This window comes from Coloeus monedula (assembly GCF_965178545.1).
Source record: "Coloeus monedula genome assembly, chromosome: 25".
NCBI lineage: Eukaryota > Metazoa > Chordata > Aves > Passeriformes > Corvidae > Coloeus > Coloeus monedula.
This window is the reverse complement of record NC_138805.1, coordinates 3704360-3847272: the sequence shown is the minus strand read 5'-3', so window position 1 is coordinate 3847272 and position 142913 is coordinate 3704360. Positions and strand designations below refer to the sequence as shown.

Below are 142913 nucleotides of genomic sequence, written 5' to 3'. Positions count from 1 at the left end.
TCCAGATGAATGCAGCCGAGCACAGGCCCCGTGCAGCTCCCTCCTTGCCGCTTTAAGTTTAACTTTCCCTGTTTACTTTTTAATTTAATGTATTCTTTTGATCTCTCTTCCTCTCCTTTCTCTTGTCTCCCCGAGTTTGCTGACACAGGAGAAGCATGACAAGCTCAGACAGGCCTAACCTACTTTTTTTCCTTTTCTCTGGTACATGTGAACGCTCCCACTCTCCTTCCCAGCATATGAAAGCACATTCCAAGTATCATTATAAATGATACTTCCAGTCCCCTGTGAAGTAATTCCCCCACTGACAGGTGAGGAAGCTGAGACACACAGAGCTCTTAAACTGCTTGCCCCCCAAGCTTCCAGAAACACCAGGGGAAATAAAACCCACCAGGTTCCCCTTTTTCTTGGGCCCAATCTCTATAAAAATATCATTCATCACAGGTTTGTGAAATGCCTCCACTCCTAAACAGAGGAACAGCAAAATTTTCGGTGCCCATCACACAGGTTTGCACATTTCTGGGGTTTAACTGCAGCTGAGGAACCCTCCCCACCATGTCCTGGGTGCCTCCAGGCTGTGTTGGCACCTGAGAGCTGGAGAGGGACTTTGGACAAGGGCTGGAGGGACAGGACACAGGGAATGGCTTCCCAGTGCCAGAGGGCAGGGCTGGATGGGAGATTGGGAAGGAATTGTTCCCTGGGAGGGTGGGCAGGCCCTGGCACAGGGTGCCCAGAGCAGCTGGGGCTGCCCCTGGATCCCTGGCAGTGCCCAAGGCCAGGCTGGACATTGGGGCTGGGAGCAGCCTGGGATGGTGGGAGGTGTCCCTGCCATGGCAGGGGTGGCACTGGATGGGGTTTAAGGACCCTCCCAACCCATCCTGTCATTCTAAGGACTTAATTTCATCCTAACCATGGATACCCCTCAGCCAAGCTGTTTTCCCTCCTTGTATGGGATAATTCAGTGCTAAGCCACGAGCTCAGCTTTACAGAGATCAGATTCCCAGTGATGACACCAACTAAAATTCCATCACTCCCCGCAGAGTACGGAATAAACCCCAGCATTTATGAATCTGAACTTTCAAAAGCAAGAACACCTTTAAAATTAGCCTAAAATTACCTGAATTCAGCTATTGACACCTTTGGGGTTCCTATTCTCAAAGACGTTCACTGCAACCTATTTTTTATCTTGTGAAAGCTGAAATTAACACATTATCTTGGAGTCTTAAAGGCAAAAAATCCAAATACTACAAGGAGTGAATGATAAAATCAAAAGTGGACTTTGGACCAAGCATCTGCACCAGATCACTCGGGATAATCAAACCATATTAATTTTTGAGGTGAGTTAGTTGAGCACTGTTTAAAACCCCGTTTAGACTTTATACTTCCCAATCAGAGTGGTTTGAATTCGGTTTGACTACATTTAGTTTGGAACCAAATCAAATTCACACAAAATCACTTCCACCATGAACGAGGGTGACCACAGAGGGGCTCGGAGCACCTTAATGCACTTTATCTATGCATCCTCACTTTAATAAAAAATAACTTCTGCCCATCCCAGTGCAGACAATCCCAGAGTTCTTTACTAGAGGTGCAACAATGCTCCTTTTTCAGCTCGGTTCTATTTCAGCTCTAATGTTTAATTATCTCGAACACAGCAACAGCCACACCACTGCAGGAAGAAATCGATGCTCCCTTTGCTCCCAGCTCTGAATGCATGTGTTCCATAATCAGCCTAACAGAACAGACATTTGGGACTGGACATCTGGGGAGCACATGAGAGGCCACCTCAGCTATTAAATTATTTTGCAAGCATCCCTCTCCAACCCAGCTTTGGGTATTTTTTTCCTTCGCTTCGCTAAAAAAAATTAAAAAAAAAATTAAAAAAAGAGAGTAATGATTTTGGTTTATAAAGGTATTCAATAATCACACCTCAGCTGCATTACTGGGATGCTTTCCTGTCCTAAAAGTCTCCCACTACACCTTAGACATCTTCTCAAGAGGATTCTGATGTGCTGGACTTCTCTGTGCCATCAGCCCTGGGACTCGTTTCTCCCCTCACTGACACACAGCTGCCTCTGGGGTTAACCTGAGCACCCAAACACCTTTCTAGGATATCCAGGAAAGCAGGAAAAACCCCAAAACTTCCAGAACAGCAAGGAAACATGAACTGGATTCATGCTGACAGCTCTGAGGGGTCTAAAGGAGGAGAATTCCCACTGCACAGCAGCTCCTCAGGAGGGCACTTGGACTCCACTGAGGGTGTTAAGCATTTTAATTATTCTGTTTTTCCTTTCTGAATCTCCAAAGCTGCCCAGTGGATGCAGGGAGAAAATATCAATGAATTGAAAGGCCAGGATAATGTGGAGATGAAACTGAGTCTCAGAAGGAGCCAAAGTGGCCAGAGAGGAAACCTTCACCTTATCCCACACCACCCTCTGCAGCAAGAGCTGCAACCTCTGCCAAAACCTGGATTTCAGGGAGGGAATCACAAAAGTCACCAAACTGCAAATATCAATTCTTAACCAAAGCACAAAAGCTTTTTGGTAGAGGAGGCACAAGGGAGGAAGAAACACTGAGAACCTCAAATTCCACTCCAGCTTATAAACTGCCCAATGTTTTCCCACTTCAACTAAAAATTTTCCTTGAGGAAAAATCAGGGAAATAACATTTTGGACAACTTTTCTCCAGTGAAATGCTCCCAAAAAACCCCTCAAGGTGGGTTCTAGCCAGAATTACTCTGAGTGTTTCAGGGAGATATCAGATCCCAAGACTTAACAGTTCAGCACTGGTATTTCTCCCTCTCCCTTTCAGGTTTCCCTTGGAGGTCCAAAAAATCATTTACAGAAGCACCCAGGGTCTTTTCTGTGCTGGAACTGCCTCTCCTTCCCTCCCTCCCTCTGTTTTAGGAGAGTGGCAATGCTCTGAAAAGGCCGGATCTCGTCTGACTTTATTGCTGTTGGGGGCCAAGTAAAAAGGGTGAGACCCATAAACACAAAGATGCCAAGATATAAGGAGGCTCCAGCTGGGATGCCCAGCCCTGGCTGCTTTGTTCCCTGGGAATAATCAATATATTGGCAGAGATCATATATGTATATATGAGGAAAGTGGAGGTACAAAAAGATACATGTTAGATGCCAAGGGACCATTTAATTTCTTATTATATCCCCGTGCCCCTTCCATAAATCATAAACCTTCTTTTTACTCACATTTCTACTCTGAATTGACACCTCCTGTTCTGCTTTTTCCCTCTACAGGTGCAACCAAACTATTTCTGCACAAAATCTTCGGGGGAAGCACAACAAACATTTATGGCTGTGGGACACGGATCCACTCGGAACCCAAATCCCACGGAAAGTAACCAGATTTAACTACAAACTTTGAGTTCAGACCAGGGTGGTTGAAGTTTCACTGAATTCTGCTATCCCAGGCTAATTTAGTGCTTTCTGTGGCAGCAAATCACCTGGAAATCAAATATCTCCCAGCTCCAGAGTGATCTGCATTCCTCTGAATCCTGCCCTTCCCTGCTGGCCCCACTGCCCTGACCCACAGCAGAAACCCCAGGCCAGCCACTCTCGGCTCAGCCCTTCTGAAGGATGAGCCCTAAATTCCCAGGGAAGGCCATAAATTGGCTTTATGTGAATCGTGTTTTGATAAAGCTCCTCAAAGCTGCCCCTCGTGTGCTGCAGAACTCTGACCTGAGCAGTCTGAGCTGCAGGAAATCACCCCAAACCATCACGCTGGGGATCCAGGATTCACTGATTTCATCCAAAACCTCAAGCGAGGTGGGAGGTGGGAGGCTGGAAATCACTGCAGGAGCCATCCCAGTGCTTCCATGCATCCCAAGGACACGGTGCCAGCCCAACAAAACCTTTCAGCCAGGGCAGCACAGGATGCTCAGCTTTCCTCCAAGGGAACTTGGGAGCAACAAGTTTTTCCCTGGAGAAATCCTAGGCTATTGCTGAGCTGTGTGGGGCAGGAGGGAAAGGCTGCACTCCACAGGCAGAGTGTGGAGCAAACCCCACTGAGCCCCAGAGAAAAATGAGAGGGGTCAGGTTCTTAAGCTCAGGACTTGCAGAGTTTAAACCTCTGTGCATTTAAATTTATATTTAGGTCTATAAAAGCTGAGCAGGAAAGAAAATGTGAGACAATGTGAAATAAAATTAAATAAAAAATTATCCATCCCGCTGCCCACCACAATGAGTTTTCAGCACAAACCCAAAGTCTTTGACCATCCACAACACAAATTTCCAGTGCTCAGCTCCAAAAACACTCCTAAGCCATCAAGGTGAGGCTTTTCATTCAGGTTCACAAACTAAGACGTCATTGTAAGTGGTTTAGAAGCCCAGCAAATTTTAATATCCATGCCAGCGTGTGTGACCAAAGGGATTACCCACAATGGCTCACCTGATTACTTATACAAATGCTGCCTTTTTTTTTTTTTTTTTTTTCCTTTCTTTCCCCCTTTTTAATCCAAGACCGTGCAGAATGCCAAGCAGGAGAATGGGGTATGTGCTGGAATGTCTGAGGGCTACAGGCTTGGGATTTATATTCCATGTTGAATTCATTGTTCTCCCTCCTACCCCCGCTGCCCTCTAAAATATGCTGCAGCCATGACAGAAATAAATTAGCCCGAGGTACAGGTCACACCTTCAAGGGCAGGCAGAACTCTGAGTAAAATCAATAGAGAAGATGGGAGTCTCTCACAGCTGAAGCAGAAAGAATGACGCATTGAGGGCTTTACACATCCCCAGACAAAGGCACTTTGGAGAAACCCCGGTCCCTGCTGCCTCGGGAACACAAAGCTCGTTTTTTCAACCACCTGAACCCCAAGAGCAACTCAGAAAAGCCCCATTTCTATGGAGAATTTGCATATCGATGCAGAAAGTTCTATTTCTTTGCACCTCTGCCCCGGGAAGGGGATTCAGATGCTGAACTCTGGCCCAGGTGCAGCTCTAAAAACTTTTTTGCAGAGAGCAGAGTCTGCACTGAACTTCAGCTTGGTTGAGGTTGGAGAGTGCTAAATTTTGCAGCACTCTCCAGCCTTTTCAAGGGGTTGCCTCAAAAGAAAAAAAACTCCCCTGAACTTCAGTAAACTCTGAAAAGGGGCACCAACAGACACTGAAATATGTGCTGCATTCCTTAATTTCACTTGTGATTTGAAAGCAATGGATAACACAATTCAAAGTCATTGAGAGCCTCAAACTCAGGCTTCAGTACTTCTGAATCCCAGTTCCTCTGAAATCAGGAGATAGAAGATTTATAAGGATTTGGATATGGGAAGATTGATGCAGGAGTCAAGTGGGTTTTGCTAATGTCCCTACAGTGAGTTAAGTATTAACTCTCAGAGTGAGGCTCAGAACCTGTTCAGACACTTCACAGATCCCACGGGGTTCCCACCTGCCTTTCCAGGTTCCTAAAAGCTTTAAAGCCTGATTTAAGCTCCCACAATACTTCTAAAAATAGGAGTTAAACTTCTCAGTCCCACAGGAGTTTCTGAAATTGCTACCCAGGAGGTTTCTCAATAGACAGAGCTAAAAGCTTTTCTCCTCTCCTGTCCCTCCCAGACTTCTCCAGAGACAACTTTGGCCCAAATGCAGCTGGATCCAAATCCAAATGAACCCTGATTTTCTGCAAAGCCAGCAGGAAAATGTCAAATAAGGAACTTTCTCCTGACCCCCTTGTTTGTTTGCTTTATTAAAAACCCCACACAACATTAACACGTGTCTTGTGCTTTGATCATTAGACTCACACTTCCACCTATGGCAAAATAAACTGTATTTGTACTTACACTTGTGGAGCCTGTGAGCAATGTGGGAAACAGAATTGCTTTCATTTCCACTGCTACCTGCAAAAATAAAGGGAGGAATTCACCATTAACACCAGGAATTTGCTCACAGTCACTGCCTCATGTCTCAAATGATGCAGCAACACCTGCAACATCTCTCTGCCTTTTAGGAAAAATCGGGGTAAATTTAACACCGCGAGGGAAAAGGGTTTATATGAACTTGTAAAGATGTTTTTAGCCAGATCAGAGGTTCCCAGCTCCTCCATGGCTCATTCCCTGCAGCAGTCTTCGTGTGCTCATCCTGGGGACAGGGAAGGTGGGGAAAGAAGCACATTCTAGATGTTTCTGAGAGTGTTTGGAGGCTCATGATCCTGGTCAGACATTAGGCAGAAGAGCCTCCAGTGACTTGCCCTGCTGTTCCTTGGTTCTTCTTGAGGACAAGAGGGTGATGATAATGCACATTTCTGCCTGAGATACCTCAAACACTGCCTGGGGCACCATTTGCAGGTTTTGCTTTGCACTTCCACGCAACAAACGGGAAAATAGAGTTATTAGTGTCTCCTCCAAAGAGATTCCATGTCCTCATCTAGTGCAACTTCCTCAAAAATAAATCATCCCTTGTTTTACACTTCCCTGGGCTCCACAAAACAGGAAGTCCTGTTCCCTGGAGAGCATCCCAACAAGCACAGGGACCTTTATGTGCACAGATCCCATTTAGCATCTGTGGGTCAGGAATGACCCAGCACAGACACACCCACGTGGGGGCTGTTCCCCTCATCCCAGCTGGCTCCCTTTTCCAAGGAATTTAGCCAGGGGCTTTCAGATGGGTCTTGACATCCTGATCCTCAGAACGCTCTGAGCAATCCCCATCTTCAAAACAAGAAGGATGTGTGAGCACTGGGAGCTGCCTGCATGAAGTGCTCCAGAACTCCAAGAGCACCAGATTCCTGCTCCACTCATCCCAAGGCAGGAGCAGCCTCGCAGTTCAAGGTGATGGGAATCCAACCCATTCTTCTCCTCCTGCTTCCTCCATCCAAATTTCACCTCTGCCTGTTGATTGTGGCTGGATTCACATGGAGACATCTCCATCAAGGAGCAAAACCATACACGGAACTTCGGAGAGACACATTAAGTTTTTTTCCCTATTTAAATCGTTCGAAAAACCAGGATTCAGCACAAAAATGAAAGGCAGAAAATGAGCTTACGCATACTGGCAATGATTTTTTCCATTCTGGAGGTAAATGAAAGCTTAGAAATGGTAAATTAAACCTTAGAAAGACCTAGGCCTTTCCAGGAACTGTGGAATTCCCCTCCTTTGTTTTAGAAATACAAAAGGATTTAAATGCAACCAATGAACAGGAGCAGACCTGCCTTGGGAATACCTGGGTAGGTGGAGAAAGAAATATGTCTATATTTAAGGATGAAAACAAAGAAGGATGGGAGACTAAATGGTTTATTGGCCAAAATCTGGCTGATACTCATTTAATGGATGTGACTATTCCACACCTCAGGTGAAAGTCTGGCCTCCATGGACTAAGAGTTGTTTTCTACTTCCAACTCCTGCAAACCTCTAAGTTGTAAAAATCTCAACCCTAGGAAGGGAAATTAAATAACCCCCAAATATTTCCTGTCCTAAATTATAATTTTACACGTGAAGTGAGTTTATACAAAGCTGGATTCTGCAGCTTGGATACCTGTAAAGGAACAATGGGGGAGGCCACGTTGTTTGTGCCTGGATGAGGACAATGCTTTGCCTTTCCACTGGAGCTGGGATAAACCTGAGGCTCCAAAAGTCCCTGTTCAAAACTCAGACGAGGATGTGCAGCTTTGCAGCCTGGGTTTATTTATCTCCCAAAAGCATGAGGCGTTTTTTTTTCTCCCAGAAATATGCAAAGTGCCTCGCCAAAGACCCTCCCCATTTCCCAGGAAATGGAGGGCTGGAATGTACAGAGGGGAGAGAGCCCTGTGGCCACCCCGTGTCCATCTGCAGCACCACGGTCCCCACCAGGCCCCCAAATCAAAAGGCAAACACATTTCCCCAGCCTTCCCTCATCAAAAACTCCCTTGGATCTCAGGGGGTGAACGTGGGGAAAGATCAGAGAGCTCCAGCTTTGGGTATTTGCAGATTCCTTCTGCCTGGCCTGGCTGCTCCCCGTCCCTCCCCAGGCACGAGGCAGGTAATCCTAGTGGGAATCCACTGGGAGATCCAGCAAAACCCACTCCTCCTGTCCCCCTCTGCACACAGGGGCTTGTGCAGAGTTTTGTTTTTAGTGAGCAGCAGCAAAACTCGTGGAGCTTGCAAAGATATTTCCCACTGCTGACCCTGCAGCTAGGAGTTATACCTGCTATCCCTTTTTTCCTACTGAGATCCTTTGCATGGGATAACTCCCGGTTTACACCAACCAAATAATAAACATGCAGTTTTTAAACATGAGGATTTCATGTTTGTATGTGTTTAACTAATTTCTTTCAAGTTTCTAAAATTCAAATATCCAAGTCTGTACCCCCTCCTCAAACATACAAACTTAAATCCCAACTTTTGATAAGCCACATAACCTTTCCCAAGTATATCCGAGGACAAAATTTAACACCAGAAGCTGCCAAATGTTCCTGACCCACTTCAAACAATCATTAACTACAGGCAGTTTCTAATTATTTGAGTCCATTTCACTTCTTATTCAGTGGTCATTTTGTTTCTTGGCCATTTGGCCTATGTTCAGAAAAATCTCCATTAGGCAGCACAAAGTTTCCCAAAAAGATGAAAAATTCTCTTTTCCCATTCTAAGGTTGGGAATATTTCAAATCCTCGAGAGACAGGAGTCCTAAATATGCTTTTAAAAGCAGAAAGTAGAGAGCACTTAAAATTTGAAAAGCTTAAAAATTCAGCCACCAAGTAAAATTTAGTTATCAACTAAAATTGCTTTCTCTCACCTCTCTGCTAACAGTTTTGCAATTCCTTTTCCAGAAAGAACTGGAAAACATATTAAAAGGCAAAAAACATCGATGCTGGGACTGGGAACAATCACATGAACAAGCCACAAGATTTGCTTGATAACACAGAGTTTATTATTCAAGAACGAGTCTCATTTTCAGCTCTAAGGCAGAGGGCGGGGAGAGAAAGGGGGGAACAGGCTTTTAAAACACATGCTGGAAGCCCAGGATTGCATTTATAGGAACCACTAAAAAAAAAAAAAAAGGAAGAAAGAGAAGAAAAAGTAAAGAAAACAAATCTCTGTTCTATCAGCAAGCTGAGTGTTCAAAGTTAAGCTCAGCTCCCAGCAAACTCAGGCTGTTTTCTTTAAACCAAGTTTACCTTCAGCAGAGAGAATGAACAAGGAGGGAGCTGCTGAACTTCTTTTTTTTTTTTTTTTTCCCCCCAAAAGTTCAGCTCTGCTCAGGATGGGAAGGGATAGAGAAGAGCAGAAACAGGGAGTTCAGAAGTCACAAAAGCTGCTCGCAAAGTTCCTCTGCGCCCCCTCGTACTGACCTAAGCAGTCTTCGTTTCACAGGTAGCAAAGTTTGTCTCCTTCTCCAGGGCGAGATTCCCACTCGCAGGAAGGCACCCGGCATCAAAAGGACATTGTTTCCACTCCTCCGAGGAGGGAAGGGAAGGGAAAAGCACAGCCCAGCCAGGTACTGTTTCTTCCTGAGAAGTAAATCCAGCATTCTGGAATGAGTTCAAACCTCGGGCTTGACAGGCACGGGAGCGAAGCTTTTGCACTGAGCATGCTTCGTCCTGCACTGCCTGCACACTTAATGAACATTACTTCCTTCCCAGTGGTTACTCCTAGCAGAAATCCACACCCCCTCTTTGAGAAGTGAGGAATGCAGCTGAAACCAAAGTCCAGAAAACATGCCCGGCACCCAGACAAGGCCCCACGGATCAATAAACTCAGGTTGTGACCCGCAGGTCAGTTTGTCAAACAGGACATCAGGGTGAGTTTTTTCTACACTTGGTGGAGTTTGCTTTATGCCTCAGCTAATGCTGCTCGCTCCCCAGAGAAAATAAAACTGCGCTGGCTTTTAGAGAATGATTAAATGCTCCAATAACAGATGGGAATTCTCTTTCAAATCTTGTCTTTCCAAACCTGCTTGAAAGTGAGGAAAGAAGTTCGGGTTTTTTCTCCAGACTAAACTCAGTTCTTGGGCTCCTGAACAAAACGTATTTGAATTTGTCGTAGGGAAGGAGTATCTGGTGACTTAAAAAAAAAAAAAAGAAAAGCTCCTTTTATTTAGTTAGGGTCTAATCCTGTTCCGTTTGCAATCACATGGAGTTTTGTCATTACCTCCAGTGGGAATAGCGCCGGGGTTTTAGATTACAAATGCTTTCAGGCAAGAGCTGTGTCTACTCCAGTGACCTGCACAGGCCAGACTGGTTTTGGCACTTCAGTTTGCAATTTACACCATTGCTGTGTCTGAACCCTGCACAGCAGCAACTCTCCCCCCTCCCCCCCAAAATTCAGGGGGAATTGCTGGAGAGAAGCAATTCTGCAAAATTGGATGGGTTGTTTTTAAAGCTTTTCATTGTGTTTCAGGCTTTCCAGTTTTTCCTGGAGGTTCCACTTCGCTCTCACGTCTCAATTCTCCTCCACAATAGCAGTAGAAATGGAGCCTTTTTGTCCTGGAGTCTCTGATGGCCCCGACTGCCCCATCAGGGAAAAAGCCAAGTGCAAGAATTGAAATGAAATAACACAGGCCATAATATTGTCAGGGTAAGGAGCACTAATCCCAGTCACAACTGCATGGGACATTACACTCTAAGGCCTCTAAATTTTAAAATAGGTTGAAACTCCATCATGACCTCAGTGTCTGAGCAAAGGCAGGCTCCACAGGGCTGCAGGTCCTGATGTGAGCAGGACAAACCACGACAGAAGTTAAATTTCTGGAGTCCAAATGGCCCAGACCTTGAGAACATAGACCCAATTGAGCCTGCAAATTCTGACAGTGCACAGTGGGAATATATTCACACTAATACAGTTCAGAACCACTTTGCTCCTAAGTGCAGCCAAGTGATGTCATTTCTTTAAAAAATTGTTTCCAGGAGACATCGCTGGTCTCCCTTGTTTCCTTCAGGATCATAAAAAGAAAAGTCCCAACCCTACATGACAAAACCAAGCTGTGCTGCATTTCCAGTGCACAGAGCTTGAAGAGGTTTTGGAAACCCCCAGAGAAAGTTTTGGGCTGGTTTGGAGAAGCAGCCATGGCAGGCTAATTAAACCCAAACACAGTAACCAAAAAGCTTTTCCCTTTGCTGTTTCCACTTCACATCCCAAAGCTTTCCTTTGGTCAGGAAAGTCCCTAGTTCCCCTCAGATGCATAAAGTCCCTCACAGGGGACTTTCCTAACAGGCAGCTAAATTGGAATTTTATCTCCCCTGGACCATCTCAGAAGCTTTTCTGGGATGTACCAAGAACTAAACCCATCAGGTGTTCATTGAGGCTGAGACATGGAGAGCAGGGGGACAGGGACTGAAAGGATTTACCCTGAAGCTCTGAACTGATAGACCCAAGGCTTAAACACAGAGTGGTGATTTTAGACATCCTCATGTCCCTCAGTTGTTCAGAGAATCCTAAAATGGTTTGGGTTGGGAAGGACCTTAAAGCTCATCTCATCCCACTCCCTGCCATGGGCAGGGACACCTTCCCCTATCCCAGGCTGCTCCAAGCCCTGTCCAGCCTGGCCTTGGACACTTCCAGGGATCCAGGGACAGCCACAGCTTCTCTGGGCACCCTGTGCCAGGGCCTCCCCACCCTCTGAGTAAGGAATTCCTTCCTCCCATCACCATTCCTGCAGCCCAGCTGGATGAACAAGACATGGGCGTTCTTTGAGCTTGAATTGCCACCAGAAGCAGGGCACGGCAGTGAAGCACCTTTGGAGCACCGTGGTGTGACACTGGGGTGGCAGCAAGACATGACCCCGGGTACCCCAGAGCTGAGGCGTCCCAGCCCTGCTGCCACTCGCACAAGAACTGCATCAGCCATCCAAGCTGCAACCCGGAATCCCACCCTCACCAATCCCAAATCCCATCCTCCCACGGCCGCTGCCGCAGCTCCCCAGCACCCCAGGGCTGCTGGCTGCATTTTCCTGGTGGATCCCCCAGGCCTGAGAGCTGCAGGCACATGGCAAATGTGCCGTGCGTGTCACACACCGGGGGGAGCAGACTGCTGATTCCCTTCATGCCTAATTACCCAGGAGCGCCTGGCACGATGATTTATTTAGCACAGCGCTGGCCCAGCTCTCAGACGGGTCCTGTGTCCAAGTGGAAAACACACTCCCCTCCCGTTTTCCTGCTGGAAGGAAAATCATCCAGGGCATCCGAGGCCACAAAACTCTTCTCTGAGTTATTTAGGGGAAACTGTATGGAGCACTGGATGCCGAAGTTAGGGTGACTGCTGCACCTCAAAATGAGCTCAGAAATATGTTTATATCTCCATCTGAAAATAAACATATTTTATATGTTTAATAGATATATATATACCCTGTTCTGACACACAGATCACACGTTTTTGAGAGTAATTTCATTTCAAACTAGGATCGGTCCTCCTTTGACTCTGCAGCTGGGACAGGTAACTCCATCCAATGACCGAGGTGCTTAAACACCTTTTGGGCTCTGCAATAAGTGGCAGAAAGTTGGGCAGGGTGGAAAAGAGCAGGAAAAAAGGGCAATATCCCATGTCTAGGAGCTATTAGATGGACAGTCATCAGCAGTGAGAGGAGAACACAGCCTCCTCCAGGCATCCGTGAGCCAGGAGCAGGGCTGGGGGAAGCCTGGGTGAGTGAAAAGCCCCCAGCGAGCGGCTCAAGCTTTGGCCAGAGGAGCTGCTCGGGGTTTGGGCTGCTGCCCACACGTTCTGTTTAACCAGCAGAGCTGTGCCCTGGGGCACAGACCTGGAACGGGCTCTGGCGTGGCATCAGCCCATCAGACAGAGCCCACCAAGCACGGGCACCACATCCAGGAGGGGACCATTGTTCCTTCAGATGCTCAGTGCCAACCCCCGCCCCTCCCAGAGCCAGCAGCTCCAGCTGGGACAGCTTTGCCTCCCTCTTTTCCCCCCAGGACGCATAAAACGCGTTCCTGCTCTCCTTCCTGACACCAGAAAACCCTGGATTGCTTCCCATTGTGCTGCGAGAGCTTGAAACGTGGCCATGCTATTTACAGCATCTTCTTTGCCCGGGGGGATTGGAGACGCAGCCCGGTTTTTCCACCAAATGCAAGCAGCAGGCACTTGCTGCATGTGCCAGCACGGCGAGCTCAGCCCTACCTGTCCGTGCTTCCTTGTGGCCACTGGAAACACTACAGAGGGAAAAAAACTGGATTTCCCCAGGAATGCTGTCTGCTTCCCCATTGCTCTCAGCGCTCAGATCCCTCCATCCTTCAATTCTTGGTGGGAAAGGACAAATTAAAGCAAGGCTCTGAAGGGTGGGGCTCGGTTTCTGGTCCTCTGAACTGTCATGTTCGCTTTTGGCCGCAGAAGAGCTTTTCAAAAGGCTTTCAGTGACTCAGAAGCCTCAAATCTCTTGGTTTTCAGCGGGAGTTGGGCTCCTGCTGGAACTGCAAAAAGCATGTTCTGCCTGCGAGTGTCTGGAGAAACATCCCGGCTTTTCCAGGCTCCTTTAACAGCCCCGGGAGAAGCTCTGGGTGTTTGGGGGTGGGATATAACCGGGGTGACTTTTGGAGCCTGTTGTGGTGGGTGGAGCTGGCCCTGCTGCTCCAGCAAAGCTTATTCCAACCTTGCACTGAGGGAAAAAGTGACCCAGGAGCCTTTATTCCTATGGACAAGTGGAAGAACTCACTCAGGTGTGTCCCCAAATGTCCCCAGGAGAGCGGCCTCCAGGAGATCCTGGCACTGCACCAGATAAGAGAGCCGAGGATGCCGAGGAGGGACCTTCAGAGCTGGCTCCAGAGGCAAAGCAAAGCCTGACTCAAAGGGACCTTGGGCCTGTTGCTGTTGGGAATTCAGTTAAGGAAATTGAGGTTGCATATCCTGGCTGAAGAGGTTCTTTGGTCAAACCCCCAGTAGCCAGAATCAAAGGGAGAAACGGAGTGGAAGTGTGTGAAGTGTACAAAAATTTACCAAACTAACTCTATATTTATATTTACATCCATGTTTGATATATATTTTTATATGTCTTCCAGCTTTGAGACCTACTAAAATCGAGAAGGATTTACTGCATTACTTTGATGGAATACCAAACGTAGCTGGCACATTTTCCAGGGTGCAGCAGGTAATCCAGGCATGTTAAATGTTAAAGTACAAGAAAGTTCAGCTTTGAAGGTGGTGCAAGGACAGAGCAGGAAGCACTACAGTTCCCAAGGCTGTACCACCACCCCCTGATCTTCCACACAACTTTGGGCAAGGCACTTCACATTCCCTGATTAAAAGTAATCAAAGATTGCTATGATAAAGCTGACACAGGAAATAATGCAGGAAAGGTGCAGCCACAGCCACAAAATTCCAGGGGATTCAACTCAGCTTCCCAAATCAGATTAATGATGATTTTTTATCCGTGTCTTGTTGTAGGGTAATAAATGACAGCGGGCATTTCCCTGTGACAACCTCTGCTTTTATATTCCAGGCAAAATAAAGTTGGTGGAAGGAGGAGAAAAAGACAAACTGCACAAGAAGCAGCATTGAGCTGAGGGAATTTAATCTTTCTCTTCTCTCAGGAGAGAGCTGTCTCAAGGCTAAATGTTTTGTGTGCACAGGTACATGTGATAAATACTTGTGGAGAGATGTTGAAGTGCAATTCTTCTGAAGGAGCTGAGCTACATCATTTGTGCTGCTGAAAACAGCTCGGCTTCAATAAGACATGATACTTTAAAAGAGAAGGGAAGAAAAGAAAGGGAAAAAAAAGAGGGGAAAAAAAATCAAGATTTGTTCGTAATTTCTGGTATAAAGCAACAAGGTTTAGGGTTTTGCTTCTGATCAAGTAGAGTTAAAAGCCATTTTATTGCACTGAGTGGGTTGGATGTGTTTTTGCCAGCATAAAAGGACTTGCTGCTATCAATCCCTACAGGATTAAAGAATTTTCTGGTGCCTAATCCCAGCCTGGTGGAGATGCCTCAGCTGAGCAGAACGTAGTGCAGAGAATATCAGAGCTGAACGTGAAGTTTAGAGCAGAAAACAACCACCAGGAGCACCAAAATGCAGGAGTTTTCAGCCATCACAGGGGCATGGGAATGAGGCTGGACCCTAAATCCAACCAGCTCTACAAAACCCAGACCAGGTCAGGAGTTTGGTTTTCTGGCCTCCATGATCCTACAACCTCAGCAAAGCTGGAAGATTTCTTTGAAAGGCAACTGCTCACGTCTCTGATGGACTTTCCCAGCCTAAATTAAGCACCCTACGTCGTGGCTGGCCAGAATTTGGACATCAACCTGGAATTCCCACATGCAAACCTCCAGACTTAGCACTTCCCAGGAGCTGGCAGCACGGGCAGGGCTGTAAGAGGAAAATGCCAGCTGTCCATGGGCACCACAACAGAGCTGAAGCATAAAAAAGGCAGTAATATCCACATCCTTAATCATCTCCCTGGGCTGAGAGTCAGCACAGCCTGCCTTCAATCCCAGCTCCAAGAGCTCCTCACAGGAGGCTCATCATCCCCATGAATCGAGGGGATCCATTTCAGTTTTTCCACTCCAAGTCGCTGGTGAGTTCAACTTTGGCCCTGCAACAAAAGGAGCCCTGGCTGCCAGCGCGGGCAGGGCTGCGAGGGGAGAGCGGCGGAAAGGATTGACAAAGCAAGTTCTGCAGCACTGGGAGCACTGCTGAGCTCTCCCTCTGCGTTTCCTACTCATCTCTGTGCCTAGCACGGTGCTGAACTCCTCACAGTCTGGGGGGGAAAGGTGACAGTGTCATTTCCTCCCTTCATTTTGGAGATTTACAGTAACAGAGCCAGAGCAGTGTCTGAATTTTGAGCGAGATTTCGCTGAAGTTCCCACACCCCCAGGGTTGTAAAACCTTGCCTTTGCTAAGGGTTCCTAAAGCACTTTGCAAAGGTGTGGGACAATGTGGGAGACGACAGCCTTCCCCCAAGGAACAGCTGAGATTTAGGGGTCCCCAAGCCCTGGAGCTCTGCAGGAGCCACCCAGCACCCCCGTGAGCCACGGTGGTCCCAGATGGAGCATTTTAAACAGGACCACCTTGATTGGAACAACCTTGATATGGTGTAACAGTATTTTATCTGCCCACAGAAAAAGAAAGCAGGGTTCCTTATCATCCCACCTGAACGAGCTCCTGGAAAATGTCATTAAAACTGAGATGGAGGCTTCGATTTTGGATATATTGACACTTACCGATGGACATTTCTATATCCAGAAATTCCCAAACAGCTTTAGCTTGCACCAATTGATTTTTAACTCTCACCTGAATGCATTTACTCTTTGTTGAGGATTTTTTCTATCAAATACACACTCCCTGCCTTTTCAAACCACGGCCTGGTCGCTGATTTATTCCAAGAACTCTCCTTTCTTCTCAATATCTCCCTCATCCTTTCTTTGCCTGTTGGTAACTTGGCTTATCCCATTTAAGCAGTTTGCAGGGTCAGAGCGAGTGGCAGGGGATGTTTGTCTTCTGTCCCATGAATTAAAAGTCCCTTGTCCTGCAAATGCTGTTGTCTCTGTGGCTGTATCACCCCTTTAAATGTGCACAAAACATAATACTTCGGTTTTTTAGGTTTTTGATGAGCTCTTTTAGTGATTTTAAAGTTTTTAAGGTGTCTGGGTGAATTCACACAGCTCCAGATCACCAGAGACCTTGAAGTAACTGCCTTGGTGCCTACCAGAGGAGTGAAAGCTTTTCATTTGTTACAGAGGTAAATGCAGTAAATACCCACAACATCTCCATCAAGCAGAACTTTGTCTGCTGTTTACCTGGAAACCACTCTCAGATGTGTTCCTGCCATAAACCTGCAATTGTAAAAGAGCCAGCAGGACTAAAACTCTTGCTGTTGAGTGCTACACCTCGTGGTAAAGTGTTTGTAGCTTTTTTTGCTGTCTGAACAAACAATTACATACAAACAAGGTTTAGAGAAACAAACAGTACCCAGAGTAGGAGAGGAAAAACCACTCCAGACTTCTTCCCATACTTCTGCTGGGGGCCTGCTCTTCTGCCAGCAAGGAATTTATTTATTTTAATTGAATTAAAATCATTAATGAGTAAAACCTATGCATTAGGAGGAGAAGCCCAGCTATTTAAGCTGCAGTTTGAACAAAGCAGGAGCCATGGACGGTGCTCTGGCATTCCTGTTCCATGCACAAGCAGATGCTGCATTTACCTCTCTGCTGAGCCATCAAAGCACTTCAGGTACCTCAGACAGAGAAAAACGTGTCAAAGAAAGAAAGAAGTTGCAAAGTGGGGTTGAAAACAGATTTCCCTTATGAACTTCAGCAGAAATTCACAGTAAAGAATGAAGGCACATTTTAAATGCAGCGTCTTTGCAGGCAGGTATTTATCACTTGTGTATTTGGAAACACTACAGGCTTAATTCAACAATAAATCTTTTTACTTTGTATTAAACAGCCGTGGGACAATCCAAGAGAAAGTGCTTGGAGCAGGGACCGGCACCTGCATTCCCCCTCACCAAGGGAGTGTCAGCACTCAGCTCCAGTCTCCTTTCCTCTCCCTGGATGAGTGACCTTTCAAATCTCCTCTGCAGAGCACAACACCTTCCTCAGGCAGGCAGAGCGCAGAGTCAGCTCCAACCAGAGCCTCTCATAGCAAATCATTCCTAAATAAAATAAAGGAAAATAAATGCAGGGATAAATCTCTGCTTTCCTTCTTTATTTGCAGCTTCTCTTCCTTCTGTTTGCAACTTCCAGGGGGAAATAATTCCCAGCAGAGCCTCCTTGCAAGTGAGGAGCCCCCTGTCTCACCAGTGCCCACGTGTTTCGTGCAGCCCAGAGGGATGCAGAGCTCTCAGCTCCAGCCTGAGTTTTGCTCTGAGGTTGAACCTGAAGTTTGCAGATCCCATCCTGCTCCACAACCCTCAGTTCACAGAGCATTCCCTAAGCACTTCCCAGCTCCAGCTGGTTCCTTAAGGCGCATGGGGATGATTCTCCAGGCCCTGGGAATGCTCAGCCTTCCTGCCTGCCCCTCACCTGAGCTGCTGGATTGGCTGTCCTTGCATCCTGGCCTTGCTAAGCCAAGCCCCAGCACCTCTGCTGGGAACTGGGCCAGTCCAGTCAGGAGTTCCTGTATTCCAGAGGGTGAAGTGCAGGAAAGCACAGACAGTGAGCCTTCACTTTATAACACCCCAAACCCCCTGCTCCCACTCAGAATGAGGATTTGCAGTCCTGTGCTCAAGGTCATGGATGGGAATTAAAGGGAGCGATGGGAACATCCATCAGGAATCCCAGCTTCCAGCACCAGCCAAGCTCCACATCGCATCCCATGCAGCAGGACAGGCAGGGAGGGGAGAGGCAGAGGGTTCAAAGCTTTTCCTCTCCTTTCTCTCTCAAAAGCTGCAGAACTCAGCAAGGCAGGGCCAGCACTCACACAGTTACTGCTGTTCTCCTGCCAGCTGGAAGGAGACACAACTTTTCATGGGTCAGAACTCTTAAGCAACGCTCCAGTTTCCAGCTCGCGTCTCCTGAGATGCACAAACCCCTCCAACTCGCCGTGGACATCATTTCCTTTTCATGTTTCTCCATTTTCAAATTATCGAGCAATACAGATGCTTTTAACAGCCATTTCCACATGCTTGATTTACTCCCCAGTTTCTGAAAAGATTTCCTAATAACCCAAGCTTTTCTAAATCCTGTATTGTTGGTGTTTTTAACTCGCAGGAGTTAAGCAATTGATTAAAGAGGAAACAACTGTTGGGTGTCTGATATGGAAAGAGCTTCCACATCTCAGAGCATGGAGGGGGTTCCACATCAAGAAAGAAGTGAGCTGCAGGGTTTTGTGGGCTCCTGTCTGTTTGCTGGGACTGCTCCCGTCCCTTTCTGTCCTTTTCATTTCTTTCTTTATCTCTCTATTTATGAAGCCTGTGCATGAGGAGTTCATAGGTTCATTCTCTACATTTGTACAGAAGCATTTCTATGTTCAATCATAAAATCATTTCGATTGAAAATGATCAATTTCCAAGATCATCCAGTCCAACCCTTAACCCGGCACTGCTGAGCTCACCACTAAACCGTGCCCTCAAGGTGCCACATCCACATCTTTTAAGTAAAAAAGGTCAATTTATTGCTTACAACCATTTCTGCCTTGCCCTATATGCTGTTCTTATTGCTCTTGCACAGCGCCTGTAGCCCTGCTGTGAGAGACACTCTGCAAACACAGAATTAAATCCAGACTGGGAGTTTTTGGAGTGGTCTCAGCTCCACTTTCTGTTCCATGTTCCCTCTTGGCTGCCTCCAGGTGTTCAGAGGAAGCTGTGCCAAGAGAAAAGCAGGAAACTCGGGGATTTTGGTGCCTGGATGTGGCCTTTGGTCCAACCACAGGGAAGACCGAGATGACGACAGCACATTTAAAGTGTCATTGGCTTAGGAACAGTCAGGAAAATGCTACTTCTGACCCATTTTTCCTCAGCCTCACCAGCCATCAAAGCCAAATCACTTCTCCACCACATCCTTTTTTCTTATTGACAAAGAGATTAGAGATTTAACCCAACTTCTTTCCCTTAATCTCACACTCACGTGTAGCTGGAGAATTAGAGGGAGGTTTAGTGCCAGTATTATCCTGACAGATCTCAGCCTAACTTCCAGGCACCCCATAAATGAAAGGAACCAGGAATCTTTTCTGCTGCAGAGACATTTAGACAGCTGACACTCGCACATCCTCAGGAATGTACAATCATCCTCACTTCAGGCAGTGATGCTTTTCAGGCAATAAACCATGATTGGCCCTGTTCTCCACCTGCAACAGTAATTTAATCCACTTCACTCAATTTAGCAACGGGCTTCTTAAAAGAAGAGCTGGAAACCCAGGTAATTAATTAAGAAGAGGGTTTGAACTTGTGCTGGAGAGGGAAAGGAATCCTAAGTGCTTACATAATATCATCCAAAATTTCAAGTTCCTAAAGTACACACAATGGTGGGGAAAAGAATTTTGATATAAAAATATTCCAGGCCAGCAAATATTCAATGTATACACAAAGCATGGACAAACCTGGAAGCAGCTGATGAGATCAAACATTCCAAAGACTCCACAGAGAGATGGTTACACCCATAATATTAACTCAGCCATATTTTTATACTTTTATATCTGATTTTAATTTACTGACAATTAATACACCAAGATTTGAACGCCACAGGGCAGAGAGGAATGGGAAGCACTGGAGAAATAACTCAGGGTGGTTTCAAAGTTGTGGGAACAACGCTAACTCCCAGTGAAATCCCTTTTCCTTCATCAAAAGCTGGCATTTCCCTGAAATTTTAGGGGAACTCCAAGAACTTTGCTAAGTTGTGATGACTGAAGCGTGGAAATTGCAGGGCAAGCTGCAGGTCCACCCCAAATGAACGATATCCAAGCATGGGAGATGTGGATGACTTTCACAGGGAGTTCTGGGGATTGTCCAGGGAGTTTTGGGGATTGCCCAGCATCAACACACCCTGGAAAACCAGAATATAACGGGTAACACCTCCCTGCCACCTCGGGCTAAGCCCTGGAAGCTGAACCAGCAGAGTTCTTATCTCCAGCAGGTCCATCCCTGCTCCCCCATCACACATTCCCCCCTCTCTGCCCTCACCCCAAACTCTGGCCATGCCTGGAGCTGGAGTTGGGAGAAAAAAAACCCAACTTGACTTGCAAATGGGTGTTTGGGAAGGAAATGGGTTATCCCTGAGTTATAGCAGGCGACAGGGTGCCAGAGCTCATGAGTTCTGCAGAGTCAAGGCAGCTGAGGAGGAGAAAACAGGATGTTAACCCCCACAAAATGCTGCCACCCTGGAATTTGGATTAATGCCGGCACATTTTGGGATACTTTTGCACCCAGTTTTACACAAGGTGAGAATCTGAGTGCGCCACAGAGCTGGGACACCCTGAGCTGGCCCCGCAGGGTAAAGCCAAACCCAGGGCTCAGCGCAGGAGCAAACAAACCACTCTGGGACACAGGGAGCCGACACAGGGACACTGGAGTGGCACTGGGCCCGGCCAAGGTGGCAGAAAATCTGAACTAATGAGCTGCCCTGCACCAAAGCTGCTCCCACACGCAGCCATTCACTGCTCTGCACCCTTTAGTAACCCCATTATCCACGTTTTCCCATTGTCTGAAGCTGCAGTCGCTCTGTTTTCGGGACAATGAAAGCCAGGCTGCACTCTGGTACCTTTCTCGACATTCTAACAGGCACCCCTTTCGCTTTCTCGACAGAGAAAGGGCAGAACAAAGTTGAAAAATTAATTTTTTTTTTTTTAATGCCCCTCGCCTTCTGCCCCTGAGCTCTGATCTGAATGATCTGCCAGAGAAAAGAACTAAATACAAACATATACATTAAGCTTTTACTTCCCACTTAATTAACTAATATTTCCATAAACACATACACCTCTCTTCCCAAACTCCTGTAAGTCAGCACATTTTCCTTTCACTGCAGACTGCCGCAGCTCCTTTTTCCCCCCTCCCCGCTTCAAACTTTATTATAAAGCCCCAAAAGTTCACATAATGTCTGGCTATTGTTTCCCTAAAGAGGAATTCTCCTCCCCGCCTCCTTCTTTCTCTGTATCTCTGAGGCACCACATGGCACAATAAGAGCCCTTTCATGTTCAAGACTCAGAGTCGTTGCTGTGGTAACTCACCCAGCCTCACCGAGTATCCAAATAAATAGTGAAAATTAAAAAATCAGAGCCCCAGCGGGGCTGGCTGCAATCTTATCTCTGCCGCGATGGCTTCAAGGGACATTAAGAAGCCAAATAATAACCTTTTGCCCAGATTAGTCACCTAAAAGTGGCGATTATTGGAGACAGAAGGACATTTGTGCTGTTCCTACAAGTATTTGGAGCACAAAGACGGGGAAGACGCAATGCAGAGCACCAGTAGCCAGTGGCATCAAAATGCTGCTGTGGAGTTTTTAACCACTTGCAGACAGATTTCTCTCCCCCTCCTTTTGCTCCTCAACAGCTTCGGGCTCGACACTCCCGGGGAAGCTTTTGAAGGATTTTATCTCACGGGCAACGAGCAGCACAAAGTGTCATTAATTGCTACCTCGCAGGAAATGCTGCTACAAAGAGAAACCCGTGCTTTCCCTCGGAAAAAAAAAAAAAAAAAAAAAAAAAAAAAGATTTTTTTTTTCTTCTTCTTCTTCTTTCTTTCCCCTCCCTCTACGTGCCGAGACAAGCCACCGCTTGAGGCCCCCAAGTATCTGCTATTATCAGTTAAGTCACGTCTAGTGCCAGGCAAAAGGTCATTTCAGGTCATTCCGGAGATGAAAGGAAGGGGTAATGTATGTGAGAATGCCTGAACTGGCAAGCGAAGAGAAAAAAGGGCGAGGGGGTGAGGGAGAAAAAAAGGGAGGAAGGAAAAAGGATGCGAGACGAGGAAGAGAGGGATAGAAAGAGGGAGGGAGAAGATGAGAGGATGATATCAGGCTGAAAAGGAATGTCCTTATTGCCAGGAAACAAATAAAAGCCCGGACCGCAGCACCTCTGCTGACACACTGTGAACTTGATTCCTCATCAAATAAAAAGGCTGCCACGTTTTCCGGGGTCATCTTTTTAATTCATTCCTTCAATTAGGGTTTTCTGGTTGGTTTTTCTTTTTTTTTTTTTTTTTTTTTAACCTTAACTGCTGAGAAAGGCAAATGCTTAAGGGAGACGGGACTATCCATTGTCTGGGGTGTCTGCTTCAGCTTCCTTTGTCTGGGAATTAGAAGAGAGAGGTAGAGGCTGCTTGCCTTTTTTTTTTTTTTAATGCATTAAAAAAAATCAATTTTACATTTAGCGGTGAAAAATAAAATATCACGATGCTGGAGAGCAGACAGCCCAGCCTTTCTCCATTTGCCTTTTCTCACTTTCCCCCCTTTCCCTCCTCAACCCCCCCCTTTTCCATCAGGTAGTAGTCGGATAAAATTTTCAGCGGAGCCCATCAGTCATTCCTGAACCCATTCCAAGGCTCCCCGTCCGCCCCGGCTCCTCGCATCCACCTCCCCCTGCTCCCAGCTCCGGCTGGACTTGTCTAACAAATCATTTTTGTAGGACAAGCTCCCGGCTCTCTCCGAGCCTGCACACACGAGCCCAGGCACTGCCGGCAGAGCAGGGCAGGCAGAGCCGCAGCGGGGTTTTTGTGGTGCTGTTCCTTTATTTGTAAAAACGTTCCCGTTCTGGGATGCCCTCCTCCTCCTCCTCCTCTCTGCTCCCCCCCAGCCCCAAGCTGACCACACTGGCTTTGCCCGGAGCCTCAGTGGAGTGCTGGGAATGACATCACATGAAATTATGCTTTTATCAGCGCGCTGGGATCCCTTCTGTGCACAGCAGCCTCACCCAGCCCCATAAAAACATCTTCTTTGGGCTTTATCCCTCAGAATCTCTTTTTTCCTGGAAGGTGTTGCTGTTTCCCCTCTCCATCCCACCCTATCCATACGGTTTTAGTGCTTCCTAGGGTTGGGGAGAAGGGAAAACAACCTGGGGAACGAGCCCAGATCTCTTTGTTAGCAGCAGGACGCTGTGTTTATGGGGCTGGGGAGGGGAGGGTGGATGTTAAACTACCTGCAGATTTTGGGGGGGTGGTGCTGAGGGTCTGGGAGGGCACAGAATCCCAGAAGAGCTGAGGTCAGAAGGGACCTCTGGAGATGACAGAGTGACACAAAGCTGGACAAGGCTGTGCCGCCCCAAACTACCCTTTTAAACAGCACAAGCTCTTTAAAACCCTGAAATAGCCCTGGACACACAGAACAACACCCAGGTGAAGCCTCTGCAAGCTGCTGATAATGGTGGCATTCCCACCCGAGGTCTATCCAGAGGGGTTTTCCTGGTTATTGTTCTGGCAGAAACTTGAACCAACAATTAAAATTCATTTCAAGGTTTTGCAGTCAGAATCCTCCGAGAGCCCCAGTGACTCCGTGGCTGGAGCTGTGCAAGACCAAGGTTTCAGTCCCATACCTAATTAATCGGGCTGAATTAGGTTCCCTCTCTCCTGCTGATGGTTCTACATTGCCAATAAATTACCCTGTGCATTTTTTTCCTTCAGTCATGCTAAGTTTCCAGCAGCCACACTCTTCTCCCCCATTTGTCACTTTTATTACAGCACTATCTTAGACGCAGAGTTGCAGGCACTTAATCAATCCTGCCGAGCTGTTGTGTCTCTTTGCAACTTGCTGCAGCTCTGGAGAAGATTCCTACAGGATTCAGGATCTCCACTAGGAAACCTTGGCATTCTTGCTTGTCTATTTATTTCCTGATGCTGGGAGTCAAAGCCATTTGCCTCCTCAGAGCTCGCTGCCAAACAAAAATCACTCCCTCTCTCAGCTCCTGAAATACGGGGCTAAAACAAACTCAAAAGTCCCTTCTTGACACAAAAGTCACTCCAAATCCAGAGATTTCCCCCTGCCCCGATCCTGACATTTCTCCAGCTGTGACTCTCCAAAGGGTTAAAGGCATGGCATGTTTGTAGATGAAGAAGCTGCAGGTGTGAGAGCACTAATTGGGTAACTGAGCAATAATGAAGGCAAGGATGGGGGAAAGGGGGGTTTGCAGCACCCTGAACTGCCCTGAATGCAAGATCCCTCGAAGGAAGATAAAACCACAGTGAAGTTTGGTGGCTTGACACCAAAGGCATGTGATTCCTGCACCTGTGGGGCTGATTCCACACATCTCTGGTTTGTCTGGCACATCTCCCCGGGACAGTAAATCCCCACATCCCCATCAGCCCCTTCTGACCAGCTTTGCTTTGGGCTGCAAGCCCAACCCAAGCTCAAGCTGAGAAGAGACCTGAATATCTGGGCTCTGATGAACACCACTTTAATAATTAAGTAAAAATTCAAGTTTTCAGCCAAAACACAGGAGCAAGAAAAGTTGGGCTCCCAAAGGAAAGAAAGGTAAATATTATTAATAATTAGAAGCAAAAATGCCAGCAGTGGAAGATAAAAACGTCCCCAGCTATGGTTCAGTCCAAGCTCTGGCTGTAGTAAGGTTGAGAACCACAACAAGAGCAATGTAGCTCAAAGAACAACGACCCCAGCAGCTCTTGGAGCTCCCAAAAAGCCATCCAGGGATGGGACAGCCCCAACTTCTTTGGGCAACCTGTGCCAGGGCCTCACCACAGTAAAGTTTGGGGTTTTTTTTTCCCCCATTATCCAACCTAAAGCTCCTCACTTTCAGTTTAGAGCCATTCCCCCATTTCCTGTCACTCCTCATGTGGGACACCAACCCCTGAGAGGGGCTCTCCCGATGAAATCATGAGGGTTTTTTATTCCTCAGGTGAGTGTTAAACAGAGCACCCCAGCCCTCCCACTGGATTTGTTCATTACAGCTGCCAGGGGATGCACAGCAGAGACCCCTACGGTAGGGACAGCAAAGAACTCCCAGCAAAATTAAAAATGTAAATGTATTTCTTTCTGATCTCGGGTTCAGATTCCATCCCCCCACCCCACTTCCTGAAAATCAGTGTGGATAAGCCTCTGCCACCAGATTTCCAAGAGAGCTTCCTGTAACAGGACTGGAGGCATATGCCATCAGCACCTGAATATTACTTTGTTGTTAGGGACCAGCCATATGTTTCCTATTTGAAAAATTACTTTATATCACAGGAAGCCACTTTTTCTAGCAACAATAGCAGAGGTTCTTGTAACCAGTTCACCCATGGAGGGGAAAAAATAATGCCAAAGCACCCCCCTGGAACAGCTTTCTCCAAGTCACAAGTGGAACCTGGGTTTTGAGGCTTCACATTCAACAAATCTTAGGTTGTGATTAATTTATTCAGTGAAACGGTGCTGTTGCAGCAGCAGCCAGGGGAAATTAAAAGACTTCAGGATATGAACAACATGTTGGAATAGTGTCAGCTTCCTCCGTCACCGAGCCTGGAACCAGAGCTCAGCTTTATATAGGGACAGAAAACATGGAATCTGACAGAATGTTTGGCGCTCTGAGAAGGAGACACCTCTCCACCATGAAAACTGAGACCCAGCCACTCAACACAGAATTTCCAAAATCACATTAGAGACAGTTCCTGACGCTACACACAACCATAACATGGAGAGTCTGCAACGGGAGGCAGATGGGAGCCTGCCAAAATCACATTACGTTTTTTCATTTGAAAAGGAAACTTTCTTTCAAACAATCTTATTTGCTCTGACAGCGATTTTCCTCCTGGAAAACATCCTGAGTACATTTCCATGTGATGGACCAGGCATCACCCCTGAACCTGAGACAGGGAGAGGGACCAAAGAAGGATCAAACAGCCCCGCAATCACAAGGCACCAGGATGTCTTATTGCTGGAACCTAAATCATTTGGGTTTTCAACTACAATATTTAGTATTTGATTTCTAGCATGAACAAGAAAAAAAAAAACCAAAAAAAAAACCTGTCTTCATCAGAAGCCCTTCTGGAAAAGCTCCACATCCCGTTCCTGCTTTGCCAGCTGGCCAAGCATCCAGAAACATGGCACTAAGCTTGTGGATATTTATTTCCCTTGGATATTGAGGTAGACATTTGATGCGTCTCTTGACAGAAACTGCAAAGTTTTGAGGAAAAGCAACAACATTCAGGAAGGTTTTCCAGCCATGGAGGGGTCAGTATTTCAGTATTATCGAGATATTCTGGTGGTGGCAGGGACATCTCCTTTCCAAGGAGGAAGATATCCAAGCCCCAGCTCTGCCCTGGGAGAAACAGCTTCGTTCCACTCCTGTCTCAGTTACAGCTGGGAGTTTTCAGTCGCCAAGGTCAGAAAATCCCCAGCCAGACACAGCAGAGCTCCAAAGCTGGTTCCTCCTCGAGTTTGGGCTGCCACAACATGTGCTTGAATTCCAGCTGAGATTCTCCTGATATTTTTGGGGGAAATGGAAACACATGGCAACCCCTGCCTCGTTCCACATGTAAGAACTTTAGGTTTTATACCCCAATCTAAATTTCCTCCTGGGGAGTAAAGTATTGCTCATGTAAAACTCCAGCACATGCAGCCTAGCCCAGGTTTGCATCACTGTAGTTCATAGCATCCCACTCAAATTCCCACAAATTCAGAGTCAGGCTCAAGAAAAGCTCAGGCAAAGCTCTGAGGGAAAGGTTTCCTCAAGATAATTCGATGTTTCCAGCCCTAACGAAACCGCACAACTCGCAAATGTGTGAAAATCAGCAAACGCTTAAGGTTAAAAAAAATTTAAATAAATTATTATCACTTTTTTTGCCAAGTAGATATTTTGGACAAAGGCTCTGGTTGGCTGGGGAGTGGTTCAAAGTGCCATCTGCATGGCAGACAGTAATGGGATGTGATGGGAGCGCAGACACAACACGGCCGCGGCGGCTCTGCCTCACCCCCACCATTGTCTCAGAGCCTCTGGGAGCTCTGCCTGCATCTGGCAGAAAAGTTGATCAACTTGGGGTAGCTAATCAGGCTGCTGCAATTTCCGGCCCTTTCTTTCCCAGATTCCTCAGATCAAAGTTCAAGTCCCAGAATTATTATTCCCCGAATGCTTAATGAGCTCCAACCGAGGGACACCAAAGGCAGAGCTCAAACATTGACCGTGCACTTCATTGAGTTTGGCCAATGCGCCTAAAAACAAGAGGGTGGGATCCATGGCATGCAAAATCACAATATACAGATTTGTATTTTAATCCAATTAAGATTCCTGCGAGGGAACGGGGACGGCAAAGGGCTCCGGTGGCTTTGTAAAGAGACCTTTGCTTTTCCTCGTTGCTTTCCCCCGTATGAAAATTTTGCAAAGGTGGAATCGGCCCTGTCGTCAATCATTTCTAAAGAGCTCTCTTTTGGGAGAAAAGCAGAGCCCCACAAGCACAAAAGCTTCCTTGAAGACTAAAGTTCAGGACGTTGAAATGCAAAAGTCAGATTTTGCCAGGAGGCACGATTTCTGAAGCCAGATGATTCCACCTCAGATTAACTTATTGAAGATCTTTGCATGCAGAAACATTTCTTTGTTCTGGCAAACCCTCCCCGAGTTTTCTATTCACAAATCCTGACCCTTAGGAAAGCCAGCCAAGATTCTTTAGCGTTATCAGGTCAGAATGTTCAGGGCCCAATTATTTTAATAGTTACAAAAAAAAAAGAAAAAAAAAAAAAAAAAAAGAACCTGACAATGGTTCAGAACACCAGTGAGAATAGAATTATAGAATTCAGGGACTTAACAAGTCACTCACTCTAACATCTGGCATGTTCTTTGGAGAAGACTAAACACATGGAGAGTCTTGCTGCAAAAGTCAATGGAAAGGAATGATAATTGCTCATTAGAATGCCTCCTCCACAGGTTATTTTTAACTTCCCCTACTCTTTCTAATCACAGTGCACGCATCAGATACTCCTGAAAAGGGTCAGTGCATAGGTTTCTCCTCTGCGAAAACACCCTGGGAACAAAGCCCTTTAACCAAGCCGAGGATTCACAGGCTGCACCCAAGGCACCTGTTCTGGGTTCAGTCCATGAGCAGGGGCCCAAACAAAGTAGTCCCAAAGCCCCTCAGGCAGCCAAAGGCAGAGACACGGAGTGGGAAAATGGAGAGCTTTGTTTCGGTCTGGGGTGCAGACAATGGTGCTCCCTCGGCTTTAAGAGCAGGAGCAATCGCAGGTGCCCAAATGCAAAGATTGAGGCACGGAGAGCAGGAGAGTCCCAACATCAGGAGCTCGGTGCCAGCAGAGCAGAAGCCACTAAGTGTCAGAGGAAGCAGAACAGGTCTTTATCTTCTTTTGGAGGAGGAAAGATTCTGGCTGGATTTGCCCAGTGTGTTTCACGTGATGTTTCCAAGCCTGCAAAGACAGCCCAGCCCTGCCCAAATGAGTGCAGCTCTTTTGGCTGAGTCCATCACCACAGCACTGGGGCCTTTGTGAGGGACACAAAAACCATTTCCATGGGTCACCCCACTTCCTCTCAGCCTGGCTACATGAAACTCTTGGTTTTTGGGTTTTTTTTCCTTTTGTTTTTAATGGGGGGTTCAGCAGAACATTTGGAAAAAGGGGGAGATTCTTTGTGGTGTAACATCAAAGACTGCACACAAGGAATCCTGTTCTGAAAAGCCAAACGAATTAAAAGCTCACATCAGACACTCCGAAGACAGCAAAGACAACGGATCCAGAGGCACAAGGAAAGCTTAAAGCCAACAGTTTATGGCCAAGACTGGGGAGGCTGTGTCCTTATTTAAGGCTTTTTAAAACAGCAAAAAGCTGTTTGAAGAGGAACTGAAGGACATGCTCATAATGGGCTGTAATTTGTTTGTTTATCTGTCTGTTTTTAATGAAGGAACCGCAGAGCCTACTGGAGAATATTCGAGTTTCACTTCTGTCACTGGCCCAGCCATTCTCTAAAAGCGCTGCCACCACATCAAACGGCTGCCAGAGCTCCCTAGGAATGGGCCCAGCCAGAGCCCTGAGGGAAGAGAGCGGCTGGACACGGCCCTTGGAATCTCCTGGAATGCAAATCCCCTTTCAGCAGCCAGCCCCGACAGCAGCCGAGCGAGCATCCCTCACGCCTCCTGCTCCAACCTGCCCCCGGACCACCCTGGAAGGAGGAATCGCAGGAGGAGGGATTGGGATCAGGCATGGAAAGGCTTTTCAAGCCTTGATAAGTGGAGCGAAGCTGCCGGCGAGCCGCCCACCTTCGCCGCGGCCGCAGGGATGCCGGACACGGGATGAGGAGCTCCAGCTCCTCCACCGAAGAGCTGCAAGGGGCCAGCTGGGCCGAAAGCAGGGCCAGCATGTGGAGGGGAAAGCCTGCAGCTCCCATGTCCAGCCCATCCCTAAGCCATCGAGTGTCTGCTCCCAGCTCCCCAAGGCGTGACATCCACTCCGCGCTCCCTCCGCCGCTTTCCTGCCCCACCCGTGACCCATCCCCGCTCCTTCCAGCCGCGCATCCTCCGCCAGCACCGGGCTTTGCCGAGCGCAGCGTGGCAAACTCCCCACAGGTGCCCGAGAGGAATTAACCTCCCTCCTGGGTCAAGTTTTCCTCCAAGGCCACGCTGACTTTTCGCTGCCATTTCCACAGTGCAACACTGACCTCCTGTGGCTGCGGCTCCTCGGCCCTGCCCCAGAGCAGCTCTTCCCCTCTCCCAGACACCTGATCCATATTTACATTATTCTGGGGTGGGGGGAAAAAAAAAAAAAAAAAAAGCCTGAAAAACTCGCCCTGTGCACATCTACTTGTGTTCTCATCCATGTGTCCACCGGCAGAAAGGGGAGGAAGGGAAACGCGGCTTGGCTCCGCTCCTGGCATCAATCCCGAAAGAAAACCAACTTTTAGGACATCAAACGATTCCTGGCAGTGGGACAGAGAGGTGCATTCCTACAGAACAAGGCTGGTGCCGTGCAGAGCTCTTGTGGAATTGCTACAAACAGGTGGATTTCACCCCAAATTCAGTGGCAGTGGGGAAGAAATCTCTGTTCTTTCTCACAGCTGCCTGAATTGAAGCAGAAATGGGATCTTGCCTGTGTTGGGAGTGGATCTTGGAAGAGTGAGGATGTACAGGCGTTCCCATAGACACCACCCTGAGCAGCAGAGGGGGAAAGCAGCCTGGTCAGGTTTTTGTGGCTGTCACAGCTACCAGGTGTTGAAAGAACTTCCACGGGTTGTTTTCCCTTCCTGCAAGCTGATGCTCTTAAACCAGAAACAATACAAAAATCCCTTCTGGGAGACAAAGGTAGATTGTCCAGGAGAAATCCTGCTGGCCTGTCCTGCAGCTTGGAGCCCAGGAATGAGCTAGGAATGTTCAAAACCAAAGAATCCCACAAAAAAAAAAAAAAACAACCAACAACAAGGAATCCCACAAAAAAAAAAAAACAACAACAAGGAATCCCACAAAAAAAAAAACCAAAAACCAACAAGGAATCCCACAAAAAAAATAAAAAACCAACAAGGAATCCCACAAAAAAAATAAAAATAAAAAAAAAACAAACAACAACAAGGAATCCCACAAAAAAAAAAAAAACAACAACAACAAGGAATCCCACAAAAAAAAAAAACCAACAAGGAATCCCACAAAAAAAATAAAAAACCAACAAGGAATCCCACAAAAAAATAAAAATAAAAAAAAAACAAACAACAACAAGGAATCCCACAAAAAAAAAACCAACAATAATCCCACAAAAAAAAAACAAAGAATCCCACAAAAAAAAAAAACAAAGAATCCCACAAAAAAAAAAAAAAAACAAGGAATCCCACCAAAAAAAAAAAAAAAAAAACAAGGAATCCCACAGCACATTCAAGTGGTTCTAAAAGGTCACCATGGTAAACACTTTCAAAATCTAACTCCTACTCAAAAAAAAAGTCCAAGACACGTGCCTCAAATCTCCAAAATCCTGAGATGAAGAGGGCTTTAGGATCACCTCACAGGAGGAAACAGACAGCAGATCCCAATGGGAATTTCTCCATTCAGGACTATGATAAGCCTGGATAGAGCACAAGCAGCTCAGCCACGCTCTCGGGGACCTTCTGGGATGCTCATCAAATTCTCAGCTCCAGGAGCCCCAGTTTGACCCTCCACACGATCTCCAGATATCACCAGCCACCTGTTGGTGCCTCCCTAGTTCCAGATATTTCAGGATTCTCTTTAAAATAGCCCAGAATTAGAAGATTTTTACCCTGAGCAGCAGCAACACCCCCGATGGCCAAACAGGAATTCAGCAGGGACCATGCAGAGGGGAGTTTTACCTGTTGGGTGGCTCTAGGGGACCCCAAACCCTCTCAAAGTCCCGCAGATACGGCTTGGGAGGTGCTCAGAGGGGACATGCAGAGAGCAGCTGGGACTTGCCATGGGGAAAGGAGAGTTTCTCTGTCGTGCCAGCAGGCAGCAAGAGCAAACCAAGCCCTGGTGCCCTTGCCAGAAGCTGTTCATCAGCTGGGCTCTGCCCCTGCACAGAACAGGGGCTCCTGCTGAGCTGAGGGTTCTGAACCTGCATTTCCCCTCCCAGCTGCCCCCGTCCTGCCCCTCGTTTGGAGCACGGGGTTGTAAATGATGCATAACCCTTCTGGGCCTTCTGCCTGGGCACAGGAACTCTCCCACACCAGGGGAATTAAAATCTAGGTTAAACACACTCGTCACTCCAGTAAGTTCCTTAAAGCAGATGTAAAATTTTTTTTTTTTTTTTTTTTGGGTCACTTCTCATTAGATTTTCATGACAAGACCCCCTGCAAAGGCTGGAGGTGTGAAGGCCCAGCTCAAGCACAGCAGAGAGGGGCTTGTGGTGGCCCACCAGGACAGACTCCTCCATGTGTCTCACAGGCTCCTTCTCCCACAGCTTTCAGCCATTTATGTTTTTATTTTCCAGAGGTTATCAGGGAAAAGCTATGAAAGTCACATAAGAGGTTCATCTGGCAGGACACCTGAGCACACACACTCATTACTCTGAATGCCTGATCCTTAACTGAGCAGGTTGGGGCTCCAGCAGCTCCAAGGAAAGCTGGATGGGATGTTGGGATATGCAGCATCCAAAGTACAAAAGGCCAGGTTACCCCACAGGGCATCTCCTCTGACAGCTCCACGGAACCCCAGGATGGTTTGGGTTGGAAGGGACCTTAAAACTCATCTCATTCCACCCCTGCCATGGGCAGGGACACCTTCCACCATCCCAGGGTGCTCCAACCTGGCCTTGGACAGCTCCAGGGATCCAGGGGCAGCCACAGCTGCTCTGGGCACCCTGTGCCAGGGCCTCCCCACCCTCCCAGGGAACAATTCCTTCCTAAAACCTAACCCAAATTCCAGTTTGAACCCATTCCCCGCTGTCTTGTGACATTTCCCGATGCAGAGCCCCTCTCCACAAAAGGGACTGTGAGGTCTGCTGTAAGGTCTCCACAAAACCTTCTCCTCTCCAGGTGAACAAGCCCAACTCTCCCATCCTTATCAACCTCATGGCCTCCTCTGGACTTGCTCCAACACTTCCATGTCCTTCTCTCACTGGGGGCACCAGGCCTGGACCCAGAACTCCAGAAGGGGCCTCAGGAGCAGAGGGGGAGATTTTTTTTATCCATGTTATTTACAGAAGTGGAAGCATTCAGAGCATTTTTCCGTGCTCTCAGTACACACGTCCCTGCTCCACAGCAGAGTGCGTGCAGTGACTGAGGCACTGGCAGAAGAAATGTACAGCTAGAGGAGAAGAAAAGCAGCGAGACACGCCGTGACATGTTATCATTAGGGAGTCATAATTCCCTTCCCGCAGTCATACAACAGCTGTCAGTAACATCTCCAACACAGACCATGTGTTAGAACACCATAGCAAATGCCTTTTCAGGCAACAGAAAGAGAGGGCATGTTAAGTGGGTGAGTAGCAGGGAGAATATTTTGACAGGCTGAATGCATTAACCTCCCCGTGCAACGCCCACAACCTTTGCTAGCACGTGGCTTGGGAGACACCTTCCCCAGCTGGGTGAGGGGTGAGGGACCAGCAGCACCCCCAGAGCCACCAGCTGTCCAAATCTGGCCAGGCAAGGGACACCCACTCACCCACCATCACCTCTGGGCTCCAGATCTCTCCAGCCCCACCCTCCCAGATGAGCATTTGTGGGTGCAGGAGGGCCAGGGTGGATGCTGGATGTGGTGGGGGTGCCCTGTCTCATGGGGAATGATGGCACAGAATGTGGGAATTATCCTCCTGCCTTGCCTGCAGGAGCAGGGAAGGCATTCAGGCATTTTTTACCTTCTGTCCATGACTTTTTACCAAGCCAGGGTCCCTCCAATGATGTCATTTCAAACCAGAAGTAATTCAGACCCCTCATGGCTTCTCCCTCAACCTTTAACTTCTGAGGAGGCTCCACACCACCCTCTTCACCAGGAATCCACCTTCCCTTGGTAACAGGGTGCCAGCCAACACATTTTGAGGACAAATTTTCCTCACATGGATGAAGTCCTCAAGGGTTACTGTAATTCAGGCACCTTGAGTGTTTGCCATCACTAGTTTATCTAAGGCAGCCTGATTATTAAAGCTTCCAGTGCAGCTTTTCCACGAGCAGGGGCTCTCATTACGAGGCAGGCTGCAACAACTCATCAATCTTGGGCAAAAGATAATTAATCAGCACCCAGAGCCATTTTTGCAAATATAAAGCCTGGTTGAAACAAACCAAAATAAGAGGGGGGAGCAGGGGGAACCATGACAGAGCTGTTGGCACTTACCAACTCCTCTTGATTAAACTTATTTTCACCTCCAGGTGCATACACAGGATGAGTTTTGTTAATTAAACCTGCCAGTCACCTCATTATGCATTCAATTAAAAAAAGCCTGATGCCTTGATTTCATGCAGCTGGCAGGCTGTGCTGTTAGAGTGCCCAAGTTCTGATGGGGAGGGCAGCAGAGACGCTCCAAAATACGGCCAACTGCAAGATTTGCTAATTGGAAACCCTCTTGGCATTTTATCTTTATTTCTTTTTTAAATATTTCTGTGGGTCTAACGGCTGGGTTGTTTATCAGGCAGGCTGGGTGCAGTGCAGGTGGAGGCAGAGAGTGGAAGAGTGTGTTCAGCTCATTTGGAAACCCATAAAAGATGCTGGGAATATTCATGACAGGCTCTGGCAAGGTTAAGGGATGAGGAGAGTGGCACCTAGATGCCATGGTGATGAATGCTGTGTGAATAGATTAGACAGAGGCCCTGAAGCTTCTGGAAAATGGTGGGGTTTTAATTTAGATGAAAGATAGCCTTTATTCTTAAGGCATCACGCTGGGAAGAGCTGGATGCAGGTCCTGGCTCTGCTACAAACTCCTTGCACAGCCTTGAACAAATCCCAGGGCACCATTCTTTAAAAGTGTCTGCAGTTCCATCATCAAGTGGCACCCCTGAGCCACCTCTGCAGCCCTCCTCCATCCTCCAGCAGCTGCAGGCTGCCCCTTCTGCCCAGCTCTTCATCTCCAGCCCCCCCAGAGCAGACAGTGTCTGTGTTGTACCCTGTGAGGAGCCCTGGTACCCTGCACCTGGGCTGACAGCACCAAAACCTGGAACATTTGTGACAAAAAGCTCTGTGGCTCCACACTGCAGCTCTGCAGTTGCCTCACTCTGACATTTCTGAGCCTGCTGCACGCTGGCAGCAGCTCTGAGAAGTGACCTACAGCAGAGGTGACCCATCTGTCGTGCTCTGAGGCAGGGAATTTCTTTTTTTTTTTTTTTTTCCCTGCTGTTTCTGTTGTTTTCTGCAAGTTTCCACTGAGCTGCTTGGGCAGACGAGAGAGATTCTCTCCCAGCACTCTGCTAACGTGTTAATCACATCTCTCCACCTCACACCACCCTCCAGCCCTTGTGAAAACCTGGGAATTAATGCCTATGCCAGCCGTGGGGAGACCTCTGGACACTGGCAACAGCATTGATTTCCTCCTCTCCTTTCCATTTTTTGGAGCAGTGCTTGATGATTGTGACTTTTCCCGCCTTTGCTGCAGCTCTCCAGTGGGTAACTGGATATTTTGTGCCTGATGAGGAGTGAAGCAGATATTCTAAATTCCCCCTGAGTCCTAGAGCTGACTGGAAGTGTGAGGAACTGAACTTTGACCAAGGAGCTCCCTTGAGTGTTGTATGTTTGATCAGAGCATGAAATGGAGAGGGTGTTGTTATTATTATTGTAACCTTCTTTGCTATCTGCTTTCAGGCCCCCTGCAAGCTCCACGAGGATGTCTAAGGACAAAATACACTCCAAACCCTTGGAAAATCCCAACAGATCTCTCAAATGACCTGAATCCCACTGTCCACCAATATAACAGAGCTGATCCCAATCCAGAATGCCTGTTCCTAAATGCAGATCTGCAGTGCAGCCTCTCTTCCCCGGTGGATTTATTTATTTTCCTGTTAGCAGCTGTGTCCCTATCACAGCAAGGCCAGTTGGGGTTGGCAGGAGCCACAGCAGCTGGGCTGAATTTCTTATTACAACTTTCATTGAGAAACACTTTGCCAGAACAACAAAAAAAGATGTGAAGGATGTTGGGTCAGATATTCCCTGTAGGAACAAACCACAGGATGGAGCACAGAGCCATCCAGCCAAATTCCCTTGGGATTGAGGCTGGGTTGGAAGGGGTTTGGAGCAACCTGGGATAGTGGGAGGTGACTCTGCCCCAGGCAGGGGAGTGGAACTGGATGAACTTTAAGGCTCCTTCCAAACCAAACCATTCTTTACTCTACGAAAATGCCACGTTTAGGCTCAGATTTGTTTTCTGAGCCAGGCTTAGACGGGAGCCTTTCACATCCCAGGTGAGAACTTGGCCCCCTGAGCCAGCAGCTGCTCTGCTCAAGGAATCCCATTTCCCTGTGAAAGTTCTCTGAAAAATCACAGCTTGGGCTCAACATCTGGATGGAAGAAAGTGATAAAACCACAGGCTTCTCTAAGCAACCTGTCATTCTTGAATTGCAGCCAGGAATACTCATCACCAGGAAGAGCTCATCACCTTTTCCAACAGAGGATGGTTTGCAATTGCAGCCACAGGTTATTAACGCATCCCACCACACACAGACCAGCAGCTACTGCTCAAAAATCTTAAGACACAACAAAATTTCCCTTCCTATCTCAAACTTCCAGCACAGGAGAATAACTGGATTTGCATGGAAGGAACGGGATATGCACAGAGAGATCCTCCAGTGCTCTGTTTTCCCAGCCCTTGGCTCCAGGGATTTCCTCAGAGGTCACACCAGGTGAAAAGGGAACTTGCCACCTCAGAGGAAATCCAAAGAGAATAGGAAATAAAAAATAACAGGTGTTCCAAGAGAAGCTGGAGAGCCTTTTTCCATCCTGCCACCATAACTGCTGCTGTCCTCTCTTCACATTCATTTGCAAGGAAAAAACAGAAAGAGAAAATTAGGGGGCTACAGCATCCCTGAGAAAGGTTTTCAAGGCTGGTCCTCAGCCCCTTGTGAAACACAATTCTCTGTGCTCAGCTCTCAGCTGATGCTGCTCTCCACCCCAGGGCCTGCAAAGCTGGGCAAGTTTGGTTTTGGGCACCCATCCCCTCACCTAGAAAATCCTGGCCTTTTCCAAGCTGCTCCTTTTGTGATAAGTGTGCCCTACTCATTTCTCCCAATAATTAATGCTTGAGCTGTTTCTGAGACAGATCCACCTCTCCCTGTGCATTTCCCACACACAGTTATTGCCCAAACAGCCAGAAGGCAAAACAGAAATCAGGGACTGCGAGCTGCCTTGGGTAAACTCAACGCTGGGATTAAAATACAACAAACTCCAGGCTCAATACATTGTGCACCCACTAGATGGGGCAAAAAAGCCGTTTTCTGATTAAAAAAGCTCTCCAGGTGCTCCTTTCACTACTTTCACCTGACCCTGGGGAGGGAAAAGGTCCCTTTGAGATGGGTAAGAATTACAGAGAAGCATCCACTGATGTTCCAAAGAGAAACTGGAGGTTCCTGACACCCTGGGATGGTCCTTTCTCAGAAACTTCCTAGAAAACACCTGCAGGGTGAAGTTCAGGTCTCAGGGAGGGTTTGCAGGCTGAAATCCCATTACCAATTGCTCTGTAGTTCCAAACCCCACCATCCCAGAGCAGTTCAGTGCCCAAAACCCAAGTATTTACAGGGATAATCATCCCATGTCTCTCCTCCAAGCAATCCTTACAAAAACTGTTCCCACTGTACATAACAAAACCATCATTTGCTATAACCACTGACTCCTCTCCACACCCAGAATTCCCAGCTGATAAATGAAATTTTCCTACCTCCAAAGGCTTCTTTTCTTCTTTAAGGCTTTATGAGACCGCAGCACAAGAAACAGGATAAAACTTGGTGAAACTCCATGAAAAATAAGCCAAAACCTCAGTCTGAGGCACTGAGAACTTCCACTCCCTGAAGCCAGGGAGATCTGATCCACCCCAAGAGGGGCTGAGCTCCTGCAGCTCTTTATTTAGCACAGCTTTGCTGGGTGCCTGATTTCACCTGGTGCTTGTTACACTCAACACTTGTGCAAATGCTGGCACAGAAATTAAGGTGTTCATTCCCAACCCTCTTGAAAATGCACAGAAAACCTGACTTAGCACAAAAAATGAGTCACCTCACCGTCATCCTGAACAACTGAGAGGCAGCTGCTCCTGGCCAGGATAATGTTTTACCAGGGATAATTTAAAGGCAGGGAACAGGAATCTCCACTGAGGAACAGCCTGGATGCTGCCTCCCACCTGAGCCAGAGCGTGGATGAACAAAACCAGTTCATTCCCTTTGCCCTGCATTTCTTATTTCCACACTGAAAGCTCTCCTGACTTTCCAAGGACGGAAAAATCATCCCTAACAAGCTCCAACACTTCCTCCACCACTCCCAGAGCACCTTGGACTCCTCCAAGGAATGAGAGGCAGCTCAGGATCCCATCCCAGCCAAACCTTAATGCAGCCCCATTAAAGGCCTCACGTCATGTCTGTAACCCTCATCTTCAGCCACACTCCTGGCCTGCAGATCCTGGACCTCCATTCATTTTTTTTCCCCTCCTCCTTGTTTTGTCATAAATAATCACCAGGCTTTCAAGGAGAAGGGTAAATGGAAACAAGTCATTTGGGGGCTGCATTAAAACTGAGTGCTCTCATCCCTCTTTTCCCTGACCTGCTGGCAAGTTCCTCCTGCTCCAAATCAATAGCTGGGAGCAGTGGGGTGGACACTGAGGAGCACTGGGTTTGTGTGGGAAGAACAGGAAGAAATTCCATACTTAAACACCCACGGAGAACTTTTGCCAAGCAGCAACTGCATCTCACCCCAGAGATGGATGAATTTCAGCAGAGCAGCTCCCAGGCTCGTGGAGACACGGGAGGAAAACATTCCCATACAATATTCAGTGTGAGAAATCCTTTCAGCTGAGCTGAGGGGGGGAAGCTGATCCCAACCCTGCCTTCCTTATGGTGTCACATCCAGAGCTGAGGCATCTGTCTGTAAGGGTTTCTGGTCTTAAGCACCCCATCTGCCATAAAACCACAGGTTTGGGTTGGTTGGAGGTTTGGGATTTGCCAAAGCACCCAAATATTTTGCAGAATGCAGTGAAATCATAGATCCCTGCTTTGAAATGCCTCTCAGAGACCTTAACTTCCAGGAAAAAAAAAGCTTAGGAACGGCAAAACCAGGGAAAAAGCCACTTTTAGTCACACTGGGATTAGGTAGCTTCAACCTCCTTCTTCATCCCAGTGAGAGACAACGAACTGGAGTCACTGTGCTTCTGTTTTCATGATTTTTCTACTGCTCCATGCTTTTTCTTATGGAAAGAGTTAGAAACGAGGGCTGGAACACAACAGCAGATGGAAAAACTCATCAAAACTAAAAAAAAAAAATATCATGGTATACAACCATACTTCGGGTTTAATAGCCCTGGGACAGACCCTGATTTTGGCACTGGTTTAAACCCCATGGACTGGAGGGGGAAAGGACAGGCAGGACCTCTCCCTTTTGGGTGAAATCTGTTCTTTTTGTTCATCAAAAAGTCAAAATGTCACCATCCCAGGGCAACTCCTCTTCTTGTGGCCTCAGCCACGTGGTTGCCAAGCTGGGCAGAATTATCTCACTGTGCTACTCAGTGCACAAAAACAGGGGAAACTGAAAAATGGCACGGGGAATTATTGAATTATCCCAGAAAATCTTAGGGAAGGGGAGAATCACAGAAAGGCGAATTAAAGCTGGATTTGGGGGGACGCTGCAGGCAGAGGAAATCCAGTCTTAGCAGCCAACACAAGAGGGAAGTGCAGCACCAAAATCCAGCCCTGTGCAGGGACAGAGCAGCGGGATCCAGCTCACACCCAGGGGCACGGAGGATTTGGGACATTTCCTGGTGGAGCCTTGCCCCTGCCCTTGTAGGGATGCTGATCCCATTTATTTCGCTCCAAATACTTAAGCAAAGGCTGTCATTTAAACCCAGGCTTAAGTTCAATTAAACCCAGGCTTAAGTTCAACTGGACTGCATCAAGGTAGGTTTATAATTATCCATGTTTTTCCTCATCTAAACTCAACTGTTCCATCAGCTACTCTTTGTCACGGTGCCCCTAAAATGACAACATTTCTAAGCCTAGAGCAGGAATCTGAATCCAGCCACTTTAGGACTTTTCCCTCCAGTGTTTCAGAGGCTGATACAGGAAATCCCACCAGGTTTGATGGGGATAATGAACTTTCAGGCTGTACTTTGAACACAGCCACAACAATTCTCCCTCTTAACGATGCTATGGAATGACTCAAAAACACCTTGCTGAACAAAACCTTTTTTTTTTTTTTTCTTTAATTTCTAATTATTTATTTTGAGGCTGTAAAGAGGATTTTTGCAGGATGCCTTTGCATGTCCAAAAAAATCTCAGAGGAGATCTGCATTCTAGGAACTCTAGGAGGTGTCAGAAGGTGTCAGTTGTCCAGGAGTTGTCAGTAGGAGGTGTCAGAAGACCTTCGGTCAGAAGATTAAAGATCCTCGTGCTTCATTATCTCGTTGTCACTGAGGCAGCACCTCCATCCAGGCAGGGAAATGCTGGCTGACACCTGATTAGTCGGTGGCCACCAAGCCCTGCTGCCATCCCACCTCACCCCCTCTTTTTTTTCCCATTCCTGAACATCTCTGTCCTTCACCAGGAGTTCTCCAGGGAGCATCTCCTGCAGCCAGCAGCCCCTCAGAGCTCAGCTGTCACCTCCCCAGGGTTGTTGTCACCTCCCTGGGTCCTGCAGGGACCCGCAGGTGCCGGGGGAACGGGACCGCAGCTCCGGAGGAGGGGGCTGTGCCCGTGCTCTCTGGAATGAGATGTTCGCAGCGTGGAAACGCTCCCGGAGCCAGACAGAATGAGGAGCAGATGGGCCGCGATCTGCAAACAGGAACTCTTTCCTTCCCTTGTTTGCCTCCCTTGTTTTGTTTATCCCTGAAAATCCTAACACGGAGCACAAGCAGCATAAAACAACTGCGAGCTGCTCCAGGCCAGCAGAGCTGCACAGGCAGAGCTACAGAGCACTGACAAATTCATTTTTGGTGGGATAAGGCAGCAAGTTTTACCTTGGGCCCCAGCCCAGCAGATCCTGGGAACTGTTTCCTTGCTGGGAATACAACGAGGCTACTCAGAGCAGCAAAATTAAGCAAATGTGTGCGCTGTCTTCATCAGGAAATTTGAATTATTCTCTTTTTTTTGCAGATGACAAGAGCAAGGTTTATGCTAAATATTATCAATCCAGATCAGAGTTTGGACTGAGGGTATTTAATCCTCGGCATCAGTCCCACAAAGAGAGAAGCAGCTGAAATCAAAGCTCCATGGAAATTTATGCTCCAAAGGATGAATGTAACGTTTGAGTAAATGATTGCAAAGAGTTACACATGCAGCCACAGACGGTGGAATTTAATTTACAGAGAGCAGCCATTCATCTAATGAAGATTTAAATATGAAATAAATTGCAGACACTTCCAGCAGAAGCAGGATGTTGGATGGTGCTCATTCATATTGAAATTACAGCTTTAAGTTCCTCTCAAGCTACATAAATGTGTTGATAATGGACACACACGTACGTGTAAAATAATCCTCTTCTCCAATCAGAAGATGTGCATTGTTCAAGTGATGTTTTCCAGAAAAAAATTCTTATCATAAACATTAAAAATCGGTCTCTTGTGTCCCTAGGTTGATGACTACATTAGAAATATTTTCTTTTCAGATTTTGCTTATCTCTGCCATGTGCTGTTTTATTATTTCTGTTTCAATGAACTTTGTGAAACTTGGCTGAGCATTTTCACAGAAGCACTTTCAGGCTCTTCTCCATTCAAAGGCTGTTGTTATGCACAAAGAGAGGAAAGTTAAAAAGCAAAAATAACTGAAGGAAAATGAGAAAAAGAACCAAAGCATCACTCCATTGATTTGAGCTGGTTGCTGCCTGCCTTTGAGATCAAATGAACTCAATCCTCATATTCTTCCAACATCCTCATATAATATTCTCATATTATTCCAAACAATTCTACAATTTCAACCAATTCTACAAAAGAATCAGGACGATTTCAAGTGACCACAAGCACCCCTTTCCCTTCCTTTCCAATATCCCATCAAACAAAAGCAGGTTTTTTTCTCCAGGGATCCGACGAGGGCCCAGGAATGCAGCTGAACAAATCACCACAAGAAAATAATAATTCCAAGCAATGCAAAAGCCCCAAAAGAAAGGGCTTTGCAGAAAGGGCTTTGCAGAAAGGGCTTTGCAGACTTTGCACAACCTCCTGCAGCTCAGCACATTTCGCTGTGTGGGGGAGTTGGGGAAATCCCAGCAGTTTCTATTGTACCACGTTATTTCTTGGCTCAGTCCCCAGCAAATAAATGATGGTGGTAATAAACTGGGCTCACACGAGTGCAGCAGGGCCAGCCAGGGACCCAGGAGATAACACAGCCAAGGATCAAGATGCTTCTTGCACATGGGCTGGAAGTTGGGGCCTTTGGGATGTTTTGTTTGCTCGACTCTTCTCCCACTAGCAGAGTTCTTGCCCATGGCAGAACCAGCTTCTCCTCCAGCCCAGAATATTTTGCAATATTGGATTTTATACCAATAAAAGTGGATTTTATACCAGTATTTTAATTTGCCAGCTGCTTTAGCTAAATCCCACCTGGAAGGTTTGTCCCAGCTCGCTGTCCAGAGCTCCCCCAGCTGCTGTGCCAAGGCAGGAGAAATTAAAATGAAGATTTGCTGAATGCAACTCTTTTCCACGTAGATGAAAGCAGCCAGCCTTGGCCAGTTAGGAGAGGGTAAAGCCTCACTTTACAAAGCCTCAGCCACTCACTGCTCCCACACCCACAGCTTGGCTGGTTTCTAATGACCCATGAAAGGCAAATCCTGCCCTGAGCAGCCTCCACGGACCCCCAGAACCCAGCTCTGGAGGAGCAGAGCTGCAGCACTGAGTCAGTGCCCAACAAGAAAGTCCTTCCTCTCACAGCAGAGCCAAAAATAGCTCAAAGCCTTTTAAAATAAATGTGTTCTTTTATTTCTCTTTTACTTCTAGGCTACATCTGTCATGTCCTGCCCTGAAATACCTGAAGGACATTTTGCCTCTTATTCCCGCTCAACTCCACAACTCTAAGCCCAAGTCAAGGGACTATGATGAAATCAAAGTGGATTTTTTAATTTATTTATTTTAATGAGGAAAACACGCTCCAAAACTGAAGGAAATCTGAGCTAGAAAAGCAAATTCTCAATGCCCATCTAATGAAGCTCGTGGTGCTTTACCCAGCAAGAACCCACCCACAATTCCACATCTGCAGCTGAATTTGGAGTCCCAACCCCAAAAGCAATAAAAGCTGGAGATGGATGAAGAAATCCCTGCTCCTCCAACCCTAATAACTCTCCCAGATCCCAAAATCTTGTGGCAGAGGTTTGAGGTGAGGGAGGTATGAGGAAAGAAAGTCCTTTCGCAGCCTTCTGGACAGAGCACAGGATCCTGCTCCATAAACCAGCTGCTCCTTCTATTTTTAAACCCTCTGGGGGGACTCAAATATTGTGGTGATGAGAGAAGGGGAGGCTCGTGGAAGTACCTTGGCAGATGGATGGGAAGGAAGGAAATTATCCCTGCGGGATGGGCCTGGGAAGAAAGGCTCCTTCCAGCTCAGCTATCCAGCCCAAACAGGTAACAAAGCTGGACAAAGGTGATTTAGGCCTCCAGGCTGCTCTCAGGAATGTTGTTCTTCCACTTCCACCGAGCCTCAGCACCCACAGCGCTTCCAGCACAGCACATGGGCTGAAGTTTGCTGTTTCTTTGCTCTCAGCTCTACAAAAACTCCTAACTGAGCATTTTCCCTCCGTTTTCGTGCTGTTTTGAATCGAGTGCGAGGCAGCTGTTGGTTTTCCTCAGCCATAAATCATCGTTCCTTGACACGTGGAAACTCGGGAGACTGGAAAAAAAAAAATAAATAAAAGGAGGTGTGAAGGGGAGGGGAAGTGCTGAGGGTGGGCTGAGTTTTCTTTTTAATTATTTAGCACATCCAGCTGCTCGCTGGTGTGCTGACACCCCTTCAGCACGCAGGGAAATTAAAAAAAAAAGGAGGATGGACGTGGGATAAGGGGAAATAAAGGATGGATATGGGATAAGGGGGAAAGCAAAGCCTCTGCTCCATTTCCTCTGCTGTGCTGTTGATTTCAGAATATTCCCATTGTTAGGGAGCAGAGAATTCCCATGGCAGCACGAGGAGGGAGCATCAGGCTGGGAAAAGGGCTAAATTTGGCTCAAATTTCTCAGGAGCCTGACCTCTTCCTACTGGAATCCCCCCCTCCCTGTCTAGCGTGGCATTTTAAAACACTCCCCCCTCAATTCCGCGTTGCACCGAAGGAAGTGACAAAAATAATCCCCCAAAAATGCATTTTCCTGTAGGTAAAGGGATGATATTTGGAGTTCACTCAGGAAAACTGTAGAATCTCACAGAGCACACAGAGGAGGTTCTTGTTGCAGGAATTTGCACGCTTTTTCTGGCTTTGGGCACCCAAGAGTTGTTGCACTAAACAGGAAAATTATGAGCAGCAATAGGTGAGCACACGTAGAAATATCAAGGATCAGGCCAGCAGCACAAGGCCATGTGGGAAAAAAAAAAAAAAAGTTAAAAAACCAAACCAGAAAGGTTTTATTGTGAAAATCTGACAGCATTTTAAATAAACGGAATATCACCGATTTCATACAGGCCCAATCATTCTGTGTATTTTGATTTTTCTCTAAAAATATTGTTAATTTTGGAGGCTGCAACACATTTTTCTGGGTGTTCTTTTAAAAAATTTCCTTTCTACTTTTACTTTCTTCCCTTTCCCTATTTGATCACTGAGACAGCTTTCATTTTCAGCCTACAATCAAAAAAAAAAAGGAAAAAAAGGTGGGTGGCAGCTTTATTTCCAGGCACACACTTGATAGCTGGGGGTAGAAAAAGGGCTGCTTCCCAAAGAAAAGGTCTCCATGTAAAAAAACCCAGCCAGATCAAATGCAGGGACATTAAAGTTCCATGGACATGATCTTGGCAGGTTTGGAAAACAATTTCCAGCCAGTCTCATCTAAAAAATCCTATTCCTGTTCCTTCTTGTTTGATGCAGAAACTTGTCCAACCAATGAAACTTCAACATTGCAACTTCTCTAATGTGGATTTTTGTTGGTTTTTTTTAAAATTGATTGTGTGAATCTGTCACAGCCAGAGGAAAGAAATTCCCATCTGGGCAAAGTCCTGGAAGCTGCTTCCATAGCAAATTTCATTTTTATTGTTATTTCCTGGTTGAGTAATTCAGCTGGAGCACCAAAACGGGCAGGAAGGAGGCACAGGGAGAAAAGTCCAAACATTTTCTGCTGGCTGCAGGTCCTCTGTTCCCCTGGGAATTGCCTGGCTGGGAGATGGGAAGGTGGGATTGGGGTTTATTTGGGATTTTCATCTTCCCCATCACAGGTTCAGCACCTTTGTGGTGCTCCCAGCGTGGCTGGAATGAGTTCATGGGTGACAAACCCTTCTGGCAATCCATCTTTGAGCACAAGTATTGTTATTAACACCCTTCATTCTCCTCCTGAATTACAATGGGATAGAAAATATTGTTATTAACACCCTTCATTCTCCTCCTGCATTAAAATGGAATAGATTGGATGCCTGATCCTGATTTCACATCTGAAATCCATGACTAAACTCTCCGTGGCTTCACCCTCTGACTGTAATGAAGCCCTTGCCAATTAATGGTGGGGTAAATTAAAGAACCTCAGCAACATCAGAGGAGTTTAAAGTGATTTTAAGAGAGGAACAAACAGCACTTTTTCAGTTTGGTTTTGGTTTTTTGCGCCATGGAGCTGGAATTTCCATGGCATCCTCACTTCAGGGGTGGCTTTTCCCTATGGATAAAGAGGCAGAAAATCAACGGGCACAGGCAGGGAGTGAGCAGAGAGCTGGCAGGGGAATTTTTTTCCCTTCGTTGATACAACAGAATGGAAATGGGCTGTTGGTTTTCCCTAATGTGAACAATAACAACTGCAGTGATAGATTTGTCATTGCCAGTATTGATTTCCTTCCCCAACATAAACTATTTTTAAAAATGCCTCTTAATGGGTTTTTATTTGCTGGCAGGATTGGGATTTCAGGCTGTTCTCCACTGGGCCTGCTCTGGGAGCAGCAGTAGCAGGATCTGCCCAGCTTTAAAAGTGAAAGGAAAAGTGGGGAAAAGGGAAAGTCGGGGGAAAAAAAAAAGACAAAGGAGGAGGATGAACTGAAATACAAGGAGGAGAAAAGCAGGAATATCTGTCCCAGGTAGCCCATAGGAACCTGAAGTGTGGGAGGGGAGCAGAGCTGCTGGAAACACCAGGATGAGGTAAAAATTTTGGAGCAGAGCTCTTCTGCCTCGAACCACATCCAGGTTAACCACAAACAGCATCAGGTGGAGCTGCTGGAGCAGGTCCAGAGGAACCATGGAGATGCTCCAAGGGCTGGAGCCCCCCTGGAGCCAGGCTGGGAGAGCTGGGGTGCTCACCTGGAGAGGAGAAGGCTCCAGGGAGAGCTCAGAGCCCCTGGCAGGGCCTAAAGGGGCTCCAGGAGAGCTGCAGAGGGACTGGGGACAAGGGATGGAGGGACAGGACACAGGGAATGGCTTCCCAGTGCCAGAGGGCAGGGCTGGATGGGATATTGGGCAGGAATTGTTCCCTGGGAGGGTGGGCAGGCCCTGGCACAGGGTGCCCAGAGCAGCTGGGGCTGCCCCTGGATCCCTGGAAATGTCCAAGGCCAGGTTGGACATCGGGGCTGGGAGCAGCCTGGGACAGCGGAAGGTGTCCCTGCCATGGCAGGGGGTGTTGGAATGAGATGGGCTTTAAGAGCCTTTCCAACCCAAACCATTCTGTGACAGTACGGGGCAGAGGGAGACCTGGAGGGTCCTGAGCTCCCCTCTTTGCTCTTTGTGAAGTTTGGTTGGGATCACAGAGAGGATTTCCTACAAAAATGACAGAAAGAGGGAAAGAGAGAAAGAGGGAAAGAAAGAGGGAAAGAAAGAGGGAAAGAGGGAAAGAAAGAGGGAAAGAAAGAAAGAAAGAGGGAAAGAAAGAAAGAGGGAAAGAAAGAAAGAAAGAGGGAAAGAAAGAAAGAGGGAAAGAAAGAAAGAAAGAGGGAAAGAAAGAAAGAAAGAGGGAAAGAAAGAAAGAAAGAAAGAAAGAAAGAAAGAAAGAAAGAAAGAAAGAAAGAAAGAAAGAAAGAAAGAAAGAAAGAAAGAAAGAAAGAAAGAAAGAAAGGAGCCAGAATTTTTAGATGTCTATATATAAATACATAACTGAACAAACAAATAAATATAACCATTATAATAAAGGAAAAAACAAACGACCAAAAAAAAAAAAAAAAAAAGGAAAGAATAAATAATTAAATAAATAGTACAGGAATTATTATAAAGGCAAAACAAAAATATTAACAAATAAATTAAAAAAATAAACATAACAATTATAATAATTGTAAGAAATGCAAAACGGACCCAAAAAATAAATAAATAAATAAAACCAACCTAAATAACCGCGCGTGCACGTGCTTTCTTTTCCCTTTCTCTTTTCCCTTTCTCTTTTCCCTTTTCCCCCCCTTTTTTTTTTTTTCTCTCTCTTTTTTTTTTTTTTCCCCCCCCTTTTTTGTTAATGAAAGGAAACCTTCCATTTCTCCTGCCCGCTCCCGCTCACCCACCCACCCACCCGTGTGCCTCCCTCCGTCCCTCCCTCCCTCCCTCCGCGGGGCGGGGGCATCCCGGCTGCGCTCCCCGCGTCGCTCCGCGGGCGCTGCCGGGGGCGGGCGCGGGGCCGCGCGGGGCGCGCACGTGTGGGCGGTGTCGCTCGGGGCCGGGGAGCCGTGTGGCCACCCCCCGGCGCTGTCCCCGAGCCCGCGGCGTGCATGGCCCTGCGCGGGCGGCGATGGCTGCGCGCTGATGGCCCAGCCCGCCGCGCTCGCCATGGCTGCCAGAGAGGAGCTGTACAGCAAAGTCATCCCCCGGCGGAGCCGCCAGCACCGCGCCGGGACCATCAAACATGGCTCGTCGCTGGAGATCCTGCTCTCCATGGGCTTCCCCAAAGCACGGGCGTAAGTCTCTGCCCCGCAGGGGTTTTCCCCCTCCTTTCTTTTCGCTTTACGGAGGATAGAGAGAGAAACGGCGGGCGCCGCTCGGTTCCGCTGCTCCGGACCGGAGCGGGGCCGGACGCGGGGAGGGAGCGTCGGGGAGCCAGGGATCCAGCCCGGGAAGCGGCGGGGATGCGCTGCCGGAGCGGGGGGATGCACTTCTGGAACGGGGGGATGAGCTCACGGAGAGGGAGGATGCTGTGCCGGAACGGGGGGATGCGCTCCTGGAGAGGGAGGATGTTCTGCCGGAGAGAAGGATGCGCTGCCGGAGAACGGGGATGCACTCCCGGAGCGGGGGGGGTGCTCTGCCGGAGCGGCCCGGACAGCGGGGGATGCTCTCCCGGCAGCGGGCAGTGCTTCCCCGGCTGCGAGGGGACACGCTCCTGCCTTCTCGGAGCAGCCAGGGCAGCAGGGAATGCTCTGCCGGCTCCCAGAGCCGGGGGGATGCTCTCCGGGGCTGCGGGGGATATGCGGCCCGAGGATGCCTTCTCGGAACGGCCCGGACAGCTGGGAATGCTCATCTGGCAGTGGGGGATGCGCTCCCGGATGCTGCAGGACCCGCGGGATGCTCGGGTCTCATCCTTCGGTGGCCACCGCGGCCAGGCAGGAGCCCCGGGCACGCCCGGTCCCGTCCCCGCAGCCCGCCCGAATCGCCGGGAAGTTGGAGATCGCCAGGGAGGCAGTTTTTGCAACCCAAGCTGAAACTGCTTTAGCTCGGACAGCCGGGAGATTTTCTTTAATCCGTGTACAAATCACCCTAAAAGCAACGGAACAACAGAAGTAAATTTCCATACGTTGCCCGAAGTGGTTCGGTTTTTCCTTGTCCAATTTATGCCCTGGTGTAATCTCCCTGCCTGTGCTTACGCTTTAAATTAATCAGGCAGCAAACTAATGACAACTTAGTGATGGAACAGTGACTCCTGAAGTGCGACTGCTCGCTTTAGGATGCAAATGAAACCGGGGGGGATCGGGATGGTGCCGTGATCTGCTCAAGTTTTCTGGTTGTTGTTGATACCAATCAGAACTCCGGGGTTTTGCAGCCTATCTTGTCACAGGGGGCTTTTTTATGAATATAGAGACAGGCACATGCAGTTTAAGGACATATGTTCCTTGTGGATTCATGGGATTGCATGGATCCACCAGCACATGCAGGAAATCTTATTTTTGTTTTCCACGGTGCTGCTTTGCACTCCTTGTGGCTGTCAGTTGTCTCCTGAGATCAGCACACAGCTTTTAGGTACAGCGAATGCAAATGAAGAGCAGAGCAGAGCGGTGACTTCATGCTCTGCTCGGTTGGAGGAAAAGATGTGCATCTTTCAGTGGAGCTGGAATAAAAAACCAGCTTAATCCTATGAATGAAAGTGGTTCTTACCTGCACAACAGTGCCATCAAGGCTGCCAGGCAGCCCTGCTCTTACCTGATGCAGGAACTGTGTCTATGGGTCACATTCCTGCCCAGGAAAGCACTGATATTTGTTAAAATGCACTCAGAGCTTCACCGTGCAGAGCAGAGGAGGTTAAACACAGGGAGCAAGCCAGAAAAAGGGTAAAATATCCCTAAATGCAAAAAGTACTTATTGGAAATCCATCCAGGCAGATGTGTTGATACTGAGTTCAAGATAAGCCTGTGTGACAGCTCAGCTCTCTGCTGGGAGAGGGACCCCTCATCCCATCTGGAGGAGCAGTGAGTGCCCCTGTTCCAGCCGGCTGGAAATGCTACCAATAATTGATCATTAAAATCCAGCCAGGAAGCAAAACAGAAATAAACCCAATAAAATCCAAGCAGTGCCACCAAGGGTAGGATGTGGAATGGAACACGGGTTTGGGAGCTTGAGAGAAAGGAGTGCATGGCAAAAGGACATTCCCTAAAGGTCCAGAAAATGCTTTTTAACTCAGAGCTTATTTCTCTGTAAGTGGGAAAGAGAATACGAAGATGCCGGGGAGGTAAAAACATCATCTCCCTACCAGAGATGCTGTGGAGAAGTAGCCTCAAAGCCCTTGTGAGTTTTCCCCCAAAACTCTCCCACCTCTGTTTACTGCCCCAAAGCCGCAGCTGCAGCAGGAGACAGGGAATCCGGTGAAATGGGATTTCAGTTCTGTGCACACGAACACGAGCCAGGCTGGTACTTAAAAGTGGTGACCATCTGCTTGGGTGGCTTATGCAAAACAAACCTCCAAGTTGTCAGACAAGTCTGTCAGGCATGTCACAAAACACCATCGCTGCTGGCAGCAGCGGCCTCCTGGCTTTTTGGGAGAGCCAGGGGGAACTGTTTGGGGCAGGGGACAGAGAGGAGCAGGTTGGGCAGGGTCACAGACACAGGGGTCAGCTGGAATCAGAATTTGCAGGTGTGGTATTGAATCAGGAGTGAGATCCTGGGGAGAACTTATATTGCCTGACTTCTAGCTTCACCCTGTGTATGTTAAAATAATCAAAGGTAAAAGGTTAAATGCGATTTCCAAGTGTTTCTGAATGGTTAATGCAGACTAGGTGAGTTGAGGGGAGGAAATGGGCTGAGCCAGGCTGGAACCAAGAGAGGATGTCAGGTAGGGAGTGCAAAACTGCCGTGGATCGTATGTTATTAAATGAGCCTTGTCCATCCCTCAGGTGATTTATGGGGGACTGGGGACAAAGGGCCCACCGAAGAACATGTCCTTCCTTTCTGGACTAAGTTCTGAACCAAAGTGCTTTCTGAACTGAGCTACCTTGAGGCCAGGTACTGAAATCAGTGGGGCTGCGCTGACGTCCCCCAGCCCAGACCGAGACCTTGGGGGTTCTCCCTGTTCCCCCCTCTGAAGAATTTTTTGGCACAGGGCTGTCTGTTTTCCTTCTTCCCAGCACCAGCTCCAGTTCAGGGCTCCTCTAAATCACAGGGTGATGTTCAAAGCACCTTTGGGAGCTTTTGCCTGAGCGTGGCACCTGCTCCGACCGCTGCCGTGTGTCATCCCTTTGAAGCAGCCCCACGAGCTGCTGTTCTGCCTTGCTGGGTTTTGCCAGCACACAGCCATTATTATTTTATTTTGCAATTAGCCCGTTGGATTACGCACTGTCTGGTCCCACAGGCTGTCCCTATCCCAAGGAGTCTCTGGTTTAAGCAAGGAAGGAAGGCAAAGGTGATGTTAAAATTCCTATTTTGCAATTTGGGCATCAAGAAAAACACTTCACCCTTGTTCACACAAAGGCCAAACCAGACCCCCAGTGCTTCAGTGCCCCAAACGCAACAAGAGGATTCCTCCAGAAAGAGTTTTCATACAAATATTATTTCCCAGTTGCCCCAAAATATTATTTATCATCTTGTTAGGAATTTCCCATCAGTGGTTGGCACCTAATTCTCATCCAGTCTGCTTGCCAGCACCTCTCCCTGTTGTGTTTAATCCCTGTATATCCCTGAGAGTAGAGAGAAGAAAAAGCACAAAGTAATTTACAGGGGATCACTTACAACTCTTATGCATGTAGAAGCAATTAAAAAAAAAATCCATAATGTGTCTATAAAAGGCTAAGATTAAAAAAAAAATTAGTGATGGATTGCAGTTTCAGTCAGGATGGAACATGACCTTTGACCAAACTTAAATTATTGAAATTTATTTATCCTGCATGGTGCAGAAATCAATGCAGCTCCATAATCTGCAAGTTTTAAAAGTTTCATGTCAGCCTTTAAACTCCTCCAGAACATCCTCAAAACCAGAAAGTTGAAATTCTACCATGAGGAAAAAGAACTAATCCTGCTTTCTGTGTTTTAATTCTGCATTCACATTTGTGCATGAATATGTAAATGTATAAAATTTCAAATGTTTCAGTTGCTGTATACAACTCTGAATTCAAGCCACAGCTCTGAGCTGCTGTTTCAGAAGAGATCCAGGCCTAAGAAAATGAAGATAATTCCCTGGTCCTGCCATTACTCAGGCTGGGTAAATCACTGCCCGTAACCAGACCACTTAAATTAGAGATATTGTGCTTTTTCTGTCACTGTGCTGTCTCTGATAAGCAGGAGAGACGACACAGGTGGCAAAGCTTTCCAAAACTAAATGGATGTTCCTTCCCCTCATCTGGGCCTGGAAAAGGGTTTAACTCTGTGTTCATGGCCTGAAGAGGAGTTAATTCCCCTGGACCTGAATAAAACCAGTCTGACTCAGATTTGCCTTCTCAGAAACAATGAGAATTTAGAAGTATTCAGGGTTTCATTATCGTCAAAGAAACGAAGCTCAGATCAAGTTTACAAACAGTAAAGGCTTCTCTGGCCTTTTGAAAGGGTTTTTAGCCTGCTAAGACATGTTTTGCTTAGTAACAGACTTAGCAACATTGCAGGATTTCAGCACAGCAAGGCTGGGAGTCTCTCCTTCCTCTAGGGCTGGAGCTGGATTTGGGGAATTACTGCAAGGAAGCAAAGTGCTGCTCATAATCTTTGGATTTTGAAGTGGTTTCCCTTCCTGCACGGCCTTGCCTTCAGGGTGTTTGTTTTCTGCAAATATTCCTGGCTGAAATTCATCCTATTACAAAGACCCAGCCCAAAATCAGACCCAAGTTCCACTTGAGCCCAAGCATTTGGGGGGTTTTCCTGATTCACAGTGACTCGTGCAGGGCCAGGGTGTGGAGGGAAACTCCAGATGGAGGGAAGAAACTGATGGACAGAAATGTTGGTGGAAGCAGCAGCTTGGGAGGCTCCTTTGGAAGTGATTTCCAAGTTTAGCAGCACTGGAAGAAATCTTGAACTCTTGAATAGAAAATGCAGGTGGTGTAGGCACAAGAGCTAAGGGAAAAGCTTCCCCCAATGCTCTGTCTGTGCTGATCTCTCAAGACAGCGAGTCTGGGGCTTGGATAGAGCCGTGGATTGTGTGGCAGAGAAACCATCTAAGACAATTCTTCCATTTCCAGTGCTGCCCAAGGACATTTGTGAGCAGGAGCTTCCTGGGAAGAGTTTGTGACCTGTTTCCAAATGGTGGCAGGGGCAGAAGTCGCTGGAGGTGCTTCTGTGGGAGGTCACTCGCAAAAGCCGCTGGTTCCCTGCACTCAGCTCTGCCCACGCTGGGGTTTAGGGGATGAGGTTGGAACAGTCTGAGCAATGAACTGCTCTGGTTTGTGTATTGCAATTCCTGGGTCAGCTCTGAGGCCTCGGAACAGTTCTCTCCATCTGTGCTGGAGGGGATCCAACAGGTCTGCGGTGGGACTGGGACAGTGAGATGAGGCAGCAGCTGCCAGGAAGGTGCTCTGGAGAAAGCCTTCAGAAACATCCATTTGGGACTCAGCCCCGTGGCTGCTCTGCACGTGGATTTTTAATGTTTTTCCATTGCCTTTACTGCAGATTTCTGCTGGGGGACTGAGATGATTCCTGCAGGATTCGGGTTGTTCTGTGCCGGCGGCTCCAGTGTGTTTGGGGTGGGGGGATCTCCATGTTCCTTACTTTAAAGACCCAAAGTGATAAAGCACAGAGGGCTCTTTATTTCCACTGTATATTCTGAAAACTGAGGCACAGAGAAGCTTAGGTACCGGATCTGTAGTTAGGCTGATATTTGCGCCCAAATCTGTGGGGTTTCAGTCCATTCATGACAAGATTTAGATCTGGTCTAAGTACAACAACTATTTCCATGGCAGGTTACAACATTTTCAGGGGGAGGGAGATCTCTTATCAGAGGCAGAGGAGTCGTGATAAGATCACACTGTAAAATGATAATGGCAGCAGCAGTGCTGGTGTTACCTCAGTGATTCAGGATGCTGGACAGAGAACTGCCATTAATCAAATCTGCTGGCTGGCAGATGTGGAACAATCAGATATTCAGGGCTGATATCCGCAAAGAAAATGCTTCTGCCACCAACATCGAGGAAAGAGTTTAAGGACAGAGCACCCCTGCACAAAGATTGCTCAGCCAAGGTCAGGGACTCGCTGGCCCAGAGAACAAGCTCGGGTGTGTGTTCAGGGAGGAAAACAAACAGCAAACCCCTTTCTAGTGCCTGCACACCCCACACTTCACTGGGATCTCGTATTTGAGTGTTTAAGCAGCATCACCGCGTGCAGGGAGGTCCTGGGTCAGCCAGCAGCCAGCATTCCCTGGATTGCTGAGATGTGGTTTTCAAGGCTATCTGACTTTGGCAAACGCTGACAGAGATGTCAGAGAGTTTCCTGGTCCCTGAGTGCTTGGTTTGTTTTGGTATTAAAATTACATGGTGACAAGAAAGCATTTCCTTGGGCTTCCGTCCCTCTGATGATTTTCTTGTCTTGGAGCCAAGGTCCTGAACTTGATCCTACCCTGTGCTCTAGGAAGGAGAGGAGCTCAGAAAGTGCAACCCAGACCTCATATGTCACTGAGGGAGCTGAAAAATTGCTCTGTGCCTTCTGTGTCAAAGCCCCAAGCAGTTAAAAACCTGATCCTTAGGATGCAATTCCCTTTCAAGCTTCCTATCAGCTTCCAGGGATACAGATATCGATGTTATCTCTTCTGTCCCTTCTTCTTTCTCTTCACACCTATCTCCAGACCTGACACCACTGTCAGGAGCCTGTTTAAATTTACTGATGAGATTCTCAAGACAAAGAGTCGCTGGAGGAGCTCAGGATGTCGGATATCCAGCATGTTTGAATGGAGCCTTGTTGGCATTAAATGCTGATTCTCCTTCCCCCTTGGTGGCGGTGGCAGCGTGTTGGGCTGTTTCCTGTAGGATTCTGCCTCTTGTGAAGCCCTCTGGAAGTTCATCCCTGGATTATTGCTGCCACTTTGCTATGCAGCAGCCTGTGCTCAGAGGATGCTGCAAGCCCTCGAGACTGGCAGAAGTCAGGGGGGAATTCCATTCTTTGAAAGATGATGAGAAAAAAGATTCTAAAAAAACCCCTAAAAATGTGGTGCTTTTAAATATCAAGTGCTAACCCTGCTGCCTCCTGAGGACACTTTGGTGGTTTTAAGTCACTTTTGAAAGAGAATTTCGACTCCCAAATCCTGCTCAAAGTTGAAAAAGCTGCCCTGGGTTTTAACTAAGAGCTCATCGTGGATTCACAGCATGTGCTGTGCAATTGCACGAAGAATAGAGACATCCGTGTGTGTGTCTGTGCTGCACCAGTCTAATTATCCTCAACAAGCAGAGTCATCAAAGGAGCTGGAGTTCAGCAGCTGACAGCGTTTTGGATTCCAGCACTGGGACTCTCTGCAGCCTTTGTGCTCCACAATGGGCTGCACTGCCACGCTGGGTTTTGCTCACCCCCTCTATAAGCACCCAAAGAGGAGAGTCCTGGGTGTTTTTCTGTCCCCACCTCGCTCTGTGCTGCCTGGCTGTGCACAGAGGCTGAGTCTGGACAGCAGCAAAGTGGAGGGGAAAAAAAACCCAGTGAGAAATTGAAGGAATTGCTGAAGTCACCGTAACAAAGCAGCTGCCAGCCTGCGTGAGCAGTGTTTGAGACAGCCTGGACCTCTTGTCCGTGTTCATAAGGTGCTGACCCTTCAAATCCATTCTCCTAAAATTTCTCCTGAAGTTTAGCAGGTCCCAGCAGCCAAAAGTGCTGCTTGAGGTACTCCTGAACACCCACAACTCGTACAGAGCTAAGAGACACCAGCCTCACGCACCTGGGGAGCAGGAGGGCTCCTCCATTCCCTGGGAAGCCTCAGAATTCCCATTTCTCACAGAGATTCCCAAAAGAACGCAGTTGCACGTGCAGGTGTGACAATATCCTCCAGGTATGCTCAGGACCTGAATAAAATTTAAACAGTAAACCAGTAATTATAAACTGAGCCTGGAATGAGGGAGAGGAGATGTGTTTGATGTCTCTGCTTTCCCCAGACACCAAATCTGTGCCCTTGAGGCTGAATTCTGGCATTGCCAGCACCTCGCAGGCCAGTCCCTGTCAGCAGGAGAACCCCATGGGAATGCTGCTGGGAAGGATGTGGCTGAGCAAACCTTGGGATCTCTTCCCTCTGTACTAGACCCAAAGACTGGGAACTCTGAGAGACACCCACAGCCTGGCATGGAAAAGGGTTTTCACGGTGCTGCACTCACACCCGTCACCCCCTGGCGTTATCAAACGCAAGGCAAGTGCCACTTTTCACCCTTTCATGAAGTGGTGCTCCGCTCTTCATGACTGTGCACAATTAATCATCTGGGGCTGCTGACTGTGACATAATTTGCCAGTGTAGAGCTGGGGGTGTTTCAGGGAGGTTTTCTCATCTCCTGATTTGTAAAAATGACTATTTTCTTTCCCCTCTGCTTAATGAAACCCAGCACGTTCTTTCACGACTCATCCCATTAATGGCTTAATTCATCCAAGCCCCTGAGCACGTGCTGGAACAGCTGAGACCGAGATGTCCCAAACATTTCCACCCAAGCAGGCATTAGATGGCACTGGGAAGACCTGAAATGGATGAGATGGTGCTGTTTTTCTTCTAAGCTGTTCCCCATTTTACTGAGAGCGATTTGCAGTTTCATGATGCAAATTTCAGGCCCTGAGTTGGTGCTGAGATGAAACCCCTGGGATCATTTTTCCCCTCCATGGCCCCAGGGAGCAGAAACCTGATTTTTATGTACCACAGCCCTGGAGGAAAGGTAAACATCCTTTCTGCTCCAGAAGCTGACACTAAATAGAGCCAGAAAGAGCCTCTAGAGGGGAGGATGGGGAGAGGCCACAGAGGAAGGCCCTGATCCCAGCGTTGCCTCCAAAATCCCTTTTTCCCGGTGGTTACCCATAGTTACAGCAAGTTGGATTGATGGGTAAATCCACAGCTGCTTGAGAACGGCTCTGTGAGGAGCAGCCACTCCCAGATAAGTGCCATTCCCATTTTACAGACAGGAAAATGTAGCCTGAGACAATACATCGAGGCTCTGGTGCCAGAGAGGGCACCTTAATTAACATTTGCCATCCACTCGAGACAAAGGGCTCTCCAGAGCTGCAGGCTCTAAGTGGTGTCAATGATGTCCTGCTCCCTCGTTGTACAGTTATATTGGATTTTTGCCTCACAATCAATATTTCCTCTGGAGAGGAGCTGCCAAGCACCAGTAAGTGTCAAATCACAATGTATTAGCCAGGGATGAGCCAGTTCTCCAGGCTCCATTCAAAGAAATCTCCAGCTGACCCAGATTTGGAGCTGGTTCATATTCACACCAGTCCATGGGCAACAGAAGCAAGCCTGGCAGTAAATGGAGTTTACAGCTGCACCTTACAGGTGACATTTCTGTTCCCTTTACAGTCTCTGCATGGCTGTATCATAAATGCATTCGTGCTCTGAGGGGCAAAGCCTTCCAGCAGTGTAAATCAGCCCAGCACCATTTCCTTTGTCAGAGCAGTAATAACACACACCAGCTGAGCATCTTCCCCAGAAATAACCCAACTTTCACTGCTAGCAGAGTTTCTTTTAGAGAAATGGGTATTTTATACCGTTCAGGGAATGCAAAAAAGCCTGGGCATAAATAAGAGTCAGTACCAAAGCCTCTGGGAAGGAAAACAGAAACCTCAGGTGTTTCACAGCACGTTGATGTGTTGGGGCCGTGGTGTGTTTTATAAATTGTGACTCCAGCTCCCTGCCTGAAGCTGGGGCACATGAAACTGCCTTTCCAGGCAGCTGGATCCATGGGAACCCTGATTATTTGGGCCTCAGACACGTCAGCAGAGGATGAGTCAGGGAGGGCCCACAGAGCCCCACAGCGTGTGGTGATGCTGCTGCCCTCCAGGATCACAGCAAGTACAGGAGAGTCCATCCTCTGTCCTGTTCAGCCACCAGTTAATCTCTGTCATGAAATCTGTGTGGGGTGAGCTGCACAATTAGAACCCCTCACACCAACCCGAAACCAGCTCTGTGAGGGGGGATTTTTAAGTGTTGCTTAGCTTTGGTAACAACAGTGCAATTTGCAGGGGGAAAATCACCCGTTCCCCCTGGTAGGTCCTGTTTTCTCCCTGAGGTAAAATTTTCTACTTGCATGGGAAGGTCAGGCTTTCTGAGGATTCTTCATTTCATCATCCAGCTTCCCAAAGAAGCCCATCAGATGCTATCACAGAGAGGATTTAACTCCCTACAAACACCCTGACTTTGGGGATCCATGTATCTTTTCCATCTTCCTCTGCTTCCTGTCCCAAAGCTGCTTATCCTCACTGAGATCAAAGGACTTCCAGCCCTCGGGAATTCCAGGGGGAAGGATGATGTGCTGGAAGTGCAGAGTGTGCCTGGGATTCAGCTGGACTCACATATTCCTACCAACATTTGCCAGCTTTTATCAGCACAGCCTGTAACTCCTCTGGAAGTGCATCCCACGTGGGGGAACTTGTTCATCACCCTGTGATCTCGGCCCTGGCTGTGTCCTGCCAGGCTTCTGCTGTGAGTCAGCCTGACCGAGGGCACAGGGCCTGCTGAGATCCTTTTCATCTTCTCCTGGGCAGCTCCAGGGACCAGCTGCTGGTTCCTGTGCTCGCTCTTGGTGTTCAGCGAGGCCCATCTGCTGCAAGGGGAACTTTCAAAGCGTAGGGCCAGGGCTGCCTGGAGAAAATGTGACAACAGGAGGGGGAAAATGAAGAATCTTTCACAGAAATGTGTCATCCCCAAAGAGCCCGAGGCCAGGTTGGCAGGGCTAGGTTTGGAAGTAAATTCTGGGATCCCAAAGCAGGGGAACAGGATTGCCGTGTCTTAATATTTCCTCCTTCTGCTGAGCCCCCACCGATCTCCATGACAAATGGGGATAAAATTCTCCCATAATTGCTGCCACTGCTGCTTTCCAGCCAGAGGACCAGGAGCTTGCTGAGGTGTTATGGGATTTCCCTGGATGACAGCTCAGGAATTTTACGTATTTGCTGTCAGCAGCTTGTTTTAGGGGAGAAGGATGGCAGAGATGGCACCTCAGCCCCTCCTCACAGCCACGGGGGCTGTGCAGGCACGGGGAGGGATGAGAGCAGCGAGTGCCAGAGCACCCAACCCAAACCCAGCACCCAAAACCCTCTCGTACCTCTGTGGGAGTGAGGAGGACACTCACAGGGGCTGTTTTATCCTTTCTGACAGCGAAAAGTCAGTAGAAAACCTTGTCAGATCTTACAGGAAGCTGGAATGAGCAACACAACTGAGCCACCAGTGCAGAAAAAGCATCTTCCTTGGTTCCTTGAGCCACAGCCAGCTCCAAGTGCAGGGTGCTGCCTTCTTTTGGCTTCAGGACTGCAGTAACACCCTGTCTCACAGGTGTTCTGGAGTTTAAATTCAGTAAAGATGCCAGCTGTGATAGTGATGGGCCACAGGAGTTGTGTTAGGACCACAAAAAGGGCAGGATTCCCCCTTGGATCACCAAAAGTTTAAAAAAAAAAATCCCCTAAAACTCTAACTTAGCAGCACACAGGAGGAAGTTGTGTTCCTGGGGTTTGGGTTTATTCTCTGAAAGGAACTAAATTATGAAACCTGAGGGCCTGGCTGTATCTGGAAGCCAAGGCCTTTCTGGAAGTCCAGAATGGATGAGCTGAAGTCAGCAGCCACTCTGGGAGATCTTGGCAAAGGGATGCTCAGTGTCTCTGCAAATTAAGCACCTCGCAAGGAGTATGAAAGCATTTTAAGGTTTTTGCCTGGGGACACAAAGAGAGTCTCTGGCAGCGCTGGGTTTGGAGCTGGGTGATTTGGGTTTGCCATCAGGCCATAAATAACCCCAAAATGTGCTCTGAGGTGGCAGTTTGCTGCTGTCCCAGGCATCCACCTCAACCTTGCACCCGCTGGATATTATTTCAGTTTTGCTGCAGCACATCCCCAAATCTTGCAGGACCTTTGATGTGACTTTCATTTCAGTAATAGACGTGAAATTTTGTGGTTTCTTAGGCTGGGTGTAAGCGATGGTGAGGAAGGAATCCTTTTACCATGCTTTATCTTCCCCTTGCCTGCAGCACATCAGTTTTGAGTGTCAGGAGCACGCAGGCAGTTTATTTGTGGAATATCTCTCTAATCACTGAAGTAGCTGAAGCAGTTGAACAATTTAGATGAGCTTACCAAAACGGGATTGAATGTTGTGATTAGATAATTGTCCCTTTGCTTCAAGGTATGAGTCAAAGCAGAGACAAGTTTTTGGTTGCAATGAAAATTCCTCAAAACTGTGGCTTTTGTGGTGGTGGTGGTGGTGGTGGTAAAACAAGCAGAGAATATCAGCAGCATCCCAGGCAGGTTTGGGAGGTGCTGAGGGGTGTTTAAGGGATAAACATCCCCGTGGTTTTTGAAGTTTAGGGCAAAGCTGGGCAGAGGGAACAGCACCCTTTGAACAGCGCACTCTCAGCAGCCACACAGGTCCCCACATGTGGGTCCCACCTCGGGGGAGGAGCCCAGGATGGATTTTGGTGCCAACCTGGCAAGAAATTCAAATGTGCTGCTCAAGTTCAAACGCATGAGCAGCCCCGTTGGTTTTAACTGGGATTACTCAGCTCGGCCTCGAAACAATTTTGGTTTTAAATCCAGTGCAGGGTGGAGCTTTGCTGAGAGCCCTTTGCTGCTGGTGTTACCGTGAGCTAGCTGCCATCCCACATTAGAACTGCTCGATTTGGTTATCAGGATTAGCGGCTCTAATTTCATTTCCTCTTGGGTGTTTGTCAGGGAGGGTTTTTCTCTGATGTGTTGGCGCATCCTGTTTGGTCTGAAATGTGCCATTCCATCCTCTGGCTCTGCTCACTGCTGTGCCCACTGCCCATGGCCCTCACCTCCTTGTGGAGGAACAGGGTTTCGAGCACAGGCATTGCCCTGGAAGAGCTGTGACTGTTCTGCCACCCACAGTAGGGTGAGGCAGGCAGAGAAATCTCCCGGCAGTGTTTTTGCCATCAGCGGGGTGCTAAGCGTTATCTGCATCTCCCCTTCGCAGCGAGGGGAGCTGCAAGGACAGAAGGATTGAGCTTCTGTTTTCAAAACTGGCTGTCAATTTTTCGGGTTTCAACATGGCAAAGCAGGCGTGTGTGAGCGCTCCCAGCTGCATCCCGCCCTCCTCGGAAACCCTTCCACAACTGAGATGGAGGCATCCAAAATCTGCACCTGCTCGTGGCAAACTGAGCCTGTCCTTCGTCCAAGGCAAATTACCAGTCCAGTTTGAGCACACAACCTGGCATAATCTAGGAATTCTGACATAATCTAGGAATTCTGTAGTTGTTTTCAGTGGTGTGTGGGGATAGATTTTAAGAAGTATTCAGGCATCTAGACAACAATTCCAGCCCCTCCTGTTCGGTCTCAGTGATTCTCTCAGCAATGTCTTGGCTGCTCCCCCAGCCAAGTTCTGCACTCTGCTGCATGCCAGATTTGGCTGCATATCTGCACTGGCTCCTCTTGTACCTGTGGTGTTATGTTGCATTCATGCATCTTATAATTCAGGGGAAAAAAAAAAGAGGTTTATATTTTACCTCATTCAGGTTAACCTTTCCCTTTCAATGCTGCTGCTTAAGGTCTTGTAACCACACGGAGGAGGCAGAGGGATCTGACATCTAACACAAGAGCTTTCTTTCAAGATGTAGATTGCATTATAGGAAATGAGAGGCAATAATCGAAGGAAGTTCTTCATTCTCGTTATCAGCTCTCCCCGTCTCGTTTCTCACAGCAGAGCACTTCTGTATCTGCAGCACAGCCCCTCTCAATTCTCTTCATTAGAGATGGAGCCTCATCACTGCACCCTCTGCGCAGCCACAACCACCTTCCCCAAGCCAGCATGGATTTTTTTTTTTTTTGCCTTTACCTTTAAACAGCTCATTTTCAAACCCAGCCAAAGATGCAGCTCCTCTCCCGCAAAAATCAATCGCTATCAGAGCTTCCCTTTGTCCAGCCTCACTCAGAGCATGCTGCCTTGAAGAGGAATCATTCCCTTGGATTCATCAGCCTTTGGAAGCATTGATTTTCCTGCCTGCCTTGTGTGCTGCTGATATCCAAGTCAGCTCTGGAAATGTGATAAGCCTGGCCAGGAGATTGGCAGGGCTCAGCTGGTCAGAGGGCCAGGCTGGGAGGGGAATGTGTAAATGCTCGCAGTAACTGGTGACAGTGAATCTCCTGTGCTGGTGGCTGAATGGAACCTGTTGGGGCATGCAGAGAAGGACTTTTAGGTTCTGATTTAAGAGAGCCCTAAACATATATTTACATGCCGTTGACCTCAGGGGGTGGCACGGACTGAGGTAAAGGAATATTTTGTTCCTGCCTCCCTGAGCAAGCTGAGCACAGCCTGCTTGAGAGCAGAGTCATTTCCCTGCTCTGCACGTGTTCAAAATGGTTCCACACAGCAAATGCCCAACAAACCCAGCCCTCGGAGGGTGCTGTGCTTTACTGGCACCAGTTAAAGTTTCCAGGGAGCACTGAATTAACTTTGGGTTTGACTTTCAGGAGGTTCCTGAATCCCTGTGAGCACCCAGTCCCCGTGCCAGGGAACACCTTTGCAGAGGTTTGGGGAAACAAGAAGAGCAGATGTGGAGGTGGCCATGGCCACTGTGACCTCCCACCCAGCTGCAGAGCATGTCCCTCCCCACAGAGGTCGTTCAGCATCACTGGGAACACGTGGCCACCTTTCCTCCCCATCACGTTAACGCTTCCCAGCCGTGCTCCTCAGCTTTGCCGGGGTTATTGCACAAATTTTTTCCCTTCTCAGGGTCTCTGCTTTTGCAGAACCTCGAATTCCCCTGATGTGATGTCTGGGAGCACTGAACACATCCCAGAAACACAGTCCCTGGCTTGCTCTCCATCCCTTCCCTCTCCCAGGAGTGTCGGACGGGGCACAGCATGAAACTGTTTCGCTCGGGGCAGGAAGCAGAGGTCAGAAATGTGGAGCTGTAAATCTGCCAGCAGTGGCTATTTCTGGGGTCAGCTCTGCTTACAGCACTGCTCTGGTGACAGCACTGCTCTGGTGCCAGGTGATTATGCTGCTGGCCCACCTTAGGTGAAAAGAAATGTTGAAATACAGGATTGTTGTGTCTTCCTCTCCCCCGCTCCTTGTGACGCACTCAAAGGAGAGGAACAGTAATTCTCCCTCTCCTGAAGTGTGCAAGTTTTAGAACTGCTCTGACCTTTTGCAAGTTGTGTTCTTCTGGTTTCTTGGATCACTTCTGACTTTCCTGTGTCTCCACGATCTTTACAAGCCATAGGAGAGTGTCTAGAAGATAGTGGAGGTCCCTTCTTCCACCCAAGCACTGGTGTTTGGGTTCTCTCCGTGCTCTGCCTCCTGCCAGTCCCAGGGAAGCTGTCAGGACCCAGCACAGGGGCAGTTTGTCTCCTGTGCACTTCTGAACCTGAGGAGGGAAAGGAAATGGCTTCTTTCATCTCTGCAGCATTTCTGCAACTCCCCAGCTCCCCCAAAAACATCCTGAGGCAGTTAAAAATTTATCCAAACACAACAGACGTGTAAAGCTGAAAATCCCTGAGCTTCCTTAGGGCTGGTAGCTGTAAAAATACACAGAAAATACCTATTTTCTATCTATATCCAGGCATTTGCACGCATTTATGTACAATGTTCCTACAATGGGTATTTGAAGTTTAGCAGCCATTTGTGGCCAGTGTGTGGCTTGCTTTCTTCTTTATTTCCCCCCCCCCCCTCTACAATACAAACCATCAGAATTAGAAGCACAAACCATGAGAGCTTGTTGGTTTGGAAAAGAACCTGAAGACTGATGACAAACATCACGTAATAAGACTGAAAATTGCATCTTAATCACCCAGGGAATTATTGTAGAGGGTCTGCAGGGTGAAATGATTCAGCCACAAGGAAATTGTGTGCAAAGGCTGCCACTGGAAACACAAAACTGTCCTACATCGTATTCGTAGGTCTTGCTGACCACGCTCATAGGAGCTTGGTGAATAAAGTCTCACCTTTGCAGAGTTATTAACATTTCTGTTAGCCAATCCTAATTTTAATTTCCTTTTCTTACTGCATTTATACTTCAACCACAACAACGTGTGCCAGTAAGTCCCACCACCCAGTGCATCATCTTAAAAGCTCTCGAGTGTGTTTGCTTCTGTTTTTAAACACAAGAACTCTGAAGTTCAGATCTCAGGTTGTCTGAAGAACCATCTGCATCAACTCCAGAGGATGCCCAAGGCTCCTGAGCTTTTATTTTAGGTGGCTTAAACACATCTAGAAGCATCCAAACCTGAGTTTAGCCGGTTCAGCAGAGAGGACTTGAGTTTTACTGGCAAAATAAAGTCAAACTTCTGCTTTCCCTCTCTCCCCAAAGATATCCAAGCCCTCTGTTCCTCAAACATTTGTGTGGGTGCTGCCTGTGTATTTTTATTGAGAGACCTGGGAGAAAGCATTGACATGTCCTTAGCTCTTTTAAGTGCATTTGGAAGAGTTCAGTTATTGATCTTAGTGGGAGTTTTTACAGTTGGGTCAGGCAGATTTAAATCCTGGCCTGCAGGAGGTACTGACAGAGCCATGGTTCATCTGGGCTGGGCATCTGCTTGCTGTGAGCCCATCAGGTACCAGGCTGAGGGCAGGAGTGTGACACAGATTTCAAAGACAATATTGCAAAGACACATAAAATCAATGGGAGCAGAGCTCTGACTCATAATTAAATCATAGCAAGTACAGCTGGGAATCTAGAGCTCAATCTTACTGATTTTTGAAGGAAAGGAGAGATCTGAGGACACAAGTTACTGCAAACAAGAGGTTGGTGGGTACTATTGAGCTTAATTCCCTTTTAATGGGAAGCCAAAAAGCATTTAGCAGAAGTGGGAAATCCCCCTTCTGCTTTTTAGATAAAAAAATTATCTTAACATTTCAGTGTGAGAGCCTTATCTGCCCGGTATTCCCCTGTTCTCCTGGCTGCCAGGGTGGCTGTGTCACACCTCACTTCTAAATCCTCTGAACCCAGCCTTGGTGGAACAGCCCAGAAATTATTCAGCAAAAGCAGGAGCGAGCCATCATCAGGCAGAGCAGTCATGTGGCTCTGCTCTGAGCCAGCCCTGGGATGAGCGGAGCTGTAAACCAGTTTACAGAGTCATGGTGCAGAGTGATCCAAGCAAATCCCAGCACCTAATTCCTTGGATTCTTAGCTGAGCTAACTCTTGGGTGGGTGATAGCAGTTAATTGGAGTTGGAGGGGAAGCCATACAGGAATATTGGGAGGAAATTCTGCCCCGTTCTCCAGAAGAAAGGAGCCCCACGAGAGGTGACATCTGCACCAGCAAGGAGCTGGGAGGAGCTCAGGATCAGCCCTGCAGGAAAGGGAGCCTAGAGCTGAACCAGAGCCAAGCTGTGAAGTCTCTGGGATCCCTGCCACCCGATTTCCTCCGACCTGGAAGGGAAGGTCACAGCCTTCCAGAGGTGACTGAGAGGGATAAACAGCTGGGCTGTCACTTGGTGGCAGATCAAGGTGTTGCTGCATCTGCTACGTGGGTGGGAAAACTCCTTCCATCCGGTTGGTGCCTCTTTTGTTTGTTCATTCTTCCTGACACCTGATAACAGAGCTTGTTCCAAGAGCTTGTCCAGGTGAGCACAGCTCATGCTGTGACCACCAGGGACTTTGGCCAGCTGCCTTCTACCCCTCTTCCTTCAGAACAGATCCATTGCAAGAGGATTTTCCCTGACCATGGCTTGCAAGAAAATTAGGAGAGGCCAAAAAGTTCAGGGACAACAGCACGAGTGTGGAGATGAGGACTTTACCCAGATGGGTTTGGGCAGAAGCACTTTGATGGTGAAGATCTGCACATGGAGGATGAATGAACCTTTATTCTGCAACCAAATGCACACCAGATGCTGGGATGAAAACCAGAATTTCTCCCTGCAGGCCTGGGAGGGCAGAATCACATCTGGCCACGGGCCACCTCACGGCTCAGCAGCGTTTGGAGGCTGCTCTGGGGGTTCTGCTGTGAGCAGGTGCAGCGGCCGGAGGTGACAGAAGGTTCAGCTGCTGACGGGATGGAAAAAGAGTCACACAAACAGGTCTCGATTTTCAGTTCTGGAGCAAAGCCGAGAGTCATGTGAGTGACCAAACATTGGGCAGTCCTATAACCGCTGGCTCCCCCCACCCAACCCCCAGTCTCACATCCCGCACACGCCTTACCTGGGCTTCGGGGTGTCTCTGACTCTCAATATTTGCCATGGAAAGCCCCTCTGGGTGTTGTTAACAACAATCCACTGAAAAAAAGAGTGTTTGATGCAAAAACCTCGGGGCATTTCACAGCAGTGCATGACAGGGGTGTCAGGGGGACACCCTGGGGGTGCAGAGTGGGGTGTCCTGAGTGAAAGCTGCTCTCCAAATCCTCATCCTCCTGTCCCTACGAGTGCTGCAAGCTCCTGGATCAAGCTTGACTTTCAATTCTACGCAGCAGCTGGAGCCATTCTGGATTTACCTCCTTGGTGGCCTGTCAACCAGCTGGACCCTCCCAGACACAGCCAAGCTTATGGAAAAGGGGAAAATCCAAAATGATGGTGCTGCTGAAGAAACCACACTGCACCAAAACAAGGTCTGAGACCTACACAACACATCTGCCCCTCTCCCTCCAGGAGATCCCAAAGACTGTTTATCCCATCCTCTGTCCCATGGGCTGGTTATTCCCTCCTCTGTTTAAGCTGTGAGTATTTCAGGGCAGGGACTGTGCCTTATCCTCTGAACAAACAGCAGCTCCGGGCCTGAAGGAGGTCAGGGCATCTCCCACCCTTCGTATTTCAGCATTCCTGGGCAGCGTGGCTGTGAACAGCACACAGGGTTCAGCTCTCAAACTGACAGAAGACATGAGAAAATGTAGTAAACAGCCCTGTTTGTTTGAGAGGGGGTTGGGGGATGTAGGTGGTGTGAATTTTTAAATTTTTTTTTTTTTTTTTTTTTTTTTTAAGCCCCGGTCACATTTTAGTCTCTTGACTGTTGGGTTGTGCCATGTTTTAGTGAAGATGGATGGTTTGTTCCCGTGGAAAAGGATGGAGCATTCGAAGAAGCAACACCCCATTAGTTATGAGCAGATTTAACACCCCTGCAAAGCTGCCATCTGCCACCAGGAATGGGGAATGGAAGCAGGATGAGCCTCAGAGGCTGCCAGGGCCCGGCTGCCTCCGTGCTTTCTGCTTTGTTCCAGGCAAGCTGAGATGTGAGCTGACACCTCGCTCAGGTGTTGTGCCTTTAAAAGAGCATTTCTGTAGCTTCTCAGAAAGGAGAAGCTCTTGGGTTTGTTTGGGGGGTTGTTGAGAATTGTCAGCCTGGGGGCTGTAATTGGCTTTTTTGCACTGTAAACGGGGGGAAATGGTGCTTTAAAGATCAGGAGATTCCCTCTGGTCACAAAATGGTAGCACCACGTGCTGTTTGCTCTCTGCTGACTGTTTCAGGGCCCAGAGAAATGCAAAACTCACAGCGACTTTCATCTTGCCCCACTGACAGCACAGGAAGTGGTTCTTTGAGTGTTTCCTACTCAGCTACAAGGAGGAAACACTCACAGGGCAGGACTCCCCAAATGTTACATTTCGGGTGGAGACCACAAGGCTGAGGGGAATTATGTTCACATGGGGACACCCCCAATGCATCCCAGACTTCTGCCTGCTCCAGAATCTGGGAATCATGGAATGGTTTGGGTTGGGAGGGGCCTTAAAGATCATTTGTTCCAACCCTCGGGTGGATGCCACGCACTGAATAATGGTTTGAACCCAGAAGAAGGGAGCAGGTGGAATTCTAAAAGTCCCTGTGGATGTGGTGCTTGGGGACACGGTCAGTGGTGGCCTGGCAGCGCTGGGGGAAAGGTTGGACTCTGTGATCTCACAGGTCTTTTCCAGCCTAACAGATTCAGGGGATGGGGAAAATGATGCCAAAAGTATGAGGTGAAATCCTCTCCTGTTTTTGGGGTGTGCTGTCCCCTACCAAGCTGTGAGCGCAGGAACCACCAAAGTTTGTTGGGTCTTTCAGCTCTTTTTCTCCCTTACAATTCAGTCATTGTGCTGTGATAAAACAACAAACACAAGGTTTTATCAGCTCTCCTGCCCACTTGCAAGGTCAAAATGAGTGGAGCCCATTAAAACAAAAACAAAACACATTCAAGGATATTCCTCTGCTGATAAAACCCAAATTAATTGTACAGATGTACCGATGTGCTAAACTGATGAAAATCAGAATTTCCTGGAAGCAGCTGGACTAAACTGTGGCTGTTGTCAAGGCAGAAGTGTTTAGGGAAAAGGAGAGACAGTTCCAGGGATTTGCACTCTTCACCATATTAATGGCATTCATAACGTGACTCACTCGGATGCTTCCATCCCCAATGAGCCTGGCTAATTCCAACATGAGATTTTACTGTGTGTGCTTCCATCTACTCCTCCTTTCTAAATGATGTCCCAGCACTTTGCCATAAACATTTCCCCTTAACTCTTTGCCCTGAATGGATTATTGTCCACAAAAAGACGATGCCTGAGGCAACAAACAACAGAAGCAGAAGGAAGATGAGATGTATTTTTTTTTGTCTTCTAATATTCAGCAAGCAGGATGGGAGAATTACCTTGTTCCTTGTTCTCTCACTGAATTACTGTGTGCTAAGTTTAGCTGCTGAACCCATTTGTGCTGTGGTTTTCTCCCTGTTAATGAGGGTAATGACTACCTGAGACAGCAGCCTGGAGTTCAATCCTCCAAGTGCTGCAAAACATCCAGAAAAACTCAGGAAATCGGGTGCAGGAGCCATGCTTCCCCTCGAACGATGGAAAATCCACCTTTATTCCAAAGTGAAACGCCGTCCCTTTAAGTCATTAAAGACGTAACTGCAATACAGACACACTTAAATAAATTATTTCAAGTTATTTCTAGTCGTGTGTGGGAGGTGGGTGGGGGACGAAGTTGATACTCGGTGGTTGGAGCAGCCTTTAGCCTTTACATCTCTCCCCGCTCTGCACAGGCGCTTTTTGGGTCTTTTGAGCTCCTGAGCCTGATGCAGACAACGAAGCAGGTCCTGATCAAAGTTAAGCACCCTGCACATGGCACTCGGTGACAATACAAGCGCAGCGTGGCCCTGTCCCGCTGGGGAGATGAGCTGAGAGCCCCCAGGCAGCTTGTCAGGCTCTTGGCTTCTCCACTTTCCATTTAAGCATTAAACCAGATCATTTCCGTGGGATCCTCGTGGCTTTTTTCCTGTGAAACTTCATCTGTCTGCAGACAAAACTCAAAAATCCCTCCTGAGCCCTGTGAATGTTCCTTAATAAGCCAAATTTCGGTGCCTGTTTCTGTCCCCATCCATCACACACCTCAGCACTGCAGCTCAAGCCTTCCTGCTGCAGGAGCAAATTACAAACCTCAGCCCTGACTTTCCCATTTTGCCACACTTATCTACCTTCTATTTCCTCTCCTAAAAATGGTTGGGAATTGAAAAAAAAAGATTGCCTGCTAGGAGTTTTTCCTAACAAATTCAAGTTGAAAGAGGGGAAATTTAGGTTCGCTTTCCTCATCCTGCACAGAGGTGGGAGTGCAGGGCTGCACCCTGTCCATCCATAGTATTCCTAAAATCCAGGAATATTAGCCCTTGTGACACACAACACTGGTTATTTCCCTCTGGAGTTGCTGAGCTCAGTTCCAGCAAGGACATCACAAATGAGCTCTGACTCAGGAATTCTTTCAGGGATGGTGTTTTCAGAGAGGCTGAAGGAGTGGAGCAAGGCAGACCTTGGCAAAGCAAGGTGGTTGGGATTTGGGAAGCTCCCAAAGCTTAGGGTGCCTGTGAAAATCCCAGCTGAGGTGCTCAGGAAGAAAAGAATCACCGAGACTTTGCTGAGGTACCTCCAGGAGGGAGCTGTGGACAAAGCAGGGAAATCCAGAGCTGCCCTGAGTGAATGAAAGGAATAAAATGGGCATTGTCTGAGGGACAGGGCTGGGATCCCAGCCCTGGCTGGAGCATCCTGTGGCAGGGACGTGGGACTGGCACCCAGTGCTGTTCCCCACGAGGGATGATGATGATGATGATGATGATCCCTGCCAGAGCTCCCTGCTCCCAGGACACTGGCTCCAAACCCTGCTTTCAATCCATGCAAAAAAAAAAAAGAAAAAGAAAAAGCCCTTCCCAGAGCAGGCAGAAGGGAATGCAATTAAGGTGGCCTCGTGAAGCTCATAAAGGCTAATGCATGAAAATGAGCAGAGACAAATTACGGGGGAGCATTAGGAAGAACATTTCTAATTGTGAGGTCGGCTGGCCCTGTTCCTTCAGCCTCCCAGCGCTGAGCTGGAAGGAGAAATAAAAGGATCCTACCGGGAACAGTTCTGGGCTGTGGGGAGCTGGGCAGGATGAGTAAGATGGAAACTCCTTCTCTGCAATATAATGCACTTTTTCAGCCTTTCTCCAGAAATCCAGCCACGGTTTCTGGCACGTATTTGTCAACCTGTGTCCTTCAGGAATGAAAATATTTTTGGCCAAGCTGTTTTCTCTGTCCTCTCTCGATGTTCCTTAAGCAGAGGAGTTCACGCAGGTTCCTGATTCAGGAGGAAGGAATATCTCCCATCCTTAAACTCTCAGTCACTGCTGGAATTGCTCTCCAGTTCCTACTGACATATTTGGCTCTTCTTTTGGGTTTGTTTTCAGAGCTTGGCTGCTGCTGCAGCTTGAATTACAGAAATACCACATGCACACAGTGAAAAAACCCAGCACCTTGTTCTCAGTGTTTCCTGCCACAAGTCAGATCTTCTGCCTGCCCTGACCTTCTTTCCAAGCAGTTCTTCAGCCCTGTGTGCTCCTTTTTTAGCTCAAGGAATGAAATCTGGGAAGCTGTCCCTTGGAATCCATCCCCAGCCTTTGGGTTCTTAGGATCACCCAGCAGCTGCCCGTTTCCCAGGCTGCAAAGCAGGAATATCCCATTAGTAATCCAGCAAAAACCCAGCAAGCTTTTCCATGAGAAAAACTGTGGGAATTGGGGTGTTCGTTACAAATGTCCCAGTGATTAAAGCTGGTTCAGGGCTCATTCGTGCCTCGGTGGGGAATGTGAGATGGAAATGAATATGAACATGAATGTGCGAGTACATTTTTATTCTGGATCTCATCTCTTCCAAGGCAGCTGCAGGGCAGAGGGATGGACAAATAGTAGCATTATTCTGGGGTGTGTGTGTGAGTACATCTCACACGCTCATGCCCAGGGAAGAAATCATGAGACGGAGCTTAAATAAGCCTTTGTGCAATTTTTATCTACGGTTTTCCACTATGACTCACCATCATTTACATGTTATCTAACACTGAGAGTCCCAGCTTTAGGTTCCTTTCAGTAGGAAAAAAAAAAACCCAAACCCCTTCTTGGAAGAGGTCGCTGTGGCTGGAAGGAGTTAAGGCTGTGCTGGAATAAGTGTCAGCAGACAATCGTGTTCTAAAGAGCAGCAGTTACCAAAATACATTTTAGCCGGCAGCCTGCAAGAACAATGCAGCCATTGTACTGCAGGCACAGGACTTGGCACCCAGATAAGCCGGAGAGGGAATCATGTTTTGTTGATTACGGAAGTGATGGAATCCATTGAAAGGTTATTGTTTGAGCCCTTTCGGAGCAAATTCCAGCCCCTTTGTGGAGGGTGTTGGCGGAGTTTGGGGCAGTGGTGTTACCTTTCTTCTCCCAGAGGTAGCCTGCGGGATAATAAACCCAACCTGCCCCCAGGTGACCTCCCGGCAACCCCCTGCAACCCCAAATTTCCACCACAAAGGCAAGGCAAAGGCTGAAATGTTCGGCAGAACACTTGAGCGGAACTTTCTATTGTCATCAAAAAGCTCCGCTCCCTAAAAAGAAATCCGAGTTGGAAAATTTCACCTCTTCTCAACGCTGACAGAAGTTGCGTGTTGGGTTTGGAAATGTGTAGCTCTCAGACGGGGGAAAAGTTGATTTTTCAGGCTACATAAAGTGCTTAATCCTCATGGATTTGGACAAGGTGTGAGGCTGTCGCTGGTTTGGCTTTTATCCAGGTTCTTATATTCCTGGTTTTAGCAAAGGTCCTGCAGCTGGTGCAGGAGGCCAAAGGCGTTAAAGAAACCTCAAGGAAGACTTTCCTGTGTGGGAAGTGTCTGAAATAATTCAAACCACCTTGATTTGAGAGGAGGAAAATGATGGGAACTTCAGTGTAGTGAGGAGGTTTTTAAATGGTGGTGGATTGCCCCAAAAAATGCTCTTGGAGCTCTCCCTATTAATGGCACGGAGGGACACAGCAAATCAGCCACATCCTCGCTAAAAACTGCCAGAGATTTGTAATAATTCTGGGGAACTGCCACAAAGTTTGAGGGTTGGAGTTTCTGAGCTTTTTTCCTCTCCATCCTGTGCCTATTCCAGCAGAAATCTGCAAAACTCAGGGCTTGACTAAGGACAGAAGCTCCTGGGCCAGGCTTAAAGACAGTGAGATTTAATTATCAGAACGTTAAAACTTGAGATTTTTTTTTTTTTTCCTATTACGATTTAGGACACACTGAAGTTGTTTTCTTAAGCTTTTCTCGCCAGACAGGAAGGGCATGGATTGACTTTGCCTTTACTAATGAAACTCCTTGATTCTGAAACAATCACTTGATATTAGGAGCTGTGCCATTAAAACAACAACGAGAGGTAAAATTACAGGAGGAACTCGAACAATACGAGTGTGAAATGGCTTTTTAAATTCTTCAAAGGTTATTATGTCCACAACACTTCGCTGATTTTTTGAAGTGCCTAATTTCATTTGAATCACTTCCCTTATAAATGACACACTTAAAAACCTGCTGATGTTGCCTCCAATACTTAGAAAAACATCCCATTTTTAACTTTTTTTTTTCCATCCCCCCTTGTATCTCAATTTTCCTTGGATAGATAATTTCAGGCAATAATTTCCTCTTCTTTTTAACCTCAGGAGCAGCAGATGAACTCAGTTGCAATTCCTCAGGTACAGTGCAGAGCCTTCAGAAATCTTCAGTTTGTTTTGCAACAGAAGGTTTATTTTCCCTGATTTTAGTTCACTTCAGACCTGGCATTACTAATTTTAAGCCAGGTTCAGTAGGGAGCTGTGGCATTTCATACACTTGTCCAAAATGCCCACACCTTCTATTAGAAACATTAAGGCCAGAGACATTTGGAAGCCACTGGGATTTTTTTCAGCAGGTTTTGGAAGAAATTCTATGGTAACCTAAAGAAAAGCAGCAACAGGCAGAGACCTCCCTACCTCTATTTTGGGCAGAGGATAAAATGCACCCAAAAATAAATGGATTTGTCAACATCAAGCAGCAGAATAGAACCAAATCCAGCACGAGATCGAGTTGCTCAAGCCCCCTCACGACTTTAATAATCCTGTTTTATCTTGAGTTTTGCTGCCTGGCCTTCCTGCTCTGCAAGGAAGAAGCTCCTCCATTAGAAAAAGCAAATTTACTTTAATTTCTTCTCTACTCCATCCATCCATCTGGGTCCCACAAAGAGCTGTGATTTCTTGCTGCAGATGACAGGAGAATTCATGAGATCTCACTGATCTTGGTGAATCACCCAACAATAGAGGTTCTGTATTTGTGTAAACATCCCAGAGACAAAAATAGGGGAAAACTCAGAGAAGCATAAATGTGTTCATATCCAGAACAGGCTCCACAAAGAATACTTTGTACAGTCTTATTATTGTTGGGTTGGTTTATTTTTTTCTTTCCCAGAAGCATCAGCTGTTCCTTAGGCATGTAATTTATGAGAGGCTAAAATCTAAATTATGCATCAAAAAGGGAGAGATGCAACTTCAGGGTAATAACACATTTCAAAAATAACTTCAAATGCGTCGTTCAGAGCAGCAGCCTATAGCTGGAAACCAGTGCCCAGTCAGCAAAGGCAGCAGAGAAGTAAAAATTACTCTTCCTTACATAAAAAACTCCTGTAGAGATCTTTATTTTTAAATCTGACAGTGGCAGAGCTGGATCCTGGAACCCTGAATCTATTGGGAGGGGTGATCCTTCAGAAGTGCACTGAACAGAATATTAAAATAATGCAGGAAATTATGTTTCAAACTGAAAAGAAAAGGGTTTCAGAAAAACACTCAAACGCAGCCCAGGGCTGATGTTTGTATGAATAAAAGTCCCTCGAGAACTCTGAGATCCCTTTTTGTCCTGCTTGAGCTGCTCTACACCAACCTACAGCAGGGAGAGAACTTCCTACTGAATTTCACTGCACTTAGGGATGGCTGATCTTTCCCTAATAACTTTTATCAGCTCTTTTACAAAAGGTATTTGCTTGAGGATAAAGAAATGGTGAGTTATATGTAAAAGCTCCTTTCCTGGCTTAAGGTGAGAGATCCTCCCCCTGGGGAGTGCAGAGACCTCACTGGGAATAGGTTATATCTCACAGTTGATTTAATTTCTGTCTGCCCGTGCTAATTAAAGAGCCTTACACTGTGATTTTTGCCACGGTGCTGATGCCTTTCCGTGCTGGGTCCTGAAGTCCTGGTCACAGTCTTAGATTGTTGCTCCGGCCCCTCTGTAATTTGCCAGCAAAGAGAGGGGCAAAGCAAGATGTGTTCCAACCCAAGACTGCGAGTTTCGAGGTCTTTAGGATCCCTTCGTGGTCGCCAGCAACTGATGCCTTTTCCTGGTCTTAAAATCAAGAGGCATACACGGTTAGAAGGGGAAAAGGGATTTTACCTTGGTATTTAAAGGATCCTTAGGTGCACACATCCAGATCATGTGCATCGAGATGCACCCCGCCGAGTCTTTCCCTGTGTCTCTGTGTCTCTCTTATCTTCCTCTCCCCCCAGCATTGGGGATATCATTGTAGGTGTTACTAATTAGCAGATCTGTCAAAGATTCCCCAATGAGAGGTTCGAGTGAGCCCCCCTCCCCAAGGAACCTTCCCCTGGATGGTTCTGTCTTGGTTTACAGAATGTGTTCTGGAGAGCACCTTGGGCTCTGGGGCACACTGATCCCTGGCTACGAAGCTTCTAAAATGTTGAGTCTCTCAGCTTGACAAACAAGTCCAAGAATGTAGGCAAAAAGCACTGGGGATACAGAAGCTGTAAAAAGGTATAACAGGGGTATAAAAGAAAAGGCAAAAATCTTCATGGCATCAGTGCTGCTGAAGGAGCCCTGGGATGACATCACCCATGGCAGGAGCTGACAGTACCAGGGGGAATCTGTGGGCTAAATATGCAGCAGAAAGGGATGGGGCACAGCAAGAGGCAGGGAAAAGGCAGAGGGAAGGAGGAATTTCACATAACCTGGTGTGGCAGCAGGGTCTGGGCTCCACCTCACTCTTTTCCCAGGCAATTCCAGCCCGTGAAGCATCTGAACTCTTTGGAAAGCCACCCACGGCAAAGCAGATGTGCCCTGCAGGAGTGTGGGCAGCCTGGAGCAGGTCTGTGTTCCAGGGGAATGGTGCCCTGGCCACAGGACTCGTTCCCTGCACAGAGTGACCGATCCGTGCCCTCCCTGCCCGGCTTCTGGAGAGATTTCCCCTCAGAATTTCCTCGAGGCAAAAGTCTGTCCTTGCTGTGGCAGGAGGCTTTTAAACGGTGCCATGAAGGAAGGGATTCAGCCTGAAACGCCACTAGATAAGGGAAAAGTGGGGAAATCTGGGCATAACCCGGGCAAGAGGCTGCAGGAAGGGCTGGCACAAACCCTCCCTCGCTGTTGTCCCACGAACAGCTGGCACCCAAAATAAAAGCCAGATTCTGCTCTGCGGGACCCAGATGGAGTCACTGCTGCGAATCCAGCGCAGCTCCTGGGGATTCCTGCCAGGAGAACTGCGAGGAGCACGTCCTCTCCAGCTTCCCTCAGCTGCACGGGCAGAGTACCAGTGTGAAACTCTGGTTTGGGAGGTGGCAAAGCCCTGTGCTCACAGGTGGCCACCATACACTCTCTTGGTAGATCAAGAAAAAAAACCCCTTTTTTTGTTTTTGGGAGTGCTGGATAGAGAAAAACAGCAATAAGGAGAGTGATAACTCTGGGAGATGACCTTGGAGATGCAAATTCTTCTCTCTCAGCTTTTAGTTTCTCGTCAGGGCTGTGCTGCAAATGAAAGCCTTGACTTTCACAGCGAGCAAATTTTTATCCTTCACCAAAATCAGGGCTCCAGTTAAATGTCAGGACCAGGGCTGGGCTGGATAATAAATTTTTCCCTCTCTCATTTTCCTCCTGTGGGTATGTTTACAGCTCCCAGGGAATGCAGTTGTTGAAATACCACCAGAATATGTGATCACACTGTCAGGAGATACAACAATAATCACTGATTAAAAAGGAAGAATGAAGAGAGTAAGAGCTGGTAGCAGCATTGCTAAATGCTGATCAGTGCTGTAAGACAGCCTTTGATTTTTTAAATTAATTATACATTCCCTCATACTTTGTACTGCTGTAGATTTAATTGGACTCCTTATTTTTAGGCAACTACAGCAAGAGGAAGATAAGATAGATCTTTCAGCAGCTCGGCTCCAGCCTAATTCTGCCTCATTCAATGCCAGTGGGAGCAAAATTAGGCTGATGCTGAGCTCTTGTGAAAGCCTCGTGGTCTCCATGCAGCTCAGCAAGCTGCACGTTCACCTGCCTGGCAGGATGGAGTCATTTCCACACAGGAATCCAGGCAGAACTGGGCTCAGCTTCCATAAAGATCCCCAAACTCCCAAATGATGTCGAGGTCTGTCTGCTACCTACAGAATTCGCCCTGATAATTCACCTCAGCCTCACTCCACGTGATTTATTTGTGCTTTGCAGAGAGAAAGCAGGAGGTGTTAGACTGCAGAACAAAGAGGATTGCACTGAGAAAAAGGGTCTGGTTTCAGCTGCAGCCTGAAATTTTGTATTGCTCTGGGGATGAGGGGAGACACGGGAGAGACACCTGCACACACACAGAGCAATCCTCCTTTCGTGGAACCTGCTTATCTCTGCTTCCCAGGGGTGTTCTGTGGGGGTGCAGGGAGGTGGGAGCAGTGAGAGCAGGCTGGGGGAGCAGGACTGAGGAAGGGCTGTGCTCTCTCCTGTGTCTGTGCACAACCTGAACAGCAGCTGCTGGCCCTGGCAGGGCAGGGTCCTGCAGAGCTGCAGCTGGGAGCCCTTTACCTGCAGGATTGGCTGACTCAAAGCCTCAGCTGCTGTACCTGACACGTTCTTCTTGTTCAACACACACATTCTGCTTCTCTGGCTTTCCCAGGATAGAATTTCCTACAAAACCTTCCCCCTCCCTGTGCAGCTGTGGCTGTATCACGGTGCTGGTGTGGTTTATGCACTCAGATCTGAGCCCTTCAGTCCTCTCCCTCTCTGCACAGCAGCCCTGCCTGCCCCGCTGGATCCATGGCAGGAGAACGTGTGGAGCAGCTGAGGTGCCTCTGAACCTGGCCTGGCTGTGAGCAGCAGCTCTGGGAGTGCCAGGACCACTCCCAAAGCCTCTGTCTGGGGGCTGATGCTTTTCCCGTGGCTGCAGCCCATCCTAGGGCCTGTTCCTGGCAGGATCCTCTGATGGCTGATCACCAGGAAGCTCACCTCCCGATGATTTCCAGATGGTGCACTCCTGGAGCTGTCCAAGAGCCTGTTTTGATTTTTCTATCACACAGAAGCTGCAAGACATGAAATACCCTTGGCAGCTCTACGTCTCTGCCACGCTGGGTTCAAATATCCCAGGCTCAGGGGTTGTTGTAGGAAGTTGGAGAGACCCAAGGGCACACACAGGGGTGCAGCCCCAGCTCCTTTGAGAACCAGACGTGAGAGAGGCAGAGAAAAGGTTGAAGGGTGCTCAAGGCCAGGTTGGACTGGGCTTGGAGCACCCTGGGATAGTGGAAGTGTCCCTGCCCATGGCAGGGGATGGAACTGGATGAGCTTTAAGGTCCCTTCCAGCCCAGACCATTCCATGATTCCATGATTCTGTGACTTACCAGGCATGCCTCGCTCTATCAGCCCCTGAAATTTACTGCAAAGAATTCCTCTGAACGGATACATTCTCCTTCCTTGCCTACTTTTCCCGAGGCAGCTCTTAAATATTTACCAAAAAGGGACCTCACATGAGTCTAGGTGCTCTGCCATCAGCACAGGAGCCTGCAGAGCAAACTAATCTTTAATAACCAAGAGGACTTTACAACCAACCCTTCTAAGCACCTGCCGTTCATTTTATTTATTTATTTTTCTGGTTCCAGTTCCCAGGAGCCCACTCTGACAGGTGGAGGGAGGGGTATTGCTGTAAGCACAGATAGTATTTTGAAGTAGCAACACTGCAAGGTGTTTTTCTACTTCCTAATGCTGCTGTTAGTGCCAGTGCCTGGCTGGAATTGTCCCTGGATCACTGATTCCATCCCAGGACACTCTGCCTCCTCAGCAGGGTGGAAAGAGAGGCCAGAACAGATGGGAAAAGAGGCTCCTTCTGCATTCAGGAAAGAAAAACTGCACCTCTCAGGCTGCTTTCTAGATACCATCCACACACGAAAACCCAGAGAAGATGGGGCTCAGTTGTAAAAGGTTTTTTTTTCCCCCATGAATAATTTTAGCAGCACACCCCCACAGCAGCACTCGCTGCAGTGCGGGGGAGAGCTGCGCTCTGGAAATGAGGTGCTGCTCATGGGGGGTGTCTGTCTGTCTGTCTGTCTGTCTGACAATACCTGCCTGCAGAGCTCAGCATGGATAACGAGGGCTCCAAGGCAAGCATCCAAGGCCTGGCCTCCCACACAGCCCTGGCAATGGGAGGAAATGTGTCCCTGGTGCTGGTGAGGTGCTAGGATGAGGTGTGAGCTGTGTTTGTTGGCTGGGGAGGGAGGGAAAAACCATGGGAAAAGCTGCTTCATGCTCAGGCAGCACAGCTCAACTGGGAATCCTTGTGAGCAAAGGTCTGAACTGAAGGGAAGCCCCAAATCTCCCACTCTTCACAGAACATCCGTAGAAATTTTGGCCAAGGACAGGGATAAAGGAGGTGGAGGACAGGCCAGGCTGTGTCCCTGATCCTCACGCACACACAAAGCAAGCTTTTCTCAGGAAAAAGGGATGAGGGCTTTGTCCTTATCTATTCCCACCCCATTGCTGCCACCTCTTAGGTGTCCAAAATTAAAATGGCAATGGTGAGAGGAGAGGAGAGGAAAAAGGAGGTTTAATCAGATCGTAGTACCCACATCGCATTGATCCTGGATATGAAAAACACAGAATTGGAGTGGAACACCTTTGTGGTCAGTGCTGTAAAACTGGCAGGATTTCAGCAGGGCTTGAGCCCTGGGAATTCCCATCCCCTGTGGTCAGAGGAAACCGTGTGCTGGGCACTTTTGAAGATTAACACTGCTTGTGTTTACCCAGGTGGCTCAGCAGAGACTGAAATGATGGAGGGAGAGACCTGCTGAGCTGGTATTTTCTGATCTATACCATGGCTGGGCCCTGTTGAGGCCTCTGACACAGCTGCAGAAGCATTTTAGTGTTAAACAGACATTTTGGGGCACGGGAAGGTGAAGTTTTTCCCCCACAAACGTGAGAATTAAGCCCTGGAGTAACCAGTGCTCTGTGATACCCGCTGGATTTGGGAGACTTTAATTAAAGGCCATGAACTGGGTCAAGGAGGATCCCGTGGAGAGTGGATGGAGTGGGATCACAGGGGATGTGCAGTGCTGAGAGTTGTGCCAGACCTTTGCTGCTTGAGGGGATTTTTGTGAGCAAACGCTCCAGCCAAAACACACCCCTGTGTTACCTGCCAGCATCAAATCCCCAGGTTTGCAGGGAGCTGAACAAAGTTCCTTTTATCACGGCAAACACTTGGTTTAAAATCCTTGGAAATTGTGCTGGGAGGAAGAAGAGACCCAAAGCCTTGATTTGCAATAACCTTCCAGCACCTGCTTTGCATAAGAGCAGGGCTGGAGTCTGTAAGTACACGCTTGAAGTTAAAGAGATGCATAAGTACTCTTTGGTGTAGGGCTAATTACTAAATCCAGGTCTCGTTAAAGTCTTCCTCTTGCTTTTTTTGTAATTCACTCACATATTCTGCAGCATCAGATACAGGAATAAAGGCTCTCCATTTAGAGCTGACAGGCCATAACAAAATCAGGCAAGTATGCAGGGAAATCTTCCCAGTCTGTGGTGAAGTGTTCTCATTAAATTCTTAGATCCTTCTTTATCTCACTGTTTCTCAGTTTATCACAATTCTTCATTTCCTGTTCCCTTTTAGACTTCAAACGTATTTATTTTTAATGTGGGGCTTTTTTTAACCCTTCCCTAGTGAAGATTGAAACTTTTTGGAGTCTCTTGGTTAGACCTCATGTAAAAAAAAAAACAAAAACAAACAACGGATTACTGAGCCAGACACTGCAGGGTCATTTTTAATATATAAGCTGGAATTCGAGTTTAAAGTCTGGCCACGAGTTTGCAACTTACCATGGTTATAACAGCAAAATAATTGTGCATTTTTATAACTTTTGTATCACCTGAGGACTCCAGAGTGACCTGAAGGAGACCAAATACAGCCCCCCAAACTGAAATTCAGAGCAGAGCTTGCTACCTCGCTTGTTTTCTCTTTCCCCTGGTGGAAACTTTGACTTTAGCAGTAGCTCATTGCTGTAACCGCACACTTGAAAATCTCTGAGGCAAGAGGCCGAGCCCTGTGTGTGTTTTCTCACCCCCAAATGGAGCTTGTGGTACCAGGGGACTCCCAGCCCCAATTCTCTTTCAGGGGGTGTTTTAGCCTTGAGTCAGTGGCAAATGTCCCTCATCATCTGCTGCATGAACCCTCTTTTCCCCTGTTCCTACAGCGTTTTCGGCTTCTTGGCCACACCTCCCATGTGGATATTGACATAATATTGACATAATTTGGTCCCCTCTAGATAACCAAAAAAAGGTGAGCACTACTGATTTGGATTATTGTGAAACCTGTGTATTACTGAAAATGACAAGGCTTCAAAAATTTCCTGAACAGAGCTGTCTAGAGCAGGAGGCTATTTTGAGTCTTTCTTTCTGCCTTTGACCCAACTATTTCAGCACCCCACCCTTCTTCTTCCTTCCACCTTCCTTAATTTCTTAAGACTTCCTTCTTGCTGCTTTGCCTGAGTCTATTTTAGGTGTGAGAGCGGGCTTAGCTTCTCGCCAGGCATCCACTTCCCATTTTCTATCTCTAGGCTTTGCCTTTTCAGCAAAGCTGTGAGTCCGTGAGCACACAGAACCTGTGAGAGTCCCCATGATGGGGAGGCACTGCCCCTGAGGAAGGGAAAATCACCACTTGAGGAGAAAATACGGGGTCAGAATGAACGTTGCAGGGGATAATGGAAAAAATGATCAGGGCAAAGGACACCAAACGAAGCTGAGTCCAGATGTTGGGATGAGGGTGGCTGAACTCACCCATTTCTGGCAAAGACAAGATATTCCCTTCTTCACTGGATAGAAAGGGGCTGAGTGAATGGATATAGGGAAGAAATTCTTCCCCATGAGGGTGGTGAGGCATTGGAAGAGCTTCCCCAGAGCAGCTGTGGCTGCCCCATCCCTGGAAGTGCCCAAGGCCAGGCTTGGAGCACCCTGGGACGGTGGAAGGTGTCCCTGGTGGAACCAGATGATCTTTAAGTTCCCTTCCAACCCAAACCATCCCATGACTCTATGATTTGGCTGTGCAGGACCCAACCTGACAAAGTTTTGACCAAAACCTGTTGTTTGCACCTCAATCCAAATCCCATCGCCGCCAAGCAGAGCAAGTCCAGACCAACACTCCGACTCTCCCTCTGAGGGTGTCCATCACACCAAGACCTGGACTCTCACCGAGGAGGAATTCTGCATCACAGCTTTCCTCACAAGATCCAAGCCAAGCACTCAGCACTCTGTGTTCAGGCTGTGGCTGTACCACGCTGGCCCTGGGCTGTGTTATCTCTGCTCGCTTCCTCTGTCAGCCCGGGAAACCTCCCCGGAGCACCGGGCTTTGCTCGGGCTCTGGAGGACAAATCAGCTCTCCACTGGCAGCCAAGAGGAGCTCAGACTCCTGCAAACAGGAGCAGAACATCAAAACCTACTGAGAATTAGTCCCAGAAAGTCACATCCTTGGTGGCCGTCCGGGCTCAAGTTCCCGGTACAGCCCCATGTCACCAGCTTCACAGAACAGCAGCTTTCTGGCAAATTGTGCAACTGCACCGCCCCCAAACTTCCTGTTTTGAAACCCCAAGAAGCTGGAAAATGTTAACACTGGCACTTTAAAGTGCTACTTGTAGCTTTTCTTTTTGTTTTTTTTTCTTCCCTTCCTAAAGATCTGCTAAAAATTTTGATGTGCACAGGAGTAAAGTGGGGCTGCCTTGAGGACTAGGGGCAGAAAGAGGGCATGGGGAGCTTCAGAGCATCCCTGACCTGCTCCACCTCCCTGAATTAGGGTGTGCAGGGCTCTCAGGTTTGGGGCAGCAGGTCCTGGAGCTGCGCTGGGCACTGGGGATGCTGCGGATGGGCTGTGACAGATGGAGGGGCAGGAGCTGCCGAGGTGGCAGCAGGACATTGGTGACTCGCGGGGCGCCAGGAGCAGCCACCTGGCCCTGCTTCCCATCCCCCTGGAAGCTCCACCAGCCCAAACCCCATCCCTGATGGGAGAAAGAGGCTGTGGCAGTGAGAGCACCTTGATCCCAAAAGCAGAGCTGTGGCAAATCTCATTCCTGGATAGGGAGAAGAGCAATTAGGGAGAAGAAATCGTCGTGTTTGCCTCAAACGCTGTGAGGGACTTAATTTCTTTCCAATCAGCGTGACAACTGCTTCCTTTTCTGGCTATCACTGAGCCTCCAGATGGTGCATTGGAGCATCCTTAAACCTCCAGCTTGGCTCCTTGCAAGGACATTGTCTTCCTGGTTAGCTAAAAATGGATTAATAGTTTTGAGATGAAAGCTCCTGCTCCCTGTGAATAATGAACTCGCGGTCACTCTGCAGCGTTCTGGCCACTGTTAAAATCAGGTGTTCAAAGGGGATGAGTCCCTGCTGAGTGTGCTCCAGTTTTGAGTGAATTTATTTGTATTAACTCTATCTGGCAGTTTTGCTGATGGTCACAATGCTGCAAAACCTGTAAGAGCAGCAGTTATTTCCCACCTTCCTTAACCAAGTCCCCATTTTGCAGTGATTGCCCTGCATCACGGTTTTGAATCTGAACCAGGCAGCTGAGGTGCTGCCAATTTTTGTGGGTTTATTAGGGAATTGTGAGGCATCATTTTCTTAAATTCCCAGCTTCAGGCCTCCTGCTATATTCAGAGCTTGTTTGAGCAGCCGTTCATTTCTAGATTAGCACATGTGGAGAGAAGCTGAAGGAAGTGAACCAGGAAGCCAGACAGCAAATGTCATCCAAACCAGAAATTGAAAAGAAAACCAATATCAGGATTATAAGCAAACCTAATGGCAGGGCTTTGCAGCTGAAGGGGAGAATGAAAGGACAGAGGAATTCTGATGGGGTGTGACCAATTCAAATCAGCCCAAAAACCTGTGCCTTGTTCCTCCTCCATCCTGCGGGGACACGGAGTGGCTGGCAGGAGCGGGACATGCAATCCCACGCCTCATTAGAAGCTGCCCTGTTGTTGCTCTAAGGAAGGGACTCTCCTGCTTCCTCTTTAAACTTGTGTCTCTTTAGAAATGGTAAATGGCTGCTACATTCCTGCCTTTATCCCGGCCACTTCTCAGGAGTCTCTGCTTCCCTCTCCTCCTGCTTTAACAAGCCGGCTAAGCAGGGGATTAGGGAATGACTCGGTGCACATGTGGGGAGAGAAATCCGCCTTCAAAATCTTACATAACTCTAAAAAGCAGGAGACACATGCCCAGGCCCTCATCTTTTGCATAAAAATCATCATCTCCTCCTCCTCCTCCTCCTCCTCCTCCTCCTCCTGTGGCCAGGCTGCAGTTTGCTCGTCCTCTGAAAAAAAGGAGCATTTTAAATTGTGGAGACTACAAACACACAGCAGCGTGCTTCCAAACTGATTTCTGATCACATTTCCCCTTTGCCTTTCTTCCCTGGCTATTCCAGATCTGGGATTGAGTAGCCAGCCCTTGGGAAGAGGGAGGAAGGGAATTTCCAGCCCCAGCAGGCACCTTCCATAAACATTTACGTGACCTCCAGGATGCAGCACGGCCGGAGCTCTTGCAGTCCCTGTGCTCCCAGGCACTTGCCCAGCCCCTCTGGAAGTTCCTGTGCTCCAGGCAGGACCTGGGTGTTTTCCATGGCTGGGATCTGCTCGTGGCCCCTGCTGACCTCAGGTCGGGGATGTGGTTGGGAACGGCGCGTTCCGAAAGGGGATCTTGGGGTGTAAAATCAGCTCGTGCTCTGGGGGGGATGTGGCTGCAATTAGAGTCACTCAGTTCAGCGTCAGCAGGGATTTACCTCTGCCGTCCATCAGGCAGGAAAACAGCAGGAGAAGTTAAGGTAAAACTCAGTGAAGGGAGAAGAATTAATTATCCTGCCATGCTCTCATATCGGAGTCGTTCTCCTCGCAAAAACACCCGGGGTTTTGTTGTTTTTTCCTTCTCAAGTGCAGAAAAGGAACATCCCCAACCCCCTGCCCTAAACAGGAACTGGATCCCTGGTGATATCTTCCTGTCCTGTCCCTATTTATAGCAGGAAGGTCACCCAAATAAGAACAGAAGCAGCATCATATGATTTTTTTTGGGGGTGGCCGAGTGAATTCGGCATGAATTCAGAGGAGCACAGCACATTTGGGAAGAAACCTGCCTGTAGCTGTTTTTGTGTGGAGAGTAATTAAGGAATTCATGGTAGCCAGGAATTCGGGTGTTTTTCCCTACACCACATAAGCAAGTCATTAAATGCACAGAAATTTTCCCTGCAAAACTGTTCCTCAATGTGCAATTGTGTGTTGAAAGCCTAGAACAGGCACATTTCCATTGTTGGACTGTTAAGAAACAGTTGATTAAACCTGCAAAAATTCAGGAATCTGTAAAGGTCACTCGATTGGCGATTTGGGAAAAAAACCTCACAGAAAATACTGGGAATTTTACTCTTTGTGGAGATTTTGTAACAGCTTTCCTGTAGGTTATAGAGCAGAGTTTGAACTTGGGACCTCCCACCCCATGATTTTGGCATGTAAGGCAAGGAGAAATTTAAATTTTGGGCTCCTGACCTGTACCTGGACTGAGAGATGTGCTCCAAACAGCAGCTGCAGCCAGACAATTCCTATTTTTTCCCATTCCCTGGAGCCAGCCAGCATTTTTGCTTTCTATTCTTTCACCATAAACCAACAGAGGTGGAAAAAGCCAAGCTTTAAATAGATACACAGAGCTAGTTGAATATATGTTTATATAAATACGTTTTATAGGCACAAACAAGCAGAAATGAAGGTGCTTATTTTATATTCCAGAGGAAAAATGCTCTGTTTGACAGCATCCTTCTTTCAAACTCATTTGGCATCAATTATGAGCTGTAATTCCTATTTTACCCTGTCAGGCAGGCCTTGGAGTGGGTCCTGATCAGGAGAGCCAAGTACTTCCATCATATTTTTTTTAAAAATCTTCATTTACACAGCTAAATATTTGATGGGCCAAAGACTCAGGTGATGAATTCACCCCTCTGAGGGGTTGTGCTCAGGGGGAAGGAGTTTGTTTGGGCTTGAGGGATGGGCTGAAAGGGCAGAGTTGGTCATTCCCTCTCTTTCAGGGGCTGTCTCCATCCCTCCAGGGCTCATTCCCAAATCCCTCGGTGCCTGCGGAGCTGGGGCGGAGGCAGAGGCTGCTGCTGGTGTTTTCTGCAGCCTCTAAGAGCAGAAATTCAGAATAAATCCAGGTCCCTCTCACAGGCAGAGCCAGCTCAGCTCTGCTGATGGCACAATTGGTGAAATGAAAGGAGAGCCGATGGAAATCCCTGCTGGAGGCATCAGCCCCCTGAACTTTGCACACTTTTATAGTGGTGTCTTTATCTGCATCATGTTTTATCTCACAATAGTTCCCCCATGCCTTGCTCTTGCTCTGTTTGCAGTGTTCACTGCCACTGGCAGCCCCTCCTTTTTTTAAGCTGGGCCTGAATAAAGCTGAGCACTTTTTAAACTGGACTAGAAACAGAAGGCTGAGCACTCAACAGAGGGAGGATTTCTGTGTGGTGCTTCTGAGGCTGGAGGTTCTCGTTATGGTTAATGCCTCATTCCCCATTACAGCCATTTCCTCTGAAGCAAATGGGATTTGGCCATTATATTTTATGTTTATTGATATGTATTTCCGAGCTGAATTGACATTCCCCTTTTTTTTTTTCCCAACCAGAAGTGACAGGAAGCCAAAAATCCTTCAGCAGTAAGGAGGGAAGTTCTGCAGCACGCAGAGCTCTGTGCTCTGCCAGAGTGGGCTGGGGTTAAAATGGGCACCATTTACACATTAATGTGCAAGCCGGGGCAGCAACACCAATTCTGCTGTCATGTGTTGGGCCAAGGGGGCAGCTCTTCAGCTGGGATGCTTCCTGGCAGTATTTCATCCTGTTTAAGCAGTGATTGAGTGGTTTTCCTTGGGCCTTGTCATGGGGAGGGCTTTGAGGCTGAAGAATCAAACACATCTAATTCTTCCTGATGAATAAAATACCTGCTGTGCCTTTGGAAGCCATCGCTATCAGGATTTTCTTTCCCCCTCCCCGACTTCTCCAGACCTGCAGTTGCACAGAACCTCTGCCTTGCTGTTCAAAATTACTATTCCATGTTGCTGGGTGCTGTTAAATCATTTCCCTGCACTTCATCTCAGAGGCAGCAGAAGCCAAGAGATGGAGGAGTTGGGTGGCTCAGGGGACCAGCAATGCTGCACAAAGCTTCTCATGCCCTACCTGAATGCATTTGGCGTGACCAGAAATGGTTACTGGGTGATACCACTGAGTAAATGCTGAAAAAATAAGTTCTTCTCTTACTTTCTCCTCTTTTCTGGTTCATCTGAGTCACAGTTTTGTCTAATGCTCCAGCCAACACTTGCTACCCAGTGTGAGGAAATCTGAGCACCTAAGACATAATTTGTCACCTAATTAAGTGACCTGATTTTCTCAGGAGCAGGATATGTTTTCCAGCTCCCCCTGCACTCAGCAGTTGTGAAAATCAGGCCACTTTTGTATGGCTGTGACCAGTTTTGAGTACTCGACTTATAAAAATCTGATCCTGGCCCGGGAGCTGGAGGTTGGGTCCTCTCCAGATTTTGGCCAGGGTGGAATTTTGGGAGGGATGCAGAGACTTATCAGTCATCAGCACCATCCCCTGCACTCAATTAAAAAGTAAGAGGGGAAAAAAAGAAAAGAATCTCTCAGTTGCAGGTCCTGGGATAAAAATATCCCTTGGCTTTGTTTGCTTTGTGCAGCATTTCCTCCTCACACTGAAAATTAAATTGAAAAGGGAGCTGGTTGTCCCTGTGGATGATGGAGGCAACTCTGGAAATCACACATGAATAAACGTGTGTGGATCCAGCCTAATGTTCTCTGGCGCCCTTTGAGGTCCCCAGGCACTGTAGGAGCTGCAGTTAATTCCAGCAGGGCTCTGCTGTGTGATTTGTTCCAAGGAATCATCAGGTCATTGAGGAAAAGAGTCACCGAGGGTGGGTGGCAGAACCTGGATTGTGTACAGCTGCTCCAGAGGCCTGTGCTGGGGTCTGGGCAGAGGAAATCCCGGAGAAGCTGCTCATTTCAGAGCCAGAGGTTTTCTGGGAGGGCGGTTTTAACTCACACATTTCAGAGGAGAGTTTTGCAGAGTCACATCCCAGTGGTGTTTCAAAGAGCAGAAACAACCTGGACAGGAGGGGAGGTGAACTGGGCAAAGGCAGCACAACAAATGATGGGAGCAGGGCAGGGACAATCCACAGGCACTGCTCCCTGAGAGGTCCCCCTTATCTTTTAGCTCATTGCCTTTGCCTGAGCTGCTTTCCAAGGCAAAGCAGTGGCTGCTTTGCATCGAACATTTTCCAGAGCAGAGCAAGGTCAGCCAGGCAGAAACAGCAACCCACGGTGGCCACCACCCCAAATCCATCCTCCCAGAGGGCAGGTGCTGGGCCCAGCACTCTGCTGACCTCGAGGGAATGCTGGCAGATAAGGGCAGCAAAACGGCTTCGGGAGGAAGTATTTTCATAATCACACGTTTGCAACACAGCCCTTTTTAAATTTTTTTTTGCAGCATTATCTTTCTGCCTTCCTCTTACCCTCCAAATGAGCAAAAATGTGTATATTCAAGGGGTGGGGACGGCAAGGGCAGAGCTGAAGCGCAGCTGAGTCAACAGCACATGGTTGGGCGCTGGTGGGTAACGCTGCAGGAATATCCTCCGTGGTTGTCAGAGCACTTTGAAAGTCGTCACTGCAGACAGAAAGGGTGACACAAGCACGGTCACAAGTCCTGGAGGGTCCCAGCTGCTCTAAACCCAGAGCTACAGGCTGGACCCTGCAGTCTGTCCCCTTTCCTTTAAGTAGGAAGCTCTGAAATCACCTACTCATGGGGAATTCTGCACCTTCCCCAACTGAGAGCCTGTCTCTGCCCCATGACCCTGAAATTTCTATCCTTTTCTGCCTCCTCCACTCATAGTTCTTGCTCCATTTGGGTTCTGGGTGAATCCCTCCCTTTGGCTGTCCCTGGTGTCACAGAGCTGAGCTGATCCACAGCTGCTTTCCAGTGTTGGTGTCGAGCATTTGGAGAACACAATTCCATGTTACCTGTGCTGGTCTGCTCTGGAAAACTTGCTGAACAGGAGACCTGGGTGTTCCCAGCTGGAGTGAAAAGGGATTTAGAGGCATCCTGAAGAGAGGGAAGCAAAAGAGCTCTTTGAGTGTAGCCAGGAGTGAAGGGAACTTTTCTAACCTGGAAAATCTCTGCTTTGTGCCCTCTCGTGGCAGTTGAAATTTTTCTTGTCCTCGGTGCAACGCCTGCACTTTCAGACCCAAACCTTTGGGGTTTCATGTTGAAATTCCCAGCAAAGAGACCATCAAATGCTGGTGTTTTTCTGTCCGGAAAAAGTGGGGAAGTGGGAAAACCCAGAGGTCCATATTTCATATTTTGCCCTGGCTGTGTGACTTTGCCCTTCAAACAGTTTATGGGGATTTGACAGGTGGCACATCCAGAAAAAAGCCCCAGGGGTGAGAGAATTGGAAAGCGCATCCCACGAGTTTCCAAACACACAGCAGCAGCTGTGGCAGGAGCCACAGGACCCAGCAGCACTGAAATTCTCTCTTTATTTTGCTCTCTCTGCAGACAAAAAGCGCTGGCATCGACAGGTGGAAGGAGTGTTCAAGCAGCATGCGACTGGTTGGTATGAAGTAATAAATGTTAAAAAGTAAAAGAAGTGGTGAATTTAGGATTTTAGCCGTTAGAATGTGGAATGTTTAAACGGGGGCATTGCCTGAAAAGCACCTGCAGAATTAGTGAGATGAAATAAGCAATCCAGAAATGAGCCTGGCCTGAGAGAGTTGGTGGAACAGGAACAGGTGAGAGAAGGAACCCCCCCACGCTCTGCAGCTGAGCAGGAAAGCTGAGAGCTGCCTTCCCAGAGGTCTGGAGCCATTCCTGGTGCTCTCCTCCCTGTGTTTCACACACTGAAAGGCAGAAAAAGCAGAAGCAGTGACCTGGGTTAGACCTGCAGAGCGCTGGCCTGAAACTCAAACCCAATTTTCGGTATTACTTAGCAGTGATAATGGGCTGCAAGCGAGGCAGTGCCTGACCCGCCAGAGCTGATTTTTCCCGTGAAGGGACAATGAATGGCAGCCAGCACATGGGAAGCTGGTGAAAAAGGGGTTTTTTTGCTGGGGAAAAGAAATCTGTCATTATCTCTCAATTGAACAGTTTTTTCTGCCTGCCAGGCTCTTCTCCCACGTGGGTGACCCGTTCCTGGATGACACCCTGCCCCGGGAGTACGTCCTGTACCTGCGCCCCACCGGGCCCCTGGCGCAGAAGCTGTCGGAGTTCTGGCAGCAGTCGAAGCAGATCTGTGGCAAGAACAAAGCTCACAACATCTTCCCACACATCACCCTGTGCCAGTTCTTCATGGTAAAGCACGTGGAGAGACTCCTGTCTCTCCTTTAGCCATTCCTGAGCAGCTCTTGCCAGGCTCAGCCTGGAGACTTCCTCCCAGTTTAGAGGGGGGCTGGGGGGGTTTTGCTGATGCCTGGGCTTCTGGAGGAGGTAATTGGTTTTTTAAGCTGTTGTTTTCAGGGAAGAGCAGCAGCAGAAGACCGAATTCTCATCCTCTCCAGTGATCCTTAGCATGAGAATGGGTGGGGGAGCTTGCGAAGGTTACTTGGGGATAGCTGATCCTGCTTTGAGGACAAGGGAGGGGCTGAGCATTTCTAAACATAGATTTTTTTTTTTTTTTTTTTTTTTTTCTTCCATTCCCCTGTGCTTTTTCTCACTGCATGAGGGGAAAGGTGAACCATTGACAGCCACCCACATCCCTTCCTTTCCTGAGCAATGCCTGTCCTGCTTCCCTTGGCAGTGCGAGGACAGCAAGGTCGATGCCCTCACGGAAGCCCTGCAGGCCACGGTGATGCGCTGGAAATGCAAATTCCCGGCCCCACTGCCCCTGGAGCTGTACACGTCCTCCAACTTCATCGGGCTCTTCGTCAAGGAGGAGAGTGCTGAGGTGCTCAAGAAGTTTGCAGCAGACTTCGCTGCGGAGGCGGCTTCCAAAGCAGGTGAGTGACACCAGGAGCTCCTGGTTGGGCACTGTCAGAAACCCAAAGCTCTGATGCCACGAAGGAGCAAAGCAGCTGCCAAAGCTCACGGTTTGGGCATTTTCAGAAGCCCAAAGCTCTGATGCAAAGCTCAAAAGCAAATCCCTGATCTTTAAGTGAAAACTGATGGGAACACCCCTCCCAGTGCTTTGGCTTTCAGTGCTTTTATCTCTCACACTCAGTTTTCAGTGCTGTCTCTGAAAGGGAAGCTGACATTTGGTGGTTCCTTAACCTTTCACACAGCCGCTCTGAGCGGGGCTCGGCGTTTCCTGCCCCGCTCTCTGCCTCCAGCCACCACCACGGAACTTTCCCCGGCCATTTCAAGGCTGTGTTTGTTTGTTCACTGCATGTCTGAGGTGTAAAGAGGGCTCCAGAAAAGACCCCAAGTGTCCTTTCCAACCTCAGTGCTCACAGGGCTGTCCCCACGGTCCTCTCCTGCTTCTGGAAAGAGAAATCACCAGAACACCTCGTCCTCCCATGGTCTCCACTGCTGAACAACCTCGCTGGGTGTCCCCCAGTTACCTCCAAACTGGGAAGTCACAACAGCCTAGGAGTAGTGTAACATCTCCCTGATTAATCCTCCCACCCTCCATCACCAGAGAGCTCAGCTTGGGCTGCCCACAACACAACTGGTTTAGTCCTTCGCTATTCCAGGCTTATCCTGGAGTTTAAATGCATCAAGAGGCAGCAAATTCTGCATTCCTGGGGTGTTTCCATGCTGGACAGGCACCCCACAACCATGCAGGAATGCCGTGAGTCTGCCCCTGCTCCAGAGGAGGGATCCAGAAGTGTCCAGAACCTCTGGAATGCTTTGCTTTCACCTGACCCAGAACTTCCTTCCCCTTTAGAAGAAGGAGGGAATTTTATCTTTCAAAAGAAGATTCTGGAAGGCCGACATTGGGTGGGTCCAAGGACACTGCAGCCACATGAGAGCAGGATCAGTGTTCCCCTCCAAACCAGCACAGCCAAAAGTGCAATTTTTGCCCAAAAAACCCCCACTGACCCAGAATAAAGAAGCGTTGGTGGCTTCCAACAATCTTCTGCCCCTGAGACTGCTCCAATTCAGGCCAAATTGGGGGTTTTTAGGGGAAGACAATTGCTGCATTGCAGCCACAGCTTGGGTGAGTTATCACATTAAAGTCTCTGGGTTTTTTTCAGAGATCCTGAACATATTTTTTATTGCTGATCAAAAACAACAATAACAACAAAAAAAAGATGGATGAGCTTGCAAAGCTGCCCCTGGCTGGCACTTGGAGCCAAATCTCTGAATAGCTGCAATTGTGACTGAATAATCAGTCGAATTTAATTGCAATTTTTGGTTGAATAAGCAAGAATAAATTACACGCAAACAATGTATCCTGTGATTTCCACATCTGCTGGAAGAGCCCCAATATTTCACATACTTTCACCTGGAATCTTTTCCTAATGCAGGTTCTTTTTTTGGGCCATTTTGAATCGTTATTATGTTTCCACAGTTTGGGAATAGCTCACCCTCAGTGGCTAAACTGATATTCCAGCTAATGTCAGGGGAAGCGATTTAATCAACTTGCACAAACCTGCAAATTCCATGGATCTGTAATTGTTAGGGCAGCAGAGAGAACAATGGAGGGAGAGTAAAAACTATGCTTTTTAACCTGCTTATTTTGGACAGATCCTCAGGTGCTCATGAAAGCCTCCCCACTACCTGGAGAAGCGTCTTTTTTGTTGGCAGGAGATGCAGCGTGTTCACAGCTGCAATAATTACTGTCACACCATCCGCTGTTTGGCAAGGATGCCGTGTCGGGCACCCTGCTGTGACTCAGGGCTGAATCAGACCCCGAACCTCTGATCCATTTGCAATATCAGAGACCCCACAGCCTTTCCCAAGTGAACTGCAATTTGTTCCTCCTGAGCACCTTTGGGAGTCCAGCTCCCGTTAGAGGCGACAGTCACTAATCCAGCACAAAGGGGTTTTTAACCCTCCTCTTCCCATCGTAGATGTCCACGTGGAGCCCCACAAGAAGCAGCTCCACGTGACCCTGGCCTATCACTTCCAGAGCAGCCACCTGCCCACGCTGGAGAAGCTGGCCCAGAGCATCGATGTCAAGCTGGGCTGCGACTGGGTGGCCGCGATCTTCTCCCGGGACATTCGCTTCGTCAACCACGAGGTAAAGTCCTGGAGCTGTTTTGATGCCATGAAGATTTTTGCCTTTTCTTTTATACCCCTGTTATACCTTTTTACAACTTCTGTATCCCCAGTGCTTTTTGCCTACATTCTTGGACTTGTTTGTCAAGCTGAGAGACTCAACATTTTAGAAGCTTCGTAGCCAGGGATCAGTGTGCCCCAGAGCCCAAGGTGCTCTCCAGAACACATTCTGTAAACCAAGACAGAACCATCCAGGGGAAGGTTCCTTGGGGAGGGGGGCTCACTTGAGCCTCTCATTGGGGAATCTTTGATAGATCTGCTAATTAGTAAAACCTATAATGTTATACCCAATGTTGGGAAGAGGATAGGCTTGGCAGGGTGCATCTCAATGCATATGACCTGGATGTGTGCACCTAAGGATCCTTAAAATAAATACCAAGGTAAAATCCCTTTTCCCCTTCTAACCGTGTATGACTCTTGATTTTAAGACCAGGAAAAGGCATCAGTTTCATCCCAAAACCACCCCAAAACTCCAAACAAACCAGTCAACAAACAGACCTTATTGCCTTTTTTTGGGGATTTTTACTCACACTGTCCAAACTTGTCCTTCAGCCACCTCATTCCTTGCTTCTTGTGGGAATAATGTCCTGCTGATTAATTAATTCTAATAATGACTCTCCTGTGAGCTCAGCATAAGTTGGGTTGATCTCTCCAGAACCAGACCAACATTTTAACCTGACCAGTCCAGTTCTACTGTACAGTCTTGACCTTATTCCTAACCACAGCATTTAGTTTCATCATGTAGGAAACACTCACCCTCACAGCCTTTATATTTCAATTACTCATATGGATTCTTATACCTGAAGTATCTAAGCCTCATCAGATAGTTTCTTTAATTATGTTGTTTTCCAACATAAAATATTAATTTCCTTTTGAAGATTGAGCACAGAGAAGCCACATGTGAAATCCATCATCACTGGAAATATCCCAAAGTTTGACCTCATGTCTGAGCCAGTCTGAGGCCTGGGGTGGAAAAACAGGCACCTCCAGAATATGAGACATCTGAGACATCTCAGATGTCCATCTCAGGACGAGATGAATCAATGTCTGGAGGAGGGAACCTCCAGAAAATGCCTGCTCAGGCTCAGGAGGCCAACTCAATTAACTCCCCAAAGTTCATTGCCCAGGACCAACACACAAAATCTGTGGGCGAGCTGGAAAAAAGCTCTTTTAGCCCAGCACGGGATACACCAGAAATGCCAAAGCTTCTGGAGAGCTCTCTGAGCCAGCCCAGGCTGTGCTGCCATGTGTGACAGCCTCCTTTCCACCCAGAGAGCCGTGTCCCTCAGAAGCTCCACTGATGGCACGGGGAGCTGGGATGGAAACCAGCCCCCAGCTTTGCAGATCCCACTGCAGCCCCGTGTGAAGGGTCTGGCCCTGAGCTATCAGGGGACAGGGACTGGTTCCCACCTTCCTTTGGAGATGCCACAGATGGTGCAGGAGGATTAGTGAGGGCTGCCACCAGCAGGAGAGCCGAGCTGCTCAGCAGGTGGTGGCTTTTCTTTCATGGTGCCACCACTGAAGTCAGGCTTGTCCAGGGATGGGAACAGGTCAGTTCTCCTCCTAAATGGAGGATTTTCGTGGCCACTTCCAAGGAAAGCTACTTGCAGGTGTTCGATCCATGTGGGTTCCTCATGCTCAAGTGAATTACAGAATCACACTCACTGATTTTCCCCCCACCTGTCAACTTAATCCTGTTCATGTCAGGAGACACAAAGAAAACAGTGTGGCCACATCCCAGAATTTCTCAACACCTGTGCTTTTTGCTGTGCATTCCCATGAATTCCAAGCTCTGAGGGCAGCATGTCAAATCTTTTAGGCTCCCCAATAATGTCTCTGCTCTGTCTTCAAAGGCAACAGCAAACAGAACTGCTCTTTGAGATCAAACATGAGTAGGGAAATCAAGAATGGTCAGTGACCACCAGAGCTGTCTAAATTCCGGAACTCAGTTCCATTTTTAATGGGGTGTTTGGATTTAAACACACAGTCATGGCTTTGCTTGCTCTTAAAAATCATCCACCCCTTGCCCTCCTGGTTACCAAAAACACAACTGGAATCAAGCTGGGAAGAATTAAATGCCTAGAAAAGCTTTCCAAGAGAAAAGAGTGGCAGGAATTCCCTGAAGGAAAGCTTTCCTGGATAAAGCACTGGGAGAGGAGCTGAGGTTAAAGGCTGGCAGTGCTCCTGCCCCACTCTGCTGAAGATTCCCTTCCATTAACAACCCTTTTGTGCTTTTTCTCCCCCAGACTCTGCAGGTGATCTACCCCTACACCCCCCAGAACGACGACGAGCTGGAGCTGGTCCCAGGGGATTTCATTTTCATGTCTCCAGTGGAGCAAACCAGCACAAGTGAGGGCTGGATTTACGGCATTTCCCTTGCAACTGGCTGCTCGGGGCTGCTGCCTGAAAACTACATCACCAAGGCGGATGAATGTGGGACCTGGGTGTTCCATGGGTAGGTAAAGCTGCTCACCCCACTTTCCACGGCTGCAAAAAGGGACTCCGCAGCTGGGATTTCACCTGGGAAGCGAGGAGGGCTGCTTAGAAGGGCACTGAGGGGAAGGAGCTGGCACACAGAGCCCGCTCTCACCAGCCAAGGAGGAGCAGATGCTCTCCCTTAGCGTGGGATTAGAGGACAAGGTGATTTTTTAGCTGAGATGTTGCAGCAGCTCTTTATGACTCCCAGGACTGCTGCTGGTTAATGGAGCTGGAGCAGATGGCTGCTGTAGGCACTGCTGTGCAGGCACCTCTGAGGTGGGCCTGGGATCAGAGAGGTGTAAATTTGAGTGTTAATTTGGGAAGAGGCATCTTCTGTGCCTGACACCCTGCTGAAAAGGACTTTGGATCAGCAACATTTCTTAGGGTATTTAGCAAGGTTTTTAGAAGCCTGCCACTGGCTTCAGTGAGAATGCAGCCCTCACCTTTGAATAAGGTTATGCCTCTTGATTTTTGTGGGAATTCGTTAAACAGCAATTTTAAAAAGTTCTTTTGAGGGGTGGGTTGATATCTAAGCACCCAAACACCTTTGGCAAACCTGGAGCAGAGGGAATTGTTTCTATGGAAGAGGAAAAGGTGACAAAAAGGGGGGAGAGGCACATTCCAAGCACCATAAAATCACACAAATCTGGTCCCATCACACCAGGCAGCAGGTCAGATACCCAGGGAAGGGATGGGGCATGGAACAAAACACAGACTGTCTGTATTTCACATTTCAGTGGGCAAAGCTGCCCTGTGGGGAGGGGTCTGAGCAGAAAGGAAAAGCATTTGGTAACCCCTGATACAGGCCAGACAGAGCTGACCTAACTCAGCACTTAATGCAGACTGAGCCTCCTCAAATTAAACAAAAGGCAGGAAACAAAAGAGCAAAAAAGGACACCCCAGGCTGTTCCTTGGCTGTGAATTTTCAGGCTTCACATGAGCAAGGTGGTGAGGGACAGACACAGAGCAGGCACGGGGCAGTCACGGCTCTGATGTCCAGATGTGACACCACCACCTCCTCCCTTCTGGAAACCAGCTCAGCCTGAGTCCTCCCCAGCCCAGAACTCCATCAGGCACAGAGAGAGATCTCTCATTCACCCCTCATTCATCCCTGGCAGAGCAGGGAAGACAAGGCACCACCCAGAAGACAGGAGAGGTTGTTGTCTGCCTTCAGTCCCTGTTTGCTGAGCAGAGGAACCACGAGCCTTGGGGAAAAGCTTCCAAACAATGACCTGTCCTTAGGAGATGACTAAGCTGGAACAGCCTGGCAGTTTCTGTTTTCCAGCAGCAGGAAGGAGGCAGCACTGGAGACAGACTGGTGGCTCTTCTCCAGGCACTCTGAGAGAGTTTGCCTTTGCCTCAGCATCATTCCCAGCAAGTCCAGCCATCTATAAATAGATGGTGAAGCACTCGTGGCCTTTATTAAAAGGCTTAGAAAGAAAGAAAGACTCAGAAATTGAGTGGCAGCTCCTGGGGGCAAAAGGAAGTGGGGTAACAAAAAAATTTCTTGTTATTTTCCAGACCAGTGTCCTTAAAAAATTGTCATATGGGCAAGGCAGGAAAGGGCTGAAATGGGAGGAAGGGCTGACAGCTGGAAGAAATTCACTTTGTATTGAACTGGAGATGGGTCCTAAGTAAGAATTGAGATTCTGTTCACACTGAGATTCTGTTCACATTGAGATACTCAAGTTTTGGGGTCAATGAGGAGGGATCTGTGCTGACTCCAATGCACCACCTGCATTTGGGCAATGAGGGGAGCAATTCCTTGAGGCAGGGCCAGCCCTTGTTGGGAACTCAGGAATAATCCAGCACCTCAGTGTCATCCTTGCACCCTAATTCCACCAGATAACAGATCAGGACCAACAGCATGGTGGGGTTTTTTTCTCCTTTAAATCATATAAATCATGCAGGTGACCTATTTTTGTCCCTCTGGCAGAGGCACTCGAGGTTATTTTAACAGCTGTGAAACCCCTCTGAGATTTTCTCCTAACTGGGTGCTATCAGGAAGCAACTCCTGACATGTTTAAGGCACTGAAAAGTGGCCAGCTCTGGCAACTATTTCTGTCAAAGTAAATGACCACATCCATTACCTGATAATGTTCTTTTTCTTTTAATGACTAAGCAGAGGTAACTGAGTCAGCAGAGGGTTGCTGCAGCTTCTGGAATTGCCTGTCACAGTTTAGTCCCCAGGGTTTTGGTCAAAGTCCTTGAGGATCTGGGAGTGAGAGCTTTATTCATCATTAGGCAAGGCCCTTGAGGGGGAATGGGGTCTGTAATATCCCTTTGGCTGCACTTAACAGGAAGCACTGAGGGGAATAAATTCCCAAGGAGGTGGGGAAGGGAACAGGCAGCACTGAATAATGCAGGAACAACAGGGCTGAGTGTGCCAGGTCCCTGCCAGGGGGTAGAAGCTGTTCTGGGCACAGGAACCCTGAAAAATGCCCAGGGAGAGGCCCCAGCTTCCTGCTGAAGGCACAGCTTGTGCTACAAAGGTGAGTGAAAACTCCCTGTAGCCTTTAATTCCCAAACTTTGGACCACAAGCCCATGGTCAGTGACATGGACTGGTGCCCAGGTGATGTTAGTGAGCATCCTGTGGTCGTCAGGAAGGTCCTGGCATTTTCCATGAGAATATTCCAGGGCAGAGAGAGCTTCCCAGACCAAAGTTTGGGAACTGTTCTGTAACCTGTTTCTAAGGAAACAGCCTGTGGAGATGGAATTTGCCTCCTCATGTGTGAGCATCACCTGGCAAGCTGCTCTCTGGGCAGCACTAAAACCCAAATAATAATGAAATAACATCGCAACAGTAATTACCACCGGCTCCTGGAGGCTACAGAAACATCCTGAGAGCAGCCTGAGCACACAAAGCATTCCCAAAGCCAATATTTGTCTATTTTTGTCAGGTCCTACTCCATTCTGAACACCACATCTTCCCCATCCCTTCAAGCCTTCGCTGACGGAGCTCTGGAGAGAAGGCAGCAGGAAGACCAAGGGCCAGGGGACGCAGGGCCACTGACCATCATCTGTCAGAACGTGCAGGTAGGGACCCCACAGCCATAAATCATTAGGGACAAGCTCCCAGTGAATGGATTTTCCCCCAAAATTTATCCCCGGGGCTCTTTTCACTGCCTGCAGCACGAGTTACAAAGTTTTTGAATGGCACAACCAGCCTTGTCCCCAAACTGCCTCTTCAGCAGAGGATGGGGTGGCAGTGATGCCTTGAGAGGCCACCTAAAAACAGAGACTAGACAGGAGTAAGGGAATAAAGGTAGGAATTTATTTGAAAGGCCTTCAAAGGTACCCCTGGGGAGCCAGAGGCTGTTCTCAAAATGGACCCCAAGGTGGACCCCAGATCACGAGTTCTTCACACTTTTATAGGTTTGGTTCATTGGCATATCAGGGTTAATGCTCCAATTAAAGCTTCAGTTAATGATGTAATTTCCCCTCAGCTTGCCCCCTTCTCAGAGGCTTTTGGTTTATATTTTGGGCCTAGGATGGTCTGGGTGTCCTTGGAGAGCAGGCCTGGAGAGGCTTTGTTATGTCTGCCCGGCCTGAGAGAGCAGAAATTAACAGGCCACAAGAAACTCCAGAGTCACACACTGAGCAGCACGAGATTTGAAAAATATAAAAGTTAAAACCTAAGGCATCATTCCCCCTCCTTTAGGGCCCCATCCTCTGCCCCCTTCAGCAGCTTTACAGCAGCATAAACTTACCAGGATGATCAATACCCAAAGAGCTCCATAAATCCATAAAAATCATAAATCCTGCAGCCTTCCCTGTGGTGTTTGCACAAGGGCAAAGCAGCAGGGGCCTGGTGCTGGCTCCTGTGGGTCTCTCAGATGTCTCTGCTGAAGGTCAGAGCTGCTTTTGTTTCCCTTGCAGCCGCTGAGGATCAGCAGCCAGCCGGGCCCTCAGAAGCGCTGCCTGTTCGTCTGCAGGCACGGGGAGAGGATGGATGTGGTTTTTGGGAAGTACTGGCTGTCCCAGTGCTTCGATGCCAAAGGTGAGCCCGGGGGGTTTCCTAGGAGTGGCCACTGCCTGGTGGAAGCTGTGGTTGTTTACATAAAATGATGCTTTTTGTGCTGGCAGTCAGCAGCAGAAAGTAATCCAGGGAGGAAATACTCCATTTGCCAATATTTGGGAAAATATTGCGGTACACTCTACAATTACATCATCAAAGGGCGAAGTAGGCATGATGTTGGTAGCCAGTGTTCAGTGAAAACATTTGCTACCATCAAGAAAATATTTTGCACTGCTGGCTCTCAGTCCTGAATGAAAATAACACTGCTCAGAGTGGTTTTGGGGGCACAAATTGGTGTTTTCAACCCAGTGTTATGCTTGGGTTTCAGACTATAGTGAAAAAATTGTAACTTCAGGCTCTGTTGGCCTTAAAGCTGATCAGAAATTTGTCCTAAAAGTCTTTTTTCTGTTCAAAACCACCAATTTCTTGAAGGATGATTTCACAACTCCCTTCTTTCTAAACTGTGCCTGAAGAGCTCTGACACTTCCAGCCTCCTGTAAAAGTGTATTTGTTGTGGGAGAGAAGTGACTTTGCCTTGGGGAGAATCGATTCTAAAGAAAAATTTTAAAACCTTAACAACATTCTGTGCTGACTTTGAGCTGGTGAAAGGTGTTTGATTTAATTCTGTGAGATTCCTGATGGATTTACATGGGAAAAAGTGCTCACGAGCCAGGCCTGGGCAGGAGCTGCAAAGCACAGCCGAGGTGGAGGGAGAGGGGAAAATCAGGTGTGATGTTTCTGCCTCTGTCTGAGGGAATAATTCCAGCTTGGCACCTGTCCCTGCAGGAAGGTACATGCGCAGTAACCTGAATATGCCTCACAACTTACCTCAGAGGAGTGGTGGTTTCAGGGATTACGAGAAAGACGCTCCCATCACCGTGCTGGGCTGCACCCAGGCCAGGCTCGTGGGTAAGTGCTGCTCAGCAGGCAAAGCTTTGAGCTGAAGGAGGTGGGATTTGGGTGGGATTTTGGGAAGGAATTCTTCCCTGTGAGGGTGGGGAGGTCCTGGCACAGGTTGCCCATCCCTGGAAGTGTCCAAGACCAGGCTGGATGGGGTTTGGAGCAACCTGGGATAGTGGAAGGTGTCCCTGCCCATGGGGGTTTTTTCCAACCCAAACTATTCCATGATTCCACGAAGAGCTTGCCCAAGGAAGCTTCACAATCTTCCTCCCACACCCCCCATCAGAGAAAGGTAAAGTGCAAGGCAGGAAAAAATTGATTGGATGCCCTGAGCTAATGGGATTTAAATGTTTCAAGGAGCTTTGCAGTCCCCTCACCTTCCCCAGCAATTTCCCTCTTTCAAAGGAAATCTCCTTCAGCTCATTTCCTTCAGCTGCTGCAGCTGAGGAAAAGGCAAAGCAGGATGTGTAGGACATGGGCTGAAATCAGAGCCATCAGCAGGATGGGTGCATTGGGAAGATTTTGTTGTTATCCATGCTGGGGAGAGCTGCAGCAGTGTGACTGGCACCTCATGCAAAATGCGCTTTTTTCATCTCCAGTTTGCCTCACCAATACACGTTTATCAGTCTGCCTGGCTTTATATTGTCATAAACACAGCCCAAATCTTTTCCAGTGTTCTCCCACCCTCCCCATCCTTGTCCCTGACTGCTGAGCCTGTTGGTTTGTGTACAGACAGAAAATCCTTTGCCAGTCAAAGAGCACATCTTGAGAGCTGTGATGATGAGGGGAGCCCAGCCCCTTAAAGGCACGAGCTCCGGCACTGAGCATTTTCTCCAGCTCAAATCCTTCTGAGCACTCCTCGCTGGTCACATCCAAACTAGGGCAGCTAAAATTATCCTGGCTTTTTTGAACACAAATAAATCACTGTGCAGCAGCAGCAGCAGCAGCAGCAGCAGCACGAGGAGGATGCTCAGACTCCTGGCCACATGGCAGCGGGGTTTGCAATCTGCACATGACAGAAGGACGGCTGGGAGTGTCACACCACACTTTGTGGGGCATTAAAGGGGTCCAAGGACACACTTTGTGGGGCATTCAGGGGTCTAAGGACACATTTGTGGGGCATTAAAGGGGTCTAAGGACACACTTTGTGGGGCATTAAAGGGGTCCAAGGACACACTTTGTGGGGCATTCAGGGGTCCAAGGACACACTTTGTGGGGCATTAAAGGGGTCCAAGGACACTGCTGGTGGCATTAGAGGGGTCTGTGGACACACTTTGTGTGGTATTCAGGGGGTCTGAGGACACTTTGCTGGTAGCATTCAGGGGTTCAAGGACAAACTTTGCTGGTGCCAATAAAGGGGTCTGAGGACTGGCTTTGTGTGGCATTAAAAGGTTCCAAGGACATGCTTTGCTGGTGGCATTCAAGGGGTCCAAGGACACGGCTGCAGCTGTGGTGGCACCGTGTGACCTCGATGGTGCTTCTGCCATAATTCCTGTGATGACCAAAGCCCGTGAGCAGCTTCCCTGTGACAGAGGGCTGGTAGATGTCCCTCTCCTTCTAAATGACCCCACTTCTCCCAAGAGATTTCTAGGTCAGCCTGCCATGGTGACAGCCACTGTCAGGGTTAATGTCCCCTCCTTGCTCCTCCTCCTTTGTCCTGCTCTTCCAACAGAACAAAAATGTGGCTGCTGCTCACTACGAGCCTGAGCAGATCCCTGCTCTCCTTTGGTTCCCCAAGGCACTGCAGGAATATTCAAAACCCTGAAAGTGGAGTTGATTCTTACCTCGTTTGCAGTGATCTCCCACCTGTGTAATGAAATGGTGATTTATGCTAGCTGAGAATCCAGCCAGTTGAATTAAGCTAGCTTTGAGTTGTGTTGAATCATTTGATTTACAGCTTACAAATGAAATGAAATTAAATCAAATCCAAGACCTTTACAATTTTTCTGGGTGTTTTTTGGCCAGACCTATGAGAAGCAGCTCCTTGCAATGCCATTTACCTGCATTTATTCACGAAGATCAAAACTTTCTTGCAGGTGAAGCCTTGTTAGAAACAAATACCATTGTAGACTACATCTACAGCTCCCCATCCCTGCGGTGTGTCCAGACAGCTCACAATATCCTGAAAGGTAAGAACCCACGAGGGAGAGGCTGAATTCTCCTCACTTTCTGCATGAAACACTGACCAACTGATAAAAAGCATGGGCCTAAGTGGATGGTAACTATAATTTCCATAGGAATATATTTTATATTAGCACAATCCATAAGGAATCCTTTTCCAACTGCACCAGCTGCCAGCCAGAGGCTGACATTCCCTGGCATGTATTAAAGACATGCACTCAGTACTTCATTTTCCATAGAAAATAAATAAATTAACAATCAAACTGAAGCACTAAAGCTGCTTTCTTCCTCCCCAGCTACTCCCACTGATATCTGGTCTCCTCTCCCTCTTTTCCAGGTATGCAACAGGAGAACAACCTGAAAATCCGGATAGAGCCAGGCTTGTTTGAGTGGACCAAGTGGGTGTCTGGGAGCACTCTGCCAGCCTGGATACCCCCTGTGGATTTAGCTGCAGCTACTCTAAGCGTTGATACAACCTACAGGTAGCACAAAAGGGGGCTGAGAGGGTCTGCTGTTGCCTATTTGAAGATTTAGCACCAAACTCTGCTGAGTTTTGATGTTTAGGCACTGACTGGAAGAGCTGCTGAGGCTCCCAAAATAAACTTGGAGCAGGTTGAGGCTGCTGTGCTGAACATGACCTGAAAAAGGCCTGTTATAAACCAAATTTCCCTCATCCCTGGCAATTCCAGCCATATTCCTGATCATGGAGGTTTTCTTTCCAGCACTCCTTGTCCTGGGATCTTTTGTGTTTCCAAGGAACCCCCAAAGCATTTTTAATGCTTTTCCTAAAACTTGAGAGTTTGGGCTCAGTTAACACACACAGGAGTGCCACCTCCTTGGCCTTGGTGACAGATATTTTGTGTCAGGCCTTATCTGCTTTTAGGTATCACCTGAAATCCTGGTCTTGCCCTTGTCCTGTTGCACCCCTGTGTTTAAGAACCCTCAGGTGGAATAAGCAACTGAAACATTAAAACTTTGAAAAAAGAAGGAAAAGGTAAAGAAAAAAAAAAAAAAAAAACAACCTGGACGTGTTTTTCTGCTCACAGACCTTGCACTTAGAATTCTTTATTTTTACCATTCACTGGATGTGTTTTTCTGCTCACAGACCTCATATTCCTGTCAGCAAGTTGGTGGTTTCTGAGTCTTATGATACCTACATAAGCAGAAGCTACCAGGTAACAAAGGAAATCATCAGTGAATGTAAAGGCAAAGGTGAGTGCTGCAGAGGGGGTGAAAACCAAGCCAAGCAGGCTGGGATGTGGATTCCAATATTCCTGACCAGTTTTTCCCCTCTTTAGGGGATGAATTCCCACACCTGAATCTCTCATGCTCTCTCCCAGAAGCACTGGGAACCCCTGTGTTCATCAGAACTGAGTTTAGATACACTCAGCTTACAAGAAAAGGCCATAAAGTTAAATAGCAGAATTTTTTTAGGGATCCCTACCAATGGCAGCTGTTTCCCAAGGGCATAAATGAGTTATTTGCCCTCTGTGTTCCCAGCATTAAATGGGGCATTTTCCCTCCCCTGTCTGAGCTCCTCCTCCAAAGAGACCTTAGAACATTTCTCCAAACACAATACTGATTTTTTTTTTAAATCCCCAGCTGTTATCTTTCATTCACAACATTCTCAGAATTGCTAAATTCTGGTGTTTTCACTGATTTCATTTCACTGACCTGCCTCTGCATTCTGAGCTTTGGTTTTAAGGCTTTGCCCACAGACTTCAGTATCCCAGTGGGGCACTGGTTGTAAAGGAGGATGGAAATGGCAACGTAAAGCTGCCACTGTGGAAAGCCAGCCAGTGAAATTAAAGTGTTTGTTGTCATAGGAATTAATTTCTGCACAGGCAGAAAGCATCTGCTTCCCAACACTGCTGAAACCTTGCTGGAATTCTTGGTATCTCCAGGAAGCATTTTTAAACTAAGTAGGAGCAGCTTAACCATTACCCTGAAAGCCAAAAAAAGGCTCTAAACCTGTTAACAAATCACATTTTCCCCATTAATGATGTGCTGTTATATGATAAAGTGCTTTAAATATCTGCTTGATCTTGAGCACCAGCCCCTAAATCTGGCTTTGCCTCCCTCCTCAACCTGTGTTTCTCCTTTTATTTCAGGAAATAACATCCTGATAGTGGCTCATGCATCCTCCCTGGAGGCCTGTACCTGCCAGCTCCAAGGGCTGTCGCCTCAGAACTCCAAGGATTTTGTACAGATGGTCCGAAAGGTAATTGCCAGCAAGGAGCAAAGCCCTGGCTTTGCAGAGAGGAAAAACAATTTGCAATCTGCTGAACCAGGCTTTGTTGTGAGTTTTACTCCTGTCAGGAGGGTGAAGGAGAAGGGTTTGAGAGGCTGGGACAGAGTGTGGGGTCAAGTGCCCACCTGGGATGGGTTTGCAGGGATTGTTTGGTGCTCTCTGGGGTCAGGTGCCCACCTGGGATGGGTTTGCAGGGATTGTTTGGTGCTTTGTGGGTACCAGGAGCTGTGCAGAGTGCCCCAAAGCCCCTCAGCACAGCGAGCAGGGCACTTCAGCCCTAGAGCGCTTCCCCTTCTCATTTAAAGAGATGTTAACCATCCAAAAGCTGGAAATTATAATGGGTTTTTATACTTTCTCTCCTTTCCTGCTCTCTGCCAGCCTTTTAGAGGCTCTCTCGCATATTCAGGGCTCATGTGGGGACACCTGAGCTGCAGGAACATCCACATTTCCCTCCAAAGCTGTGCTGGTTTGGGACCACATTTAGTTTGATGTGGCCCCTACTTAAAACCAGATTCCATTTAAAACTACATTTTTTAAACTACATTCCATTTAAAAAACTACATTCCATTTGAAACTGCATTCCATTTGAAACTGCGCTCAGTTTAAAGCTACATTCCATTTAAAACTACATTTTCAGAGTGCATTCCAAGGGTGTAATCTCCTCTTCCCAGTGTTCTGCACAAGCAGTGGTGCACAGTCAGTCAGTCACTTCCTGAAAATGGACTTTGGGAGAGGGAAAGAGAGAAAAAAGGGTGAAACTCTTTGAGTAGCACAGCAGGGCTACATCCCTTGGGATTGCCCAGCTCAGTCCCTGCTCACTGCCTTGATTCCATCTCTCTCCTCACAGATTCCTTACCTGGGGTTTTGCTCCTGCGAAGAACTGGGAGACACTGGTGTTTGGCAGCTCACAGACCCTCCCATCCTGCCTCTCACACATGGACCAACTGGAGGCTTTAACTGGAGAGAAACCCTGCTCCAGGAGTAGGGGAAAGCCCAGCAAGGACAACCCATGGCCTTTCCAAGCGCTGGAGAATGTCTCTTCTTCCTTGTGTTTTATTGACAGTGGGAAAAATCCTCATCATCTGTCCAGTGGGTCACTCCAAGCATATCTCACACAGCCACAGCCATAAAAAAAGTCTCATTCTCAACTAAAGGGGCTGATCTGAGGGGGGGAAAAAATATGAAAACCCAGCCTGAGGCTCTTGCACAGCACAGAGTCAGCTCGAGGTTGGTTTCCCCACCTTGAAGGGAGCTCTGGTGACACTTTCACTGCACCACGGTAGGAACAGTGAGCCCTGGGTCAGGCAGGATGCTGGGGCTGTTTTCTCACTGCTATTTTTGCAAAGCATCTGCAGGCTTGTTCAGCACCACGTGCTTGCTCTGCTCACAGCCCCCAAAGCCTCAGCACTTTCCATGAAAATAAAGTGTGTCCCCAACGCTGGAAATGAGAGTCCAGCATTGCCTCTGCAGGCAGCACCGGGTTATTCCTCTGCTCTGCCTGAGCAGACAGGGTTGGGAGTGCTCAGAATGTTGTTGGATGTTGTGCTTTGGTTGGTGTTGATCTGCATCAGAGGAAAATTCTGAATTTCACATCAGGTCCAGGTGAAGTTGGAGCATCAAAAGTCAGCACAACAAAAGCTGGGAGGAATTTCTTTGAAGTGGAGATTAAAGAAGCCTTTTCCAACCAAACCTGAGGGATTTAGGAAGTTCAGATTTGGGTTTTTATTCCTTTGATTATTGACATCCACCCTTGTGCCCAGACACAGCCTAAAAGGTTTGTGCCACTTGAATTCCCTTCAGAAGGCTTTGGAAAAGGGGTTTTCCCCTTTCATACCAGGATTTTTGTGCTGGCCATTAACCCAGAGGTGGCTTTGTGTCCCTTTGTGGGATTCCGCAGCCAGCAGGTTGCTCCAGGAATGATGGAATGAAAAACTGTTGGAATTCAGCCTCCGCGGAGTGCTTTGCTTCCTTACCCGTAAGTCCCAAGTGCCATCTGTCATAAAGACAAAGCAGCTAAAAAAACCCAGCACTCTTAAATTTAGGAACAACATTTGGCTTATTAAGATGCTATTTATCCACTGGGGGAAGGGTTGGGATTGGGGGAAAAGTGGAAGAGGAGGGTTTCCATCTCTAACCAAAATGTTTGGGATCACAAGGGGGATCTTCTTGGTGCCAGAGCCTGCAGGATGCTCAAACCAGCTGCACCACAAAATACACCACAGTGGGTATTTATAACATAAAGTGGCATCAGAGCAGGGATTTTTAGGATTAGAATTATCTAAAATTACCAGTCTTGGGTCAAAAAGTTGCTGCAGACACTTCAGCAGGGCAGACTTGATGTCAGCAGGTCCTTAAAGATGTGTTTAAATGGGATGAAAGAGATTTAGGCTCTCTCCTTTCTTGGTTTGGGCCACAAGTCTGAGTATTCACAGAAATGGGATCATCCCAGACTGGTTTGGGTTGGAAAAGACCTTAAAGCTTGTCCAGTCCCATGGACAGGGACACTTTTCACAGACCAGGTTGCCCTTGGACACTTCCAGGGATGGGGCAGCCTCAGCTGCTCTGGGCAATGAATTAAGAACACAAAATAATAAAAAACAGCATCCAAGGCCCGCTCAGATGTGGCAGGAGAGACTTTCTGCCGTCCTTGCCCAGCTCTGCCTCTGCTCAAAGTGCTGAATGCCCTCGTTGGAAATGGGTGAGAGGCACAGGAGTCAACACTGGCCAGATTTGATGTTTATTATTCATTAAAAAGTCAAATTTTGGGTGGTGTTTGAGTGGATTTTCCGCTTGCACAGGGCTGGTGTCACCTCCCCCAAGCTGCCACAACAACTGCGGAGTGACAAACTGCAATTCCCTCTTCCCAAATGAGGCAAAACCATTGGGATCAAACCAATCCCAAGGGGTTGAGCTCAACTTTGAGCTCTCCAGGGAGGGCACAGCACATCCTGTCCATATTTACAGTCAGCAGAGAGCCCATCCTGGGCAGTATCCCGGATATTCCCACAATCCATAGGAATATTCTGTTATTTATACCTTGAGGACTGTGTAACACACCTTAGGCATTATTATAGCAGGGATGGAACTGAAAAGTCAGGGAGGAAGTTTAGGACAGGGCAGGAAAAAAACCCTGCTCCTGTGTGGTTTTATTGCTGTCAGGTTAATTTTTTGTTGTAATTTAAACTATTTTTGGCTGTGTACGGACATTCTGAAGAGCATTTTCTGGCTTGTTTTCCTCCATGCCAAAAGTTTAAAATGAAATATTTGACAATCACACAAAAAAAAAAAAAAAAAATTGGTTGCTGAGGTGTATGAATTCTCCAGATTTTCTGTTTCATGCCAGTGAGGTGTAAATTGGGGCAATAAATGTTGTTATATTCTAATATTTATTGCCTGTAGAAAGAGTGGAGGCTGCTCAGATCCTGCTGGAGTTGTGACATTAAAAGGAGTTTTTTTAGAAGCGTGAAACAGAGAAGGAGCAAAACCTGAATGCACAATTTGAGTGGTGGTAGCTGCTCTTTGCATATAGAAATAGAGAAAAAAGTGTTCTGGTTGAGGAGGTAGATGTTAAAATACTCTTCTTTAAAATATATATATATATTTTTGGATGTTTGGGAAATATTTTGACAACTGTAGTCTTGTCTCCAATTAGGTGTCAAGAATCACAGGGAGAAAAATCTTATTTTCTTCAGCATTTTGAGTTTTCTTGGGGGTTTTGTGTTAGGCAGTCTCATGTTGAAAAAGCTTTTTGGGGGGAAAAAAGGAGAAAAAAGGTATTCCTTTGAAATGTCTAATTGAGAAGTCAAGAGTACAAAGGAATTGCTGCTTCACTTTCACTCCGTTGCTGCTCATTAATGTGGATTTAACATCACTCCAGTGTTTTGTCCCAGAACATTAAACCTGATCCCTCCAGAGTCTTTTCCTTCACTGTGAGCTGCGTCACATCCCAGGTTTTACTCCAGGAGGCAAACAGCACTCCCCAGATTTTTCCCTCTCTCCACAATTAAGAAATAAAGCTGCAAACCTGCCAAGAATTAATGTTTCATTTTCATCATTTGCAATTTATGGCTTAGAAAAAGACAAGAATTAAATTGTCGTTATACCCAAATCAACAGAGCTTTGCTTGTTTATGCAAAATGAGGATCCAGACCATAATAACTTCAGAAAAAAATTGCTATTTCCCGTTTCACTCCGACTGAACAGTTTCAGACAGAAGCTGGCGGAGGGCAGCTCCTTCTGCTCTTAAATTCCAGTGAATTTAACGAAAGTGATCATTTTTATCCCCAAATGATGGCTTTGGTTTGTGGTTTGGGTTTGTCTCTTTAAAAAGAGGCACAGAGGGAATGATTTTTCAGTCACAAATGGAAGGGCTGGGGGAGCAGACGAGCTTGGGATGGCGATCAAGGAACAAAATAAATGCAATTAACGGTGGCTGCGAGTGGCTGCAAAGGCTCGAAATCACTTCTTGCTGCTCCCCACTTCCTCAAATGCATTCCCGAGGGAATCCTCATGACCCGCAACAGAAAACAGCCACTTCCTTCGTTATTTCCCATTACAATGTATTTTCCAAACTTTCTCTCTGTCACATCTCTTCAGACCTGATCTTATCAACGGCTCCTTTTTGTTTGTTTGTTTCATTTTCAACCTGTTGTATCATTCTGTTCATTATGTTGGGGTTTTTTTCAGTGTGAGCAGATTGTATTTATTTGAGGAAAAAAAAATGTTTGGTGTTAAAAAAACCCCAATAATTGTATTGCCAAAAATAGCTGTAATTACCTGTGACATCTGTATTTTTTTATTTTGGGGGTGGGGCAGGCAGGGAGGGTGGGTGGTTGTTTTTAATCTCAGTTTCAAGTGCTAACAACTGTTAAAACAACCACTGCATTTTAATTTGCTTCTCACATTAAATGGAATTCTCGGAAGTCAGACAAAAGTATCTCATAGGTGATTTAATAAAGATGCCAAGCACCCTTCCTATTTCAGATTTCCTCTGGAGCGTGGTAGAATTTTTCCTTTTCTGAGGCTGAAATTCATTCACGTGGCAGCAGATGGCACAAAATTCTCTTGGCTCTGGTTTTCCATGCTCAGGGATGGAGTTTTCCCTCTGGATTCAGTTTTTCCCCAGAGTTACTCCAGTCTCAGGTTTGGTTGTGTGGAACTGAAGGCACAACTTTCCAACCAAACCGACTTTTCCAACACATTTTTCTTAATCTGGATTTTTTTAATCCAGCAAGAGTTTTATCTTTCAACCTAACTGCTTTAAATTCGTGAGCCACAGCTCTGTTTTCCAGTAAAATTGATTAATGATGAGCATAAAACCATAGCTTTTATCAACCAAATGCCCACTGAGTGATGCCCTTCCCTGCACCTTAAAGTTTCATGGAAACAGGTCCGAATGAATCGCAAATAAAACACACAATGGATTTCTAATTAACCATTTTGTCCAACCCACATCCTGCAAATGCAAACGGGTTTTAAACCGTAATTATCTTATTAAACTCAGTTCATTTTGATGGTAAGAGTTGTCCACACCGAAATTCTGGGCAGCTGCAATGGAGGGCCAGAAGAGGATCTGCCAAAACTTCTTTTTTGGAAATCACAAACCATAAAATAGACTTGGATAAATGTGATGTCCGTGGTTATCACACGCCGGGGGGGACCCTAAACTGGAATAACCAGACCTGCAAAGGGGACACGGGGACCCCAAACTGTGCCCCCTGAGAGCTGCTGATGTCCCCAAGCACCTCAGCAAGCTCTGCCCTCCTGCAGAGCCACAAACCACTCGCAGAAATTCCCTTTCGCCCATTGCTGCTTTCTCCAGCATCCCCGCAGGCAGAGCCAGGCAAAAACCTCCCGGGACAGCAGCAGAGTGGCACAAGAGCGATGTTGTTTAAATCCAGGGGTTTTAAATGTGTTTTCAAGCAACCTTGCCAACATCCACCGTATGAGTGCTCCCTTCCCGGGTGCCTCCCGGCAATTAAACCTCGACGGGGGATTAAATCCTGTGGTATCACTGCAGCAGGGTGACCCCAAACCCGTATTTCTCGAATGTTTTACCTTTCCCCTCTCCGTGCATCTCTCCCTGAGCTGAGGCAGGCAGAGCTGGAGGGGTGCAAGACAAAGTCCGCCCACCAGTCCTGTCGCCCACCAGTTCCGTCTGAGGGACCCGTGAGGTCTCTGGTTTCTCAGCAGTCGCCAACACGGAGGAAACACGAGGTGTGGACAGAGGAGAGAGAGGGAAGGGGGCAAGACCCCGGTGCTGATGAAGTCACGGTAAATGTGCTCCCCCCGTGCTGAAAAGGGACCTGCGGCAGCAGCAGCCCCGCAGAGAGAGGAAGCCAAGCCCGAGCTCAGCACAGCATGAGCGTCCCCGGGGTGCTGCTCACCGTGGCTCTGCTCCTGCGGCAAGGTAAGCCATGGGGGTTGTCTCATCGCAGCTCCCCTTTCCAGCCCAGCTCGGAGAACTCTGCTCCCGGAGCTCCAGCACACCGGGCACAAGGCTGTGCTGTCGGTCTCTGGGTGACAGGGAAATATTGGCACCCCGTTCCCAAAGCTCACTGACTCCTAAAGCCAGGATCAGTGAGATCGAGTCACCTCCAGCAGCTGGTGGCACGCTTGAGGTGGCAAAGTATTGGGGTATCAAAAGATTCTGCCTTAAATTTGGACAGAGGGTCACTGCTTAGTGTGCTTTTGTTCATGCATTGCATAAAAAGAGGCTGATAGAGTAATTTAGGGAGCACTTGCAAAGTACTTTGGAAAAGAAAAGCACTTTAGATGCTCAATCTCCTCACTCCTGATAGAGGAGGCAGCTTATTTCGACCTCCTCTGTCTCTCATGCACAGGGGAGTGTGAGAGATTCATATTTGACTGTGTCAAGCAGGGAAGGATCCAAGGAGGGAAGGAACAAAGAAGCAATCCACACTCAGGATCCCTGCAGGCTTCACTCCTGACCTTTGCAGGAGAAATGGGTGCACGATCCTGGTGCTGGAGCAATATTCCCTCTCCCTCCTTGGCAGACTCAGGAGCAGAAACCGCTGCAGGGCTCTTGCTGACAATTTGCTAATTCTCAGAACAACCCCTCTCCCCCAGTTTTGCCACAGACTCCTGCAGGATGAATTTGTAGCTGCTGCCTCTGCCAGAATTAATTCAGCTCCATTCACAGGTCAGCAGCCAGGACAAAAATAACTCATTAAACAGGGTGGCTCTGTGGGCTACAGCCTCACAGATAACTCTGCACTGATGCTCTGAGTGCAAGGTTCAGTGCAAGGAGCTCTGTCACTTCCTGGGGGCTCCATTAATAGCAACCAGAGTAGAACCACTCTGCTCAGTGCAACCTGCAATTTCCAGCACGAAATTGTTGCCCTTCCCTGCCGAGAAAGTGAATCTATCACTGTACTTGATACCAGAGTGGCTTTTCCAGGTGGGATCCGCATGGCACAAGAGCCCCCATCCCTGGAGCTGGCATGGGGACATCTCCCATGCTCTGTGACCATCCTGGCGTGGGCCACAGTGGCTGCAGAGCAGAGCCCCCGTGCAGGAAGAGCTGCCCTGTGAGTCATGCTCTGAATGAAGCCCATTTTCCAGTGGTCTCCCATGGAAATTACATTTATGTGCTGGTTTGGAAAAGCCAGCAACACCCCCACCTCTTCTTGCTCAGCCCCGCCGCTCTCACCTCCAAAGGTGTGATTTGCCAGACCCCACGCTGGTGTTGGTGACAGGAAACCATCACGGGGACAGAAATACCCGAGGGGCCTGTGGAAAACCACAGACAGCTCTCAAACAACTCTCAAACAACTCTCACCTCCTGCCACAGGTCCTCTCAAGGACAGGCACAGCCACAATCCCCATGAGGAGCTGCAGTCCTACAGGGAGCTAAGTCTGATTCGAGCGGTAAAAAAAAATCAGCAAAATGCCCGACAAAAACTTCATTTCTGAGGGATTTAAAATTTTAAGAATGTCAAAATCTTCCCCGAAGCCCAGAAAGATTCATTTCCCCAACCTGCAGTGGGAACTGGCAGCTGACAGCTACCTGGAAAATCAAATGAAAACACACAAAACAGGGGTGAAAAACAAAACTCTCCTGCTGTCCATTTACTGAACTCCAACCCAGGCACCACTTTTAGTATTCTCCAGGGCATGGATTTTGTCTGGAGAAGGCAATTCATGCCAGGGCATCAAATGTTTTCACAAAGTGTTTTATCTGTCTCAGAATGTCTGGAGAGAAAAAACACATTTTACTGCCTGCCTGTGAAATGAACTGGGAGAAGAGAGAATGAAATTTCATTTTAGTAACCTGTGCTGGGCCAGGTTTGGTTTTTTTCAAAAGAAGTTTCCAAGCAGCTCTAGCATTATGATTTCTGAATAAAAAAAGCCTCATTTTTAGAGGTGCTGGAAAAGCATTCACTGCTCAGTCACACACTGAGCAAATCAGGGTCAACAGCTCCAGAATTGGACATAAAATCAGAGAATGGTTTGGGTTGGAAGGGACCTTAAATATTATTTAGCTATAATAATGGAATAATTGAAAATTGAATGTTTGTGTTTAAATACAGGGAGGGAGTGCATGAAATGGGTCTGCTATCAGTTCTTTACTGGCTAATAATGAAATATTTCATTGGCTAATAACTAAAACTGGTCATGCTGGCAGGTGACGATCCCAAACCTTTGCCACACAGTGCCTGTGATGACCTGTCCAATGACAGTGATTTGCTTATATCCCTACAACCATCCTGGCAATGTACAACTAGAGAAAAACCCTTGAAAAAAAGGAAAATTTGCACATTACTCTGTGCCAAGCATCGGTGCTTTGCTCCATGTCACAATTTCCCACTTGTTTTTCCCCCTGGTGCATGGCAGGGGGGTTTCCAGGAGCTGCCAGTGACACTGTGTCTCTGAAGGAGGGAGAAAACCTAAACCTACATTGCACCTTCAGCACCCTCAGCGACAGCAACTCTACCCTGCAGTGGTTAAACCCTCAGAGTTTCACCATTTTCCTCAACGCTCTGCAGGGTAAGTGTGAAACCCCAGCGTGGTGCCACTTTCCACCAGGGCTGGGGGCACTGGGCTGTCCCCGCTGCCACCCTGGCCAGGGTGACTCCTTCCCTCAGGGAGTGGTTTGAGCTCCAGCCCCTTCCCAGCACAAGAGAAGTCCTGGTAAATCATTTCCTGCTGAAATGGAAACTCCCAGGAGGGGTCTGGCAGCAGAGCTCCCAGGAAAGAGCTGGAGTTCGCAGCAGCACCCAGAGATCAGCACAGAAGGCACTTGTGGCTTTAAGGGAGACGAGGGTGGATGTTCCTCACAGCCCTGGGCACTCCTCCACTCAGGGAATTCGATGCAGTGCATCAGGAGGAGATTTTGGGGAAAAAGCAGTGATTTTAAGATGTGCTGGCACAGCCGAAGTTGCAATTTCTGCATTCCCCTCCTCTTCCCTCCACCTCATGTCTCTGTCCTGTCTCCTCCTCTTGGTCCAAATTCGACAGCTCTGCAGGATGAGGAGTGCCTTGGCCTTCCCCCTTTGCATCTAATCAATATTCCTTGTGAAATCCTTTAGATTTTAATGATGATAATAATAAAGTACCAAATTGGGTACCCAGCTCCCATGGAAACTGCCCAGGAGCTGAGGGTCCTCTGAGGCTGCTGCAGGAATCACAGCCAGCAGCTCTTGCCACCCACACCAAAGCAGCCCAATTTATGGTGTTTCCCATAAATATTGCCAATATTTCTAAACAGAAAATGTCATGAGGAGCTCTTTTCCTACTTAGTTACAAGAATAAATGGGCTGAGTGTTCATTAGCAATGTGAAATAGCTCAGCCCTGTGTGTAACGGGGCCTGTGCAACCCAGGATCCCAAATTCAGCACTCCTGGTGCAATGCACGGGAATTCGGTTCAGATGGGATCCAAAACGACGCAGTGCTGAGCCCCTGTGGGAAATGGGGCTAATCCATATGGAAATGGGGCTACTGCAACCCACCCTGTGCTGCTGGGACATCCAAGCTCCCAAAATCCACAGCAGGCTGTGGGAGGAGTTCCCCTCCCCTGTTGCAGCCAAATAATCTGATTATTTACTAACAAGACCTTGGAGGAAATCACCTCTCCATCAGTTATGTCTCTTTTTTCACACATATTTATGTTCCCAGTATTTTACGCCATAGAGGGAGGCAATTTATTAGGGGTAGGGAAGGAACTGGGGATCCATAGGAGCAACACCCCCAAGGACTGGAGTTCCCAAATCGTTTGGATCCTGGAGAAGTTCAGGCTCTCTGGATACTCTTTTGCAATACAAAAGAAAAACAACTGTGTTTAGGGAGAAACCAAACCTGACCCTGCACATGGAGGTTTTCATTCTTCATCTGAGTCACCACCGGGAGCCTCTGTCACGTTGCTTCTCCAATGAACCACTTTGGGAATCAGTTCCCTCCAGTCTTGCCTACAAATATGACAAGGCAGTTATGAGCCTTACATCATGGTGGTCTCAAAATCCTTTCATATTTAATCCATAAATTGCTGTGATTTCCTTCCAGCTCTGTATTTCACAAAACCCCAGCCAAAAAAAAAAAGAAAAAGAAAAGAAAAAGAGTTTTTGAGGTCTGGGTTTTTGAGGTCTCTTTCTCCCTGATGGTTGTACAAACCCCCAGTTTCAGTTCAATTTAAGGGCAGAAAGTTGCATTTTCTGTGCTGCAGTTGTGGGAAAAGGTCATGGACTTGTTGGGCTGACCCTGAGGGCTCCTGTAAATCATCCAGCAGGAGGAAAGAAATAAAGACTAGAAATTCAAGAGGGAGAAAGGAGAGCAGAGATGTCCTAGGAGATGTTTTCAGTAAAAACTAAACATTTTTAAATGCCCTAAAATAAAACCTCTCCTCATGCTTTGATTCCCTCTCCTGTACCCACACCCATGGCATGCTGGCTTTTCTTTTCCTCGCAGTTTTAAGAGACCAGAGGTACAAACTGCTCCGTTATTCCAGGGATGAATTATCCATCCAGCTGTCCAACGTGACAGTGCAGGATGAAGGCGTTTACAGATGCTTCTACTACAGCAGGCACTTCAAAAGGAAGAGCCAGAATGTTGAGATTTTGGGTAAGTTCCCCCACCTGCTGCATTTGTTTTCCAGAGGAGCAGGACAAAGCCAGCTCCTCAAATCCACACCTGCATTTTCCCATGCAAATTTATGGTGCTTAACACATCATCCTGCTCTTAGCTCAGTCCCCTCCAATAACGATCATAAAAATGAGCAGAAAATGCCCTAAACTGATCCTAAAACTTCCTGCTGCAGCTGCTCCTTCCCATCCAGTACTGGAAGTGTCCCAGGATGCAGGAGGAGGTGTCAAACTGTCTTGCTACACCTGGGGATGCAAACCCCAGCCCCAGATTTCCTGGCTGTTGGACAATGGGATAGAGCTCCCAGGTAAGAGTTCAAGGCCCAGGGATTGAGCACTAAAATTTGTTTTTATCAGTTTTGGGGTGTTTAAAAATATGGGGGGGTGAAACCTCAGCTGGGTCTGCCCCTCGTCCCTACAACTTGGTGCAGGTCTGGGGGACAGCATTAATTCCAGTGGGATAAAATGAACCCCAAACCCCTGGAATCTCAGCATGAAATTCCAGTGGGTTAAAATGAACCCCAAACCCCTGGAATCTCAGCATGAAATTCCAGTGGGATAAAATGAACCCCAAACCCCTGGAACCTCAGCGCTGAATTCCACTGGGATGAAATGAACCCAAAACCCTGGAACCTCAGCACGAAATTTCAGTGAGATAAAATAAACCCCAAATTCTGTAACCACAATTTTCAAAGCCCCAGCTGCTTTTCTTCTCCTTTAACTCGACACACCAAAAACTGCCATTCTAATAGTGCTATAAATAGCATTATTCTAAAAATCACTGCCTTATCAGCTCCAGTGCACGTCTGTATCAAAATGTGAGAAAAACACTCCCAGATGCAAATGTCTTTTCTTTCACACATCAACAAGCTCTTACTTGTGTTTTGCATCACCAAGCAACATATTTAAAGCTGAACCTGTAACCTCCCCCGCCCCAAGATGGTTTATTTTTAAATAAGAGCTCTAGAAAACAACAGAGAGTTGTGTTTTCTGGCCTGAATATAGACAGAAATTAGAGTTAGTAATAAAAAGAAATCAGGTTGGCAGACACACGGGTATTAGTGCAGAAAAGGTGCTCTAGAGCAGTGCAGAGGTGTTGGAAAAGCAGGTCCTGAGCTTCTGCCTGTGCTTGGGAAGGGCTGGGCTGTGTGGGAGGGTGAGGGCCTGGGGAATACCAGCTGGGAAGTTGTAAAAACCTCAGTGTGTCCCCCCTGATTTTTTATATCTGTTTCTCACGGCGTTTTTCTAAATCCAGGGCGTTCCCCAAGCCTGAAAGCACCCTGATAAAGTGAATTATTTGCAACATCACAGCGCACAGTTCAGACACTGAACACCTCCTTCAGGCCAGCAACGCATTTCTCCAACATTTTAACAAAAACTTCTCCTTACCTTTATCTCCTCCTTGCCTTTGGAGCTGAGAAAATACCTGAGCTGTCACCTCACACCCCGCAGGAAAGCCCCACAGGGCCTGAGCTGTGTCTGCTGGGTTGGTTTATCTGGGGCTGGCTTTCAGAGCAGCAATGTTTGCATGAAGAGGTGGCCGACACAGATTTAATTGTTTGAAAGATAAAAAATAATTGTCCTAATCCACTATTTCTCAAACTTTCTGCATGTGTTTTTCTCCATTTTTGGAAGGCCTGGAGTAACTCTCCTTCCTCTCCCTTCCATTCCCAGCTTTAATCACTTGCTGCAAATATTTACACTAATCAGAAAACAGCTAATAAATCTTAATTACTGGCAACACCTCAGTTCCACCAGGGCTCAGCAGGGGCAAACCAGCTGTAATTACTGAGCTGGTGCTGACAAAGATGATTTCCTTCCCAGCAAAACCACTCTTGAAATCCTTTTGGAGCTGTTTCAGGGCCCTGCTGGGGGTGGAAAAGAGGGCTGAGAAATGCTGATCTGTAAAGGTTCATTTGGAAATCAGGGGTTTCTTTCATTTAAAGGGTAACAGAGCAAGGGGAAGCATCAGAACCTCTGCATTATAAACAGAAATATTTGTGCCCTTCAGGTAAATCCAAAACACCTCCCTCTCCACCAGAGCTGTTCAAACACATCTCTGGTCACATGAAATACAATTTTATTTTCCCGTATCATCAGTATTACCTGGAGGACTGGGAATCACACCAGACTCTCCCTAACTCCTTGTGGCAAGGCAGGGAATCCTCGTGTTCAACTTCCCACAGCTGGAAAAGGGGAAGAGTCAAACCTGCACTGCAGCAAGGATGGAGAACAGGATTTCAGGCTTACATAAATGCTTTTATTTCTTGCTCTGGACTAGAAAGTCCTCACATTGTTTCTCCCAACGGGTGTGCAGGTGACACCAGGCACCAGCTGGGAGCTGATGGGAAGAAATGGAGCACAAGCAGCACCCTGAGAGTCCTCAGCTACAGCCCCAAAGTGACAGCCAGCTGCATCGTCCAGCACCCTGCACTGAGGGGAGAGAGGCTGATAGCATCTCTCCACTTCCAGGACCTGCCCAGCACGGGTACTGCAGCTCCTCCAGCTCTGCCTGTCCCATTTTACTGCCCTGAGGTGGTAAAAATTAGGCAGATACACACAAAAGCCCAGAGTCTGCTGCCCCGTGTGTGGGATCTGCTTTTAAATGAGGAACCTGGGGCAAAATGAGTTTGGAGTTGTTCCTCGGTGGCAGATCTGAGCAGCAGCACCTGCCCCAAGCTCCCCAGAGCAAAGGGTTTCATTGTACTGCTCATTTCAGAGCATCGAATACATTCCAAGGACAGGAAAGCTGAGGGTGGGAGGATGGGACTGTAAATGTGACCCCTGATCAGACAGAGAACCCAAACAACCCAGAGCACGGAGCAGGGCAGGGTCATTTTTCAAGGATCTGCTCAGTGGCAAAGCCTCTTCTGATTTTTTGTCATGTTTGGGGGGGTTCTTTAGGATCCAAACAACCAACCAGACTTTCAGAGGACGCAGAAGTTCCCAGCCCTTCAGAGAACCCAGGAGCTTCCAGTTCCCCAGAGGATCCAGCAGTTCCCAGCCCTTCTGCATCCCCAGAAGCTCCAGCAGTTCCCAGCCCTTCTGCATCCCCAGAAGCTCCAGCAGTTCCCAGCCCTTCTGCATCCCCAAAAGTTCCAGCAGTTCCCAGCCCTTCTGCAGCCCCAGAGGATCCAGCAGTTCCCAGCTCAGCACCAGCAGCCCAGCAAACCCTCACAGATGTCACATCGAATGGTGAGTTTGGTCTCAGCTACCCGAATTTATCAAACCCAAAATGACAAACACGGACAAGCTGTTACATCCCTCGCCCCAGAAAAGTGTGGGACACAGAGCACAGCACTTCCCGCTTGTTCCTTCAGCTTCCCAGCCGTGCAAGAAGCCAAAATCTCCCTCCTTGGAGGAAGAAGGACAGGATGAGGATCAGGATGAGGATCAGGATCAGCAGCAGGGTGGGAGCCAGGCTGGGATGCTCTGGGTAGGCTGCACTAGATGGCACTGTGCAACAATTCTTCATCCCTGCTTGCACCAGGCTGTACTTCCTGAACTCGGGAGTTTTTTTTCCAGCACAATTAAAAGCTCCACAGTCCAAATAAATTGGCCAAAACCCCACCAAGAGTTTTGCACCTGCTTAGCACGACAGGCCCTGCAGTGACAAATCAACTGCTGCTTTAGAAATGCACAAACTCTTTGTTTATATTGGTTTGAAAGTGATATTTCAGTGGTTACAAACAGCACAGAATGAATCCATCCTGATAAACCCTCAGTTGATAAATCCTGACACGTGTGTTGGTGAACATGCATGGAAAGGGAGCCTGAATCTTTCCAGAGAGGATGGAACCAGAGGGGTTTTAAGGTCCCTTCCAACCCAAACCAGCCTGGAATTCTGTGGCTTTTACCAGGTGCGAAAAGGAAAGGAAAATCTCTTATTAATGCAAAGGTTTGGTACACACAGCACACCCCAGCATCTCAGCTTAGCAAATCACAAGTTAATTATACTCTATATATGTTATGTATATAATTACACAGAAGGATGTGGCTGTAAGAAATCTGAGCTCACCTCTTTGTCTGCACAGGGCCTGAAGAAACGACAACAGCAGAAGAATTGGGAGGTTCATCGAGTTCTGGGGATTTCAGTGGTAAGAATTTACCTCATCAGACACAGGGGGTGGTGGCAAGGGACAGGGCTTGTTAGTAAAGGAGTAGTCAAGGACATGAATACCAAAATATTTGCTTTAAGCAGAAGGATTTCTGCTCATGGCTGGTTTTTCAGGCAAGAGGAGCAAACCGATGCCCAGGGAAAGCCCCAAATGACCAAGCTCAGCTTGGTTTTAATTGTTTCTCTAACAATGTGTTCAAGACTGAGGGTTTGCTGTTCATAAAGCTTGGGTGAGCTTCAGAATAAAGTTAAACACAGAGTCAGGGAAGCGAGCACAGACCTGGAGTCAGGGGCAGCACCTGGCGGCCTGAAGCTGCTGGGGAAATGAGCACTTCTTGAACATCCCTCCAGAGAAATATTGTTCTCCTTTCCCTTCCTCCAGGGACTGAAACAGCAGCCAGTGGAAATGCCACAGAAGAGGAACCTCCCAGGACAGAGGTGCCAGCACCATGTGAAAACGTGACTGCGATTTCCACCCTCACCCTCGGTACGAACACTTTCATGAGCTTCCAAACCTGCCATGAGCTTCCTGGGTCTCTCTGGCCACAAACCCCCTCCAAATCTTGTGACAGGTTAATCCTCTGATCCTGGGGGAGACCACAGAGATACAACCATTTGTATCATCTAAAAAATAAAAGCTAAATTTTACTGTTTCCTGTGCCAGAGCACAAGGCTGCTGAATTCAATCAGTTTTTCTTGTTCATGCCATAAAAAACTTGACCTCACATCCTAAAATGAAGTCCAAAAAGGTGAATTCTGCTGTCTCACCATGTTCATCCAGGTGATATCATTCTTGTCTTAATCACCAGGACGTTTAACAACACAAACCTCTGTTACAGAGCAAAATCCCAAATCCAAAAGCATCCTAAAGAAGGAGAAGAATCTCCTGCTGCCAGTCCTGGTGGCTGCCCTGATTTTCGTGCTGCTCATCATTGTCCTGCTTTTCATGGTGAAGCTGAAGAAAGCCCACGGAGTGTGGAAGAGAGGTGAGGGATGGCCCTGTCCAAGCCTGACCTTGGAATTGTTGTCCCAAGCCCATCTCTGAGGTGGTCAGGCTGGTGGAACCCCCACTTTATAACCGTTCTCTCAGGATTTTTATGCTCAAAGCAGAGGGTGAGAAAGAATCATGGGGGGAAAAAATCTCGTTCTCATAATTAAATTTGGTTTTTCTACAGAAAATGATGTTTCAGAGCAGACACTTGAGAGTTATAAATCCAGATCTAACGAAGACAGTCCGGGCCATGAGAAGAACGGGCAAGGTAAAAAGCTTTAATCAACATAAATTAATCCTTGTTTTAATTAAGTGCTGCTGACCATGGCCAGAGCAGGTGGCAACCATAAATAATAAATAATAAATAATAAATAATAAATAATAAATAATAAATAATAAATAATTGCTTTGTTTTAGCTGTCAATCCCAAATCCAACACGCAATATGTAACAGAAGGATATGTGGAAACCCCAGAGAAGAATCTGGAAACCACAGAGAAGGATCCAGGCGACAAAAACATGGCAATAAGTGAGAAAATGTTCAGGTGTGGAAGAGAGACAGATATATAACAATGGAAAACGTGCAGGAAACTGCAGTTTCCTGATATTTGTGTTCAAGTTTTCAGGGATCTTGATTTCAAGGAGCAGAAGGACAAAGAGCTGCCCTCCACCCCAAAGCCACCTGGGGCTGGTTTGGTCACCCAGCAGGACAGGCAGATGGGACTGGTGCTCCTGGAAACCTGGACTGGTTCACCTGTAACCCTCAGGGGATTTTACAACCACTGTAAACAGCTCACCAACCTCACGGCAATCAGGGTCCTGTGAAGACATCCAGGCCCAAATGAAGATATTTATGTGTTGCTTTGGTCGCCTCCTTGTGACCACGGGACTGAGCAGGGAATCCTGCAAACCAACTGTGGCTTTTATTTCCTTCCTGTGACCCCAAACCTGGACTTCCAGCTGGATTTAACCCAGCTGGGAAGCTGCCTAATGTCCAAAGGGTTAAAAAAACCAGAAGTCCAACCCAAATTAGTGAATGATTTTATGATTCTGTGGAGTCTTCAGATGTGCAGAGGATGTTCCACGTGGGACTGCCCAAATCCTGGAATGAGGTCAGCAGCAGAGCTGCGAGTTCCCCAGGACCTGACAGCCACAGAGCTCTGCCACACCATCCCAGGGAACCTTTCCTGTTCCAGAAGGGTAAAAGCAGATCCCTAAAATAAAGGAAATGTGGAGTACAAGGATTTTTATCATTTGCAGACTCACAGAGCAGCTGGGGTGGGAAGGGAGCTCTGGAGATCACCCAGTCCAACCCCCGTGCCCAGGCAGGCTCACCTGGAGCAGGTGACACAGGGACACGTCCAGATGTGTCCAGATGGCTCCAGACAGGGAGAATCCAAAGCCTCCCTGGGCAGCTGCTCCAGGGCTCTGCCACCCTCATGGAAAAAAGTTCTTCCTCGTGTTGAGGTGTAACTTGTGTTTTATTTTATGGCCGTTGCTCCTCATCCTGTCACTGGCACCACTAAAGAGTCTGGGACCATTCTCTGGCACCCCTTGGATATATCTGTATGGGTTGATGAGACCCTCTTTCAGTCTTGTCTTCCCCAGACAGTCTCTCCTCATAAGACAGATGCTCCACACCCCTCATCATCCCTTTGGCTTCCACTGGATCCCCTCCAGCACCTCCCTGCACCGAGAAGCCCAGAACTGGACACTGTAAATCTCACGAATCTCATTAAATAAATCACATTCGAGCCTATTATTTCTCACTGGAAGTACGAAAAACTGGTGAAAAATGGGGTTTGAATATCGAATGAGATAAAATCCCCTGCGTTTTCCGTTTTTTCAATGGAAATAATTCCGTATTTCAATGGAAACAATTCCATTTTTCAGGGGAAAGTGGCTGCTCCCGGGCGCTACCACAGTCCCCGCGGGGGGGCGGCACCGTTCTCCCCCCGCCGGCCCCGCGCTTGGTAGGTGCGGCCGGCGTCCTTCGCGGTTGCCGTGGCAACGGGGGGGGGGGGGTGCGACACGTCCGGGAATGGGTCCGGGACCGGGAATGATCCGGGAACAGACGGGTGAGAGGGACAGGAGAGGGGAATGAGCCGGGAACAGAGGGGTGAGAGGGACAGGGACCCGGAATGAGCCGGGAATGAGCCGGGAACAGAGGGGTGAGAGGGACAGGGACAGGGAATGAGCCGGGAACAGACGGGTGAGAGGGACAGGAGAGGGGAATGAGCCGGGAATGAGCCGGGAACAGACGGGTGAGAGGGACAGGAGAGGGGAATGAGCCGGGAACAGAGGGATGAGAGGGACAGGGACCGGGAATGAGCCGGGAATGAGCCGGGAACAGAGGGGTGAGAGGGACAGGAGAGGGGAATGAGCCGGGAACAGAGGGGTGAGAGGGACAGGGACTGGGAATGAGCCGGGAATGAGCCGGGAACAGAGGGGTGAGAGGGACAGGAGAGGGGAATGAGCCGGGAACAGAGGGGTGAGAGGGACAGGGACAGGGGAGAGGGGACAGGGAGACGGGACAGGGGAACAGGGGAACAGGAGAGGGGAGAGGGACAGGGACACGGGAGAGGGGGCTGTGACTAAGGCACATTTCAGCACAAAACCCTCCTTTTCCTCCCTCCCACTTCACCTTGGGAATGTCTGGCAGTGCAAATGACTGCTGAGCGCTTCAGCCGAGTGTAAAGAAAACTCTCATCCTAATTCAGAAAGAGCTCCAGTTCTCACTGTGTTCCCTGTCACACCTTCTGCTGCTTTTACATGTCCAGGGGGTATAAAGTTGTATAAAGAGAACAAACAAAATTCATTTTAACTCTCAAAAGTTCACAGATAACAGATGCTTTGCCTCAGCTTCATTTTCTTTGTTGCAAGCTGGTTCTGCGTTCTTTATTGCCATCAATAGTGGAGATTTCGTAGCAATAAATCCTGTATTTGATATGTAGAGACCTTGATATTACTGCTTAAAGGAAAATCAGTGGGACAGATGAGAATAAAGAGTTGTCTGAACAACAGAAGGTCAAATTCTGAGGCTAAGCCAATGGCAGTACCCAAAACTCAGCTTTTAAATATTGTGACAAGGTAACAATGTTTTATGTTTGTGTGTTCTCCAAACACAGAGCTGGTGTGAGCCAAACTCGAGATGAATTCTTCAAATGTGAAACACATTTCAGTCTCTTCCCCACACACTTACAACATGAATAACATCCATGTCCCTCCAAAAGTCCTCATGCCACCCGTTTTCCAACCTGCGAGTTGGGAAAGGGCGTCTGGAAGGGATGGGAGCTCTGCCTCCAGTTCGGATGATTCCCAGGAATCCGACTCCAAGAGCCTGGCAGAGGAGAGGCAGTACCAGCTGGGACTCCAGCAGAGGATCCTGGAAAACGAGGGGCTGGTAGGGCTGGATCCTGATGACATCCTGGAGGATGACAGCTTGGAAGAGGACAGCTTGGAGGAGATGAGTTCGGGAGAGAAAGGAGCTGAGCATGACACAAATTATAAAGGAAAACAAAAGAATTATGGCAATGGAAGGTAAGGTTTAAACTTCAGTGGAGTAGAATAATTCTGACACTTTAAAACCCTGTGTTCCTCAATGCCACATTTAAACATTCTTCAGAAAGCATTGACTCGGTACATAAAATAAAATTGAATATCCTGTCATATGCGTGGAAGGTTTAACCCTGGATAAATTGGGAATAATTCTGGAGTTTAAAGGGATTACATTAAACCCGAAGTAATAACAATGTGCAGTTTCAATTTAATAGTCTACTTAAAATAAAATGACAAACAAATGAAGGCTAAATGATTAATAGCATGCTTTTATTCACCTCCTCAACAAGCAAAATGGCCAGTTATTGAATATTTTATTGTGAGTGCAAATGATGTTAATTGTACTAGAAACATGCTCTAATTTTTAGTAATTTTTTTGGACTGAATACTGTGCTGAATGCGAGGCTCTTCATTAAATGGAAATTTGATTTTATTTTGTTTGAACTTAGCCCAGTAAGTACTCCAGTGCAGTCCATTAAGCAGAGCAAATATCACAGCATATACATATGAAACCCCCTCTCTACATCCATTACCAACCTCGGAATTTGAAGAGGAAATGCTGCATCTGCTGTCTGCTCACCACACTTTTGTTGAGGAGCACAGAGTCCATCTAACCTCCCCATCGAGCTGGGGGCAGGAATAAAAGGTGCCCTTTTTGTCTGGGGATGATTAGGGATGAAGGAGCTCTTCACACTCATTTTGTCTCCGCGCGGTGACCTGGGCTGAGTCCCACAATTGGGTTCTGTGCACACATTTCAGCACAAAGGGACTCTTTAGCATTATCCTCTGCCATTTCAATCATTGCAATTAGCTCACATATTTCTGTACTCACTTCAAAACAGCCTCACCTCGTTCTGTTTACCTGCAGTGCCTGCCAGCTGGGAATAATGATGTTTTCCCTGCTGGAAATCAGCTCCAGGATACCGTGGCACCGATGCTCACCTGGAAAGCAAAAACAAACAGATTATTTTGTTATTAGGAGCCACTTGAAACATAGGCAGAGGCATGTAACTCACTGAGAAAGGGGGAATAAATGATTTAGGGAAATGTTAATATCATTAACTAGGCCACACTATGGGGAATCCAGCAGATTTCTTTAATAGGAGCTGAAGAATCAACCAGATTTCAGTGCCTGTAAATGTCCCTCTGGCAGATTCACCAAGAAACCAGGGTTGTGCTGCAGGTCCAGGGAAGAGAAAAACAGTGTTAAAAGCTTTTTTCTCCCTCATTCCTTCCTCTTGCCACTGCCTGCACATCTCTTGGAAGCCTATTTGGATGTATTTGACTCCTGTAGTTGGTTTTCCTCCCATTGGATCAGATCTGAAATCAGAAATTGGATCAATTGTGGGGTTTTTTAAGGCAGAGCATCTGGCTTTGCTTTATGACAAATGTGATTCAGAGCAAGAATTTGGCAACTCCTTAAAAAAATAGGCAAACTCACAGATCTCTCTGATTTGTGTTTTCCTACTCTTATCTCAATCACAGCTTGCTTTATAATAAAATGTGGTATTAAGTCTTTTATAGACGGAGTTTTTTATCAAAGCATCATGGTGTTTCATGGGAATGAGAAGAGAAAATAAGAATACAGAGCTTCTTGCTTGGACAGCCTCAAAGGGACACTTGAGAGACTGATTTTACCAGGAATTTCACTTTTATTTCACTCAGCAGAGTCTTTGAAGAAGGAACAACACAAACTACCTTTTGCAGACTGTATAATTTTAAGGAAACAACAAAATAATGCAATTTATTGTTTCACCTTTTAGCTGATTCTGCTAAGATTTACAATTTCTATGCCAAATTTGGGATAATGATTGTAATCCACTGTGATCTGAATGGGAGATCAATTTATCATTCACTGATGATGAAAATTAAAAAGGAAGAGGAAGCCTTGCCTAAATTTTCTCCTAAAAAATACTTCATAAAACTGTTCTGATCCTGATCCCATACTGAACACACTGAAATAATTCATTTGGCCACAGCAGGACATCTGTTTACACACTGAAATAATACAGAATTTGTACAATTTATGCAGAAATAATTCGGTGTTTGTTTTTTAATTAGGAAAAAACAGCCTGTGGACAAATATTCCAACCTGAGGTACAAACCTCACTGGAAGAGAACAAAAAAGGGAGCAGAATTTTTTAAGGCAGAGAAAGCATCCCAAGCTTCTGGAGGAAGCAGTGAGGACTTCTCACTGGATTCATTTTACCTCCATTCTGATGGCTCCTCAGAAAATAATCAACAGGAGGCAAAGACCCAGGATTCACTCTCAGAATTATTCAGCTTTCATGGAGCAAATGTTGTGGCCAGCAATGAACCTGATGGGCCACAAGCCAAAAGGAGGGAACCTGCAGAAGGATTTCATTCCAGAGATAATCCTGGCCGTGCTTTTCCTCCTGAAATTCAACAAGATCCACCCCAAAGAGCAAAAAAAAACTTTGTGAAGAAAAATAAACGGACTTTAGGGTTACAGTCAGAGAAGAGAAATTCCTACCTTGAGCTGCACAATAAGAAGCAGCAAGTTCTTCACAGGCAGGTGGGTAAATTTATATATTCCCTAATTTGTATGGGCTAAGGTTTGTCTGGAGTTAAACTCTCAGCTGTGCAGAGGAGAGAAGCAGATTTGAAATCCATCATGCAAGTGGCAACTTCTGATTTCCAGGGAGAATCTTTTTCACCCTTTATGGAATAATGGACTAATCTCCAGTTACTCCCAAGCCCAGTGATGGCCACATTCCAGCTGCCTGTTGCTGGCCAGGAAAGTGGCACAGATCTCAAACTAGTTTTTAATCTTGATGCTTAGGAAATTCTGTCTTCCTTTCCTGGCATCTGCCTTGCCCCTCAGCAGTGGTTCTTTTTATGCTGCCTCTCATTTTTTCTGCTTGGCCAACATGAGTTTGATAATGATTCTCTCTAATGCTAATGGCTTATTCCAGGTTTTGGTCAGTGGAGAAAATGCAAAATTGGGTTGGAAAGATCCCTAAAGCCCATCCCATCCTACCCCCTGCCATGGGCAGGGACACCTTCCACCATCCCAGGCTGCTCCCAGCCGCATCCAACCTGGCCTTGGACACTGCCAGGGATCCAGGGGGTGCCCCAGCTGCTCTGGGCACCCTGTGCCAGGGCCTGCCCACCCTCCCAGGGAACAATTCCTTCCCAATCTCCCATCCAGCCCTGCCCTCTGGCACTGGGAAGCCATTCCCTGTGTCCTGTCCCTCCATGCCTTGTCCCCAGTCCCTCTGCAGCTCTCCTGGAGCCCCTTTAGGCCCTGCAAGGGGCTCTGAGCTCTCCCTGGAGCCTTCTCCTCTCCAGGTGAGCACCTCCAGCTCTCCCAGCCTGGCTCCAGAGGGGCTCCAGCCCTGGGAGCAGCTCCATGATTTCCTCTGGATCATGCTTGGCCTTGAACTCCATGAGATTTCCATGGGCTGATATCCCAAGCCTGTCAAGACCAAATCTGATATTGGACATCAGCACTTGTGTCTGGAAGTCCTGACCGGCTGCACAGTGTCAGCCAACTTGTGGGAAGGTTCGAGTGGAAATGTAATTACAGTTCCTAATGAACCATTATAAACGAGTTTATTGCTTTTCCTTGCTACTTATTATGCAGAATGGGAAGGGGGGGGTCACTGAATCACTCTACACAGAAAATTCTTACCTTGGAAAGCTCCAGGGACTCTGTGCTTCAAGTGACACCTCTGCCAAGGCTAATGAAGAGTTGACACAACATTAGAGGGAATTTTCTGACTGCATTCCAGTGGCAGGAATGATGGACAAGATTTTTTTTTCTAGCAGAGCTATTAAGAGCACTTGGTTTTTTCAGTTCTAATTTGAATGATGGTAAAAATAATGAATGTAGATGGATGCTGATTAGAGCTATGTTGATATGATTATGTTTTCTATTCAGGGAATTCTGGAAATCTTGCCTATCCAAGTGCTGGAGACAGGGATAAGGACTTCATTGTGCAGACACTGTTCAAAAATATGAACTAGGCAAAGGAATCTGTTAAAATCAGGGCTATGGGATTGTCTTGCTGCAGCGGCCATGGGGGCAGCAGAGGTGTGACACAGCAAGGGCCGGGCAGTGGGTAGGGAAGTGAGTTCCTAACCTAGACAAGTCAATACAGCTGCAACTGCTTGTTTTCCAGCAAAGTTGTGGACTTCCCATCCCTGGAAGTGTTCCAGGACCAGGCTTGGAGCAACCTGGGCTAGTGGAAGGTGTCCCTGCCCATGGCAGGGGGTGGAACAAGAGCAGCTTTAAGGTCCTTTCCCACCCAAGCATTCCATAATTGTGTGATTCCACGAGCAGCATCACCACCTGCTGTCAGCCACCTTTGGATTTGCTGCAGCACAGGCAGAAGTATTTACTTATCCCTAACCAGGATATCCATGGCTCAGTCTTGTTGGGAGGGGTGAAAAAAGGCCTGAGGGGAGCATCTTGGTGATCCAGGTGCCAACTTTGGTCACCTCACCTGGAAAACTGCATCCAAAGTGCAAAACCACCAAGTATGTGCAGAAATAAATGAGCCACATGTAGCCAGTCAAACTGTTGTTTCCTAGACTGGATTATTTTGAGCTTTGCAGGGGATTGAAGCTGGATTTATTGATTTATTGCTGGCTGCCAGGGGCTGGGGTGATGAGGGAGTGTTTACTGTGAGGGCAGGACTTGGTGCACAGCTGACATAACACGAGTTAAAATATTTGCAGCCTCGCTCTGCAAGACTTACAGCTGTGCTGGATGTACCAAAACACACCAGAAACCCGTGCTGATCTGTATATTTACTAATTTCTGTAGCATTTTATATAGCACCAAGTTCTTTGCAGTGTTGCCTGGTTCTTAACGAACCCCATGATGAGTTTCTCTGAGAGAGAGAGAGAGAGGCAAAAAGAGAAGTAGTGGCCCAATCTAGCTCAGCTGTGCTCAATCTGAGTTGCTTTCCTACCTCCAAGCCCCTTACTTCAAAGCCAGGAACATAATGTACAATTTTTTAATGGCTCTAGACCAAGGCACTCAGACTCTGTGTGCACTGAGCCTTCCCTCGGTGTAAACACCTAATCAAGATTGCCTGTGCTTCAACAATAGCAGCCAAATGCAATTCGAGAACCACAAGCCTTTGAAGTCCTCCCTGCAAAGGCTGGTTTGCCAGTCTGGGATAATGACATGCCATGATTGCTGTCTTTGTTGTATCTTTTCAGTGGAGAAGCAATTATGGGCCTCAATTTAACAGAATAGGCATTACACAGCTTATGATTCTCAAAATGCAATTTCATTTGATCATTTTCTCAATTTGATTGGTATTAATAGAATGGTTCACAAAAAAAAAAAAAAAAAATGCTGGCAGAGGTTGTGTCCTGTTCCTCTTTCAAAGAGATAACGTAGAAGTATGTTTTACCTGCCCAGCACTCCATCCATGCACTGAGTCAGTTGGTTCCACCAAAAACATCTTATTCACTGCAAAGCTCTGTCTGTCCACAGCTCAGGAAAACCTCTGTGGTATTTTTAAATTTTCTTGTGAATTTTTTCCAGTCACAACTAATGGGATTTGCATTGTATTTGGAGCCATGAGGTCACCCATAAACTCAGCAATAAACCCTGCCCACCTTTTCTTAGCTGGCCTAATCTCTTAGCCCCAAAGTGAGAAGTTCAGCTTCCCACATTTTCTTCCCACTGATGATTTGCAGTTGATAATTCTCTTAGTCATAAATATGTTCTCAGTGCAGGTTCTCCTGTGGGGCTACTCTGCAGGGGAGCAGAGGTTCCTGTGCCACAGTCCCCTATCACAGTGACACTGCCCAACACACTTCATCAACTAAAATACTCGGCAAGATAGTTTGGGATAAAAAATTAAATTAAAAAAACGTTAAAAATTGGATTTCCGGCACTTTTATAGATTAAAAAAAAAATTTAAGTATTTCAAGAGAATTTTTGATTATTGCTATATTTACAAGGGTATCACCTGGCTTTGTGCAGTGCCACCAGCTACTCTCAAAAACTTGCTCCAGTTCAATTTCCAGCCGTGGTTATCCCACAACTGTGGCCACGTGAAGATATCCTTGTTTGCGAGCTTGTTTTGCCGAGCTCTGTGCATTCCATGCTTTATTTCTGCAGCTCCTCGTTGTGCTTTTCAGCCCCCATTACTGTGTTTTGCCAGCTTTTCCTGCAAGCCTCTCTTGTTGAGGCCTGGGATGTGTCTGATTGCCTGGCCAGGGATGGTTTCTGGTTGTTTTTCTGTTATTAGGTGCATCCAGTGGCTCTCATAGAAATGGAGGAGCCCAGGCATTTGAGAGGTACAAGAAGGTTTCTGTGCTGCACACTTCTTGCAATTTTCCTTTCCTTTCTTCCTCTTAAAAGTAGAAGGAATCCTCCCTCCCAGCTGTGAGTTGAGTTTTGCTTCTTTTTCTCTTTTGGCCGTTTCTCTCCTTGTTGTCCATTCTACAGAGCCAAACGGTAGCATTTTCATTTTAATAGGATGCAAATTATTTCTCATCATTTCCCCCAAGATTTTGAAATCCTTTCATCTGGTTGTGCTGTGACCATGAACATTCTTGGTTTTTAGGTTACAGATCCTACACCAGCTGATGAAGAACCACTCCAGGGTGTCCCAGCATTCCAGACTGGGAAGATGAAGCCTGAAGACAATGGGTACCCAAAAGGACAGCAGCTCAAGGTTCCTTTTCAAGAGAATTTGATAACTGAAATTCAATAGAATTTAATAATTGAAATATATCTATAAAAGCACTGACTTTGAATGTTTAAAACTGTCATCTTGTTGCTTTTAAAGTCCCTGTTACTGACAAGAAATCCTTAAATATACCTCAGTAGGTAATCACTATCATTTAATGCATGTGTGCTTTATGTACTGAATGCATTTAAAGCAAAATGCCAAGAAATCCTGAGCTCACAGCATCTATTATTATCTATTATTACCTTTTTAGGAGATTATTTGGTTGATAATCTAAAATTACAAACTAGTACATGGTTGTGTTTGATGGCTCGGGAGGGTTCTGAGCCAGAACTTCACTGTTTCTGCCTTATTTGTCCCCTAAAATTAAGGGGGAGTTAATTAATTAATTACCAGAAACCAGAAAATGTTCCAAGCAGAAGTTGCACTCGCTTCCTCCACACTCCTCAGTCTACAAATCTGATTTATGCTGGCCTTCAAACCAATGCAGTCATCCAGTCTTTGGAGCAATAAAGGGACCAGGTTATCATCACTGATAAAAAACCCAGGGTTATTATTGGCAAACCCAGTTAGTCTCTGTGTGCTGCAAGGATCTGAAGTGATCCAGGCACTGTTTAAAGTCTGGAATTTCAAGACTGGGATTTGCAGTGCTATAAAATACAAACAGGATTTTATGCTGCTGTTCACTGGGAAAGATTTGCTTTCTCCATGGCATTTCAGAATGAAGTAGGTATTTATTTATTTCATTGTTTAAATGGGGAAACATTGGCCTGCTCCCAGCTGGGCTCCGGCCAAAATTATTATCTATTTAGGGGATTATTTGGTTGCATTTTCTGGTTTATGGCGATTAATTAACTCCACCTTAATTTTAGGGGACAAATAAGGCACAAACAGTGAAGTTCTGGCTCAGAATCCTCCCAAACCATCAAACACAACCATGTACTAGTTTGTAATTTTAGATTATCAACCATATAATCTCCTAAATAGATAATAATTTTGGCAGGAGCCAAACTGGGAGCAGGCCAAAATAGAGAATTCCACAGTGTGCCAGGACATGAAGCTCCAGGAGTCAGGATTCCAAGGGCTAAAGCTCTTCCCAAAACCTCCTGGAGTTGTGTGGATTTCACATCTACCATTAACCAGTTATTCTGAGTGCATTTGCCCCGTGCTGACTGCAAGGGTTGCTCACAAAAGAACCCCAGAGGGACAGGAGGGTGGGGAGGAGGATTTCAGCCCTGAGAGAGATTTAATGGGCTGAGAATGGATTTGTGGAATCCAAGTCTTTCCTCCAAGTGGGCAACACCTGATGCTGTAATTGGAAAGTGATTAATTTTAATGAATTTTGGGTTTAGAGTGTGGCAGTTTGGCTCTAAACAGCAGTCCTGGTGTGCTTAAGTTCTTGAATTTTTATCATCTGGGTTATGTTTATCAGGGAGGAGTGCTTGGTTTAGAAGTAAAATTATTGATATCATTGGCATCAGTCTGTTCTACCATGGGCCAGTCTAACAGTGTGTACAAAGCCATTTTTCCCTGAAATTTGGTACATAAAAAGCAAGAACTGATTTGATTTTTGGAGCATTTTTTCCAAGTGGTTGACAGGGAGTTACCACCAGTCCACAAGGTTAGACCTGGGCACTTCAGGGCACCTATTTTTGCACCTCATGCAGATAAAACTCCCTCAATCCACATTTACCACATCTGGTTTGCATCTGCAGGGACCTGTTTTTATCCATTAAGCAAAATCTTGATGCAGAATTATTCACAGTGCAACACCTGAATAACGTCTCTGCTTCTGTTCTGGACTGAGGGTTCCTCCAGATTTGAATTTTGGGTTAAGTCCAGCCACGAGCAGGGTTAGATGCAAGCAGCACAGAGGGATTTTGATGTGTGTAATGAAACTTCTTAAGGAATATCTGAAATCTGAAATTCACCCAGCTGTTGGTAACTTGTTTCAGGAGCAGCACAAGTTCTCCCAGACAAGTAAAACAGAATCCAACCCGACTCTCAATGGAAGAGCTTTTCCAAGGAATGACAGCCAGCAGCTCCCAGGAGGAGCAGCAGGAGCAAAGTCTTGGCACCAGCAAATCCCAGGATTTCAGGCTGCTCCCAGTGCAGTGGAGCAGGACAGCAGCACAGAGCTGCAGGAATGTCTGAATCCAAGCTCTTCTGTTGGCCCTGGCCCAGCAGAAAAATCCAAAACTGGCTTAAATAATTTCCCAAATGCAATCCACCCAGATTTTACCACATCTACCTATCGTTTTCTCCCAATATTCCGTAATTTTAACCCAGCAGAGGATTTATACCCAGAATATCCCAGCAAGGAGAGCAAGAAACACCAGCATGACTCTCCACATGGAATTCCACGGCAACACTCAAGCAGCCACATCCCTGGGCAGCATTTTTCCAGGGATAACAGCACTGGTGGCCAGGCACATCCAAAATTCAGGAGTATTTCATCCATTTTTAATGCAAGTTTTCAAGAAAGGGTGAAGGATCAAGCACCACTTCAAGATTTCAAAAATCATATTCATGAGGATAACAGGCACAGTTGGTGGTAAGGATAGAAGTGATAAAATGATGTTATCATAACGCTGTGATGCCCAAAAAATGAACAAATGGACAAGAAAATGCTTTAAAGTTTGAAGTATAAAGTTATCTTGCTACAAACCTGCCGTTATGATTTGCTACTAATTGAAGATTCATTGTAGCTACTGCTTTTTAAATGTGGCATTGGAAAAGGACAGTTCTGTCCTCCAGGCATGGAATTTTCCCCAGTTGAAATTTTCCTTCTAGGAGGCTGGGAGGAAAAGTTTAAAATACAGATAGGAAAGGGCATTGTGCATAAATTGAGAGTTTGTAGCAAAATTGGCTTTTCAGGGTGAATATCCAGGGTCCATCCTGTCCCTAAAGGGGAGAGCAGGAAAATCCTGAGTCATGTAGAATTTCACCTGTCTTGATTTAAAAAAAATGAAGTTTTTATTTCACATAAACAAATAATTCTTTCAGTACACAGCAGGCCTGATCCAAAGCCTTTCGTTGGCTTCAGCTACTTTTGCATCAGGCTGAAATTTCAAGTTTTTCCATTTATTTTCCATACACTTGGGTGCAAGCAAAGTCATTTATTGGGAAATCCCCGTCTTCCCATCTCCATGTTCCCATATTCCATGTTCAGGTTGTTTGTTGAACTCCCTGCTGTGTGTAAATGAAGGTTTTTACTCTTTCCCCCTCATTTTTAAGACTTTTTCCATGTTTTGTTCACAGTTCGCCAACAGCCTCTTGTGGAACCTCCCAGTTTACAGAAATGGAGAAACATCAGCCAGGAATTTCTGGTTTAAGAGATGATTTTGCTGACAAGTGGTTGTGGAGTTTGCTCCCACCTGCCCTGTCCCAGGTACAGGGGGGTTCACAGGGAAATTCAGGAAGAGCTGAAGGAAATCTGAGGAAAATGAGACGAAGCAACTCAGAAGGATCTCTCCTGCCAATGGAAAAGCAAAACCAGCCCAGAGCCAGCAAGAAGGTGAGAAAATAGATATGGTTTGGGTGGTTTCACATTTCTATGCCTCCTCTAACATTTTTCCTTAATAATCCAAAGTTCTTTGTGAAAAAAAAGTGATGAGAACAGAGAAATATTTCATTGTTACAGGAAGCACATGGACACCCAGCAGAGAAATAAAAGTCACGGAACAAAGGTAGAAACAGACACTGAAATCATTTTAGTCCAAAGAGCAAATGGATCCACCAGCTCTCCCTGGGTCAGTCTGGATTAGCTCTGGGGACACACAGAGCTGTGTTTGTCCCATAAGTTATCCACAGATAAAATTATTTAGGATCAGGCTGGAGCAGCAGGCAGCCTGGCCTCAGATCTGAGCCATCCATTATCCCGCTCATGCTCATTTGCTGGCCAGCTCAAATCTCCTGTTTCCAAGGGATTCCAACCCCAAACTTGGAGGATTTGTAAAGCTAACAGCATAAACATTATTCCGAGCCTCCTGATGATCCCATTTGGGTCCTTATTAAAACTTGGATCTCTTTGTCTCCTCTGTGTGTCCACTTTTCCTGGTGTCAGCACTTAACACAGCTGCAGGGGGACACCAGAGAGCTGGCCATGACCAATTAAATGTTTAAGAAGTTTGCTTCAAGTCTCAGGGCAGACAAACTAAGCTGGAATAATTATTCCTGTGTTTCTTCCAGGAGGCAGTTTGGGTATTGCTGCCTGAGTGCCTCTAAGAAGAATTATCAGGATTATGATGGTAACTGAAGGCAGATTTCCTTCCCTTTCTGTTCAAACCTTTGTTTCTTGTCCTGTGCTTGTGGCAGTTTTCTCACGCTTCACATGTGAGGAATGCACAGAGAATCTGTTTGTGTCTCCCAGGAAAATCCAGCTTTTCCTCATAAACAAATGCACTCATGCTCATTGCAAAAGCAAGAAAACCCGGGTTTTGGGGTTGGACACAGCTAAATGTACTCCTCAGAGTGGCTAAAATCAAAAATTTGTGAGTTGTAGCATGTAAGAGTAGGGATAGCTGACACAAAGAAACCTCAAATAGGAAATTTAGTGCTTAGAATTCATTTCTCTGCAGTTGAGTTCATCTTGAACCTGTGTTTTGAAGAAATGCCCACTTTATTTGCATACAGCAGTTGGTGTTGCTGCATTATTCTGTGGGTGAAATTACTGCAGAGCTGATCACCATGAGCTTCACTGACAAGCATTTAAAACATAATTCCCTTCCAAAAATAATCTAGTGGCCTTGAAAGAGAATAAAAATATTAGGGAGATACTGGGGTGTTTGTGTAATATCCTGAAGGATTGGAATGGCATCACCCATCACTCCTGCCTTCACTTGTCAAGCTTTGCTGTGCAGCAAAACATGGATTTTTCAGCTGTCTGTGGACAACTTTCCAGTGCAGCTTTGAGAACAAGGAAAGGTTACTGTCACCAACATCATTTGATAATTTTTGCCACCAAAATCGGGTAATTTTATCTTTTTCTCTTACAAGAGTTTCTTTGGAGTCTCATTCTAATCCCATCAAATGGGTGGCTTTGAGCTGTTTCAAAATAAAGCTCACAAAAGGTCGTTTTTGATTGAGAAAATATCACTTTGTGCTTTGGATAATTGGCAATTTCCCACCTGGATCCAAAGGAAATTCTGTGTCATTTGACTTGTGCCATTAACTCAGTCCTGTTGGCCACTTATTTTAAATGAGACGTGCCAGGGGTAAGGCTGAGATTGCAAATTAAATCCTGGAGTTTCCACTACAAGACTTTCTTTAATGAAGCTCTCTGTGAAATCACATCAAGGAAAATCTGTTTGCTGTTTGTTTTTCAGGTGTGTAGCTCAAAATTCTACATCAACCTGAATATGAAGCTTGGAGGCCTCGGACCTGACTATGAAGCAATCAAAGAGAAAGTGAGTGACCCAAAAGTGAATTCAAGCAGGGGAGAATGGCAAAGAAATCACTGCTGAGAAGCAATTTATGATTATCTGGGACTTTATATCCTTGGCTAGCTGGAGATCCTAAAGGAAAATTCAGATAGAAGGAAAGACAAGTGTCCTGGGGATAACTTTAACCCTCTAATTTTTTTAAATCCAGAAATAGGAATTAATCAGGGCTAATTGCTCATCAGGAAAGGACACACTCCTGTGGCTGAGTTGCCATTCCCAGTGTAAAGATGCAACAGATGTTCAAAGTGGAAGTAAAAGTTGTGTAAACACAAGGAAATATCTGGCTGCACTCTGGTGAAATGGAGACAGATTGCTCAGGACATTCAGAATAAAGATGGACCTGTCACATTTCTGCTGAGCTCCATCCTCCATTCAGTCCAGGGAAAAGCTCTTAAGAGGGAAAAGCAACTAAAAAAAGCTGTGCCATTTATCAGGGCTTCCTGTTGTGTTCTGCTGAGGGATCAATGGCAAAGCCAGGTTGAACAGCAGCAGAGGTGGGAACGGAATATTGGTGGGAAAAGGGTTTCATTGATGGATCCCTGAGCCATTTAATTCCATAAGCCCTTTTCTGCTTTTCTCAGAAACAGAAGCTAAAGTGGCAAAAGGAATATTCCAGGCAGATTAATGAATATAACATGAAAAATATTACTGTGGTTCAGAGGTTACCTGCAAAACCCCAGGTGTCATCGGTGTCCAGACAGAAGGTGAGAACTGGGTCCCTTTAAAGGATATTTCTGCAAGGTGGTGAGTGACAGCCACAGGCTCCAGGAACAAAGCTGTGGAGTTCAGTATCAGAATTCCTCAGTTCCTTGCATTTATTCTCAAACCTAAACCACAAGGAGACAAAACTGCATTGTTTGGGTGTCATTGTTTGGGTTCTTTTAGGAGACTTCCCAGACACTCTCTCACCAGGAACCTGAGATAATGCAACTCCCACTGGAGACTTAAGAGGTGCTTCCAAATCCACACAACAAACACAGATCCCAAACCCCATCCCAGGTTAAACCAGGGCTCTGCCACTTCTGGGATTTCTGTCATACTCCTTCCATTCCCTGTCCAGGACAGCCTTCCATGTTCCAGGCATCACTTTGTTTTTAGTTTTGATAGTTCAGTGCAGTAGAGCCTGAGCTTGTCCTGTTCACCTGCAAAACTCCTGCCTGAGGACCAGAGCTTAATGAGACTGGGGAAAAATGTTTATAAATTTATTAGATTTTTGTTGCTCTTCCTTTTTTAAAATAAAAACATTTCTTCAGTGTCGAAGGTGGCCTTCAGTGGTGTCAGGGAGCAAATCTCAGCCTGGGTTATTCTGCAGTCGGCACTGAAGCAATCTGGGATTGAATTCTGTCAGAAACGAGATCAGGAATTCAGAGAAACCTTACTGGACCCACCTAAATATTCTTGGAAACGTTGGCCAGGTTTTCTCTTAATCAGTTACCCAAATTTTCCTGGTTTTAGGCTCTGGAATATGCCAAGAAGATTCCAAGACCAAAGACCTTCGTTACGAAGCAACCAGACCAAGAGGTGAAAGAGGAAAGGGCTCTGCCCCAGGCTCCAGCTGGAACCAGTTTACCCCAAATCCCATCCCTGGAATCTTTGTGGAACAGGCACGAGAAGGAGAAGGAAGTTGTGGCTGCTTTCAAAGCCCTTCATATTTTATAGGTGTTTGGGAAATCTTAGCGATCTCTTCAAGGCAAAAATGCCTGAATTGTTTTATTTTGAGCCATTATGACCATCACATCTTGATTTCCCAGCCCACTGAAATTTAAACTGCCTTAAGCCTAACCATTTTTAAATGTTAGAATTGGTTCTACCTGTACCTATTTTGTTTAATAAATTGACCATTTGCATTTATAGCACTTTAAATCTGGTCCTCTGTTCTTTTTCTTTGAACTAAATAATCCAGAAATTGCATCTTTCAGAGCAATCAGCTCCTGCCTTGTCACAGCTGGATCATTTTTAAACATATAAGCAAACAGACATAGCTACAAAACATTAAACTTCTGTTTCATCTGATCATCTTAACCCAGGCAGTATTTCTCTTTCTGAGGTGCAGATGAGACTTTTGGCCAGAAATAAAGGCAAAAAAAAGACCTATTGCTACTAAAAAAGAGAACAAAATTATGCACCAAACGCAGCAGCTGGTAATGACACAATGCTAATTATTGAACTGTTACTCTGTTACCTCTCAGTGAAGAGTTTCCACATCAAGCCCAAAATGTTGAAGCTTCATCTGGGACAGGAAAATTCCAAACAAGTCCTGGCTGAGCATGCAGAGAATCTGGGATTAACCAGGAGCAGTTGGAAAATATATTGGATAACTAAGGATAATTGAGAGCTGCATGTTTGAGGGGAAAGAGCTTTTAACAGATTAAGGCTGTAAAAATAACAACAAACAGATGGGTTTCTTAGGATGCTTCCATTTCTTTACCTTAGTAAATTATGAATTAAGCCAGCATATGAAATGTGATTAGAGCACACAGCAAGGGAATTTAAGTTAAAATCTGGAAAAGAAGCTGGGTAAAAGGGGGAAAAAAAAGCCCCAACCACCTTGAGATGGTGTGGAATTGCTTTATTCCGTTTATTCGGTCTCTTTTTTATGGGAGGCTCCCAATTTAACATAGGGAGAAGTGATCCCCACCCTGCCCTTCTCATGGCAAAGGGGCAGGGCCTTGCTTTAAACCCCTCCTGACAGCCCTGAGGGCAGGAACCTCCCCTCCACCTCCTGAATCAGCCTCTTGGGCTCACAGCTGCAAGTTGAGGGCATTTCTTGGGAATGTTGAGAAATACTGAGAATATTTTGGGAAGCCTCGGTGGGAGAATCATCATCCAGTATGGGAAGGTGGGGCAGGCTGCAGGGGGAATGTCTTCCGTGATATTTTTGTCACGTTCAGCATCCAATTCCAGCTTCTGGAACAGAATCTTCCTCTTCCTCAGCCTCTTTCCCCACTCCTTTGGGCACTGCCAGGCTGGGAAATTGTTCCAGGCTCTGCTTTCCCACTTTTATTTTTCAAACCAAATGGTAACACTTTGAAGCATTTCTGATCAGGGCACCTCAACTTGTTGTTCCTGCTTAAAAGTGATAATCCCCCCTTAATCCAAACCTCAAGTGCCTGTTTTAATGAAACCTTCAGATGAATATCAAAGAGCTATTTACTCGTATCTAATATTTTAATTAGATTATATTCTCAATTTAACCCATTAAACCCCCTTTGATGAGCTCCATGTTTAGTGTTTAGCCCCAGATGCTGGAGGTAATGAATATTGGACCTTTGATTTAATGAGAACTTCTGCCTTTCCAGCCTGACTCTCTTTGTATCCCCTTTTTTTTTTATTTTCTGGGCTATAGAATTCAGTTAATTGAAGAAGTCTCTTATCACCACACATTAAGGAACCTAAATTAGCATCCCTTTTCTGATTAGAAAATGCAAGCAGACATTTTCTCTTTGATCTGAGCACTGAGTTGAAGTAGGCAACAACCCCCTGAAAATGAGCTGATGGCTGCATTATTTGGCTGCCATGCAGATGTGTCCATGTGGTGCAAAATGCTTAATGTCTTAATTGATCACCTTCCTCCCTCGCTGGCATCCTCCTCCCATAAATTAGGGGGATTTCTGGGGGGGGGGGGGTTTGAGGTTTTTTTTAAAAAAAAAAACAGTGAATTTTTAGGAAGCATTTAAATACAAAACCTGTGCTACACTTGGGTACAATGCTGCAACTAGAGCAGCACACAATAATTTTTTTGTTTTATAAACACTGATGAACATCTCACAAACCATTTAGGAATTCTGTTAGTCCTGGTGTTTTGGGTGTTTTAAATCCCAGAAAAAGGCGGTTTTGCATGGAAAGAAAATCTTTTGGTCTACCTCAATACAAATTCAGATTTTCCCTGCACTTCACAGCCATGGTGGCACAGAAAGGGGACCAGTGAGCACCCACCTGCTTAAAAGCAAAGGCCATAATTTAATGGAAGGCAAAATATTTAAATAAGAAATCGGCCTTGAATGTTGAGTTAAATATTGAGGGAGGAGTTGAGTGGGAGCAGAACCTGCCGTGGTCCCGTGGTGTCACTGAGCACAGAGAGGGGTCTGTGTGCTCCATCCGTGGAAATTCCCGACCTTTTCCTGGCAACACCTTTCCAGTGCCATCATTTCTTAATATTTTAGGTTCTGGAAGTGTCGCAGCTGAGATCTGCTTCAGTCCTACCCACAAAGTGCTGCTGCAATATCAGCCCCATTGTGTTCCTTCCAAAAATAACCAAAGCTGGCTTCCCAGCACCTCACAAAGGGCATGAGCAGGCTGCTGACCCCACAAAAATATTAATGTTTATCAGTTAAAAACATGAAATGAAGAGGAAACCTCACAGCCATCATTACAGCTCTAAAAAAGGGTGAGGACTAAAACCAGATGAGGTTTTGCCCAACTCCAGCAGTCACTGAACGCCTCAAACAGCCATGAACGAGCTCTGCTGTCACCAGCCAAGCGCCTGATTGTTGTTGTCTCCTGCCAGGGATCCATTCTTTTCCTTGTTGCCCAAACCTAAATGTTTTCCATGCGAGAAAAAGCAGGAATGTGAGCAAAGGAGCAACTCTGGTGTGAGGAGGAGCTGGAGACATGGAACCCCAGAGAGGGGTAAAGGCGGGCAGGTGAAGCAGAACATCCTGGTGGATCAGAAGTGATGCTGAGCCAAAATCCTGGAGCTAAAGGAGCATCTTCAGCTTTGCACAATCCCAAGGGCGGAGTGGGGAGCTGCAGGTGATGCTCAGAGCTGGGTTTGTGTCCTGGGAGCACTGCAGGGTTTGTTCTGCAGCCGACAGAGTGCACATCACCAGGGAACGGCAGCCCAGGGAAGCGCCTGCAGTGGTCTCTGGAATAGCTGAATCGTGGCCAGCTTGCTCCTGGCAGCACAAACCTGGATCACAAAACCTTAAACCCAACTTCTGCCTTGACAAAAATGTGCCCTCACGGGTAGAAAAGCCACCTGTGGGGTCAGGGTCACACATTTACACCCTCCTGCCTTTCCCAAGCACCGCTGTCCCTGCATTAATGCTGAGAGCGGCTGTCCCCACCCCAGGGCACGCCACCAGCGTCTCATCCAAGCTCTAGAAACAGATAAATCCAAGACCAACATCAGCCACTTTTTAAGCCAAGACCATCCAAGCAGGAGTTTGCAGCTAATTAAGGTGATGCTGTTTGTTGTTGTGACTAGGAGAGAGGAAAAGCTCCTCAGCATGGCCCACACCCGCAGAAGCTTCGCTTCAGGACATCAGTGATAAAAACAAAAATGCACTGAATCCATCAGTCGGCAGAGAGAAATGAGGAGAGGAAGATTAGAAAGGATTTCACATCATGCCCAGGTCGTTGCTGGGCTTGGCCGTGGGTTATTTACACCTTCCCCCCGGGGCTGAGCCCCCCCACATGTTTAACAGCAAGAAACTGCAAATTACTTGCTCTACAAGTGTCCTTACAACCCATATCTGATCTGCTTTTATGGAGCTCTGGCCACAGAATGAAAGAATTGGGGTTGGAACTGTTTTCCAGACTCATAAAAGTTCAAAATGTTGTAGGCAGCACGCGGGAAAACTCTCAAAATCAAAACAGAAAGCGAAGGTTCATGACAGGATTTTACCGACTGGGTTTTGATTTTCTATAATGACAACAACCAAAAAACCCATTAACTAATTAAGTGTTAAATTAATCACCAGAAAACAATTTCATTTCAGAAAAATTCACTGGAGAATTTTAATCAAAATCAATCTTCTTGAAAAATAGGAAATCCACCAATATTTCCTGTTTCCAGCAATTATTCCCTGCAAACCACTTCCACCCCAGCATTTCCCAAACGAGCATATTAAATATTTTTAAAAAATAAAAAGAGAGAGAGAGCAGCTCTAAATCTCTCCCCTACTCCTCAACCTTCTTGGAAAGAGCAAGAAAAATTCGGCTGCTGTCACAGAATAACTCAGGATGCACGAATAGAACCTCATTTCATTTATTCCAAGAGAAAAATCTCTGAAAGAAGGGAAAAAACCGCCTGCCCAGCCCTTCCTTTCTCCCAGGACCATCTCCATTCTCCAATAGCCTCTTCCCAAAACATTGCTGAGTCTGGAAATTACGCTTTTCCACCTCCAGCATTGCTCCCAGCTGGGCAGGAGCTGGCTGGTGACACAGGGAATTTCTCTGGCAGTGACTCTTTCCTTCAGCTGTCTCAGTTTCGGAGTTTTGAGCACTAAACTTTGTGGGATAAGCAGCCTGTTCCCAAATCTTCCTGTTCCCTTGCAAGGCTCAGGGATGGGGACATCCCTGGGCTGGGAACATTCCCGCTCTGCCTGTGTTTGTCACTGAGGGATCAGCGGGTGCAGTTTTTAATATGATTTGTAGCTTTAACTGTCAGCCAAGGTGCCTAAAACCGCCCAGAGGTGAAGATGGTGGCGGGGTTTGGTTTATTGATCAGCAGGAATACTTTGGGAAGGGAGCTCCTGGAGTGGTAGGGGAGACACAGCGGAGATTTGAGGGTTCTTTGAGTCATATTTTTGACCTTTTTTTATAGATCTGGCACCCTAGAGCAGAGCCAGGCCAGCCCTGAGCCACTCTCCACCCTGGCAACAGCAGTGGCAGACGTGGTCAAAAAAATGTTACCCCATAAATCTCGTGCAGAGCTTTTCTCTGCTATCATTTTTAGTGATTCCCGCTCAAACACACGCTCAGGGGAGGCTGACAACGAGCACAGAGCAAAATACTCCGGGGGCGACACAGGGAAAGTGTCAAATTTCCAGGTTTTCCAGTTCCCATCGCATCCCTGCCCACGGGAGTTGGGAGAAGGGAAGAGCCCCGGAGCTGGGAGCGGCATTTCCAGCCGGCTCTGCTTCAAACCACGCCGAGGTTTCAGGAGAAGAGCGGTTGCTTTGCCTTCTG

At 47.2% G+C, this 142913-nt stretch overlaps 3 protein-coding genes across 3 annotated transcripts; all 3 read left to right on the top strand.

The window, feature by feature from the left end:
- Positions 1 to 47635: 47635 nt before the first annotated feature.
- UBASH3B (ubiquitin associated and SH3 domain containing B) lies at positions 47636 to 105307 on the top strand (the record flags this gene model as incomplete). Its single annotated transcript, XM_082296952.1, has 14 exons — positions 47636 to 47787; positions 88687 to 88744; positions 89296 to 89478; positions 89924 to 90122; positions 92139 to 92308; positions 94593 to 94801; positions 97726 to 97861; positions 98705 to 98825; positions 99630 to 99752; positions 101780 to 101872; positions 102202 to 102346; positions 102970 to 103076; positions 103976 to 104085; positions 104963 to 105307. 14 exons carry the CDS (start codon positions 47636 to 47638, stop codon positions 105098 to 105100), a joined length of 1944 nt encoding a protein of 647 aa, XP_082153078.1. The 3' UTR covers positions 105101 to 105307.
- Positions 105308 to 110475: 5168 nt separating this feature from the next.
- CRTAM (cytotoxic and regulatory T cell molecule) lies at positions 110476 to 122039 on the top strand (the record flags this gene model as incomplete). The annotated part of the gene is made up of 11 exons (XM_082297001.1): positions 110476 to 110524; positions 112972 to 113124; positions 115040 to 115192; positions 115389 to 115520; positions 117530 to 117700; positions 118533 to 118622; positions 119247 to 119309; positions 120169 to 120315; positions 120505 to 120588; positions 120738 to 120864; positions 121928 to 122039. The coding sequence occupies 11 exons, from the start codon at positions 110476 to 110478 to the stop codon at positions 122037 to 122039; spliced, it is 1281 nt and encodes a 426-aa protein (XP_082153127.1).
- Positions 122040 to 123470: 1431 nt separating this feature from the next.
- Positions 123471 to 137660, top strand: JHY (junctional cadherin complex regulator; the record flags this gene model as incomplete). The annotated part of the gene is made up of 7 exons (XM_082297047.1): positions 123471 to 123859; positions 125939 to 126413; positions 132513 to 133111; positions 133819 to 134074; positions 135885 to 135965; positions 136583 to 136705; positions 137457 to 137660. The coding sequence occupies 7 exons, from the start codon at positions 123471 to 123473 to the stop codon at positions 137658 to 137660; spliced, it is 2127 nt and encodes a 708-aa protein (XP_082153173.1).
- Between the last annotated feature and the right edge of the window lie 5253 nt (positions 137661 to 142913).